The 144,179-nt window shown below is 38.6% G+C and overlaps 2 protein-coding genes and 3 long non-coding RNA genes across 8 annotated transcripts; 2 read left to right on the forward strand and 3 right to left on the reverse strand.

Annotated features, from left to right (window-relative positions):
• Positions 1–13,927: 13,927 nt before the first annotated feature.
• On the forward strand, positions 13,928–29,358 carry LOC111923278 (guanine nucleotide-binding protein G(t) subunit alpha-3-like). Its single transcript, XM_023918997.2, has 6 exons — positions 13,928–14,065; positions 17,605–17,762; positions 21,918–22,046; positions 26,090–26,219; positions 26,414–26,567; positions 26,955–29,358. The coding sequence occupies exons 1-6, from the start codon at positions 13,961–13,963 to the stop codon at positions 27,143–27,145; spliced, it is 867 nt and encodes a 288-aa protein (XP_023774765.1). The 5' UTR covers positions 13,928–13,960; the 3' UTR covers positions 27,146–29,358.
• LOC147653422 (uncharacterized) lies at positions 17,051–20,283 on the reverse strand. Its single transcript, XR_015286103.1, has 4 exons — positions 20,215–20,283; positions 19,356–19,406; positions 18,677–18,969; positions 17,051–18,198 (listed from the first exon to the last, which is right to left on the reverse strand). It is a non-coding gene; the product is annotated as an uncharacterized LOC147653422 (long non-coding RNA).
• Positions 29,359–40,834: 11,476 nt separating the features above from the next.
• Positions 40,835–58,793, forward strand: LOC111923302 (uncharacterized). Of its 2 annotated transcripts, none has more exons than XR_015286104.1 (5): positions 40,835–41,159; positions 43,547–43,655; positions 50,560–50,613; positions 52,441–52,600; positions 56,071–58,793. It is a non-coding gene; the product is annotated as an uncharacterized LOC111923302 (long non-coding RNA). The 2 variants fall into 2 exon arrangements; XR_015286105.1 differs by lacking the exon at positions 56,071–58,793 and adding an exon at positions 53,606–54,469.
• LOC111923277 (uncharacterized) lies at positions 55,510–80,733 on the reverse strand. Its single transcript, XR_002860988.2, has 3 exons — positions 80,626–80,733; positions 58,605–58,677; positions 55,510–58,277 (listed from the first exon to the last, which is right to left on the reverse strand). It is a non-coding gene; the product is annotated as an uncharacterized LOC111923277 (long non-coding RNA).
• Positions 80,734–99,390: 18,657 nt separating this feature from the next.
• On the reverse strand, positions 99,391–132,271 carry LOC111923276 (guanine nucleotide-binding protein G(i) subunit alpha-1). Of its 3 annotated transcripts, none has more exons than XM_023918996.2 (9): positions 131,459–132,222; positions 112,304–112,346; positions 112,084–112,225; positions 107,556–107,713; positions 105,922–106,050; positions 103,766–103,895; positions 102,404–102,557; positions 101,317–101,519; positions 99,391–101,204 (listed from the first exon to the last, which is right to left on the reverse strand). In XM_023918996.2, exons 1-8 carry the CDS (start codon positions 131,574–131,576, stop codon positions 101,329–101,331), a joined length of 1,065 nt encoding a protein of 354 aa, XP_023774764.1. In that variant the 5' UTR covers positions 131,577–132,222; the 3' UTR covers positions 99,391–101,204; positions 101,317–101,328. The 3 variants fall into 3 exon arrangements, with proteins under 3 accessions (XP_023774764.1, XP_023774763.1, XP_086742756.1); XM_023918995.2 differs by having other exon boundaries at positions 101,306–101,519; XM_086886630.1 differs by having other exon boundaries at positions 99,391–101,519; positions 131,459–132,271.
• Positions 132,272–144,179: the final 11,908 nt, after the last annotated feature.

Here is a 144,179-nt window from a genome sequence, read left to right on the forward strand (position 1 = left end):
ATCCCAGACCAGTAAAACATTAATACAAAATAAAAATTTGCAACTGGAATCTGAAATGCCCATCCAAGGATTTTGAAGAGATTTTGAAACAGCCTTTCAGGCAGTCTGAGAGTTGGTACAGCTGCAGAATGCTTTAGTGAACACTCTATATTTAATCAGCACCACCTAGAGTGAATCACCAGAAACAACTGCAGCCCCAAGACCTATATTATTTACAAAGCATAACTTCATTTCAAAGGAGCATTTTCCAGACTTGCCTTCAAAGATTTCCATACCAGATTAAGGTGGTTGAAACAATAGAAGAGAAGCAAGGTGAGACCATATTTTTATTATTGCACCTAGAAGAGCTCAAGAAAAGATGTTGAAAAACATTTTAGAATCAACTGAACCCTGTAAGGCATTCTCTGTTGGTTCTGGCTTAATAATCATTAGCAGAAATTTCCTCAATCAAAACATTTTTAGTGATGATGAGGAGGAAGAGGATGTCTAAAGCAAAAAAGAATCCTGTTTACTCCCTAAAGAAATAGAAATATTGTTAAAGGGCTTTTTTCAATAAACTATTAAGAGTTTGAAGGTAGAGCTGAGTAAATAAAATGGGTAATATAGACACTGCATGTTTATGGAATAATAGATTTTGTCTTTATTTATGCACATTCTTTTTATCTGCTTGATTTAGACATCTACTTACTTAAAGTCATTTCTGTAAAAATAGCTTTAAGTAAGTAGAAATAGCCTTCAGAAAGGCTATTTCTGTACATAGCCATAATAACAGAGAATGTTAGGAAACTTATATTTTGGGATGGACATTGATTTTCCATTATTTTCCATCTAGGAAAAATTATGTATATGAAGATTCATTTACACCTATCCAGTGAACTGAATGGTTTACCCTTACCCTCTTCCAGTTTGATACCACAAAAATTAAATGCAAAATTACTACAGTTGTACTAGTAAATGTGTAGAACAACTCAGTAGTGAATTGGGCCAGTAATTTGGAGATGATGTTCATCTCCAGGATTTGTGATATCAGTTAATATTTAGTTCTGTTAGTTTTCAGAAATGCTTACTTTTCAACCCCTCTGAAATCGATAGGAACACTGTACTTGCCTACAGTTCTGATCAACAGACACCTGGCCCTGTTATCACACTTCCAAAGTTGCTTATTTTCATTTTTTAAACAAATCAGTTACTACTATTGCTGTGTAAATATCTTATGATGGCCTGTTTTAAACAATAAACAAAGTAGGAATATAAGCTTAACAAAACAGAGAATTTCCTTGCATTGTGAATACATATGCAAAAATAGAGCCATTAACAAGCACTGATTGCTCATTTTGGTGCAAGGAGACTGAAATCTGCATGGCTTGGTGTGCTGCTGGCTGAAGAACTTGCTGACAAGCCACAGCTTTGTGTCTTCACTGCACTGGGGTCGAAAATCAGTCCTGAGAGTCAGTGCTGAAGGAGATGAGCACAGCAAAGGACCTGTCTTTTGTCAGAAGACAGCTCTCTCCAGCACCAGTAGCTCAGAGCTCATGAGTGCACTGGTGATATTTGTTCTGGTGATATTTGTTCTGATCACTCTCACCTTCCCCAGGCTGTAGCAGTTGCCTTCCTGTTGTACCTGGGCTCCACACTGCTGTGGGGAGGTTTCTTTCCAAGGGATGGGATGAGCTTGCCTCTGGCCCTCTTCCTCATCGATCTTCTGACCTAAAAATACTTCTAACATTAATCAAAACAACCTGCATGCTTATTTTACCCTTAAACATTATTTTCATGCTGAACCTTATATATTTACATACTGTGAAGTTGGAGCTTTATTAACTAGTATTAGTGAATGATTGTAGAATTGTAATGTAATTTCATGTTTATGCTTTTTACATAACCAGAAGAACTTCACCTTATGAGGTGAGCTAGTATAAGTCTAGAATGAATAATAGTCTCACACTGGTGAGATTTATTTAATCTAAATCCTTAATCTGAAGAGAAAGGGCAAAAAAAAGTATTTTTTATCTTTTTGTTCTGGCAGTAATTGTATACTTTTTCACTGCCACACTATTACAGTAGATATATTTTCTCAATATACTGCTGACACCACGTGCCAAGTGGTATTTTCATCATATCACATAAAACATTTCTGTAATACTATGAAGAAACTGAAACTGAAAATGAAATGAAATGATAACATTTCTGCACTATGAAGAAACTAATTGAAAATATTACATCCATGGGGAGAATCTGGCCTGTGCCCTTTGTTTAAGAAAAGGTGTGGTGCTTTCAGCCAAAGCTGATAATTTCTAATAAAATAATTTTTAAAAATGGCTAAGATTATGATATTAATGAAGGAATGTCTGTACAAAATTATTACAAATTACTGTAAGGTGTCCTTTACCCTTCCAAGAAAATAAATGTACTTGCCATAATACGAAAATGCAGCAAACGTTCCACATGCTAGTTAATAAATCAAAAATAATAAATCAAAATAATTCAAATTCTGTCATTTGAAAATACAGGATATATATATTTAGAGCTATAAGCACTGAGAAAGATGGAAATTTAAAAATGGAAGTGCTGGGGTTTTTGCTTCAGGGCATGCATACTGCTACACAAGCTGAAAATTTTACTCTATAGTTATTTCCAATCCTGTTTCAAGACATTTTGCTCAGTTTTCTGGAGAGTGTGGAGCAAAACCTCCCTGAACCAGAAGAGAGATCTATGCATACCTTGGTTTGCTCTTGAATGGGTAACTCCAGTTGTATGACATCACAACACTTCTTTTTTGTGTTCCTATGTAAATGCCTGCCTACAGCATCTCCAGGTCATGTGGCAGGTGAAAAAGGACCACTTGATTTGAATGCTGACCAGAGAGGTCGAATGGGATTTTAAAATTTTCTTTAAGCACTGATGGTTGTCCTTCTGAATTAAAGCTGATAAGAAGTAAATCAGCTGCATAAAGAGAATTTTTACTGTCTCAAGATGGGCAGTGGAGCCAGTTCAGAGAGCAAGGAGTCGGCCAGGAGATCCAGAGAACTGGAAAAGAAACTCCAGGAAGATGCAGAGAGGGAAGCCAGGACAGTCAAACTGCTGCTGTTGGGTAAATAGAATAAAAATTGCTCTTAATGCTTTTCCATTGAGGGATTGTTTTTCCTCTGGAATTACATTTCAGTACAGTGAATTTCTCAGCTCCCACTAATTTATTTGAAGAGTATTCTGTAATATATGTTTAAAATATTTTCTGGTTGTGGCCACTCATGAAGACACAAGGAATGGGCTGGAAATGGCCATGTTGCTGCATGTATTACATTTTAAATGTTATAAATCCTTGACTTAGAATATATTTGAGAAATGAGAACTTGCATTTAGAATAAATGTTATGTTACAAACTTACACAGAACATAGCAGACATCTCTTTTTTTCACGGATCTACATGCATTAATCTGCAGGAGGATTAAGTTTGATAAGTGGTAAAAAATCCACACGTGTCACAAGATATTGATATTGTTTGTCTTGCAAAGTGTTTCATTCCATTTTTTAAGGACAGAGAAAGTGATTTAGAATGGCTTCTTTGATGTATAATGGAGAGTGGAATGAAAACTACTCAGATGAATAGAGATAATATTCTCAAAAACTACTACTTCTAATCCCCACTGCGATCAATTTATTAGAAGACAGAGGCTATAATTACAAAAGAAAAGACATTCTTTTTCTTGATACAGCTTTATTCTTGTCTTTTTATTCCCATGGTGCTCTGTAGCTTACAAGGAATATCCAAGAGCACATTAACACCACCATTGTCTTAATATTTTTCTTCTAACAACCTCTTGTAAAAGTTAACAGCGTTTCTCCCAATGAATAGAAAAACAGTCTTTAATCATTAGAGTGTTTCTCTTTTTGCCTTTCTTGTAACTGCAGTTCTTGCAAATGCTTTTAAACTGATGTTTATTCAGACAACTAGATCCTTTATCTAAAGTAAATCAACTCTGTTTTTTTGTGTCTTATGAAAAAGGTCTGTTTATACCTGTTAAAAATCAAACAATTATCATTCAAAAATAAATAAAGGAAGAACAAGCAGGTTTCTTAAATAATAATAGGAAAACAGCAGTTTTTGGTACTCTTTATGTACCATCAGTATTTGGATGGTACAAAGCTTTTCAGTCTGATTAAAAATACAGATTTTCTGTACCACAGTAATATAAAATATTGCTCTTAATGAGGAAAGTTTAAGTTGGTCAAAAAAACCCAGAACAATCTTTTAATTTAAAATTCCATAAATTTAAAATAATTTATATATAGTTTTACAAAAAGAAATTGGGACACTGAATTAGAACCAGGATCTATCTAATTCAGCATTCTGTCTTTGACCTTATCCAACCTTATCCATGAGGAAAAAGTAAGAAATCCTTTAAGAGGAATGTATAGGATAAAGAGGAATTTTCCAGATAAAGAGGAATTTATATAAGTTAAGCAGTTTTATCTTCAAGGTTTTATGCCCTTGCAGTATTACTGAAAGCTGGTTTACAGCAGGACACCAAGTAAATTGGTGAATTTACTGAACATATGTATGTGTTTAGTATTAGAGAATTTGGTGTTAAATATTTCCTATACAACCAGTCTTCTTCTGACACTATTAGTGTACTTGAGATACTTTTAGTAAAATACTTTGAAATTTTACAAGTTTCATGAAGCTACATGAAAAAGACTTCTATTATGTTTCTTTCCAACCTGAACTTATTTCAGTTTCATTAGCTATGGAAGCACTCTTTTCATGAGACAAGATGGTCGTTTGGATCTGAAATACTTCTTTATAGATTTTTACAGTATCTTCCTTTACTCATGGCACACATGATAAAAATTCAAATTTGTCAGTGGATAATGTTTTGGAAGGCTTTTTTTGCTCCTGAACAGGTCAGAAACTCTTCATAAAACACATAATGAAAAGACAAAAAAAAAATTTTAAAAAATATTAATAACCTAAATTTTCTTGTCCTTAAAAAATGAGAAGTGAATAAACTGTGTATCTGGAGTCTATTGCACCACTAGAGTGAAAGTGTCTCTCAAACATCTGGAACCAGAGATGCTGAAGCAATGTGCAGAGGGGGCACCATATCATGCTTTCCATGGCTGTGTGAAAGGGCCAGATAGGAAAGGATTAAATCTACCATGTTCTGGTTTGTACCTGTCATCTTTCCACACCTCTGAGATGATATCAAAAATTACACAAGTTTTAGACTTCATAAATCAAGGGCAGCTTTACTCAAGCCAGCCTAGTGCTACATAGTCCTAGTTTTCTCTTCAGTCAGACTTTATGTTGCCTTTATACTTCAGACCAGATATCATCATTTCTTTTTGCAATAGGCAGGTTGGTAGAAAATACTAAGAAAAAAATTGAGATGTATATCATAAATTTTCAGTGTAATCACTTTTTTTCCTTACACCTAAAATGTGAAAAAAACTGTGTATTCTGACTCTTTTCTGAGAGGAATATTTAAAATATAGTGTATTGTCTCTACAGCCTCCAGTAGATCCCTTTACAAAAAATAGAACTTGTATTCAGAAGAAAAGACACCATGTTTGTTTGTGTCAAGTTCTGTGACCCAGGCAGACACACTATGGTTTAAAGTTTGTATGGGTGAGGGGGGAATGGTTTCACTTTCTGACGTTCCTCACAAGCTGGCCAGCAGCCAAGAGCATAAAGTGCTCCATGCTGGGTGTTCCCATGCTATCAAAGCCATCCCATCCCCCAACATGTCCAAGAATCTGGTCTCTACATATTTATACTTGAAAAAGGTCAGGTTGTTTTATGGGCCTGGAACAAATTCCAAGGTGATTTTTTTCCTTTGCATCAGGGCTGTACCTGGCCTGCCATATCACATGAAGTTTGCATGCCTGGCAGGATGCCAGCTTTCAATTTATAGGTGTGCAAAGTGCAGTGCACATTCCAAATACTGCCAAAATAGCTGATGCTCACAGTGATGTTTCACAGAAATAAGAACGTAGGTTCAGTCTAAACAATCATTAACATTTTAACTTATTTATTTTCAAAGTATTACTCCATGTCTCATTATCTCCAATGACCACAGGACTTGTCATGCTCATCTCACTTTACTCCTTTTTGGGGCAAAACTCACACAATTTAATTTAAAAATCTGCTTCAGGGGAGCAGAAATTGAAGCTGTTTGATTTAGTTTTTGTAACAAATATTTCTCCCCACTGACTGTGGAAGGTCTCTGGTACGTAGTCTGAATGTAGAAATTTATAGTATAGACACTGAACACCAGTTAAATTAATCAGTTACTGTAGTACAGGAGCTTAACTTCCTGTTCTGGAAACATATGCTTTGGGCACAAAGACAGCCCAATATTCCCATTGTTGGGAATATACTGGTTTTCTTTTTTGGAGAGTGGGGCAATATTTAAAGACTTTGTTCTCTCAAGAGGGTTGTATCTTCGAATTTTTTTCCTCAAGTTTCTTTCTCTTATAGACTAAATTTGTTGAGTCTCATAAGATGACCAGGAAGATATGATTTCCATTCCAGTTCACAACATCCAGAGCTCTGAATGGCACAGACAAACCTCAGGGAGGGGTGGGAAACATTTTCTAATTTTATTTGAATATTTTCTTCTGCTTTTTGCTGATTTATGTCATTGTCAGTGGGTTTTCTGACAGGTTTTAAACAAAGTATTCAGCAGGGTTTTTTTATTTCCTTATGTTTAATTCTGGAAGGTTTTCAAAACTAAACATTTCCTTCCACAGGAATAATAACTATAGAGATAATAATTCTTTATCTGAAACACAAAAGAACTTTAATATATAAGAATTTCTGAGCAGATGCTAATTTTGAAAGCTAATACTCTCCACAACTATTCAAAGAAATTCTGCTTAGAAAAACAAAAAATGTCAAATCACAGCTGAGGGGTTGGGTTCTGTTTCCACTTGAATTTGTGAGATTCTCACTGGGTTTCAAGACACCTCTGGGTTTTTTCCTATTTCTGCTCTGTCTACATGACTCCTAGAGTTGGAGGGAGATCTGTGTCAAGCTGCTGGGGGACAGCTCCTTTGCAGCCTTGCTGCATGACTGCTCCTCCTGAGCCTGCTCTTCAGTCCCAGGATGCCCAGAACCACAGTAGGCTTGGCACAGGGTGGGATGCAGTTGTGGAATACCCAAAGCAAGGAGAGATGCTTGGCACAGGGTGGGATACAGTTCTGGAATACCCAAAGCAAGGAGAGATGCTTGGTACAGGGTGGGATGCAGTTGTGGAATACCCAAAGCAAGGAGAGATGCTTGGCACAGGGTGGGGTGCAGTTCTGGAATACCCAAGGCAAGGAGAGATGCAGGTCACAGCCAGCCAGAGCTCAGCACCTCACTGAAGGTGAATGTGGTGTGCCCTGTGGCATGGTGGAGGTGATCTTTGGGAAGAAATGTGAATATTTCTGGCAGTGGGGACATCTTTCAGCTCCCAGGAGCTGTGCTGGAGTTTCAGGCATTGACTGAGTCTCTCGTGTCAGTGTTCTCTGTGCAGTTACCCATGTCAAGGAAATAGAGACAGAAATGAGAAGTAAATTTAAGATTTAAGATCTTAAATATGCGAAATATAAAATATGGCAATGACTTATCACTAGAACCTGTCAGGTGGAGCTGTAAATCATCACAGCTGACAGAGTTTTTTAAAATTCAGTTTAATTAAGTTCTTTCTGAGCTTCAGAACAAGACTGTTTCTCCTAAGTTTTTGTCTATAATTCAGAAAATCTGGGCTTAAGGAAGATGCCTTCAGCTCCCTGTGCAGTCAAACCAAGTCTTCTGTGATGCACTTTTGCCACTATTTCTGCAAGAAGAAATCCACTACAGCAGGTGGAAATACAACCCTATCCCTGGTCTTCTGCACCAGGGACTGGCCAAAGGAGGAGGGTACATGGTGAAGAGAAGGAATAAAAAAATTAGGTGCAAAGAAAATTAATCCTGACCCACTTCCTGGGGTGAAAATGCTGCTACAATAAGATGATAATCCATGGTGAAGCAAAAGTCTGAAAGTTGTTATCTGTTGTTTAGATAAAAGCATTATTGGATTGAAAATTAAAGATGAACAGAGGTAGAAAAATACATCCAAAATATATAAATTATGCCTCTCACTCTATTTTAACACCATCTTTCAGATTGGAAGAGAAGTTAATTTCTATATTATGTTTCCTGGCATCTTTCCATGAAGCAAATGTATGAATTCTCAGTACAGGCTTCCCTACAAAAAGTGTAGCAAACACTGCTCTGCTGACAGGGCTTTACCAAGTTCTTCAGAAGGTCACTGAAAGGATTATAAATGATCTACAACAAATTTGCATTTTTTCCAAACTGTGGCAGATGGCAGCATCAGCCCATTTTGCATGGGCTTGTTTTTGTCTCACACTTTCTGCCATTCACATCATGGGTTTCCGAAAATGCTTTGAGTATGGTTTGCTGCCTTTTGTGATTCATTTGAGTAAATTAATCCCTTTCATTTGAATACTATTACCTTTACAAAATCTGTTCAAAAAGGAATCAATTTGTTCCAATTACTGAGAAGTCCTTGTTTAAAAAACTTAGGCCTTGGATTTTGGTTTTGTCAGAAGTATTTGACACCATACCATGAGGAAAAAAGCAATCTACAAGGAGAAAAGCAGCGATTAATCTTTTTGTACTTCAGCAGAGCTTTTGATACTTTCTCTCACAAGATCCTTCTAGATAAAGTGTGCACAGCTGGAGTTACACAGTGGATGAGCAATGGGCTCACGGGTCAGGCACAAAGGTCACAGTGAATGGGGGGACACCAGGCTGGGGACCTGTCACTGCTGGGGTTCCACCAGCCTCCATCCTCAGCCTGGTTCAGGACTCAAAGGAAGTGCATGAAGTTGTGTCAGGGGAACTTTAGACTGGATATTGGGAAAAATTTCTTCACCCAGAGGGTGGCTGGACACCAGAACAGGCTCCCCAGAGAAGTGGTCACAGCACCAGCCTGGCAGAGTTCAAGAAGTGTTTGGACAATGCTCTCAGGCACAGGGTATGAGTCTGGGGGTGTCTTGTGAGGACCAGCATATTCTCTGATGCTATACATCCTGTCCCATGGATTCCCAAAGTTAAATCCTCTCTTCAGGTGCTTTCAAAATCCATCTCTTCTTTGGCAGCTCTTGCCAACCCTTATCACTCTCATTGAACGAAGATGATAGTCACTGGTGTTGATTTGCAGTGGAGACACTTTGCATTGTGATTACTCACTTTCCATGAGATAAAAGGCCTAATTAGTAGTACATAATCTGGCCAAACCTATGGCCTGGTTTCTTCAACTGGCTGTGTAAGCAAATGCCTGCACCTCCTCAGCAGCTGTGGGGTTTTTCTGCATGATCATTCCCAGGGTGGAGCTGGCCCACTGCTCTGCAGGTTTCCCATTTTCAGCCACAACACTTCATGGCAGAAGACCATGTGGCAGAAGAACTGATGCAAAAAAACAGTGTCAAGACTTTTGCTCATCTGCTGCCTTTGCATCATGAGCTAGATCACATGTAAGTCTTTACACTCTGGTTTTGCAGTTGCTCATGGAAGCTGGCTGAAGGGCATGGAGCTGGTTTACTTGGCTTATAGGTCATAATACACATTGAAGGAGCAGCTATAAATCAGGTAATAAATGGGACACTATCAGAGCCTGTACTTTGTTCATGTTTTCCTGCCCATCTGCCAGAGATGAAATCAAAATATTATCCATATTTTATTTACTTGCTAATTAAAAATTCTGTAATTTTCTTTAATTGACTAAACATTCATTTCAAGTGTCCCTTTCCTTTTCAGTATTAATACTTTTACCTAGACTTTGTTATTTTTAAATCCAAATGGACATTTGAGAGGGCTTATACTTAGTACAATGAGAAACTAAGACATCTGTACTTCTCTTCCTAGATAGAATATTCTGTGTTCCAGAGAGTTATTTTTAATACTTGCTTCTTATTCATCTATCAATCATATCTTCTCAACATTCCCCTTTCTGCAGGTGCTGGAGAGTCAGGAAAGAGCACTATTGTAAAGCAAATGAAGTAAGTATCTGAATATGCATATCAGCTGTTGAATTTGGTATTTGTAGTCTAAGCTGTCTAGATAAAGTCTTATTACAATGTTTATGCTTATTTGAATAAAATGCAAAGAAACATCATTCAAATCAAGTTTCCATTCAAACATAATATAAAAATAATTACAAAATGTCTGAGGCACACAGGTGGACTGGTAGTCAAATCTGAGTGACCAAATCATGCACTGGTCCCATGCACGGAGACGAGAATCTGCTTCCTTGGCTTTGGTGGGAATGCTGCAGTGGGAGTGAGACTGTGAGAGAAGCAGTGCTGGCTGATCCACCTGGCACACCCCGCCTCCAGCAGATGCCAATGGAGGCTGTTTGCAGAAGACCATCAGAGCAGCCAAGCCAACACACTTGTGCTGGATACCCTGGCAGTATCTGATGATCTGTGGCTTGGGAGCCATCCTGAAACCAAGACAGCACCACTCTGTGTCTATAGCAGCCCTCAGTTAATCCATGTCTACCCCTGGATCTTGAACCAATGTAAACAACATCCACAGCATTCTACAGCAAGTAGTTCCACAGTTAAATTCACTTGCTGTGAATCATCTCTCCTATTAATTTCATTTGATTTCACTGTATTTCAAGAGCAAATATTAAAATATTCACATTTTACCATAGAACAGAGAAGGTTTTCTTCCTGTTTTTTGGGGGGTCAGTATTATTTCGGTGGTGTTGGTTTTTTTCTTGGTTGGTTTTTTGGTTTCTTGGTTGGGTTTTTTTCCCCAAATTGGCCTCTATAGATCATTCTTGGTCTGCAGAGCTCCTGCTGATGTTAAAAAGGTATCCCACAGGCCAGGGGAGAATATATTTATCTGCCTGAAGAATGAGCAGCTGCTAGCCATGATGCAATGGGTAGGGACTGATGTAAGAACTCCTGTTAGTAAGAACATTATCAACACAAAAAGTTTTTATACATTAATCAACCTGGAAAAAAAACAAAAACCAAAAGAGGCTGTACAAGTTCATATGCAGAAATCTCTGTTCGAATTTGGACCGATTATCTGGTTACAGAGATACTGTGAGTGCATCATAAATCTACTGCAAAAATACTTGTGGTTGTTTGCTCAAAGTGTATAAGGTGCCTCACAGATTGAAGTCAGGAGCTTCACTTGCCTTGGAAGAGGAAGGTCAAATCTCTGCCTGTGTGTGCTGATTTACATTTTAATTTGATAGTGTTTTCATATCTAGTAAAGCAGGTTACAATTAAATTCATACATGTTTTTTTGTTTTAAGAGGTTACCAAAATGCTGATTATGTATCTGGTTTAAATTAATAATCCACCAAAGTTCAAGGAACCATACTTACACTGATAGCAGAAGTCCTCCTTTACTGAACAACCTGATAAAATACTGCTGTTGTGTATAGTCTTATTTTCATAAAGATGTCCAGGCCTGATTCCTAAACTTGTCCAAATACAGAAAAAGTACACAGGGATTGCAGCTGTTTATATTTGATCCCACTTTGTAAGCATCAATCTCTTCCTGTGTAAAAATTAAGCAGCCTGCAACCCGTAATACTACTCTAAGCTAAAGTTCCCCTCCTATTTATTGTCTTCACCAATGCATTTTAAAGAGTTAAGTAAAAAATATTATGTCATAAGAACAATTTCAACTATTTAAGCAACTCATAATACAGCAGATTCAGAACTATCCACCAAATACTTTTTTTTCCCAGTTAAATAGTAGATAAATTTATTTCTGGTTTGAGTTCCATTCTGGAGACCCTCCCTACTCAGCAAACCAGTGAGGTGCATTGTGCTCAAAGCTTCCCCAAGCAGGAGCAGATTAAAGTTCTTCTGAAATGAGAACTATGGGGAGAACACTGCAAAGCTGAGAGTTATATTTAAAGACTTTTGCATCTATGAGTTGTCAAATTGATCACAAATATGAATTATTTTACAGGAAAATTGTTCACAAAAATTGTATTTTTTTGTATAAAATGTCATCTTTCTGTCACAAGCAAGGACATTTCAAAGGGATTTTTTTAGTTAAAACCCACAATATCAGTTAATTTTTTTCAATGAAGCACAACATTTTCTAAAGAATACTGATAAATGATTACAAAAGAAATGATTTTGCTGAAAATACCATTTCCAGTAAAATCATAATAATTTTATGACTAATAACATATTTTTCTAATTAATAAATCACATTTTTTTCAGTCTCAATCAAAGTTATATCCCTCCACTAAGCTTTAGAAAATATCTTCTGAAGCTCACAATACAGATATGCTGCAAGGCCCTTGCAGCATAAAAAGATGAGGATGGTTATGAGAGTTACTAAAAAAAAAATCTCTGAAGCTCTGTGCTTCTAACTGCAGAATTTCCAATGTGCAATCTAAGTTTTTTAAAAGCAAGTTGTGTATCTCTGTGCTGTGCTCTTATTTAGCAGTATGAAGTTTCTACAAATACTTCAGTGAATGAAAAGCAGGAAGCAAAATATTTGGTAATTCATTGTGCCTGTTGAGATTGAATCAAAGGCACCTATCTGATGATATCCCTGCTTTTGTGAATAAAAGCCTCAGAAGATTGCATCCATAAAATGGAGGGTCTCTGCTCCACGAACTCCTCTTTTTTCTTTCTCCCAAGTTCAACAGGACTCTTTTGAATCTTGCAGAACTTGTTTGAATTCATGATGAAAACAGCATTCAGAAAAAAAACCAGACAACGAAGCTTCAAAGGAGTGTTCATAGAGTTGTCTGATCTAGAAGTGATTGGGAAAACATTTTAGAGAGCCTTTTTTTCCCTACAGATGTTATTCCTACAGAATGCAACTTCTGAGTTTTCTGACATCCATAATTAAACAGATGTTAAGACACATCTGGGTTTTGTGTGAGTGTATGTGAGAGTATTATTTGTTTACGGGGCTGACTTGGCCGCTTAGGAAACTCTGTCCAGAGTGTATCTCAGGCAAGATTGGGTAAAACTCCAAACCCCAAAACCCAGAAATTCTGTATTTAATAGCCTTCATCTCTGACCAGATGAGGTGAGGAAGAAGAGAGCCTTGGTTCCAGCGGCCAAAGCAGTTTCGTGTCTGTTCATTGAGAACACACCAGGCCAAAGTCAGTGAAGATTTCATCTTTTTCAGAACCATGGAAAAAAGATTCCTCCAAGCCATGATATAATCTGTACACTGATTTGGAGAATTTTAGCCACATGCCATTCTCCAGTCAAGGAGGATTATGAAATTCTAATTCCTCTGTCAGAATTAGATTACTGAAATTGATTACTAAGGCTCTTTACCCTTTGGAGTAAAATGCATGTCTCCAAAGCCTGGACATAATAAGACATTGCTATAACTGGAAGATGCACAAAGAAATACTAACATTTCTTTTTCTTGTTTTTTTGATAAGTGCCTCCCAGTGTTGAAACATTTTTTCCAATATTTTTTCTATCTAAGTAAGATTCTGGATAAAAATCAGAATGACTGAACAAACAATGACAGCCCATAACTAATATTGCTGTTAATAGTTAAAATACAGATCTAGGTACAGAAATGTATCTTGCCCTATATCTCCAGAGATAGGCCTGGTCCCTGCTCTAGACTAATACTTTGGTTTAGATTATTCCCCAAGGGGAAAAACCAGCATCTATCCACTCAGCCTGGGTGCAGACAGTTAACCTCACATAGACAAAACCTGCTCTTTTCCTGTTCTAGCAGAACAGGCAGATCAACCATTGAAAAATGCTTTTCCAAGGGCCATATGGATTCAGTTCTTTCTCACACTGACCACAAAAGCACCTGACCTAACTTTTCATTACTTTTTTTCTTTCTTTTTTCTTTTTTATTTTTAAAGTATCCCATAAGCTTTGTGTTGTTTATTTTTGCACCAGGATCATCCATAAAGATGGTTTCACCTATGAGGAACGCATGGAGTTCAGACCTATTGTTTACAGTAATGCAGTGCAGTCTATCCTGGCTATTGTGAAAGCAATGACTAAGTTAGGAATCAGTTACGAAAATCCTGCTAGAACTGTGAGTATTGACACCTTTTTTCTTGAAATAGGCATTAGAACATGTTTTCTTTTTTGGTAATATAATAGTAGAAACTAGTAGAACAAAGAGGATCTGATATTTTCTTTATGACTGTTGAAACTGAGCACCATGTGAGTTACTTGTGACAAAATGTCCTCCCTTATTTTTATTTTCTCAGAACTGATGCCTGAGGTCTAACCTTTGCATATACTCACATTTTGATTGCTACAAAAAAAATGTTCAAGTTGAAAAGACATTTTAAAAAAGCAGAAAAAGGAAAAAAAAAAACAAACAAAAAACAAAGAACATTTTCTTAGCTGCTTAGACACTTACTTATTGCTATTGGGAAATGTAAAAAATATTTTCCTTTTATGACCAAACCTAGGGGTTCAGCCTTGTAAGGAAAGGTCATGTAGACATGTTTGGGAGCATTTCAATGTGTCATTGCTCCAGGAGCAGAGACCTCCCTGCTGTGTGGACACAGTACTGGCACTCTGGCACCACAGGGCAGTGGAGCCCAACATTCCTGACACTGTCAATAATCCTCTGCACAGGCACGTGGAGGCAAAGCCACAGGAAGAAAACCTGTTGTCTTCTGCCAATCACACTGAATTTTCAAGGACAGAAATTAAGGAAATGCTTTTCTTCTCATTGCTTAATTCTCTTCTACATAAGAGAATATGTAGATTCTCTTAAATCTAATGACTTAGTCTGTTAGCCTGTAATTCAGATCTTGCTGAGAATTTCTCAAATGCCTGTCAGAATATCAGTTGATTCAAGTTTTGGCAAATTCTGCCTAATCCCTAGAGGTTTATCTTGGAGGGAATAACATCTGCTTATCTAAAAGAGCTTTACTTGTTCCAGAAGTCTACATTTCATTATAACGACATGTGGTACTTTGACCTAAAAAATGATAAACAAAATCTTCAGAGGTTACTAAAGCTCATACTGGCATTTGTCAAAATAGAAATTAAATATTTTCCAGGAATGCAAGTCATTCAAACAAATGTAACAAGGCCCAAAAGCAGCACACACAAAACAGGGCAATATTAATGTGCATAAGGAGCCATCAACCACCCTGCATGGCCCAAGCCTTGGCTACAGATGGACCTTGCAGCACTGGCCACAAGTCCTGCCTGGCTCAGCCCATGGTATCCACTATGTGCTGCAGACTCTGCCACCTGTTACTGAGATGTCTTCTGTGGCTCAGTATTTCATCCTCTTTTCTCAACCTTGACAAATTTTCTGAGATATCTGTACAGGTTCACTCTATGCCAGATTCATAGACACCCTTTTGAAGGGACTTCACAGCATGGAGAATGTGTTAAATAGCCCAGTCCATTTCTTAGCATTATCTGTAACCAAATGCATAAAATACAGCTTTTGTAAGTTTACCATTTATAGCACAGTCAGCTCACGCTTGCTGTCTCTGCAGATCAGGTTCTAGGAACACAGCTGAATACAGCTGTACAGAACATTTGCAGTGCCTGTCTTCTTTTCCCCCAGAATGACAGAAGAGCTACCTGGATGTGATTTTGGGAGAAAATAGAAATTTTGGTTACATTTATTTGAATTGCAAGTAAACATTGTTTTTTCTTCCAAAACCCTCCAAAATCTTAGCTTACATAAAATCATAAACCTTTGGTAAGCTTGAGTTGTTTTTATATAAGCTTTGATTTCAGCTGGACTTTGCTCTTGCTGTGTGTTCTGGTCCAGATTTAGATGCTCAAAGTCATCTAATTCAAGGACTGGGGTTATCTTGGTCCCAAAAGCAATGTGCTTATCCACGTTCCAGGTCTGCCTGCAAATACATCTCACTGGTACAGAAAAGGCCTTAGCACTTAATTTACAGAACATCTGTTCTGGGAAGCGAGGTAATTATTTCTTTCTAAAACATCATTCCAATCTATTTTTGAAAATCATCTGAAGTCTTTGTAAATGCCAGAGAGAAACAAAAAAGCATTGTACAAATCAGGTTTATGATAAACTCAATCTCTGCTATCTTCCTTTACTACGTAAGCACCCAAATCTACACTTTCTCCCTTTTGCATAATAATCAATGAACATTTACCCTCTACACCTAGAGACTCTGAACTCAAGGCTTCTCATTGTAGACCATGCAACCTACAGCCTAGTAGGTGGATAGCTGTAATCATTCCGTGATATGTCATATCTTGAAGCAGAGAACATTCCAACTCTTATCTTGCAGCTGAGCAAGTGTGCACCCTGGAGACAAATGCGGGCACACACGAGAGCGTGACTCGCTTCTGCTGATCCCAGCACTGCAGGAGGGCATGGGGGTGGAAATGGAGCTGCTGCTGTTTGATGTAGAAGGGCAATTATCCTGCTGTCCTCCTCCCTTGTTCCACTGAAGGCAATTTTCTAGTGGTTATTTCCCCAGTTTTTGGGTTTTTTCTCCGTGCCTACTCAATTTCTCTTTTTTTCTTTTTTTCTCCATGCCTACTCAATTTCTCTTTCAGAAAAAAAATCAGTGTTCAATTTTTGATCTGTCACTGACTTTTATAAAGTTTCCATAAACTGCAGTTCCTCTTGAGACATAAAGATATAGAACATTCCTAAAATAAATTTGTTAAAATTTTTTGTGAACATGCTTCCTGGTTTTGAATAAAACATATTCCCTGCCAAAACAGAGTCTCTCAGAATCCATTTATACTTTTGCAACTATTGACTGCAAGTCACTTGAGTTGTCTACTTCTATGACTAGGAAGGAATTACGTTTTATAATTATCCCTTGCTATACCTTATTTATATAGGTATAATTATAATTATACCTTGCTATAGGCAGTGTATCAAATGACTATTTTAATCATGCTCTTTATTTACAGTAAGTGATTATATTAATAATGCTCTTAATTTACAGTAAATTCCTAAGCTGTTAACTACTGAAAATAAATATTTTTTAATGAAATAGATTATTTAAAATATTTTTATTTGACTACGAAAGGAAGAAATTACAGAATAATATATTTAAAATATTTGGGACTTTATTCTGTACAGGTTTCTTCTTCCCCACATATGGGAAATGCATTCACTAATCATATTCACTTTGTCACATTTCTTATTGGGGTTTAAAGAATTTTTTTCTTACCAACACATTCAAAAACACTTTTAAATATAGATTTCTGCATTGATATAGCTATAATACATTTTAAATTTAAATGTAAAAAGTTTAAAAAACTTTTAAACTACATTTTTGATACCCTATTACTCTCTCTTGATATAAAAGCCTTCTATCCAAGCTGGACTATTTGTGAATGTTTATGGCAAGATGAAACTGAGCCAAAACATAACAGTAAAAAGATGAAAACTGTGTATCACAATTTCAGCATAACCTTGGCACTACCTAAAGGGAAGCGAGCTTGTAAAAGCATGTTTACATGCACAGGCCAGTACAGCAACCAGGGAAAAAGTGAAAATGAGAATTTTTGCTCTTGCAACTCATTATAGACCAAGCACATCTTCAAGGAGGTGAAGGGGCACAGAGCGCTTGCACAATATTTACTGAAATTTCTCTTTAGGAAGACGAGAGGAAGCTGTGTGCCATGGCAACAACTCTGGAGGATGGCAGCATGTCTTCTGAACTGGTTGAGCTCATCAAACAACTGTGGCGTGACGGCGGGACCCAGGCCTGCTTCGCCAGGGCGGCCGAGTACCAGCTCAGCGACTCGGCAGCCTAGTAGGTGACACCAGCTGCTGCACAGCTGGCTGCTGCACTGCTGGATGCTGCACAGCTGGCTGCTGCACAGCCGGCTGCTGCACTGCTGGCTGCTGCACTGCTGGATGCTGCACAGCTGGCTGCTGCACAGCTGGCTGCTGCACTGCTGGATGCTGCACAGCTGGCTGCTGCATAGCTTGATGCTGCACTGCTGGATGCTGCATAGCTGGCTGCTGCACAGCTGGCTGCTGCACAGCTGGCTGCTGCACAGCTGGATGCTGCACAGCTGGATGCTGCACAGCTGGCTGCTGCATAGCTGGCTGCTGCACTGCTGGATGCTGCATAGCTGGCTGCTGCACAGCTGGCTGCTGCACTGCTGGATGCTGCACAGCTGGCTGCTGCCGCCACAATGACTGCCGCCGCGCAGAATGGCCTGCAAAAATCCTGGCTCATTAACCTGAAAAAATGAGGGGCTTGCTAAGGTTTACAATATAACAGAAATGGTTAATTGGAGGAAACAAGTGAAAACAAGGTTTCTGAAACAATTTGTTTCAGTAAGTTTTTGGTAAAAAACTTACAGAGTGGTAAAACTTTACAAATAGAAAGCAACAACAAAAAAAATATATTCTCCCTCTGTGTATTTCTAGGATTGACAAAATGAGGGAAAGGTGACTTGAAGCAGCTTAGGTTTTTTTCCAGAGTTATACTTTGTGTGTGTTGCAAGATGCTAAGTACAAATCCAGCAGAAACTATACAAACTTTCCTCTAACCCAAGCGGGCTGTACGCACAGGGGTTCCCTGGACCATTCCCCCCCATCTGAACCAGTCTCCAGCTCTCTCTCTGTGCCCTGGGGGCTGCCAGACACATCAGCAGGGGGCTGACTAGGGCTGCTCAGCCCTACAAAGGATCACCATCCAGCTGGGGCACATCTCACCTCAGGTGTAGCCAGTGACTTTAGACTTTTCAGGAGTCCCTGGCCCGGCTGTTCCTGCAGGCTGCAGTCCAGCTGCCTTCTCACTCAGCTCATACTCGGCCATGAAGGGAGGTGTCCCTGGGTCAGAGTCTTCCGAGAGTGCCCCAGCCTGTCCAGATCTGGGGCAGAGGTTTGTTCCAGCCGAGATCCATCTTCTGAGACCTGGAGGTGGAGGTTTTCCCACTCCTGGAGCTCCTCCTACAGCCTGAGGGCACCTGCAGGGTGCAGCTTTCTGAGGTGTTGGGTGTCCCCTTCTGCAGGCAGGAAAAGAAAGGCATGGCTGAATGTTGGGATCCAGGAGGCAACCTGAAGGCATCAATAATTGTAGATATAGTGCAGGGAATATGCAGAAAAAATATTAAAAATTCTTCATCACTTTATATCTTCCAAACAAGAATGAAGACCTTTTGCAAGAGCCCTAAACAAAGAAAATACTGCCCATGTTGATTTGTGCCTGATTTGACAATATTTTATAGCAGCTTTGTATTTTTATAAGAATGGTACAGAGAAATTTTTTTCTAATGTACCCCTTCTGACAGGCTCCACTGCCTTACCCACTAAAAGCCCATAACAAGTCAAAACAAGTAAAAGGAAAACTGCCTCTTAAATTAGAAAAAAAAACCAACTAAACACTGTTTACCAGTTAACATTCTTTTGTGTACGCTCCACCTGGCAAATTAGGTTTTCTTGTCTACAAAGAAGATAGAAGAACATGAATTAATTTCCTTTCAGTGTTACTGTTTGTGTCCTGTTGTAACTTGCAATAGGTTTCAATATTTAAGGGAATTAATATAGATTGTATTTGCAGTTATTATTTATTTCTAGACTTACATTAAGAACAACTACAGTGATGTTTTTCATCTGCTCGAACATTTCTGCTAATTTCTTGAAAATCTTGCTTCTCTGTCTTCATCTTTTTGTACCTGATGCTTCTGAAATTCTAGCCTTTGGCTCTGAACCATTAAAATCAACTTAATATTTGCCCTTGCTGCTGGGTTTCTAATGATAAGTTCAAAGTCAGCTACAGTCAATCAACCATCTAATGCTGCAGTTAAATTTCTTTTAAACCCACAACCCTGTTTCTCAGCACCTGTGAATCAAATCCTACAAAGACTATTGATTAATACTGTGTAAACTGGCTTTTTGAGGTTATCTTCCCTGAGATATTTCACTGTTAATTCATGCTAATGAAGTTTCATCACTGCTTTTCTTTTGTGTGCTTTAATTGAAAAAAAATTGGCATGCATGAATAATAGAAAAATTTCCTCTTTGTCAAACTTGGCTGGAATTTCTCCCTTAAACTCACTTGTAACTAATTCTGTTTTAAAATGGAATGATGGCTGTGGAAGGGGCAAGTTTGAGATTATAAATGGTGACTTTAGATGTCATTGTACAGCTATCAGTACTACATGGTGCATTTTTCTAGCTCAGTCATTTTCCTCTTGGGACAGGAGTCCTGTCACCTCATCCAAGCCAAGGAGAGACCAGCATTTACTGACCTACCAGTTTCCATTCCCTCCTTTCCCAGTGATGGTCTGCAGTCTCTCCTTGGAGCTGCCTACAGCTCTAGGGAGAGCCTGAAATTGCCTCCTGCTCCTTTAACTAGATAATTGACTTGGTCTAATTTTTTCTGCAATTACAGCTGTCTGTGTTCAATTGAATTTAGGCATTTGTGGCTAAGAACTATCAGAATTTTATTTTACATTCAAGTGTTTATTTTAGTGCTTACATGCTTTACAGACAACTGTAAAGCCTTTCTGCCTTCCACAAAGGTGAGCTGAGCTTGCCTCAGGCCCCCTGTTCAGAGAAACAGAGATATATAGCTTCTTTTTTCTTTTCCCAACAGATTGTTTCCTGGCCTCAAATAATGGGAAAACATTGAATTACTCAGATCAGGTTCAACATCCCTTGCAGACTGGATGAAGTTTATTTGACTTAAAATAAGAAATCCCACTTCCAGACATTACTTGGAAATATCCAAGTGAAAAATTCAAGCTTTTTTTAATTTTTATTTTCTTTCCTTTTATTATTCTATTTTTTAATTATTTGTTTAAAATTAACTGTGAAACTACCACACAGATCTATCAAATATTGCATGCAAAGATGATGTTCTGTGAGGTTTCTTTTGGAAGATTCTGGTTAAACTGAGCAGTAGAACTTCCTGCAGGGCAGACTTAGTGTAGAGAGGAAAAAAGAAGGCATAGAGCCTAACAGACATTAGAGACATAGTGTTTTGTTTGTCAGAGACATGAGACTACAAATAGGAAGGTGCCAACTGGACACTGAAAATGCTCCAGCTGTTGTGTGGTTTCTTGCTTTGGTCTTTGTTTAAATATTTGTGGCTAAAATGCAGAAAGTTACTCAGGCATCACCTTTTCTTCTCCTTTTGTCAGCTCAAAACCCCTCTACACAGATTCCCAGACCAGACAGTAGGATTCAGAGGTTCTGCCCAGTCATTTATAGAAAGTTGTCTGCCCCTAGAAGAGAGAAGTGTTGGACGAAAACATGCTTCAAAGATCTGGTTTGGGTTTTCATACTATGCAGATTTAGTCTCTGTACACCAGAAGTAAAAGCAGATAATCCACAGTTTTTCAAGGGCTCATCAGAACACTAACCCAGGGGATCCTCAGCTTTATTGAAGCTTTTGGTTTTTGCTAAAAAATATATATTTTTTTTAAATCACCATGTACCTTGCTGTTGTAAATTGAGAGATCTACAGGGAAAACAACCTTCAAAGTGAATTCCTCCAAAATACTATTCCTTCCCTTTCACTTAGGAAGGAAAATACTGTTGCAACCAGTCTGACAGGCTGAGGTGATTCCTTATGCATCTGTTTCTGCAGGATGCTTCCGATTCTTCCCCTGAGGCAACAATTCCCACTCGCTGAGAGAAAAATGGTCAAAACCCCTTTGGTGACAAAGTGGTTTTCAAGCATCCCTAAGGAAAATAAGGATTTTCCTTTACTGCAATTCTCAGAAAGATCTTTTATTATGTGCAATTGAATTACACTTCTATGTACCAGAAAAAGAAAAAAAAATAAAAGCTCTGAATTGTGGAACTCAGTTGAACAAAAACCAAAGTACTGTATTTAAATGTGTAATTTGCATAATGTATTTAAAAGTGCCTCAGTGTGGAGTGATTATGTAATGGACATTTCACTTTTTGAATTCACCAACCACCATTTCTTCCTTCCTCTCCCTAGTTACCTCGATGATTTGGACAGGTTGGCAATGCCAGACTATGTCCCTACTGAGCAAGATGTCCTGCACTCCCGAGTGCAGACCACTGGGATTATAGAGACTCAGTTTTCTTTCAAGGATTTAAACTTCAGGTATGAATGCCATATTTTGCAGTTTTCTTGGGGTTTACCTTAAGTATTTTCTTTCACAGGTATTGATTTATTATCACCTTATTGACACAGGTGATATCATTGTGATATCATCGAATCTAATCTTATTTAACAGTTTTACACAGCTGAAAAAAGAAAGAGGTTTTATCATCAGTAGTCCAACTCTGAGCATATAATGGACCATTATAAACAGGTCACAGAATACTAGGTTCTAAAAGGACATTTTTACATATGTAAATGTCTAAAAAGCATTAGCTATATCCTGCCATTTGAGTAATTGTGACATTTATGAAATTTGCTTACTTAAATATCCTTTAGAGCATGCAAAAAACATTTGATGTCTACCAATTTACATGCACTCTCAACCTTTCACTCTTCTTTTGAGAGTGGAAATAACTGCTTTTAGCACTGGAATGCACTACAGTTGGTTAAAAAAAAACAACTCTGTCCCATGAGAAATTTCAGCATTATCAAGCATGTCTTCATGCTCATTTAATATGATAACCAAAAGGTTCAGAAAAAAATTTTGAAAATAATGCCTCTGAGAAATTTGACTGAATGTTTTTCACTTTCAGATATTCAAGATCTAGTTATGCTTGGTGAACCAATTAAAAACATCTAATTGCACATGAAAATGGTTTGAATGAATTATTATCATTTCAGAGTTCTATAATGCTTTTCTCTGTGGACTGAAATCCATTTAATTCTTAATTTAAAGGCTGGGGCACATATTGAGGAATGCAGTCTAGACAAGAAACTGCCTGTAGAGACAGACAGATTTATAAAGCATGAGGATTATAACTTTTGCATTTTTCATTTGGCTTCTTTCTTTCTCCTCATGTGCCAATTAAGCATTCCCCAAACCATCTATGCTACCACGCAGATGCTTTAGCACAACAGAGACTGCACATACAAAATGAGATCCTGAGGTAGATGTCTTACAAATAACTTATTATCATCTATCAATATTCTGGTCATTCATGAAAATTCATGACTTTCCAGCATATGATACAGTGCAATTTCACAGACATTATCTTATTTTTCTCTGATTAACATATTTCCAGACAGCTTTGAACACTGGAAACTTGAATGCCTTCAGTTACAATCATAGTTCATGAAAGAAATAAATTCAGGGTGGAGAAAGAAACCACCAGAGGGAAATCCTCATTGACATGGATGCTATCAGTCCTGATATCAGAATATCAGCATTAGTGTTTGAGTCTAGCTGAAATGCAGCACAACTGGGAATTTAGTTACGTGAGTGTCTGCAAAAAGAGACTCTGCTCTTAATGACATCACAAACACAAACCCGCTGTTTTTACACTCTCTGCTGTGCATCACAGTAGTGTTATGTGACCAAATTCATTGGTGGCTTTAGGCAATTGAGTAATATCAGGTAAAATCTCTACAAAGGAGCCTGAGGGGTTTGAGCTGCTGAAGTGGTGCAGAATAATTATAAATCCATGTTAACCAGCCAGGTACTGCTACTTTGCATTTCCATAGCAAAGCAAAACAGCTGGAGGACCCTGATGTGTCTGCAGCAAGTTTGGTAAATACCATAGAAACATCTCGAAAGAGAGGAGCACTTACACATTCAGAGTGAGTTTTGGCTGATGCACTGATGGCGTGTCAGGTCACAAGCCACACATGGATACAAGAAACCCATGAACAGATGCCTCATTTACTAAACACTTGTCCCTTCACTGAATTGAATGAGACAAAATATTTTGTATCTGTGCAGTAAAAGGCTAAATCCCAGTACTGCTCCAGGGAACTGAATTACAGTTGCACAGAAAACATCGATTTTTATTTGCTCCTTGTTTAGTGGTTACTTTGCTGGTTTAGTGCAATTTAGCTTCCATGTGCTTTTCAATTTATTTCAATAATGCTGACTTAGAACATATTTAAACGGTTTTTCAGAAAAGATCTGATCTATGATCTATGATATGTCATCTTCTAGTGTCCTTTCTATTGGTGTGCTAGGAAGAGTTTGACTGAAATCAGTCAAGCTTTATTTCAATCTTCAGGCCTCTGTGTGTACCACTGAATGAGTTTATAGCTAACTCTGTATCTGCAGCTAAGCTTTTCAAGAGAAATTCTGGGAAAATATAGAGATTTCTAGACTAACTGACCATCTTAGTAAAATAAGATCATCTAATTTTCTATCATTTATGGAGGGACTTTGGTTTTACATGTGCAAGTGTTAAGTTCTGGGCTGAGAGGAGAGAAGCAAACTAAGGTTAGAAGAAGCAAATCTGCCCATTAACATAACCTCTGGCCTTGGTCTTGTCCTTTTTAGCTGACTTCTCATGAATATTCAAAGAGCCATAAGCTAAAAGGTCACAGGAAGTGAATACTGCTTCACATGATTATGTATACTGAAACAAAACTTTTCTGAAGATTAAATTTTGAAGCTTTTAAATTTTTTTTCCTGCCATAACCCTCATTTCAGTTATACACCACAAATCAAGAAAGGCATGTAATTATAGGAGACTTTTGAGTACCAGTGAGAGACAAAAGTCAAGATACTTTATGTTGACCCCACTCCTCAGCAGACCTTCTGAACTCAGTGAAGATATGTTTGAAAGAATGCCATTACTATTATCAAAATCTTGTTCCACAACAATTTCCCAATTTCCAAAATAATTCACTTTTATAGACACCCAATAAAAAAAGAGATGAAATGTACCAGAAAAAAAAATATTACTCCTCAGATGAAGAAACATGAGCATTGGAAAGGGTTTCATTTTTTTCTTAGAAGGATGAAAAATTAAAAAAAAATAACCTTTTTAAACATCAACTGCACTGCTGATGGAGAAGGAAACAAAGGATTAAGATACTGGAAAAAACAATGTTTCAGTAACAAATTATTCTTATTCTGTTTACTACTGACATGATTTTTTCTTACTGAATCTTGTTGTATTTGTTGCTATAAGAGTTGTTGAGTTGTGTTTAATTTTCAGATACTGCAGAAACCAGATATCTAATGCATATTCTTGAAGGAAGAAGTAATCCAACAGGGATTATTTTTTACAGTACTAAGTTCAACAACCTGCAACAAAGGGAAAAGTCATCATGCACACTAGGAAACAGAAAACATAAAAGCAGGATAAATTTGATTTTTATTTTTTTTCCCTGATTCCTAATGCACTTAAAAAATCTTCAAGTTTAGCACCTTTTGTTTCAGAAGAACAGAGAAAAGAAAGCCCTAGCCCTTATCACTGAAGAACTGCAAATCCAAGTGTGAGTTTTGGGAGGTTCCAGTTCCCAGCTAGGTGTGCCCAGCTGGCTTTGGATCCCACAGAGAGCCCATATAAAGTTCATGTGACACTACCCTAAGGCAGTAGCGATTCCTGGCAAAGATTTCCATCTTTGGAAATTATTAAAAATTCATTTCCAGGAAATTATTGCAGAGAAGGAGAGCCCTACAATTCCCACTGTACAAAGGAAGGGATTCCTGCTCTCCAGGAATTGCTGCTTAAGAGCAGCTGATGAGATGGGCAGGGAAGAGACCCTGCAAAGGTGTGATGCAGGCTGTGTGGTGAGCTCAGTGATCACTCCAGGGCAGTGAGCAGATGGAAACATCAATTCATGAACAACCAGGGGTCAATGTGTGACTGGCCTTCAGCTTATGTCTTATGGTCAATACGTCAGTTCACTGCAAGCAAAACCATGAATTGGTAAATGACACCGAGCTTGAGGGTCTGCTGTCAATGTCTCAGAACTCTGCCCTAAATAAATCCTAGCCTGCAAGTCTTAGTCCTCCACTGAGCCCCACTTCCTCAACACAAACTGCCACATCAAAGTACTATTAATCCTAAATGCAGGTATTTAAGCCTTTTCATTTCATTTTGTAGCCACTACAAAATCATGAGTAACAAAGCACTCGACCTCTTGGGGTAGAAACAGACCAGTATTTGAGAAAACTGGGTATTTTTCATCTCCATTTGAACTCTGTGCATTAAAAGCATGACTACACCCTTATTAGTGCTTTACACTGTACATATGTTATTTTTTCTGCAAAGGATGTTTGATGTGGGTGGACAACGATCAGAGAGGAAAAAGTGGATTCACTGCTTTGAAGGAGTTACTTGCATCATATTCTGTGCTGCACTCAGTGCCTATGACATGGTTCTGGTGGAAGATAAAGAAGTGGTGAGTCAGAACAGACAAAAAGCCCTTTTTGCTTCTAAGTTTTAATGTACTCTCTGATGGTACATTCCCATTCTCTGATAACCATTTAAAGGCTTTTACACTGTATTGGTTCTTTCCAGTAAAGAACATTGCAGTAAAATGACATATGGGGATGAGATTTGTCAGTCTTATGTTTATCTTTTGCACCTCAACAGAACAGAATGCATGAAAGCCTTCATCTGTTCAACAGCATCTGCAACCATAAGTGCTTTGCAGCCACTTCCATTGTGCTGTTCCTAAACAAAAAAGACCTCTTTCAAGAGAAAATAACAAAAGTTCACCTGAATATCTGCTTTCCTGAGTATAACGGTAAGTTTGGAGTGTCTGGGAGAAAGCACATTTAGATGTTTAGTGTAGTCCATGCATTAAAGACTGAGACTTTGACTCAGGTCACCAATATATAAGCCTTTAAATATCAAGCCTCTTATCCAAGCATCTTCTCATGAAAGAATGGTATGAGACAGATATGGCCAGAATTCAACTCATCTCATATGCAAGAGAATATGTGTCAGAAATTGCAAGAGAAAAACTAGTTTAGATAAAAAAATTTCATACCTAATGCATGAAGTTAATTCAAAGAGAAAGAAAAGAAAAAAAAAAAAAAAAAAGGCAGAAAATATTTCTTGTCTCTTTGCAGTTGTGAGGACCTGCCAGTCAAAATGTGTCTTCTTTTGCTTTTACTTTTCTTTCCACTAGGACAAAACACATTTGAAGATGCTGCAAATTACATCAAGAAGCAATTTCTAGACTTGAACATAAGGAAACAAGATAAAGAGATATATTGTCACTTGACCTGTGCCACAGACACCCAGAATGTCAAATTTGTTTTTGATGCGGTCACAGACATAATAATCAAAGAAAATCTGAAAGACTGTGGGCTTTTCTAACCATTAATTCCCTTGCTCAGAGCTTCACTCCACTTTTCTCTCTTCATCTGATGTGCTGGCTGAAATAAAAAAGCCCCTCTAGGTAAGAATCAATATCAGTTAGGCACCCATTAACATCATTACCATTGGCTGTACCATTAGTTGGGTACAGCCTAAGCATTGCAGAACAACACAGACCTTCCAGATACAAGAAGATTAAAAAAATTGTTCCTGCTCTACAAAGATGACAGCTGCTGATAAATCCTATTGGAATCAAAGTTACATTCCTACTTAAATCAATATCATAGACTCATAGAATTCTTTGGTTTGGAAGAGACCCTAAAGAACATCTAGTTCTATCCCTGATGTGATAGGCAGCAAAATCTTCCACTAGAGCAGGCAATCAGCACTTCTCAGGAAACTGGGACACCTCAGTATCCTGAGTCTTCTAGTGATAGGATTAAAAAAGTTAATATATAACAGAGAACTGACTTATTTGTAATTGAAGCCTAAAGAAAACTATACCTTTACACAGTATCAATACATAATTTACAATCTGTTTTGTATTTATGTTACACAAACAACTGAAAGTGACAAGTCATTTATTCAACAAAAGCAAACCTCCCCATAGTTAGATGGTGGATGATGAAGAGCAGTGCAAATCTGAATGTTTAATTATACTGTTTTGTTAGGAGAGCTAAGGGACATATGCATAAAAACTGCACACATACAAAATTGACAAAATTCCCAGTCTGAGAAAAATTAAACACAGTAAGATGGAGGCAAGTTTTGTAAGTCCCTAAGGAGAAAAAAAAATAAAAATTATATGACTGTCGGTTTCTGCATAAGTCACAAAGGCAAGTTGAAACATTTTTGGTTTATAATTAAATATGAGACTTTCTTAAAATGTGATTAATAATCCTGCTACTCAGCAGGAATGGCAGCAGTAACTTTTACCACTGCAGAGCAGATGTAAACCCACCAGTTCTCATGGCAAAAGCACATCCTTGGGACTCTGGCACAGAGCACCTTTCTCTACACAAAGATCTTGCTAATGCAGATCTGCTCTCCCTTAACTCCTGTTGGTTCATTGTGACTAACTACAGGAAATATTTGACTATTTTAAATAGAATGGGACTTTTTCCTGGTTTCAGCTGGGATACAGTTAATTTTCTTCCGAGTAGCTGCCACAGTGCTGAGTGTTGCATTTAGTGTAAGAATAATGACAGCACATTGATGGTTTAGTTTTTGCTCAGTAGCACTGATCCTGCATCAAAGACTTTTCAGCATCTCATGCTCTGCCAGTGAGAGATGCCACAAGATGCACACATGGACACGAGGACAGCTGACCTGAACTGGCCAGAGGGACATTCCATAGCACAGAACATCATGCCCAGGAAAGTGACTGGGGGTGATTGGCCAGGAGGGTTTGATGATGCTCAGGGACAGACAGGGAATGGGTTAGCAGGTAGTCAGCAGCCACACTGAGCATCCCTTGGTTTTCTTAGGTTTTATTCCTCTCTCTATCATTCTCCTTATTATTATTATTATTGTTACTATTATTGCTACTATTATTATTATTATATTTTACTTTCTTTCAGTTATTAAAGTTATATTATATTCAGTTATCACAGACTTTACCTTTTCCTCATTCTCTTCCCCATCTCAATGCAGGTTTTGGTGTGTGTGTGAGAAGCAGCTGTGTGATACTTATTTGCCAGCTGAAGTTAGAGCATGACAGAGTTCTAAAAATATTCAACTGCAACTTGAAATTTGGCCTTGAAATAACACTTTTTAAACTGAATCCTTGATAAAGGGTTTCTTTCTGCCTTTGTCTTTCTTATTTTTTTAATATATTTCAACCTAATTTTCACCATAAACTCCCTGTGTTTTACTTAATTTAATTAGAACAGGGAACTTGGCCACTGAACAGCAGCATCCTGCAAGCTGTCTGCAGGAGCAGGGCCATCAGGGTCTGTAGGTCTTCCAAAAGAAGTTGGATGTGAAGAGCCAAAATATATTTTGCATTGCTGGGATTTCTGCTGCTGCCTCATTTTTAGTGCTTCGCTTGATTAATTCCTTGTTTGTATGTAATGAATTTCCAGTGGTAAGGATTCTGGATTCATTTCCAGCAATAAATCTAATTTACAATGAATAATTTGAACTATGGTGACATCAACATTAATTCCTGATCCCTTGATGGCATAATAAAAGCCAAGGTCTTTATGAAAAAATCCATGAATAAATATATCTCAAACATATTCTTCATCAAATGCCTGAGAAATCAAGCAGGTTTTACACCACAGCCTCAAAGCTCATACAGGTAAGACTGCTCAGATTGGGTTTCCAGCTCATGTGGACGAGGTTCGGGAGGCCTAAGCCTGCCCCGTGACAGGAGTGAGCTTTCAGCTGGTGATCCTCGGAGAGAAGAGGCTGCAGGCAGTGTCACCAGGACCCCAGGGCACTGAGGAACACGCTGGGGGAGCAGCACAGGTCGGGGTGCTCGGATCTCCTGCAGCCCAGTCAGCAGCTCCGTGTCCCCGTGCCACCACAGTGAGCTGGGCTGGGATGGGTGCCTGTACCCAGTGCTGTGTGCAGCCGTGCTGCAGGCATCTCACCCTGTGCCTGTGTCCCAAATAATGCCATTCCAGGGGCTGCTGCTCTCACCCACAGCCCCAGGCCAGGCAGGAGCAGCAGCCAAGCCATTCCCAGGAGTGCAGGCTCGTAATTCCTTCCTCCAGACACACACAGGGAGGCAGGGCCCAAGGGTGGCAGCTCTTACTGCATGGGGTGAAACCCAGCTCACCTGCACCTGCTTGGGCTGAGCTGCCCCAGAGACCAAGCAGGATCACTTCCCTCTCAATCCTGGCTAATCTTTTAAGGTCATTAAGTATTTCTGAACGTACCCTGTGTAGTCACTGAGCTTCTGGATTCAGACACCAGCCGTGGTCAGCAGTGCCAAACCTGCCCTGGCACCTGCACTGAAACCTGACCCTGTATAGCCCTGCAGCAACCTGAACTGGGCCTGAATTCCCTGGAAGGGCCAAAAAGTGAGGGGTGAGGAGGATCATGGTGAACAGGCTGTAGTGGAGGACTGGAAGAGTGAAGACTGTGATATCTGATATCTGCCATGTGAGTTTAGTACATGGTGACTTTCTATCCTTTTTTTTGCTATGTGCACACTTTGTGGTTGAAGAAAATTTTCGACAAGGAAAACAAATTTTTGAGATTAGATGGAACATGAAACATGACTTCCAGAGAAAAGATAGCCAGAGGTTTCTGAAATTTTTCCCAGGAATGTGTCTGCCCTAAAAATAATAGAAGCCATTCCAATGCTAAACCTAACTGCAATTTTTGCCTTAGCTAGGAATTAAGCTGATCCCATAAGCTGAGAATGATGAAGAAAAGGTGTCTCCAACAGTGTGAAACCTGCTCTATGCACTACAGCTGTACTGGTGACCAAGTGGCCAGAAAGGCCACTCAAGAAGCACCAAAGGTTTACTTTTCCTCACTGAGGATTACAAGATTCTCTATATTGGCCCTAAGAGAATACTGATGAGGAAAGGTCATGCTCATTCTCAACTCTGAGTCAGCCACTTATCCTAACAGATGGAGTTAAAATCTCTTCAGTCCATTCTATCATCCACTGGGACATTTAAATCTGATTAATGTGAAAGAAAGCGGTAAGACACTCAGGTACCATACCCTTCTTACAATGTGTGCCTATGTGATGTATTACGTGTTCTGAAACCACTTTCTGTAACATCACAGAAAACCTGCCATAAATACAGACCTTTTCTGTAACATTTTAAAAACATAGGAATGGCACATAAATCACAAGACAATGACACTCTGAGGATGAGCATTGTGAAAGCTTCTTATCCTTGCTACAACCCATTAAAAACAAATCACAAATTCTGAAGTAGCATATATGAGGATCCTCTGAGGCCTAAGATCAAAGGGCACTTACATGTTGAACATGCATTTATCAAACCTGTTAGCTCTGTTTACCCTTGAGTGAAAATCCTGTCCACACAGGAGCAGGGAACTGTAAAATGAAAATATTCAGCTACGAGAGGCATTCACATGAGATCTTACTCAAAAGATACTAACCTACAATTTTCTACCTAGCAGGACTGTTCAGTGGGTGGTTTTGTGATAGCAAGATGTTTAGGGAGGAATGAGATAGACTGATACTCTATTTAGTTTATGAGGGCAAAGAACACAGTAAATCTAAGGATATTTTTGCAAGTTTTACAAGTTGTGTATGTTGATTGAGGCTGTGGTAAAGAGCTGCAGCTTAAGGGGACATCATGTTCATTCCAGTTAGAAGTAGAAATTTGCTAAAAGGAAGCCTTAATGTCTCTCTTAAGTGAGTTTTTTCCCCTGTAAAATAGGCAGTTATTTGGCTTGCAAGATACACCCACCATATAGATGTCATGATACTGAGTTTTGGTCAGAATTAAATTTGTCTGGATTGTTCTGCATATCATCAACAACATGGTGTACTATAGGTGATACATTTCCTCATGATTACTTAGATTTTATATTTTTTTATATTCCTTATTGTGCTATTTTTGAAAAGCCAATATAACCTTGTTTAGGAGTTCTGCTTAAAACTGATGCTCATTGTATGTTATAATAGAACAGCAATTAGTGGTTAGTTTTTATGTTGGATCTTTTAGAATTAAAATCAGAAAGAAAAACAAAGGCTGAAAATGTCAGAACCTGCCTGAAGGGGAATGCCCACTCTTTGCACAGCTCTAGGCAGCAGCACTTGTTTTCAGAGCTGGTTTGGTTCAGCAGTGTTTCCCTGAGTGTGACTTTGCACCAGCAGAGAGCAGTAGTAGCCCCATCATTAAGGGCTAGATGCTGCCAGATGTCTGGGTTTTGTTTGATTTAGGGACACAGTGGGGTCTGTGGGCACCCAGAAAACTCTCACAGTCTGGTCTGCTTGCCATGCCTCAGCTCTCCCACCTCAGAGGCTGTACAGGTGCAGGTATCTTGATGTTCTCCTTTATATTTTTGTTCAGGTTGACAAGAACAGTGAGGAATTATGCCCAAAATATTTGCTTGCATTCTATAAGTTCATAAGTATGAAGGAGCTGCTGCTTTCTCCTTTCAATATTTAATATGCAGTTGCTTTTAACTTCTGCTTACTGAATTTAGGCTTCTTAAGTTTTATTCCATGAAACAATGTTTATATACATATACATTTGTGTTTATATTATAACAAGATTTCTATTTTTTATGAAGACTGTTCCAGCAAACCCAGACTTTCTAGTTCCACGAGGCCCCAGTAAATGCCTGTTTACATTATTTCTGTGGTCTGTAACTGAGAACCCAGCTGAGCCCCTACAGATTTACAAGCCCAGTGAATCCTTGAGGTTAAGATATCAAACATCCACTTGCTAATTGTGACATTAATCTCACACTGTCTGCTGCTGAGATGTTATTGCTGTACTAGTGCCACATTGCCATTTAAAGTCATTTCATCCTGTAGTGCAAGTCATGTGGTTCTGTCTGCTGGTACAGATCCAGCAGATGGATTGAGAAGGAGTAAGAAGCAGAAAGCAAAATGCAAAGAGACTCATTGATTTTAAAATATGGCATATTCAGAGGTAGCCCTTGCTTTTTGATTTCTTTGTTCTTAAGAACATAAAGTAAGGTGAGGGCTCTCATATCCAGGTAGTTCAGACACCCAGACCTGGGTGCTGGGGAATGCTGCAGTTAACACAAGGTAAAGGGATTTAGACATAGAGAAGCAGCTTTTGAAGTAAAATTCACTCCCCTGAGGATAGTGGTGAAGTTCCCTACAAAGTAAGAGGAAGAAGTTCAGCTCAGCAAGTGAGCATGAGCTACCAAGAGCCAGCATGCAGCAGAAGGAGCTCAGGGCAGTCAATCGCAAATCCTGCAGCAAAGGTTTTGCTGCAGAGATTGACTTTCCTAAACATAAGTGAGAATCCAGACACCTCCTTCAAGGAGAATCTGATACCCAAAGAGACCTTGCTATTTGGTCCTCTGTGGAAAGACTCGAGCACTTTGCTGGGAGTATTTAGTACTTGATAGAACTGGAATGTAAAATGTTACTTTCTTCATAAATGGGTTCTGCAACAAGAATGGTAAATAATAGAATTTGTGAAAATAGGAAAAATAGCCGAGAGTCTGAATATACCTCATGGTTTCCATTTCCATTAACTGAATGCTAAAATCAAATAACATACACTTAATGGAAGAGAATAACAACAGTATCTTGGAATTTATATATACAATCAAAATAAGTAAAAAAGCTGCACCCTGGTGGTGGTAAAGACAATATTGAAAAAAGAGGGATTACAGAGAACACATTTCTGAGGCAAAAAAACTGTGTGCTATCTTTAAAGATTATTGCAAGAATATTTCATAGCCAACCAATACTAAAAAAGGTTTACACAAATGTTTTCAATGCAAGTTTTTATGGCTAATTCTGACAGACGTGAGGCCAAGAGAGGAAAGTTGGGAAAGCTGCAGACCATTCTAGGGAAGCAGCTGCTTTCAACTGGAATTGAGTGAGAGTTGTCATGAGTGAAAATATGTTAGCCAGGAAAAAATCTTCCACTTGGCATCTTGTAAAAGGTTCAGCCTGTTCTCTCTCTCCTTCTCCCTCTCTCTGGATAGCTTATTAGCAAGTGGATCTTTCCTGCTCAGGTGGAAGCTGCCACAAGCCAGATATTTTTAGCTTATAGAGTAATGGATTCTTCTTGTTAGTCTCCCTGTTTAGCTTCTACCTGCTCAAGGTTTCACTGTTATATAGTATTGTACAATACAAAAGAATAATTTTAACGTAATCGGTACTGTGAAATGGGATTAATAATGACTGTTCAATCTGGCAGGGTGAAACAGAGGGTTCCTCATAACTAGGAGAGATTCTGTATTGCTAACACTGAGTTTTCCTTTCCCAGGTTCATTAGCTTCACTTTCTTCCTCTGAGGAAAGTGATTTGCAGGGAAACCTTTTATACTTTGGCAATTTTGCTTGATGAGAGGAAAAAATGCCATGTACTGAGGGTCAAATTTGCTTACAGCATTTCCCAGAGAAGCTTGCAGCCTTCAGTGAGACTGATTCACATCTTCAGTTCATTTTCCCAGAGATCTGCATGAACATTTTCCAGCAACCCTTTGTGTTGTATTGTTTTGTTGTATTTTCTTTTTGAGGAGAAGGCCAGGTCACCAACACCAGCTGACCACCACAAAAAGAAGCTCAAGTACATCATTAGGATAATGATACCTCATACCTTCTGACAAGCAATCCAAAAGCTTTTGAACCATCTGAGAGGATTTCTATTTTCCCATTTTTCATAGGGGCAAGATGACCTGGATAATTTTGTTGACTACAATCATCTTATTATAGCTGGCTATACCTAGCGTTGATTATACAGTCCCTGGAAATTCTGTAACCCTAACTTTGACCTCTCTGCAGGCTAGCTGGCTACAAGTGAGGTGAAGATGTTCAGCCAGGTCTCTCTGGAAAAGAAATGGCTGAAGCACTCTTGGCCTACATGATGAAGCTCTGTCACTGGACATAAGTCAGAACAGTGATGTGCCAAAATGTGCATGTGTGCATATGTGCAAGCATATTTTTTATGAGCATATGAAAAGTTTAAGGGTTGTTTTTGATATATTCAATTTCACAGCGTTCTCCTGGGGGTAAGAATTCCCAATCTCTCCATCTGTATGCAATATATATTTTGTCCCAAATAGTTCAAGTGCAACATACCATTTTCTGCAGCTACCAAAAAATACAGCACAGTTAGGAGGCTGTTAATGCAGCAGCATATACAACATGAAGTTTTAAACTCATAATCATCTGAAGTCTTTTCTTAGCTGCAGCATAATGTTTCTTGTGCTTGTAGTAGCCTATAATAAGGATTCAAACTTTATCCCCCAAAATTATGAAGTAGGCATTTAAAGTGATAAAGCTATCATTTGCTGTAGAATTTTCTATTTAAAAGAAAAACACGGATTCATGTTTATCTTCCAGCTCACTGAAGACTGGGATTTTGTAAGAACTTGTGCTTTTGGGAGAGGTATTGTTTATGAGTTTGTCTAGCTGCCACTGTAAACACAGGCCTGCCTTTGTGTGCATCAGGTCTTTATGTAACCACTGTGAGAGATGTGGGGCTCTCCTTCCGAAAGCAGCACAGGCCAGAGCTTTGTCTGGAAGGATGGGGAACAGATATGGGTGATCTTTATTCCTGGAAACTGACAGGCTTTTGAGATGTCAGGATGACACTGCTGTCCCTTGCAGGCTCTTCAAAGGTTCCCTGCCATTACATCGTCTGCCCACGGCAGCATTCATCACACTACAGACTTAGTGGCTGAACAGAGCATCTGATAATTCAGCCTCCTTTTGGCTGCAAAGAGACAGCTCACAGCACAGGAGCACAGGGGAATAGTAAAGGTGGCGACTGAAGAAATATCTCCCTTCAAAAGGAAACACAAAAACCTAGGAAAGACATTTCTCCCACCTCCTCATTTCTCCTGAGTGCACGCAGGTGCTGTGGGAGGCAGTAAAAGCAGCTCAGCTCCTCAGGAGTGGTGTTACACTCCATCTCTTGAAAACTCCATCAGAGCAGGGAGGCTGGGGCTGGGAACTGAGCCATCTCAGGGGCCATGGGCCATCTCAGGACAGCCACTCTCAGGAAAGTCCAGGTTGCAGAGCAGTCCTGCAGCTGGTCTTTGCAGCCCAACACAGGAGAAGGCTTCCACAGAATGACTCCTCCACCTTGGCCTCTGGCTGCTAATTTTAAAGGACTGATTCAGCTGTGTTTATTCTGAGACACGGAACAAGGGTAGACACCAAATACCTTCATCAGGTCTTCCTCCAGGTCTAGCACTGGATAAGGTCAGTCATGCTGGAAATTCCTGGGAAAAATAACTTTGACTTAGAGGAGTCTGCTCAAGGGAGGGAGGCATCTCCTGCTCATTCTCCTCATTTCAGTGAAGCACAATAATTTTACCATTGCTACTTTTAAGTACAGGAGACTCTCTGTATGTTCACTAAGGCGTCTTTACTTTAGGGATTGCTGGCATTAATGCCTCATACTAACACAGGATTTTATTTTAGACTTCAGGAACTACACGAGAGTGATGTCTTGGATACTCTCTCTTCCATTGGTGTGATCCCTTACCACAGAGCACTGGTCACCACCTGTTCTTATATTGCAATGCCCACCACTGCTGAAACTAATCTTTTAAATCTAAGCAGAATCAACAATTCACAAGAGGTTTTAGAGGCAGTACAGCTCCTTTCATCTTCCCTGACAGTCTCTTCAAAAAAAATTTTGGAGTTTTTTTGTGAGTCCAGATGAACAAGAATGACAGCAGTACATCAATAGCACCAATCTGTAGCTCCATGGAGCTGAGAAAAAAGTATTTTTACTGCAAAAGACTGGCATATCATTTGTCTAAAGGCAAGACGAAGTAATTATGCACTTTTACTGTAGCCTGGGGTGTTTAGGATGCAGAGGAACAGATTTTCAAAGTGCACACCAATCCTGCCTGTTCATGGAAGGATGGTGATCAACAGCTTCTCCCAAAAATAGTTTCTCTGAATCTACTTAGAATTGCCTTAACATCAGCCTCAGATGTAGGGAGACAATGAAAGTCCAGGCTGTTACACACTCTAGTGCCCCAAAACCCTGGTACAAATCTCAGCAGTTCTGGGATCACAGCATAAATCATGATGGTATGGAAGGCTCTGAAGGATAGACAGACAGTCAGAGCTGGAAGTGCTTTTCCTGATACCAGCAATCAGTGCTATTCCTGTCAGTGATTATACCCAGTGCTGCCATTAGCAAAGGCAACATCTATCAAAAATATTTTTATATTCCTGATTTAGACTATTGCAGCTGGAAACATTTTAAGCAATCAAAGCTTCTCCCTCTACAGATTAAATCTGAGAATGGAAGCTGTTTCTCAAAAGAATTTCAGGATTTCAGTGTATGAGTTTATTCTGATAGGAATCAGTGTTACTGATTTTTTTCCTTGAAGATAAGTCTCAAAAGCACAGAAACAAAAAGCTGGAACCATTCTCAATGTTTACTTCTAGAAAAACTGAAATACTTTCATACTGACTTTTTAAGATACGTTATTTGGATAGTTAAAAGAAAATCTTAGGAACTAAACAGAAATCCAAATGTCTTTCTCTGAATCTTTCCAAATAAAATTACATTACTGGAATCTTTCCTATTGAAGGAACTCTGGATCAATCTGATTTTACAATGCATTTTAGATCCAGTTGAAAGCATATTCAGATGCAAATTCAGTCCATCAAAATTGCTCTCAGCAGTTGTACTTGGGATACAAAAGTTCATCTAATTAGCATCCACCAGGATGCTTATTTGCTTGTTCAAGATGAGAGACCAATTTTCAAAGCAAAATTACATCCTCTGAGTAGAATAGGAACCCTGACATGACACTCAGCTTTTCAATAACTATTTTCAATGCAAATAAGGTTTCAAAGGACTGTTCTGAGAAAAAACTCACACAGTGAACAAGTTCCTTCCTGTCTCATTCTCAAAGTGTACAGTATGGCAGTTTGAATTACTAATATGAAACATAAGTGTAAAATATATTTCCTTACAATTATAAGGACCTTTACACTTTACCTCTCGATCTCTCTTTCTATTCAGTGAAGATGCAAACAAAACATTGTTTGTAGTTCCATTCACTTTGAAATGTGAATGGAGGTAAAAGGGCTCTACCCTGTTGCTCTGGCCAGCAGCAGAGCAGGGGCTGACTGAGGTAAAACCTTAATCAAAGCACTGTCAAGGCAGCATAACTTATTGTGAACAGTTTTTAAATGAGTTTTGCATCATATAAAATGTGACTAAAACATCTGTTACACAATGACTTGTGACTATTCCGTCACTTCTGGTCACCAGTCTTTCTGTGTATGACAGAACTAGTGCTGCAAGAGTACTGCTAAGAATCTTACATTTAAGTGGCATTTGCAATAAAAATAAAGCAGACAATGTTTTTCTGGAAGGGGGTACTCAGCTGTCAAAAGCACTTCTTGAGTTGCTACATCACACTTAACCTTGTTGCTATACTTAAAGAAACATTCCTTATATAAATACCCTATAAATACCACAGACATCAGCTCGTTCCCATCGTCACACAGACTCAAAGCAATGCATAAATAGAGCAGAAAGCAGACTGGGGAATGAGGTGTTGTATCCATGATAAATTTCCATGCTCCCCTTCTCAGCACACTGACATTTTTAGAAGACTTCAAGCTAGCTGAGATAAAGTCCATATTTTGTTGATGGGAGAAAAAAGTTACTATTTCTTCTTGCTCAGAAGACATTCAGACGCTGTGCTGACAGGCATAATAGAAATGCCCGCATAAATTAGAGTAAGAGAAAGAGGGAAAGACTGCAGAGCTTCAGCTCTGCAGATAATCATAACATAATAGGAATATTAGATCACTGCAAATTTTTTCTCTCTGTTCCAATTTGCTGCGTTCTTTCTTGGGGCAGAAATTTTTAGGATGTGATCCTGTTTTTCCTCTCCTCAATCTCACCCTGTTATCTGAATCACTTGTCAGATAGACACCCATGATGTGTAGTCACCCATCACCTTGGGGATCTAGTTTGTGCTACATAAAACACTCTGCCTAGTAGGGGAATTCTGGGCATGGTGACAAATGAACAGCTATAAAGTCTGAGTTCAGTGCTGATGTCACTTTATAGCCAGACTGGAGAAATAATGTGAAGCCGACCTTGCATTAAAGTATTTCAAGTTTATTGATGGTTTTATTTTCATGAAGTTTAGCAGGGAAATTTGCTGTTGCAGTATTTCCCTTAGGCAGAGGATGCTCTGAGCTCAGCCTGCTGCCTTTTCTCATCAGGAGCAGTCCCCAGGGCTGTGACAGAGGCACAGACCCATCCCAGCACCCAGTTCCCAGCTGACTGCTCAGTTCCATCCTGGATTTCCCCTGAGCTCTCTGCAGCCCTGCATGTGGGCTCCCCCTGCCAGGGGCATTGGCAAAGTGCTGCCATTTCCTGAAGAATGCTGTAAATCCCAGGTGATTCCAGTGGATTCTGGGAGATTTATTTTGCACTTCCACTGAATTTGCTGATAGGCTGTTCTTAGCCTTTAGTATAAAAAAGGGGTAAAGGAAATGGATTTCTGATAAAAGCTGGAAAAGGTGACAAACTTTGCATAATATTTACATATTTCCCACTGATTTTCATGGGATGGCCCACATGTGTAAATATAGATAAACATGCATTTGCAGGCATAATCTCTGATATGTTAGAAGCATAGTTAAAACGTTTAACTTCATATTTGCAAGACAAAAATTAGCTAACACTATCACTTCAAATCAACAAAAGAAGGGAAAATAATAAAAACCACTCTGTAAATTGAGAAAATATTTTATATAAAATTATCTGAAATATTTTATTTTTAAAGTATATATTTATATATTTTTATATAAATTAAAGAAATAAGCAACCAAATGCTTTCCAAGTTTCTGTAGAGGTCAAGGTTTAACCTCTGTTTTTCCATTTCAGCTCTCAGAGTTTCAGTCACCCTGAAGTTTCAGAGGTTTCTGTAAGCTTCAAGGACTTTCTATGAAGTATTTCTTGCTTTCCTCAAGAACTTTGAAAGCTATTTTGTGAGTAAAAGGATTTTTTGGTATTTTTTTTTAAGTGTATTTGAAGCTTGAGAAAATAACAATGGAAACAGAAAAAGTGAACCAGCCTTACTTCAGTTCAGGGCACTTAAAAAAATAAATCCTTTGTTAGGTGACTATTGTTATCCTTAACACACAGAGGTGTCAGAATTCTGTGTCAGAATTCTTTGAAAATATTGTTTCCAAAACAACTTTTGTATAAAGTGCAATATTGGCAATCAAAGGAACAGAATGAATTAGAGAAAGTACATCATAATAGAATTTTTTCACATTTGTATTTTCCATGACCTCCAAACTCCATAAGTAAACACAAGCACACACAAGAGCACAGGTCACAGACAGCAATGGGAAAACTGCTGCTCTGCCTGCTTTATAAGAAGGGAAAAAAGAATGCTTGAGTCCTCAGAGGAATTCTCAAGTCTTGCAAAGCTTTATTTGAAAATAAACAGTGGACCATTTAAATGATGTAAAAATATAGGCACACGGGCCATTTCAGAGATCAAAAGTCACACAGGCATCCCTGAGGTTGTGTGGGAGTGGTGCAAGGGAGAAGGAGAAGCTGTAGTCTGGACTGTTATGATGAATACCATTCACCTACTACAATTCCCCTCTAGCATGGCTAATTAGGTCACACTCTTCAGTAAATTATTTCTACTCACAGTTTCCAGATTTGAAATTGGTTTCTGCCTGTTTTATGGGTGGGGGAGCTCTGTGAACTGCAGCTGCATACAAGCAGTATTGTATATATTGTATACTATGTATTACAAGTCAAAATATTTCTGTGTTTTTCTGAAAAGCAATATCCTTAAGTATGTTTTTTTGAATGATTTTTAAAAGATAACCTCAAACAATCATAGTCTGGGAGAGGATTCAATCTGCTTTGTGATCTGCCTCATTAGGGACACCTCCAAATATGAAAGACTGGAAGAAAGTATGCCATGGGCTATGTTAGTCCTGCTGTTGTCCTTTATAGCTTTTTTTGACCTTCTCTCAAGGTTAAAATTAGTATTGGAGTCAAGCTTCTAATTCAGAGAGAGGCTGGTCTGACCCAGAGCAGCCGTTCTGTTTCTCAGTGTGAAGCCTGGTCCAGTCAATGGAGCCAGCCTTGCTGAGCTCAGCCCTTCTCAGGGCAGATATCCCCCAGGAATCACTGACTCTGCTGTCCTTCCTACAGGCCAAAACTCAGTGAATCACACTTCAGCTGCTAATGTCAGGTTGTGAAAAGTTCCATGCCTGAGGCTCCTCTGCTGTGCTGGTGAAACCTCTGCTGCTCCATGTTGATGCTGCTCCCTCGTGCCATCCCCTGCTCACTGACACAAGACAAAATGTGTCTGGGCAAGGAATTGATCTAATGGTGAGTCAAGAAACCATTAGGGCAAAGTCTAATGCAAATTGATACCTGCCATATCTGTCTGATGGGTTATGGCTGTCATGTTTCTCATTAACCTGTGTGTGTGTATATACATATATACATATGAATTAAAATTTTCATTAGCATAAATGTGTATGCATCAAACACTATATCTGTGCACTCATACTGTATCTGAGAAGATAGAAAATATATATTTCTATATGCAGGTATCTGCTTGCTGCATGGTTTTATAAGAGAAACAATAGTTTTATGGACTTTGTTTTCTTTTGTGGTAACATTTCCTAGAATTGTAGAGTACATATAAAGAATGTCTTCCTAATCTCATTATCTGTTATGTGTAAATGGGGAAGGGGAAGGGGAAGGGGAAGGGGAAGGGGAAGGGGAAGGGGAAGGGGAAGGGGAAGGGGAAGGGGAAGGGGAAGGGGAAGGGGAAGGGGAAGGGGAAGGGGAAGGGGAAGGGGAAGGGGAAGGGGAAGGGGAAGGGGAAGGGGAAGGGGAAGGGGAAGGGGAAGGGGAAGGGGAAGGGGAAGGGGAAGGGGAAGGGGAAGGGGAAGGGGAAGGGGAAGGGGAAGGGGAAGGGGAAGGGGAAGGGGAAGGGGAAGGGGAAGGGGAAGGGGAAGGGGAAGGGGAAGGGGAAGGGGAAGGGGAAGGGGAAGGGGAAGGGGAAGGGGAAGGGGAAGGGGAAGGGGAAGGGGAAGGGGAAGGGGAAGGGAAGGGAAGGGAAGGGAAGGGAAGGAAAGGAAAGGAAAGGAAAGGAAAGGAAAGGAAAGGAAAGGAAAGGAAAGGAAAGGAAAGGAAAGGAAAGGAAAGGAAAGGAAAGGAAAGGAAAGGAAAGGAAAGGAAAGGAAAGGAAAGGAAAGGAAAGGAAAGGAAAGGAAAGGAAAGGAAAGGAAAGGAAAGGAAAGGAAAGGAAAGGAAAGGAAAGGAAAGGAAAGGAAAGGAAAGGACTCAAGTTGGGCTAATATAAATATTTAACTAAGTTCTAAACTGATTTCTGTTAAAAAAAAGTGGAACAGCTTTCTCTCTTTTATGACCACTTTCATTTGGAAGGTTCTGTTTTCACTCTTCACAGAGTGATTAGTAGACTTCAATAGAAAAAAGATATAACTGTTGCATATTAAATTCATAAGATACGACCTTAATTTGAATTTAAATTGGTTTTATAAAGGTGAATTCACTTTGCAGTCTGATACATTTGGATCTCAGAGTACAAGGGCTTGCACACTTCATTTCTCATTACAGAAGTGAGGCCTTTAGTTGAGGTTTTTTCCCTTTGTAGACGAAAAGAAAGAAAAATGAAACAAAGCACACTTCAGTAGAATAACTACAATGATGTGAATGATGCCACAGGAGACAGAGATCAGAGATCATAGTTCTAGTAACATTTCACTTAGGTCTTACATCTTTATTATACTCTACTATTGAAAAAAAGCCTTTCATGACTGCGACTTCCTATCAGATGAGTTTTTACACAGTGTATTTAACATTTTCTCCTAATTATTGAAGAGCTACTGCCATTAAATAGTCCGTGACATGTTTTTAGCTCTTTGAATATCAATAACAGGATCTGGGTGACAATTTTTATCAAAGGTTCATTAATGTGTAGTTTTCAGTCACTGCCAGAATTTCAAGCTGTGGTGCAGGCACTGTTAGGAGGAAAGTATAGCAGTATGTAAAGGGCCATCTGAAGAGATGAATTCCTCTTTCAGGGCAGGAATACAGCTGCTTTATCATTCTTCACCAGCTTCAGCTAGGGGTAAAGATGACATAAGATACTGATTATTTCAGTTTGCTGTAGTCCAGATAAAAAGTGGATCAGTTGAGATAAAAAGAATCAGATTCTCACTCTTTTCAATTTCTGTTGGTAAGAGCAGGATTTCAACTGTTTCTTACTTCCCATCTCCCTATAAAAGTATGGAGATTTTTTTTTATTCTTATCTGTAGGCTAAAATCAAAACACTAAGCAAGGTATCCTACAGAGGAAGGTCACAGTTTCTAAATGTTTTTATTTACTAAGCAAAATTGTCTAGAACAAAGCAAAATTAAGTCAATGGATGTCTTGTAACATTTCTTGTGTTGGAAAGATAATCCACTTCAGCACAATTTCTCACTGGAAAAGGAAAGTCTATTCAGTCACAGTAGGGATTTTTGCTCTGGCAGGAGATACCAGTGTAGCAACAGCTGCAAGACAGTCATCCTGAAGAACCCTAAAGAAGACAAGGTAATGAAGAGGAACAGTAACAGTGTAATAATACACATCACAGTAGTTTCACTGTTTGTGCTAGTGGGAAATATTGCTCTGTCTGCAGACACCTCCTCATTCCATTTCTCATTTTCATTGCATTTCTCATTTTCATTGCATTTCTCAGCAATACCATGTACTCCTTGGACAGAGATGTTGACCTGAAGCTCCCTCTCAGAGATCCCTTACAAAGATACATCCCAAATTTCTGAAAATTGAAGGACTTATATTTTTGGGTGAGTTACACTCTATGCCTTCTTAGGTCTCAGGAAAGTGAGAGAGAGAGAGAGAGAAAGATGCATCTTAGATTTAAGATAATCAAGCTAACAAGTTCTCAGTCTCCATGTGCCCATCTCCCCCTGCTAACACAAGGAAAATGTACTTAGATTTCATCTGACAACATCCTGGCAGTAACTCTGGGAGATGCTCCCTGCTTAGTGCAAACCTAAGTGTGTTGTGCTTTTGGAAGGCAGCTGCAATGCCAACATATCATTGAACTACACATGGCAATATCACTAAGTCTGTGGTTTCCAAATAAGAAGAGGGTAAAAAGGACAGTATTATCACAAGGATAAAACCAGGAGGTGAATGGAATATACTTCTTCTAACTTTTGCAATATGGAAGTTAAGAGCTTATCATAGAAACCAACAGTGATTTCAGACACTTTTAATTTACTACCAAGAAGGAAGCACAGTATAGGCTGGGAATGAATCTCAGCAAATCAATCATCTTGCTGTGTAGGATTGCAATGAGGAGTTTAGAGGTCAGGGTAGATGCATTTAGTGTACTCTAGTGGACTCTGACACTTTCACAGTCATCCAGGTTAGCTAGTCAAACACTCCTGAAACTGCTGAAGGAATCCTTTTTACCTACTCTGAAATGCTTTTATTTTGAATTGGAAAGAATTGGGTCACAGTGTACAGATTATTCATACATATTCCAGTTGTGCCTGTAGAGGAAGCAACAGTTTTACCAAAGGGATTATGTGTTATTGCATGCAGGGAGCAGGCAAGGAAATGGTTAAAGTTGACTGCAAAAACAAGGAGTCTGCAGCTGATGAGTTATTGCATGCAGAGAAAGTGAACATCTAGTGAATAGCTCTTCCCTTGGTGCAGTTCACAGAGGTAAAGCTGTGTTGTTTTTATTGCCTGCATTATCTAAACAGTGTATCTTCAAAGCTGTACAGAAAGAGGTGAAACACAGATCTTACAAATTTTAAAGTCTCCTTTGATTTTTGCTCCATTTCTTAGTTCTGTAGGAGAATTTGCCAGTAGCACAGAGGCAAAACAGACTTTTAATGAACCTTTGTTTACAGGCCTGCAAATCAGCAGGACTCAGCTACAAATCCATTCCCCAGCAGTGTGAGCCCTTGATGGTTGCCATGCTTACATTTCAGACCAGCACCCCCCTTTAAATGGGAAGGGGTGCTGCTTGATTGCATTTCCCAGTAATGTAGTGGCAACAATGGTGAAAACAGACTTTCTAATCAGTCTCCTCTAGCATCACCCCGGACTGCTGCTAGCGCTTCCTCTTGGCATTCCAGGAGGAAGGTGCACACCTGTAGGTCAACACAGACGTTCACATTTTTAATTCACTGAGGACAGGATGTTTCACCTCACAGAGTTCCCATAATCACCTACCTTTCCTCTTTAGCCAATCAGTTATATGCAATTCTTTCTGCATCATGCTAAATGACATTACTTATCTGCAGGCATGTTCCACAAAACTTGATTAGTTTTGGTATATCAGAAAACTGGAGAGAAGTAATATATTTTCTATCAGTATCTTAAATAGATCTTCAGTTCCACTACACACATACAGAATTTGGGAGGAATTTCAAATTCAATCTAACAGAGTAGAAAGTGTCTATTTAATTCAAATTTCTGATAGGTAGCATATGCACTACAAATAAAGCTTGTTCTCCTTTCACTGCTTTATATTCAATGTAGCAAATATTGTTAAAGTTTTTATAAAAGAAAAAAACATGTCATGAAAGCATCTCTTTACAAGACTGGGTTATAGTACTGTCTTAATTGTTTATATTACAAAACTCTTAATATATCTTAACCGATTAAATACACTATAAAAAAAAGACTTAAAGTCTTTTACCCTAAGGAGATTACAAGTGAGCCACATAAAGATGACTTTTTCACTTCTGTGTATAATAGATTAAGCTATTAAGTTTATATATAAGGTTATATATGAGGTTTTGCCACTCCCTCTTATCTCCTCTAAAAGCAGGGTCACTGTTGGGCGCAAGGAGGGGCAGAGAGGAAATGTGGTTATAAAAATGTGCACTTAGCTAAGCCACAGCTCTGAATTTCCCAGAGGATACTCTGGCCAGCAGATGCACTTACGAGCAGTGTCAAGCTGCCCAGACCAGCTCACAAGCCAGTGTTGGGCAGAGGACCAGGAAGCCATAACTTTCTGCTTATGGCTTTTGCTGAGGAAGTAGAAATTTGGCCCATTATAATAAAAGATGTACTATGTACATTTTTGGTATCATTATTGTTTAGGAAAGTTACTGATGAAGCATGTTTGATTCAATTGAAGGAGTCTTGAAGAGCATCCTCCATCTAATTTTTCTGTACTGTTTTCCTGTGGGTTTCTTCTATAAAACATTATTTTGATTGCTGAAAGGTTGGTTTTTTTCCCCTGAATTAATACCAGTAACATGCTCACATGCTTGTCCTGTCATTACATGCTCCAACTCTCTTGTAGCCCACTTTAGTCACTGGAAGCTTCTCTAAAGTCTCCCTGGAGCCTTCTCTCTCCAGGCTGAACAACCCCAACTGTCTCAGCCTTTCTTCTCGAACAGGTGCTCCAGCCTGCTGGCCATCTTCATGACTTCCTCTGGACTCACTCCAGAGTTTCATGTCCACCTTAAATTTCATTAATAAAAGATCTCAAGGTCTTGGACTGGGCAGAATAATTCCTTTAACGTGTAGCATACATCTTTATACTGTTTTGAAAGCTTTTTCATTGTGACAGTGGCATCTCTAGAGACTATTTTTGGGCTTGCTGGAGATGCTAATGGTAGTGTTTGTTTTAGATAGCTGGCTTTCTTCCAATTAATTATAGCTCTTTATGAATCATTTTGTTTGGAAATCTCTGACAGAGATTACATGAGCATGACAGAAGGTATTCAGAAAGAACTTAGCAATTATAAATTGTCAAATGCTATTAGAAGGAATTGTCAACATCCTTGCTACAGGCAGATACAATCTTTTAAATGCACCCCAGCACAGCAACAGTCTGGTAATAGTCCACTTAGTGTGTGATTTTAGCCTTGGTGAGAAAGTATTAGGATTTTAAATGGCTGTAACATAAAATGCCATAACTGTAACCAGTATCTGATTCAGGCATCACTGAATGGGTTGTGACAGGTGATACAAGCAGCAGTTGCTGTAGGAACCATTCATTTGGATTTTGGTACTGCATTACAGCACATCTACAGGTGGTTTTGGGAATCCTTTCAAATTCCTTGAGTAGCATATTCCATATTAATGGTTAGTTGAACCAGAAAAATGAAAGATGCTTGATGCTTGAATGTTACTGATATGCAAAAACAGAGAGGAAATAGGTCTTTCTTATCAGGAGTGTGGTATACATAAACTGCAAAGGAATTTAAATTGTGATCAATTTCATCTTCAGGCTCATGACAATCTTTACATGTTAACCTTGTACATCACTTTATACAGTCAACAACATCTACTTTCCTACCCATTTTGAAATGCAGGGTCCAAAAATATTAGAATCTCAAAAATAATTATCATTACTAAATTTGGCTTCTTTTTCTGAGGAAAATCAGACAAAAATTATAACAAAGGCCTTTTGACTACGTATTTTGGCAGGCAGGGACTGTGAACAGTTTCTGCACATCAGCTTTGTCTTTAGGGCTAAAAAAGGGGCAAGTGTAGGTCCAAGCCCTGTACATGCTGCACTACAGAAATGACAGCAGGTGTTGACACAATTATTTTTGAAGCCAACTGTCCCCACTGTACATCAGCTTCCAAAGTTTGCTGTCTGGATATCACACCAAGCACTTCACATGTTCACTACACCCTCACTGAAATGTATAAATAACCAGATCTCCCTCTGGACATCTGCTGAGGAACAAAATTCACCCTGTGAAAACATGTGGAAATTAAATGCTTATACCAGGACTGAAGTCTCTGCTTCCTGCCCTCAGATGTGGCCATGGTTGTCAAGAGGTAAATTAAGACATAATGTTTTAAATTTGGTTCCTCTGCTCCACTCACTGAGTCCCTCCCACCCTCAATTTCTTTACTTTCCAGGCTTCCAAGTCCATACACTGAGGAAAAGCTTGCAAAGGAACACTGAAATAATCTATCCTGTGGGATATTCACTTTTGAGAGCGAGCCCCAGGGGATTTCCCAGGGGAGGGAGAGGGTGCCAGTTTGCTTGGGATCCCTAATTATAAAGCTTTCCAGATCTGCCTTCCTCCACAGGTTATGCTCAGTCATAAAGGAAATGCAAATGGGAATTTACCTGAAATGACAACATTCTTTTTCAACTTACATGTACCACTACAAAAATATTCTCTACAGATCTTCTAATCCAATATTTTAAATCCTTTATGAGTGACTTGAATTCCCTGCACAAAGCACTAGGATTAGCACTCCTAGGTTCTAAAACAACACACAGGCAGCAACTCACTCCCATTAAAAGCCTAACTAAAGTACAACAGGAGCTGATCACGACTCACTTTCAGGGGTTTTATTTTCAGCCCTGCCAAGTCCCTTACCTCACATTGTTCCTCTGGTTTGGGGAAGCTCATCTAGGCATTCCTTGAGGCTTGCACTTGCATGTGGCAAGGTTTTATTCCCTGCTGGTGCATCAGGGAAGCTTAAGGGCCAGAGCCAAACAACTTTTTTAAAATGGGAGACTACCTCTGAGATTGAGAGATTCAAGTTCCTTTCATCATGACTGGTTACCTATGGCTGGTCTAGACACAGAACTGAAAATACTTGCTTCAGCACATGTTTTCCTGTGATCAAGAGAAGCAGACACACTTCCAGATAGATTTCAGTTTTAGTTGTCTGACTCATCTGATCTGAGAAACCTTTTAGCTCAGATAGCTCTTCCTGCCTCACCACTGAGCACATCTTGGGGCTGAGTGTCTGAGCTCCCTGGTGGCTCCTCTTGCCCCTCCTGTTAATGACCCCATCCTGGAGCAAGAGCCAGAGCAGAGCTCAGCATCTGTGAGAGGGACCTGCAGGATTCTCCTCTTTTGCATTTACACACTGAGGGAATCACGAATAACAAAATGCAACAACCACTTCCTTTCTCAGTTCCTTCTTCCTGAATATTAATTTGTCCTTTGGTAGCAGGCCAGGAATTCCTACATGTGAAACAGAACAATATCCCTGCTGTCACTGATTTAGTGTCACAATTCCTATTAAATTAAGCGCCGTACTTCTAGCCTTGGAATGTGGGTGCCAATCACAGGCTGAGTTTTCCATGCTATCTGTTCTGTATTATCTACATCACAGACATTCACCAATGCTCAGATATGGCATCCAATTTACTCTCTGTAGGCAATTAGAGCAGGTACAAGAGAAAGGACAAATTTAAACTAAGTAATTTTAATGTGACTAGCATTTGAAGATTCATCAATACAATTTACATCCCAGGAGCTTTCAGAGTGTGAGAATTCCCTAAAGAATCTATCTGGGTGAATTAACTTCAGGAAAAGCATCTTCAGGCTGTTGATCAAACATCCAGTCATATATTTCTCTGTCAAGTTAGGTTTTGGCTGCAACTTTCAGGACACTGAAGAGAAAGATTTTTGTAAAATGACATTTTTTCCAAGCTTCTATTTCACCTTCCTTGTTTCTGAAACCCTCATTTGAAACCCAGGAGACATTTTCCACTGAAGGAAAACTTCACTTGATTCACAATAGGGCACTAGTGAAACTGGAATGTGGGGCTGATTGAAAACCTTTGGGAATGAAAAATTGGAATGTTATTAAAACCTACTGATTCTAGTATGCCAAGAGCATTCCCTTTCACTGTGGCAACCTAAAGTCAGAGCCTGCTGGGAATCAAGTCCACTAACATTAAGGACTTTTCCCTGTGAACAAACTGTGGGAGTGATTGTTCTCTGGCCATCCATGGAAAATACTCAGTGTTAATTAGGTTGTGCAGCAGCTCTCTGCAGCCTCTTGGGCACTTTCTACATAGGACAAAACAAAACCTAGAAGTACCTTTTGTCAGGCTGACTAAATCCCAGGAAAATCCCTGCCTACAGGTAGGTGGCAGGCTCTCTCCTATCTGCCTCCCCAAACGAATTACAAAGCCTTCTTCAAAGAGCCAGGGATGGGCTGTGTCCAGCCGGGAGGTGATGATTCACAAGCAGCTGGGACCAGCTTCTGAGCTGCAACACAAAAGCCTCAAGGAAACCTTTCTTTCCTGTTACTTACACTCAGAAATGGAATTTTGTTGATGAGTAATCAGCAAATATGAGAGAAAATCTAGTGAGAAACAGTGTAATTCCATAGTTCAGAGAACTGCATCAGGTATAGGGAAGAATAGGTAACAACAGGCATCTTAATTCTAGAAACTATGTTTCTGAGAAATTCTCATAAGCATTCAGTTTCTTTTCATGCTGTGTTTTAAATTTTCTACAATTTTGACTTCTCTGCATGTGTGTTTTTCTGATGAGCATAGAAGGTGAGAGATGTCAGACTGATGCTGACAGAGGTACAAATCCTCTGTTTAGGCATTGCTGGCTGACTGTCACCCCTTTCTATCCACCCTTAATAAGATAAAAATCCCACTGCACTTTTCCTAGTAAGGCATGCCTCTTTGGTCCAGAAATAGCATGGAGAGTGATCACTTCCTCCCACTGCCTGCTCACAGTGCTTCACGGCAGTGTGGGTGACAAACAGGTACTGGTGCCTCTGTTCCGTCAGGAGAGTCTTCATTACGTGGCAAAAAATGTCAGAAACACCGGAATTCATCTCATTAAATGCAGGCATCCCAGGCACAGAGCCAGTCATTTTGGCTGTTTAGTTCATGGAGAGAAAGAATCAATTTTGAAGCAGTCTAATAAAGATAAAATAGGCCAGGTGACAGCTTCAAAAATACCTATTTTCCTGGTTTGGTTTTTGCAGGAACTCCAAGGGTGATTAGCTGTGATGGAAGCAGCCATACTGAAGACAACAAGGGTAAGAGGATACTAATCACATTGCTTTTGATAATAATTCGAGATGAGATGACTCCTTATTTTCTTCTATCCCCTCAAATACCTACGACTTAGCTCACTTTGAGCAGTGGCTTGGGAAAGGATTTGCATTAAAGTCAAGACACCTTTTTTGTGGGAACATATTGAGAAAAGGATGTGGGAAAAAAATGTGAAAGCCCTCACCTCTGCTCATTCCTGCAGAGGAGAAGGAGAAGCCACTGTAGACAGCAATGGGAGTACCAGCAAATATCAGCAGAGAACTGTGCTGTGGGTCAAGTCAGCATCCTGGGAAAGACTTTGGCAGTCCAGTAAGATGTAGGAGGACCACAGACAGTTCTGCTCTGTCTGACTGGCACATGGCCCTTTGCAGGCCTCTAACAGCAGCTGAAGGAGGACAGCAGGGGGGTCTGCCTGGACTTCAGTGATACCAACCAGTTAGGGCTCCAGCTTTGATGCTCTGAAGCTGCTGTTCCTGTTCTGTCACACAATTAAACACATCAGAGAGAAGATGAGCTTTGAGATTTGATTCTTAATACATCATGGTGTATCAGTAATCAGTATCAGGCAAAAAAGAAAAAAAAAATGTGGGGAGGCAAGCATAAAAGAGAGGATCAGGAAAGATAAGTGCAGGTCTTGATCAAGGTGGCACTCAGCATGTTCTTCCAGTGTCCACATTGTCTTTCAGGAGCCATCAGTTTCAAGACATCAATTTTATTTGAGGCCTTAGTCCAGCAAATTGCTAATGCAGATTTTCTCCCTTCTGACAGTTAGTCTTATTGATGTTGAAATGTTTTGAAGTTCATTTTACTGCCTTTTTGTTAATTTCCTGCTGTAGTTAGTCTAGCTTTTTACATCAAGATATTTCAGCCCTTTCTCAAAGCATACCCATTAGTGGGGTTTTTTTCAATTTTTTTCAAATTCCAGTTTCATCTTTAAAAATTAATGAATTGAAATAAATTTGTGCTGCACTGCTAATAAATATCTCAAAGTCTGAAAGCAGCATTTGCATAGTAAAAGTCCCCAGTTTCCCCAGTAACAAAACTATGAGGTGCAAACAGTAATTACAGAATTTTGGCTATCTTTCTAAGCCACTCTGCAATATGACATAATTTGAAAATGAGACTGAAAAAGCATGTAAAGAAACAGATATTTTGTGTGTACAAGCAGCCATATTTTTTACAGGTACAGTGCAACAGGCTCAGCATCACCCACAGGCATTAGTAAATCATGGTATCAGAAACATGGAAAATCTTCAGTTGGTAGAAACTCACAAGCAGGAAAGCCTGAATCTCAAGTAAGCTGCAAAAGTGTACTATTGACATCAGTGACAAATTGTTCACCCTTTACTGGTGTCTATAAATGCATAACTGAAGGTTTCATCTCATGCACATCCACCACATCTGGTTTTCATAAACACACCTCATCTATATTGCAGGTAGACTCATAAAATATCTTATTTTGAAAGAGGTCAAGTGTGTATGTGAAGTTTGTGTTATCCATATGTGTTTTTACAAATCAAGATAAGACTTAATCTTCAACCTGTATTCTGGAAAATAAGAATACCTTGATCTTTAAGAATCTGGTCTCCATTAAATTTTAAAGTGGCAATAGATTTCTTTGAAGTACAGATGTGTTCTAAGTCTTGATTAACCTGGTTCCTTTCATCACATCTTGACTCCCTTTGCATCCACAAAGACCATCCCAATACCCAAAAAAGGACTCTGGAAGGGAGTTGAAGAGCCCTAGTCATTTAAATGTCTACTGTTACATGTCTGTGAACAGAATAATCCTCTCATCCTTTTCTTTCCAGCCTCATTTCAGTCAGTGCCAGCCAAAGCAGCCACTGTTTGGGAGTGCTGGGGCAGAGCTGATCCCTGTGCCAGGGCTGCAATCATTGGGTGCTGGCAGAGAAATGTTCCCTTGAATTGTGACACAGCCATTTTCATCTCACAGGATGAGATACAGGAGAGGTCAGTGTAATCACCATAACCTACTCCACACATCTTCTGCATCGTGAATGCTTTTCTTTCATCTTCCCCAGAGCTGTATCATTTTGGTACTGAATTGGTCACTACCTGCCATTTACTTGAAAAACTCACAAATTCAAGGCTGTGAGATCTTGCTGATATGTTTGCCTGCTTGGGAAGTGTCTTTCTGTAAAAGACAGGAGCCCACTCTCGTACTGACTCATGACAACCTTCACATTTGTGTTTACATTCTTCAGGCAACCATCAGAAAACATGCTGAAAAACAGAGGCCATAGAGGAGGACAAAAATCTGTAAAATTATCTGGGTTACAATTATCAGCCTCAAACAGTTCATGCTTTATTTCTAACCTGCAGTACCAGCTGAGAGCCTGGAGACATCAATATTTTCTACCTTTAATTTAATCACTTCCTGTGCACTGAATAATATTATATCTCTTTGCAGGCTAGATATTAGCAACACCATTAACTAATCATTAACTAATACTTTCAAATAAGATTTGATTCAGAATTTTGTGCCTTTAGAATAAATAAATAATATCTTATCATTATCATTATCTTACCATTAACAATCTTGCTTTTTAATATAATTTACTACATAATAAACAATTTTATGTCTTCTTAATGGCACTCATCTATTAAAATAACAAAATTCAGGTAAAAAATTTGGAAAAAAATACATGAAAGGATCTGTTATAGAGCAAGTAAAAATTACATAAGGGGCAAGAAACTTTTAATCTTTGGAAATTCTCTTGAAATGCAATAAATTCATTATATCACTGTCTAGTTCATAATTGGTTGTCCCTGGAAGGGGAGATTTTGGGAACTGTAAGACTCACAGAATGAAACTATGATGAAATACCTGTAGGGATACTAAACATTTTGATTCCTTTTGTGGTTATTTTTTAATCTCAAATCAATAATATGATATCCCCAGAGTGTCATACTTTAGCACAGATGATCTCATCACTTTCTTCTTTCCTTTAACAGGAAAAATATTTAGAAACAATTCGATAAATGTAATGAAGCTAAACCTCAATAAAAGACTAAATTGTGCAGAATTTGATGTAAAATAATCTTGAAGAATTCATCAATCCAGTAGTAAACACATATCCATTTCTTCATTGTTCCATTGTGGAAAAGTGGATGCTGGCACATGGAGAGCTTGTATTTTAGCTTGTAAAGCTGGCTTTTATAATGGGTGGGTGTTGGGAGACCACAAACAAAGGGTCAGACAAGGAAACCAGAAAATTCACTGCCATGGAAGCAAAACTTAGGTGGAAATTACTTCCATAAGTGAGCATAGAATGAGTGGCTGCAAAAGAAAATCTGTAGTTAGTATTCCATGAATCACACACTGGTTTTATGAAAATAATGGAAGACTGAATTAGATTTGAGCACATGTGGTTTGTTCTCCTCAAATCTGTGAATTGGCCTGCACTGGATTGGGGTGTAGTGAAGAAATGCCAGAGTATATAGCCAGTATTTTGTGCTAGAATGCAGGTGAGGTTTGAGAATACAGCAGACCTAAGGAAGAAAGAAAAAAATCTACATGATTTCACACACATCTAATAAGCAGGCCCAGAAGGAGGATCACACCTCAGTCCCAGTGGCAGTCTCTCCCCGGAGCTGAGGAGTAGCACTGGTACCACACAGAATCAGCAATATGTGTTTTCATATAAATAAGCCACATCTGTGAGCACCACCTTTTCTGTACCTATCTTTTTATACATATGCCTCCCTGCCTTGGATGATTAAATCATTCTGATGGAGCTAGAAGCCTTTAGCCCTCCAGCTGCTGCAGAGACTGAAGTAACATTTTGAGAACGGGAAACAAACTGTGTGTCATCTGAACTATTTTGAAATATGCTGTTTCTTTTGCCGTTCACCTGCATTTCGGTGCTCCACGCCTGTTTATTTGTACCGGTCCCCTTTCAAGCAGAAACACTCTTGAGCACCTTGTCCACATAACCAAACCCTCTCTGACCAAAGAACTCCAGTGCATTTTTTCAAGGAATTTTCAAATCCTATAGTGGATCTTCTGCATTCCAGGGGGAACAGACCTCTGCCAGCACTCACCTTTATGTTTAGACTCGTAGCCTCCAGGAAACCACAGTGCCATTCTTGCACATTAACTCATTTGAAAAAGTTTTTTTTCTTTATGTGCAATGAAACAAAAGGTTAAGAACAGGAATGTTTGTAACTATCATATCAGTTTTCTCCTCATGTTTTTGTCAAAGGTTGCCCGCTTGCTGTTCCAGTAGAGTATGATACTTTCCGGTGCTTTCTATGTACAAAAGAGTTGCTGCAGGGACACCAGCCTTTTACAGAGAGACATTTATTCAATAGCTTTAAACATAAGAAGCAAAAACAACTGCTTTAAAACTAAATATCCTTTGCTTCAGGCAGTTGCTGTTTGAGAGGTAAATGAGGTCAAGAAGATGATGTGGTGTGTGTAAATTTAACAAGGCAGAACCTGGCAGAATAACTCATAGGCCTGGATCACCGAGTGCTGCTGTGTCCTTTGCCTGGATGCAAACTTTACATGAACAAAGGAAAAAAGGGATTTGTCTACTAAAAAATAGACTGTATTGAAAAATAGGTCAGCATGCCATGTGCAATTCATAATGCATATTACCTTAAGTATTCCTCAGGGCTTGACCCTGAAATGTGAAAGGCATTAAAAAAACAGTTCCAGGACAGAAAGGAGACAATACCTTCTGTATTTTCCTAGAATAAAGGTCTCCAATTCAGCCTTATTCCTGTACCACATCAGTGCATAATACTAAAAAATTCAGGGGCACACTGAAAGACAACTTCTAAAAGGAAGAACTCTTGTAAAGAAAGGGGCTGTCAAATCATCGTTTTTAAAAAAACAAAAAAACCGAAGTACATTTTTATTGTGATGAACACATAAGAATATCTCTTTTATTACTGTTGGGAAAACAGTGGAGCTGTACTTTCTCTGAATTAGTAGGTATTTAGACAGACCTGAGACTCACAAATAAAGAGCTGTAGATAGAATGAGTTTATGAAAGGTGAGATGAAGCATAACTTCTGCATTTCATACCATTCCAGTCCCTTTCCCATGAGTACTCAGATGACTGTGATTTTTCTAAATACTGTTTGAGAAGGAGGTTTTGCTCATAAAAATATGAATAATGATGTTTTTAAAATCTGTTCATTCCAAGAGCATGTGCTGCCCAGATTGCTCAGGAGCAGTAAAGGATACAACCAGACACCAAGTTAAACACAAAAAAGTTAGGATGTGACAGAAATAGGTAAACAACCCTGTTCAATGTCTTTATGTATTTGCAATATTAGATAATTTTAATTATATAATCCTAAATTTTCTTTCCCCCATAGATATTCCAGATAGCCACATTATAAGAGCTCAAAAATACCTGTTTATCATAAATTTGATACTGCTTAGAGGCATTTTTTTTGTTTTGCAGGTCAGATCCCTCATATTTCTGAAATATACAGCAATTTCAGAGGTTACAGAGCAATCCAGGCACTTCCCCTGACCACAGCGTGGTGGGGCCAGGAGGAAGCTCAGCTCTTTGTGAGACCTCAGGATCTTGCAGCACCACACCTCACCTGTCTTCACTAAAGACTGGCCAGGATTTCCCCTTTGAGCTTTGCTCACAAGAAGGACTGATTTAAATATTTATTCATGGTATGGAAACTGTGGAACAGAAGCAGTTCTTCAAGGTAGAACATATGATTTCAGCTCAGCATGAAGCAAAATAAATGTTTTCCAAAATAATATATCCACTAAGACTTTTTGATACCAATTAGGGTAAATTTTTACTTGCACACTATTAGGATATAAATCCTAGGTCATGTAAATGTTGAAAAAATTACGTGAGCCCAAGGGAGGTCTAGCAAAAGTCTACTGGTGACAAGAGATATACCTTAACCTTCTCAACATTTTTATAGCTGCTGTTGAAACATGTAAGATACTGTTCTGATCCCATTTCTACTACAGCTCCTGAAGATTTACAACAAATGAATGTTTTGCCAAAGGTAATTATTCTAGGAAAAACTCTATCAGTTTAATGGGGGAAGAAATTGAGTAGAATGCTTATTTTTTATGCTTCAAGAGGTCAAATATCTGCTTTCATTTGAGTGAATGGCTTTGGGGAGTTGTGGGCAGTTAGTTTTCAGTACAATCTATTTTATTCAGATATGAGATCTACAACACAAAAGAGGGAAAATTTAAGCACTGCATAATGTATGTCTAAATCAGGAAGAACATATATTATAAATTATTTTCTTAAAGGAAATTGATTCATATTTTCATTGTCCACATGAGATGATAATAAGACTTATCCCTTTTCCTTTCCTTTGACAAAGCCTGGTTTCAGTTTTACAGAGGATAAATAAGTGAGAGGGAAGTTAAATGATTTGCCCAAGGTCACATAAAAAACTGATAGTGGAATCAGAAATTGAACCTACATTATCTGATTCCCTGAAAGGTTTAGCTACTAATATGCCCACTTTTCCTATATATTTATTTTTATTTCACTTCTGTGTTTGACATTTCAGGCAGTATATTTTTACATCCTTTCTTTGTTAATCTTCATAAGCTTTACAGAGTCACAATAGCAGGACAGACACCATATCAAATATCTGCCATGTACAGGGCAATAGCTGCCCTCACCCAGGGCCCAGAGTTAGGCAAGAATAAATTAACACCATGTCCAATAATTCACTCATTTCTGCTACTTGATGTAATATATATGTCAACCAGAGGACTGATGGCTAACTTCAAATACAAAGAAAGACAACTCAAGGGCTTGGAACTGGGTTTTTTTCAAAATCCTTTGTATTTATTAGGGGTGGTTTTTCAGCAGATAATCAGCTAACTGGATTTGTTCATAACAGCCAGTCTCACACAGCTCTCAAACTCCTAAACATGAAAGAACTGGAAAATCTGTGTGACACAGGAAAAAAGAGTGTCATTTTTAATCTTCTCTTTCCAACCCAGCAAGGCAGGCAGTGTGACAGTCTCATTGGCCTCTGTGTGCAAATGAACACGACAGCTGAACTCACTTGTCCTTCAGCAGGGCAATGAAGGATGGGCTTGGCAGCTTTGCTGAACTGGGACTGTTTAGCTCAATGTGCTTGAAGCCCTTTTGAAGCAGGACTGCCCCAAATGTCCTGCCAGTGGATACATGAACTGAGAAGGATGAGGTTCATGGATCTCTTGGCAGATGGAATCCAGCATGGGATGGTCTTCAGCAGAAGGCCCTGCCCAGGACTTGCTGCGCGCAGTGCGGAGCATCCAGCCTGCCAACCTCAGCGACACAGAGCAGGGGTTAAGAGCCTGATCATACAAACTCAGCCAAAGCTCCAGACAGCCCTTGTAGGATTCCTAAACTCCAAAGCTTTCCTCAGCCGAAGACGACCTGGGCCTTAAAAGTGGTAGGTCTAACTTAGAAATACAAGACAAAACCTGGTGTTGGGGTGAAAGGGTTGAAAGCACAAGGATGTCAAAGAGTTAAATTCATTCAAGTGACCTTACAGCTGAGAGTGCTAAAAATGCCAGAGTGGGAAAAACCCTGATATTGAGCCTAGTGTTGTTCATCCTCTCCTTGTTTCAGAAGTAGAATTCTTGTGAAGATACAGCACATTCTCACAGACACTCTTGGGCCTCCTAATGGAGAGAGAGAGAGAGAAATCAAAAGCTCAGACACCACAAAATCAGAGCCTTGTGATAAAACTGCACGTTCATGAAGCCCTTAGATACAGTGGGGCAGGCAGGGGCTCACACACACACACTGCTAGGATGAACTGAGCCTACAGCAGCCTGTGTCCCTGTGTGCCTGTGGGCACTGGGGCGAGCTGAGCCTGAAGGAGGCTGTGACCCCACGTGTCTCTGCCACCTGGCCTTGTTAATAAGGCAATTAAATAAATCTTCTCCTCGCCTTTCAGCTGTGGTTTGGTGGTCACCCTGGTTACCTGCATGTGTGGATTCACATACCTTGGAAACAGCATCAAAATGTTGCATGGTATTGAACAGATCCTGGAGTTATCTTCTGTGTTTTGATTTGCTCCTTAAAACAAAAAAATCAATGATACCAGCCAGAAGAACCTTTATTTTAGATATTTATAGGTGTATCACTTTCAATATGTTTAATAAAATAGTCTTCTGCACAGACCAAGCATTTTTTATGGTTGTTTCAGCATGTTTTATTCCACCTTGGCACAGCAAATTTCCCTTAAAACAGAGATTGGTTTCAGTACTTCATCTGCACAGGGCAGTGTAACTTCAACTTATTATTTATGTATAATTGCAGTTTGCCTGAATTAGACTGTAATTACAGCCTAGAACCCACAATTCTGCATCCATTTCAACTTTCAGCATTTTTTTTTTATTGTTAAGATTTAGTTTCTATTTTTTCAGATTCTTTTGCACCAAGTAGAAAACCAGATGAATGTTTCTGAAGCTGTGTGTATAATTTAGGCTGTAATGCAAAAGTGTGTCACCTTTATCAATTTTTCACAGATCTTATAACAAAACATGGAAAGCTGATTTCTTTGCCGAATTCTTTCCCCCTTTTTAAAACATAAATTGTCTTGCCTTTTTTTAATGCAGACAGACAATGACCTTGTACTTTATATGGAGTGCTTCATCCTTGTAATCTCAGAGCACTTTATAAATAGATAGAAGACATCAAAGAAGGAAAAGAGTGCTCAAGGGCAGAAGCATCACACCATGGCTCTTATTAAGGTAGTAAACCATCCTTTACTTAAAGGGACCATCCCCTGTATCTTTTGTTTGTTAATAGAGTTGCTGCCTCCTCCAATTTACCTCATGTGTCATGGGACTAAAAGGAGAGCTGAATCAATCAAAAAATTTCACAGAAAAAAAAAAATAGGTGTGATTAATTTGCTTATTACTGCAGAATTTCACCTTGGGAAGTCTTTCAGCAAAAAGAAATAGCCTGGAACATCACCTTCCTCACAAAAATAAAAAGCCCACCATCTCTCAGACAAAATCTACTTTGAACTACAGATTCAGGACAGAGGCTTTGCAAAGCTGCAGGTCCAAACTGGATTTGGCAATTGATATTTTCTCTCTTTAGCAACCAGGTAAAGTTAAACTCTTACGTCTGGATTAACCACTTTATCTCAGCCCAAGAAAATTTTAATATTCCAAAATAAAGTAAAACCTGATTATTATGTGTTTTACATTCAAAATATGCTTTATTGAATAACTGTTTTGCCAGAAAACAAACTCCTTTTGCTAAGAGATGTGGTATTGTGCTCTTCACCAGCACACACCCATTGAAACAAGCTGCAAAGGAATCTTCAAAGATAAGATAGCAGAGGAGTGTGGATACCCACTTTGTGATTACCAACACTGAAGCATAATCTGAATTGCAACATCAGTGTCTTCACTCCTACAAAGCTTCACTGGCGGTTCTGTATCTACAGGTAACTAAGGCTGCTGGCCTATCAAAACAAATACAAAATCTGCTTTTTAAATAAAATATTTCTCTTTAAAAGTGGCTGCTTTCCATGAAATTTAAAACTCAAATAACAGGCTATGCACTGTTAGAGTTCAGAAATGCTGGTGTGGTGCTTTGTGGGGACAGCAGTGCAGGCCGCTTGCATTTCTGGTGCCTCAGGTTCAGACCTCTTCTGCTGCAGAAGAGCAAGGCACCAGGATCTGCAGCTGTGGTGGGGAGGGTTTCATCCCTTAGACAAAGCATAATCATGAGCTGCTTCTACCTCTGAAAGTACAATGTGTCATTTTCTAATCAAAATTTTCCACTTTCTGCTGTTAGGCTGCAAGATCAGTTGCGATATTGTGTGGTTTCCTCTCCCTTCAAGTCACATCTTTTATAGTCAAAGGAAAAGAAAATGGTGGATTAAATGAACCCAAATGTGCTGCTGTTTATCTTCTGGATTGAATAATTTTATCAGGATCATCAAATTTCCATGAAACCTGTGTTTGTTCTTGCTGTACCGATGTTAACAAGAACACCCCCGCACAGAAATTGCTGAGCTCAGAGCTGGGACATTCTTACCGAGGGCTGACCTCAACATTTGTCAGACGTGCCGTGAACGAGGAGACATTTCGTGGCAGTGGTCTGGAGGATGGGTGCTGTGGTAGAAGAGAGATTTCCACCTCCCTTTAAGGGAGGTTTGTGCCCAGCACTTCCTCTCCCACGCAGGGGTTGTGGAGCAGCTGTATGTCTTGGGGCGGTAATCCTTCCTCCACCAGATTTATTGTACCTGCTCAACTCTGGGACATTTCAAGACACCTTCTTTTTTTTTTTTTCCTTATGTCCTTGAAAATCATCTAACCACAAAAGGTATAAAAGAGGTTTTAAAGAATTCCAAACAAATTTACACTCAAGCCACTGCCCCAGCAAGAAAATAAATATTTGTGGCCATGTCTGAGAAATGCATGACAGTCTCCCAGTCTGGTTGCCAAGCCCGAAGGCAGCGCTTCTGCAGCCTGTGCAAGCAGCTGACCAGGGCTGTCTCACAGCAAATATTTGAGGCTTGGCAAGAATACTGTGCTCTCCCCTTGTTTCCTGGATGGCATGTTTGCTCTGAATGAGCTCTTGGAGCATCAGGGTAGTACAAAAACGTTTTGGGATAAGATCTCATCCAGAATATATGCAGGATCCAGCGCCTACTTCCCTGGATGGTTAAGAAAGTGGGAGATTTTTCCTCCTGAGAGACAAGTTTATCTTGTTGACATATCTGGTTACTAATTCTATTTTGAAGATAAACAGAACTATTCACACTGAAGGCTGAGCTTTTAAGCATTGGAAGTGAGGAACTCAAATATACAAGATAAGAGAACAAAATGAAGAAAAAACAAGGTAATAAATTGTAGCAAGGACAGATACTGGGTTTTATTAGTGGTGATGTCAATTAAAAAAAACCTGAACAACCAAACTGTGTGTGGTCCCGGAATTCTAAACAAAAGCACTTAACAAATGCCATGAAAGGAATCTTGAGTTAATGTCAGAGCCCTTCAGTAACAAACACAGTGAAATCTAACCAATAACTGCTTTCTGAAAAATGGAGTTAAAGACCTGGGCCATCCACCACCAGGGTCTTCTGTAGCACTGTATGGGGCAAGGGCTGTTGTTGTGTTTGGTGTAGTTTTTAACACCCCCTGTAATGTTTTATGAATACAATAATTTATTCTACAGCATCAAAAGGTGTGTCATGATTTATACTGACAAATTAAAGGTAATGAGATTTGCCAATGGAAATCCTGAAGCATCTTTTCAATTCAGTAGAATGCATCTATGTTTCCATTATTAAACTATTTTATAGCCTGCTGCAGGGTAGTTTATTCACACACTTTGGAAATACTAGTGCTAAAAATCAAAAGGCAAAATCAGAAAATTAATTAAAAGAATGAAAGGTGCAATTTCAAACCCAGGTGGAGGCACTGTCTTGCAAAGACCCCACTTCCTTTCAAGCCCTTAACAGACCCTGCCTATGAGTAACACAGAGCAGCTTAGATCCAACAACAGAAAGAGAGCTGCACACATGGATTTACAGAAGAAAGGAGAGGTATTGTTCTTTTACTAATTAAAAAATCCTGACTAAAACCACCAACTCAAGCTTTGGAATTCCACTAGAGTTTTAAATAAGGCCACAGTTGCTCTGTTTGGGAAGCCTGGGATAGCCCACACAGCCCAGTGCTACAGAAACCACTAAATTCTAAGAGGCCTATTAAAAGTAGGAAAAAAAGCAGAATTTGAAGTCTCATGACCTTAAACCAAAATAATCTTGTGACACCCAATACATGTAGAAAGTTTGCAGAAACATGTGATAGGGATAGAACAAAACAAGAGTGGAAAGGAAGAATGAGGGAGACAGCAAGCAGAGATGCAGAAGTTTATTCCTGGCAGGAGGTAACCCAGCTATCAAGACACCTGGACTGAGAAGTGGAGCTTGCAGCCCCTCTGCTTCATTCAGAAGATAAAAAACCCCCAAAAGCCAAAATCAAAACCCATCTCCAATCAAGCACTAATTAGAAGACATATTCCACTGAAGTTTGGTCTTTATTTTCTACAAAGTGAGCTCAAGATCAGAAATCTTAAAATGAGGGGGAAGAAAAAAAATAAAACCAGGGTTTTTTACATGTAAAAGTCTCATTATTTTAATCCACCCAATTTCATGGGTTTGACATTTGGGTTTACTATACTAAGAGTTGAGTTAAGTAAACTAAGTTATGTGAGGGCAGCACTCATGGTGGACAATCATGTGTGCTACCATATGCAAAATGGCAGATTTATTTTGCTAGATTCATTAAAAAAGGGAATTTAACATGGTTAATTGCAAGAATTCACCTTCATCAGAAAAATTTAGCTCAGAACACTGCTTAATTTCCAGGTTGCAATTAAGAGCAGGAATAGCAGGTCTGTGACTTCTACCTTCATTAGAAAAAAGGTCAGCAATTCCATTTTGAAACAAAGGACAAGTCTACAAAATATTCTTTGTATGCCACTGCTGATTTTGCTGCTTATATTTTAGTTGCTGTCATTCACAGTGGTCTGTTCAGAAAATAAATGAAAATATTCGTCTCAGTATCCATGATAATTTGTATTTATCCATGCATTTATCATTTTTCCATGATAATTTGTGTTTGATGCTGATATTGGTTCTTACCCAGCTAATGTCTTTCAGAAGTCATTACCCTGCTTTACCTTGACACAAGTTTTTCTGTTTGTACTTTCAGCAAGGTGAAAGATCTTCCATGTAGGGAATTTGTGCCTGCTGAGGTGGGTGCTTTGAGGGACTGGTTAAGAGAAATAAACCTCCCAGGCTCGGTACTGACCTTTGGGCTTGCAGATGTGGAGCCTTGAATTTATACACTAACGGGTTAGGAAAGCACGAGGTTAGAAAGGAAGGGTTTTATTTTTGGGATTCAGGTCCTCACAAGTGGTAGAAGGACTGAGACTGGTCCATGAAGGCTGGTAGAGCCTGACCTGCAGCAAGCCCAGCTTGAACTCCACTCAGGGTGGGCTTGTTACTACTGCTGCTAATGGGTGAAGAGGATAAACCTAACCACACTGATATTGCAACCCAGTAAATTAATCTAAAGTAGATGATAAAGGTGGGTAGATAAAGATAGATAAAGATGGAAAGATAAACAAAATACATCAGCTTTCCTTGTGGTGGGAATGAGAACAGATGGCAGCTCTGGCATCAGCCAAGCAGCCACCAAGGGCAGGTCCAGCACCAGCACCTCGATGGCTTAAAGAGCATGCTGTCCTAAAAGTCTCCAGGCTTTGCTATAGAAAATGTCTGAATATGATTTCTTGAAGAATACAAGCTGTAAATTCAGTTTCTAAGCACACAATGTGTGAAGCTTTCCTTGAAGCATTTATTCATGTTTCCCGTGTAACTCAAGGGAAGCACGGGGCCTCTGACACCATTGAAACCCATTTAACATAGCCTGCCTTCTCCATTTGGTCCATTACAGAGCTTTTATTCTATCCCTATATAAACTGTGGTAAATTTTTTTTTTCTCTAAAAGAGCACTTTTTTCTTAAAAATAAGAAGCTTTTTTGCAGTTTATCAGTCTGTGATTTTGCTTGTGCTTAAATTATAACAAGCAGTTTTCCATTCTGTATTATTATTTGCTTTTCAGTGCTGTATGTTGGGCTGACAACAGTCACTGATGGCAGACAAAGTTTTAAAAAGATAAATTCTTCCTTTCTTTCCTTTTTATTTTTTTTTTAATTTTCTAGAAATCATCAGTCAGTCAGTCAGTCACCAGAAATAAAATATTCTATCTGAAATTATTTTAGCCTGCAGATTTAGGAAGAAAACCAGAAACTAATGTTATGAATAAAGGATATGACTGAAGTCTACTAGAATGAATTGAATCTAGGCCAAGATTCTGTGAAAGTGACTTGTAGGCAAGGCTTGGAATTTAAGTCCTGACTTTTGAATACTGTCCATTCAGAAAATTCAATAAAAAACAATGGAGTAATGCTAGGTGTGACAGAGGAAAGCCTGTGACTTCTTGTTGCATCATTAAAATGAAAGAGTAGTGTCCCAGAGTAGGGGCTCTGTTGAGGTACCTGCAGTGTCTCGGTGTACGACTGCCAGTGCTGCAAAATCTCATTTGAAGGGTAACAGGTAACAGAGTAAAAAAAAGTCACCTTGGCCAGGAAAGGAGAAGACTGTGGGAGGAAGAAAGCAGAGGTACAAAGCAGGATAATCAAACATTTCAGAACATTGCTCAGTCATGAGCTCACAGCAGTGACCTTTTTCCTGTAAAGAGAAGTAAAGGTTAAGCATCAGCCGTGCCTCAGCCAGCCTGGGCTTTCAGCATGATGCAGTTGCTAAGCTCCCCACAATAGGCATCCAAACATATGCACTTAGTGAATCACCCTGGAGTAATGATAACTGAAGAGACATAAGGAATAAAACAAGCAGTCAAAACTCACTGAGGCACTCTGAAATTTCATTTGCGGAAGAAATGGAAAAAAACAAAAGTCCACCCTCAGGTCTCTAAAAATAGCCACAGAAAATTATCAGTTCAGATACAGAGAAACACTCTGCTTCCTCAGGCCTGCACAAGAAGATGCCAGCTGACAAAGCCGACTCAGGTTGTGAGAGGACAGATGCATTTCACTCTGTATATGAAGAATTTCATGGTTGCATTTGTAAAGGCAGAAATGCTCATGACTACTGGAAGATCTGAAGCCATGCTTTCATTCAGCAGAGCTGGCTGGCATCACTTACAGTCCAGGGACAACAGAGAAAAGTTCTCTCTTTTCATTATATTTTTTATCCTCGAGCCCAGTCTGTGGCTTGGGCTAAATGTGCCGTGAATATTTTGCGGATTTTTTTTCTGGTAAGACAAGCTGGTCGCTGAGAGACCTTGCTGATCATGAAAACAATGTGCAGCTATCTCCCAGCAAGAGTTCAATCAGCTGAGAAACTCACAGCTGGCTTAAAAGGAGAGATGTAGAAGCAGGAGGTAAAGTTCATGGTAACAAAGAATTTTAAGAGGTGAACGGGGTGGGATGAAACAAAAGAGATGAATGGATGACACTGAGTGCTGGGAGCTGTTCTGGTCACAGCCAATGCAGGACACCCTGCACGAGCCATGGACACCAGATCATGGCTGCACATTTGTTGTGTGGTGTAGAACTCTCTCCCTAGAAACTGAAATTCAGGACATTCTTCAGTCAAGGAGCCTTGGGATTAATTTGGTTTGGCCAGGTTTCTCCCAAATAACTACACAAAAAATTATGCAAATGGAAAGCAGAAAAAAGTGATGTTTGTCTGTTTTTCTGTTCTCTCACATGGATTTTTGTAGTGAACAGGAGTCATTTCAAGCTGTGGAAATCTTAAAGAAAAGCTGAAAAAAAAAAATAGCATCTTAACGAAGAAAGGGAGATGAATGCACAAGCCTTGCTACCTTCCCCTCCAGAGAAGCTGGATGGAACCACAGCCTTCTCAGGTCTAGCAAACGAGAGGTATGGAGGAAAGATGTTTTGAAAGTAATTTTAAGTTGTATAATTTATGTATAAAGCATTGTGGTAAGAAATGCAGGATTAATAGATTTAAATTCTAAGACAAATCTGGCCTTTTGGTCATAATCTGAGGCTCTTGGAGAATTAAAAAAAAAATTAGAAGGGTGGTGCCTTTTTCATCATTTAAGGGGATGCTTCTGCTCCACCCAGAACCTGACCCTACTCGCCACTGCCCAGTTTGGCAGGGCCCACTGGCAGTGGAACTTCAGCAGAGAGCACAGTGTCACCTGGAACTGAGACCTGTGAGCTGTGTCCTGACACTCAGCTCCTTCCCACAGCCTCAAGCCTGGTCTGCCCCTAACTAACCTGAAAATCCACAAATGCAACATCTTACAGGAGCATGAAAGGCTACCCAAGATCAGAGCAAAAGCAGAACAAAGTCTTAGAGGCAACAGACATCATCAGGTGATAAATGCTGAGAATTACTTACTTGGCTTAATGGCACAGCCCTATTGAGCTGTATGGGAGTGTTCCATGTCCAAATCCTCCAGGTTTTCAGGACATAGAATCACAGAATCCCAGAGTGGTTTGGGTTGGAAGGGAGCTTGAAGGTAGTTTGGTAGTTGGTAGTTTGGTTTGCCTTGGGCAGGGATACCTTCCACTAGACCAGGTTGCTCAGAGCCCCACCAGCCTGGCATTAACAATGACATGAAATTCAAATAAAAGTCACACAATGGCCAAGAACTTTATGCTATTTATGGTTATCCAACTACATCCAAATTTTTAATGGTTAATATTTAATATTTCTTTTTTTATTATTTTTCTTGGTTTGGCTGTTTCTTTAAACTTAGTGGAGGGGAAGATTAAAGGAACTATGAGCAGAGAACCATCAATTTGTCTGTATGACCAGACTGATCAGGCTAAAAATTAACCTGGTTGCAAGTAAATGGCAATATCCTGTGTGCAGGAACTGTCATACTGTGGTAATGAATTGGGCAAGGAGAGTGCACAGAATCTGTAGACAACCTCTACATGAAGCTGAGCTGAACTTCATATGGATTAACTGAAAGTGCAGCTAAACCTCCAGGTTATCTGCTTCCATCTCCACATAGGCTGACAGGAGAAGCTTGTGCTTTCTCTTCATTAAGCTCCAGGTCTTATCCTCCACTGCCATGTCTAACAAGCAGGAATAGGTTTATTTATATTCATTCATATGGTCTGACAGATCCTGTCAGCAAAGATATGCATCTGTGTGTACTTTGAAACCTGATCCCACTCTGTCACTGACATAATTCTCTAAACCAAGGCCAACTTAACCCTCTTTGCACACAACTTTTCAAGATTCATGGAATAGCAAAGAAAGAGGGTTGAAATCAGCTCAGACCTTCAGACTAAGAAATATACTGAAACAGGAACGCTCTGTCTGAAAAAATGAAAATTTAAGATAGAACAGCAGCTCCAAATAAATAAAAAGTGCACACTGAAAATCATCTCAGTGATCACCTCTCAAGTTTCATGGGTACAAGAGAGAGGCAAGTGATGCTCAGAATTGGTGCTACCCAAGGTCTTCCTCAGCTACCTTTACTCAACAGGAAGAGACCCCTTCTCACCTTACCCCCAGCCCCAGAAAGGATGAGGTGGTATAGAATAATGTCCAGGTCCTGGCCATGACCCCTCTCACTGCAAAAATGAATCCTGTCCTGGCTAGAACCAGGACAGTATCTTGTTTTAAAACTGATATCCAGCAGTAGGCTTTATGCTTTGCCATGCTTGTGATACTTGTTCGCTGCTCATGAGTTACTTAATGCTCCCTCATTCTTTCCTTGATGCCATCACATAAATGATAATTGATGAGCAACACTAAGAAAAACATAAAATCATGAATATAATGAAAGCTGGATGACTTGTGTTTCATATTAGGGGATGGTTGGTTTTGGGGAGTTGATAGCTTCCTCAGGAAAGAAACACAAGTGGAGTGTAAAGGCAGCAGATCCTGCAAGCAGCATCTTGAGTTGTGCTCAATGATCCTGGTGGATCTCCTCCTGCTCAGGATATTCTGTGATCTGCTCTGCAATGGAGTGTGTGATCTCCACCTTAGCACATGTGCTGCTGTGAACTCCACACATCGGAGTCCATACTGTTCCCAGCTTCAAAACCCTCCTGTTCACACCACAGACCCTCAGCTCCCAAAGGCAAAGGCAAAGCCAAGCTGCAGCTCCTCAGTGTCCAATGGACTCACTGTGTTTCTAGAGAAAGAAAACCTGAAACACCATCCCTTTATCCTGGGCCAAAGACAATACCCCCTGGCTGTGCTGCTAATTGCATGTAAACATTGGAAGCTGAAGAAGGGTTCTGGAGCCAAACATATTTTGAGGGCATTTAGGCTCTTATTCATTTCCAATTTCAGAATAAAAGAAAGAGTAGTGCTGTAGCAATTAATTAAGTTGATTAGTTATAAAATTTCTCATCAGGCTATTTTGAACCAAACATAACAGTTCTTAAGAATCTGACTTGTAAATAAAAAGTTTGATGTCTAGTCCAGAGACCCTATTTTCTTGACATTTATACCAAAATCAAAATTCAGATATTTAACATAGCAATTTCTCTTATATTCCACTTATTCCCAAGCACTTTTTAATTACCATGAGAAAAACCCATTCATTTCCACTTTACTTCCCCACTACCATCTGACACAAAGGGTGAAAGGAACTTCTTAATAATTACCAAATAATTTATGACCAAATAAATTTGTAGACAGCACTAATTTAATAACCAGCCAAGAGGTGACAGTACAAAAAGATTTGTGGAGGTAGCCTCATACCTGAGAGTAGTATTGACTACATTAAATTAAATATGTCTCTCTGGTGGAAACCAACTAAAAGCCTAAAGAAAGGATTTATTAAGTCATTTGTCATGAAATCCAGAATTTTCTCAATACACTAGAATTACTGGAAAGTTCATCCAGCCAAATATGAAAGGTCTCAAAGGACTCCTGTCTTGGAGAGGCTGCAACCCTCCTCTTTTTGCAGACACAGACCCTAAAAATCTGGTTTTCTATGATCCCTCGTGCTGTCTCAACCTTATAAATGCTCATAATTTACAGCAGAAATACTATTGAAATGACTGCAGAATTAATCATCAGCACAGTAGCAGAATTTGTCATTACAGGAAGATAGACATACACATTCCCAAATTGTGATGACTTGGGAAGAGGAGCAGTATGACACAGCTTCCGTAATGCCAGTCATGGGACTGGCAACACCTTCAATATCTAACTACACAGAGGAGAAAAACAAGCTGGCTGGGAAGCTGATGTAGTATTTGACAGCATTTCCCCTTTTAGGCTGCAACAAAACTGCAAAAAGTGGTCTCACTGAAGAAGACTATAACTCTTACTGATCTTGGCAGGAGCTTGTACTAACCCTCAGGCTGGGGTAAACTGCATTTTCAGATTCTTCTCTTTATTGCAAATTCCATTATCTCAGCATATTCATTATTGCTATATTTTTTAATTGAAAGCTATTATGCTGTAATAGATTCAATAGACAAGTGGTTTGAGTGAATGGGCTCCTATGTGTGATGGGCTTTAGGTCTGCCCCATGGAACAAACCTTCTGGAAATATGCTCGACAGAAGCCCTAGCATGTTTTTTGGCAATTTCAGAAAGAGCCTTTAAGTGAGGTGGTCATCTTGTGCAGATCCTTACTTGAAATTTTCTTTCTCTCATGTACTTTAGGGGGCTTGGATAGCCACAGGGTCACAGAGGCAGGAATTTGAAGTGCTGAATGAACTTGGAGTCTCTGTAGAAAGCAGAGGGCACAATTTAAGAGAGGAATTGCTGCTGTGGTGCCTCTGGATGGTGCAGTTTGCATCTGACTCCTCAGAGGGCAAGAGCCTGTGAAGGAGTGACCAGTTCCTTGTCAGTTTGAAACTCATGTATTGTACCATGACCTAAAGTCAGCTGAGAATAGAGACTTTAAAGTCAGTCTTGTTTTGAAATATAAGGGTATATCATACAATTTTAACCAAATAGCCTTTGTTTCATATATAAACAACAGCTGCTAAACAAACAGAGCCTTCTAAGAATGATTTGTTTCCAAGTCTCTCAGTTTAGAATTAATCTTTCTGGGAAATAGTTATAATGTCACAGCCAATACATTTTTGCCCCATGATACTTATTTTGCAAAATGAAAATCAACAGTTACAGCTTTAAGAGGCAACGAGCACAGCAACTACTTAACAATTTGTTCTTGGCAGGATCTGACCATGTCCCAATACCCTACAGATTAATGTTTTTATAATGGAAAAATGCAGCATTCAGCAGAAAAAGAGATTATTGCTGGCTGGAGTGCAAAGCAGCACATTGCTTCCTCTGTTCACTTCTAGCACAGTATCCCTCCTCAAAGCTCGGGCTATCCCACCGCTTCCAGAAACCTGCATCACAGGTACCCCTTCAAGCTCCAGATTCCCCAGCTGTCATCTTGGAAAATGCTTTGTGCAAGGGACTTTGAACAGTTTTACTTGAAAACTATATTCCCTGCTCAGGAAAAAGCAGGATGTACATCTTTGCCTTCTGTCAGCTCAGCTCACTGAACCATTACCCCAGGACTCTGACCCTTTCCACGTGCTGGATATCAGAACCAAAGCAAGCATGTATGACTAAGGTTTTCACCCTCTGCCAAGTTTCATGATGTGTTTTTTCTCCATGGGAAGAATGACAGCAATTCACAGAACAGACAGATGAAGGGACTCAATAAAGCACCCCCTGGATCTGACCCCACACATCCATACAGCCGACTGTCGGTGCCAGTGGCTTCCCAACATCCCTCCTCCCATCCACTCCAGCAGCAAGGCCTGATGAAAATCCCATTGCATGCCAGGAGGGAGCACAAAGGGTGAGAGACTGTCTCTGCCCTGCAGCACAGGGCACCAGAGCCTCAGCAGGTCTGCTGTGTGCCAGTGCACAGCAGGCTGGGGAGCACCGGCAGACCTCTCATGATTTTTGCAGATTACCTTGATCCAGGGTCATGGTGTGGGAACTATTATTCAAGATAGTAAGAAATAAAACAGTATGCTAAAATATCTCATTCCAAATATACTACTATGTAACCTTACCTTCTGCTGCAGTGCTGCCCCAGCAGATAATGTTGAGCCAATGGTTCCCTTTGGGGAAATTAAATCAATTTATTCATCAATACACAGCAGGGCTTCTGTCACAGGTTAAGAATTTGTTACAAATTTGTCATTAGCTTCCATTTATACTGAGACAAAGAAGAAGACATCCTTTTTCAGCTGTACTTACAGCTACACAGCATGGAAAGCAATGACATTTTAATATATTTCCAGATTTATGTATATTTTAAACTTCATCCAGAGTGATGTTACCAGGACCCTGTTACTTCAGCCTGCCCTAGCCTGACACAGCACAGGCCAGCAGCCTCTGCAATGAGAGCACTGATTTTGTGGAGATGAATGAAAGCAGTGTCAGCCCTTTTGCTGATCAGACAATCAAAGAGAGGCATTTTGAAGCAAAGTTACGTAGGTGGATAGCATCAAGTAGGGAATGTACAGAGAGAGCTGGAAGTGTTTAGATTAGGACACATTGACTTTATCTACAGGACAGGGTAAAGTAATTACAGCAAGTTTTAAATCTGTTCACAGTAAGTAGAGCATTTACAATTGACTACAGGAAAATCAAATGGGACCTTGGACACACCAATAGTGAGGGGACAAGGGACAGGGGTCCACTACACATAGAGAGACTTGCCACATTGGTATGAAAAGCACATCCTTTTTCAAACTATGGGGCTGTCTGTGCTTAATATGCTTGAGCTTGATAAAATGGTTACTGTAAATACACACCAGCAGGGCACACAGAGATGATACCAGGAATAAAACCCAGCAAGATTACAGCTAAACTCAGTTAACCTGGGAGGTTATCGACCTCTAAGAGTGAGAAATAGCTGACAAAAACTGGGGGCTATTTTATATTAAACATGAACACAGCAGTACCAAAACTACACTGAATGGAAATAAGCCACACTTTAAAACCAGCAGCACTATCATATTTTTAAAAGAGATTTATGTGACCTGTGCCTATGCAGTGCACAAAAGGATTGTTACAGGATGGCAAGGCTGGATTTTCACAGCCTTCAGACCATAATGCAGTTTGTGTTCACTATTCAGCAGCAAGAAATATCTAGAGGAATTAGTAATGAAGAAGAGGGCTCTGGCTGCCCTTCTACCCTCCAGGAAATGTGCTTGGGAGCAGCACTTGCAATGAAGCTCTCCATATATTGTGCATTTGCTTGAGAAAAGCTCTACTGGTCCATGCCAGAGTGACAGCAATACCTCTTCTTATTTTATTTTGATGAAGTAATTTCCTATGAAAGATGTCAGCAAGGCATAATTCTACATTGCAGAATGGTGTCCTTTCTGGAACACCTACATTTTCCCAGATTTCTGATGTTTTCCATTTCTAGTACTGCCAGAAACTCATTAAAAAACTTAAGGGTTTTTCATTTTTCTGGTTCTACAGAGCTATTGAAAACCCTACAGCCCTCACATAGGATGAGGGAAGTTCTGTGCATTTCTGTGGTGATGCCTCTTAAATCAGTGAAGTTGACCTGTGTTGGTAGACTATGTGTTCCTCTTGTTTTATACTATTACCAGTTAAAAACCTTTCACTAAATGTAATGAGTCACTTTATTTCTAGAAATACAAGACTTTGCTGACTTGGGAAAAAATCATGAAGAATACTATTTTACAGGAAAAACTTTAATGCCTATTTAATAAGTAAATTTATTGCAGTTTGTGGTTTTCATTTCCTCACAAAATCCACCAGCAGAACAAATCTTTTCAATCAAATGCATTATTGGCCCTGCTCCACCTTCCCATTAACAGTGACTCATAAGCTAGCGCTTAAAAAATAAACCTGATTTACTTTAAATAGAAAGAGAACAGAAAATAAAGGCAGCTGAAATATTTCAGGTGCTGAAAAAGAAGGCTGAGGAGCTGAATTTTAATACTGAGTAAGTGATCTGGAGCACAGCTAGTGCATCCTCCTAAATACTGTGGTGCTTGCTGTGCAAAGGCTTTCAGCTCTAGGCTTAATGCATGTGACACTTTGCTGATGGGCCCTCCTAGGTCTCTAATGCTGAGCTTTGGATTTAATGCTCCAAACAGCTGGGAGAAAAATGCCTTCTCCTATGAGTGTTAGTTATAAGGCTCTCAGAAGTGAATTGATTGCAATCTCCCATTATTCATCATCTAAGGAATTACACCTGCAGCTCTAACTGAAGTATTTGTGATTCTATCCAACAGAGAGTTGTCTATGCCAAACTCCAGGCAAGGTTGCCTGTACCAAAAAGTAGGAATGTAATAGGCTATAAAGCTACCAGGAGCAGACAGCTGCTAACTTCTCCATGAGCTGAGGACAAACAGAGCCAGCAGGATAGCAAAGCCCAGCACGTGCAGAGGAAGGAGGAGACAAGTTCAAGGATGCTGGCTGGAAAGGCTCTGGCCAGGCACATCACTTCCCTACCAGCAGGGCTGAAGCTGTGTAGAAAGCAGCCAGAGTGCAAGGAAAAGGTGAAGACAAGTTCATGCAGCATGGACAGAGCATGCTACATGTGGGGAAAAACAGACTTATATTTATGAATATTGAAAAGTCACAACTAACAAACCCCTCTGAGACGCTGAGTGCATCAGCTTGGCTGTCACACAGGCAGGAAATTTGATCAACCCACTTCATATCTGAAGGAAAGCAGACAATACACTGCTCATATATAAAGTGTAAATGCATTGCAGGACATTTCCTCTCCCATTTGCTCTGCGGACTCTGCTACAGCCACTGAAGGTGCCAGAGTAGTCACCACACAGAAACAGGAGAGAAATTCATCTTCCTGAGACACTTAATGAATGTATGCTTGGGCAGACGGGCTTTATTTGGGGCTTTGAAATCCTAAACTAAACATCCAAATCAAAGACAGCTAGTACAGGTGGAGGAGCAGAAGGTTATTGACTCAGACAACAGTGCTTGATTTGCTTGATTAACAGGGAGCTCAGTGCTGCAGCAGCTGCCCTTTCCAAATGGGTTTTATCAAAACACACCAAGGTGGGCTCACCCCTGCACAGACAGAGCAGGTGTACACGAGCAGGGGACATGCTTTTGGGATCAGCTGTTAACACAGCATTTTCCACTTTTGATGAGACCCAACATCCTGATATGCAGGAAGCAGAAGCAATAACACTTCTTGCATCCAGAGGAGCTTTAGCAAAGCCCACTGGAGTTAACTAAAGAGCAGGAAGGAGCAAGGTACCCTCATGACCTTCCCTATCCCACAAGCTTCAACTTGAATTGAACAGCAGAGCTAGAAAAATATTCAAATTGCAACACAGCTTGAATCAATGGGAATTACTGTGTTTTTCTGGTTCTTATTATTGTTTTATCCTAAAAGATAAAGTGGAGGTTTGCCTGATTCCCATTGGCTGAGATTTCATTGACTCAAAAAGGGACAAGTTCAAACTTGAGACAGAATAATGACCAAAATATGAGGGGAAAGGACATAAATGTAGCAGAGAGAATAATCATTTCCTAACTTTAAGTTACCACATCCACAACTCTTTCTTCCAGTCTTAGCTGAGCAATGCAATTGAATCATGAATTTGCATTTATAGAAGTCACTTCTTTACAGCAAGCTGTAGAATCATAGAATGGATGGGTTGGAAGGGACCTTAAGCAAGATCCAATTCAAACCCCTCTGCCATAGGCAGGGGCACCTTCCTGCCTGGCCTTGAACACTTCCAGGGCTTGTCAGCCACAGCTTCCCTGGGCAGCACTGTTACAGTGCCTTACCACCCTCACAGGGAAGAATTTCTTTGTAATATCTAATCTAAATGTACCCTCTTTTAATTTGAAGCCATTTCTCCTTGTCTTGCATATGTCTCTATATGTCTCTCTCTATGTCCTTGTAAAAAGCCACTCTCTTTTTTTTCCCAGAGCCTCTTTCAGAACTGGAAGGTGCTCTGAAATCTCCCCAGCATCTCTTCGAGGCTGAACAATCCCAGTTCTTCAAGCCTGGCTTCGTAGGAGAGCTACTCCAGTCCTCTGATCAGCCTAGCTGTCTCCTCTGGACTGGACTCAGCAGGTTCACATCCTTCTTAAGTAGAGGTCCCAGAGCTGAATGCAGAACTCCAGGTGGTTTCACCAGGGAGGAGCAGAGGGCCAGAATCACCTCCCACCTGCTGCCCACACTGCCCAGGACATGTTTTACTTTTTAGGCTGCAAGTGCACATTGCTGGGTCGTGTCCATCTCCTAATCAACCAACACCCCCAACACTTCTCCTCAGGGCTGCTCTCACTGTCACAGACTGTGCACAGACTGGCAATTTATCCATGCAAATTAAAAGTGAACAATTAAAGAGCTGATATTTGTAAAAGGAATGTTCATAGAAGAAAATTAGCACAATTTTGAAGGAATAAAATGAGTAACTTGTGGCAGCCTGAGGGCAGGAGGAACTGACACGATGTTATTGCACACTTTATTCCCATGCAATATTAATGCAATCACCATGACAACTGTGACATCCTCTGAAATTATACACCTTTACAACTATGGAACAGCTTCAGAAGGAAAAAAACACATCTACAGCTTGCAGGAAGGTTGCTTTAATCTAAAATCTATCCTTCTTTTTATAAGGATTCAAACATTTCTTCAACATCTTTTTTTTCCTAAAGGCAACTGTAAGTTTGTTTCTGATGTGTATCTGACCTAAGCATAGCCATGGCTGTCTGGTTCTTTTTCCATACTGAAAAATAAATATAGACTCTAAATTGACATGATTATCATTTAAAGGCAGAAAGTTGTACAAGACAAAAATAAAAAAAAAGTCTGCACAAAGTAGCTGATCAAAGTCTTTTAAAAATTGAAATATTCAACATGTCAAAACCAATCATGGCTACATCAACCAGAAGCCTTCCTTAATCAGGAGCTGAGGTAGGATGCATCTTTTACATTTCTATAGTGTCAGCACAGTGTTTTTAGTGAACAAATAATCTGGATCACACTGAGAATAATATAGGAAATTACATAATGTAGGAACCTAAATAGCAGCCATAAATAATTGTTCAGAAAAGTAGTATAAAGGCCACCAGACACTGTGTCTTGACAATATTATCCTTTTCATAATGTGTTCAGAAAAATCAAAATTACATAAGCAGGCCTTAGTAATGATGCCTCACTTCTAGAAAAATGCCTCATGGATTGCATACATTGCAGTCCTCTGCTTTTTACAGTCGTGTTACATTTAATTCCAAGTTGAAACCAGGCTGGGATTCAAATGTATAGTCTTCCACTCATTTCAGTAGGAAGTGAAAGCATCAAATATCTCAGGTTTATTAGAGAGGAAATGAGGTGTTATGAAACAAGAAATAGTGAAAACAAAGTGGTAAGTGTACAGCCCTCAGTAAAATTTGAGGTAGAGGTTCAAGGTAGCAGCTACTTAATTTTTGTTACCCTGTTGCTGAGGATGGATGCACTGGATAGTGTCAGAGGGGTATCACTCACTTCGTGCAGTGCCTCAAAGTCCTCATCCTAAAGAAAACACTTTAAAAGCCTGTAAGAGTTTTTTCATAAAAAGCTCTAGATAGAGAAAAATATTAGATAAACAGAGGACTCCTTGATCCATTAAAATCAAGTTCAAAAGTCCAAAACTTATCCACTTCACCATTTCCTGATTGGACACACTCGTGGTTCTTCCCACTGGTTTCGCCTTACAAGGTACTCCAGCACAAACACAGCACACCCAGAAATTGTGACAGAAAGCAACACATCTCGGTGTCAGACAGTCTCTCTAACACATTGCCAGGGTAACCCTGCACTAGGTTTGTCTCTTACACTGCAAGCAGATGGTGGGAGCACAGCTCTGGTGGCAGGGGATGCTCTGCCTCCAGAGCCATTTCCAGGCAGAGGAGGAGGAGGAGGCAGGTGCTGTGGTTCAGCCAGGTTCTGTCTGTGCTGTGCTGCCAGGTTCAGCATTCATCCAGCTGAAAGCCAGGACAGTGACCTCAGCCATGGACACAGCTACTCAGGAGAATTCTCCAGCATCTTTGCTTTTTCCCCCCAGCTCCAACACTGGCTCCATCACGTGTTTTTCTTGGGAACAAAGCTGAAACCACAGGCGACAGGCTCTGCAATTATGTGACCCCACTCAGGGGAACAGAACAAACACTGCTTTAATTAATTCCTAATGTCTCCATTCTTATTAGTGATACCTAAAGATTTTAAGTTTTTCATCTTTTGTAGCTTTGTAGAGTGACAATGCATGGTTTTATAGCTCCTTGTATTTTTCCTGCACTTTCTCTTGGATTTCAGTGTAAGCTAGCCCTTCTAATGCATACTTGGAATTCTGTTTAGTCTTATTCTTAAGAAGAAGAAACCTATCAAAGACATTTTGTTTTCCACTAGAACCTAGAAGACATAACAAGAAAGCCTCTGGAACAAATCCAGTGGGACAGAACCTGGGGAGAAATTGCCAAACCAACTGCTCTTCTAATTGGATAACATTTTTTAGACTAATGAAAATTTGTTAAACTTACAAAAATTGTATAAATCTGATGCCAGCTGTGCCTATAACCACGGGGTTACCTGGAAGTTTCCATTAAAGACCTGCTTTTTATCTTACTATTTTAACACTGTTGCAAGTTTTGGTTTTTTGGGGTTTTTTTTAGGCAGCAATAGCAGACGCGAAATTGTCCCAGTGACACAAATCCTTGATCATAACTTAGTGAATAAAACAGTGTCTACTTCTGGCAGTGGCTGATTAATGCAATAGTGGGTAAGAGTTGCTAAGGAAAGAGTGGGAGCCCTGGAGAGAGATATTTGCTGTATTGCTTAAACCTCTGTGTGCTTTGCCACAGTAAGAACAGCACCCTAGCATGGGAGATCAAACATGGGCTTGGGATAAAGATAGACAACAGTCTTACACTTTCAGATGAAAAGTTATATAATCAGCAAAACTAACCAAGAAATGTAGAACACACCAAATGCTTTTCCTACAACCCTCCTGTCAAAAACTATATAAAAAACCAGTCAAGTAAACTAAATCTGAAAATTCTCAGGACACATTTTGTCCTACATTTAGTTGAAATATTCTATATGTGTCTATGCAAGAAGAACCTGTAGGGGTTCTATAACAGCTTTCTTTTGAAAATATTACAGTCAAACATCAGACTCATGGAAAGCTCAGTTCCAGTGACACGATTTTATTCAGGACACTAATTTCTGTGATTATTTTGGCAGGAACCATTGAGCCACCCACTACACTATAACAAATATTAGAACATTTTTTCAATACATGGGTTTTGGATACACATTTATGCACTTTCACTGAAATGAAACCACTTCTGAAGCCAATGAGAAAAAGCAGAAGGTTATTTTAAGGGCAAATTTCAAACAGGTAGGAGCAAGTAAAGCAAACATTGCTAAATCTTTACTCCTGTATGGAGCAAACCAGGCTACAGCCCCTATCCAAAGGACTGAGATCACAGCAGGAGACCCTCGAACCTTCAGCTCCCCAGCTGAGCTCCAGCCCTGCTCATGGAAGCCTGACAAACACCAGACTTCAATCACTACATCATGCCTCTCCAGCTTACCATTTACCCTGGAACTTTTATTATTGTTATTTGGGTTATCATAACACCATGAAACACCATGAAGAACACTAATTTGAAAACACACAACAAGGTGCCCCATAACCTTGACTAAGTTCTGTATCCTCAGCACAAAGCAAGAATCGAGAGATTACAGATACACTGGTGTAGAAAAAGCAGTGAAACAATGTTGATCAGCACGATGAGCCAGGATCCCAGTACACCAGGGCGGAATAATGTAAATTAAGCCAATGGAACTGTGCTGATTTACTGAGAAAACATCCTGTCGAGTTTGTATTATACTTAACTGCTGCTTCTTATTTAATTATAAAAATCTTATACAACACAAACTCAACACAAAAAGCGGCACAAAAGCCTACAGCAAGGCAGTCATTGCCTGCTGTGCACCAGCTGTCTGCAGTGACAGAGCATGGCAGATAGCCCCAGCCTTGAAGGGAGTCTAAGGACTAAAGCAGCCCCTCAGCAACCAAGACCACTGGCTTCTTCATGCATTACAATCTTTGCTGCAAGAGTACTTTCCCACTGTGCCCACTGCCATCATTGGGAAATAATTATTGTTGTCTGGACAGATCCTGTTTTCATTTACATCAGTGGGAATAAAAACACCATGAGAAAGAAATTACAGGGCTGGAATTTTAATCCTAATGCATCTTTTGGGAAGACTGAAGTGCAAATTCCCTTAGTCTTTCCAGAGTTGCCCATTGGATGGGCAGCAGCTGGTACCCAGCCCAGGAGAGGCTCCAGGACTCTGCCAGGCCATGCAAAGCCCAGTCCCAAAGCCCAGGCATCACAGATATTTCCAGGTGCTGAGGAAGTAAACACAACCGGTAGAAATCCTTTCAGGGAGGGGAAAAACCTACGATGGCAACCTGATGTACAAGTCAGAGCTCATGGTTAGCTGGGGAGAGAGGACTCAGATTCACCCCTGATTTGTGTTTTGGGGGAACAGGGAATCAAGAATGGTATTTTTTTTCCTCCTGGACAAATTTAGTGAGTCAGTTTCATCAAATTACTATCATTAAACACATTTGAAAGGAGCTGTAAGTAGGGGAAAACCCAAAGATAGTCATATGCAGAATCACGCTCCCAGAACTACAGCAGGAGTATTTAATATTTTAGAGGAGGCTGGAAGAAACTTATAGTAATGCTAAATTATGAAATAAGTAAGCCAGAAGAGATTTTTACTTCTGCCTTCAGCTGCAGAAGATGAATGCCTGATAATCCCAAAGGATGTTCCCTCCCCTCTTCAGTCCACACTCCCGCCCCAAAAGAAAAAAAAGGAAAACATAAAAAACGGCTCCAAGTTTTCTTCACAGACTGAATCTGAGATCAAAAGAAATGAAGTTAATAGGAGGGGAACCAACACAGAGCATCACTCATTACTTGTCCCTTTTATTTTCAGCCTCCTCTTCAGGTGTTTTATCACTTTTCCATCTGTGTCAAGAGAGGCTCCCTATGATTTTGGAAAATCAGATGCGATAAAAATCATGCTAAAAATATTTCAGTTGCAAAATATGATGCTTCACAAAATACCAGAAGGCCGGAAATAATTCACAAGGAAGCTTTCAAAATACATCAAGAACACTCATGGCAAAATTGCACTCTGAATCATAAAAACTGTAGGAGAGAGAGGGGTCCCCAAATAAACTTAAAGCTATCTGAAACTTTTTGTACATTAACATTTAGAAAGAAGAAAAATGAAGAAAAATATAGAAGATGTTTTCAAATATGCTTTCTTAATACAAAGAGGTGCCTGGGTGGATGTTCACACATCCAGTTCAACATTTTTATATATAAATTTTCAGATAAAAGTGAGAAATTTGGGTGGGATTTTAAGGAACTTGTAACATGTGTTACCTGAAGAAAGACCACAACAGTGGGATTTTAGTGTATCATCTCTTGTTTGCAGAGCCAGGCATGATGGCTCTGTGCTGCTCCAATGCCATTGTAAAGATTATAAACTGAAAACACCTTGAAAGTTGACTTTGCATTTACCCTTAATTGATAATGACTGTGAGCACACACATGGTTAATCCCACAGCTCAGCTGATGGTACTAATTCATGTCAGCTACGCTGCTCCACTGGCTGCACCTTCACGTGTGAAAAGCCAGCTCCTATTTTGTCTCAGGCAACTCCTGGACTCATTTTTCAAAAAGACCCAGTAGTTCTGTTTCTGACTAATTCACTTAATGATAATCTCTTTATATCTTTAATATGTCAATTCCTCTGTGCCTTTGGAGCAGGCTGCATTTTTCACATGAAAGGAAGATTGAGATCCAGAATGAATTTTAGTTATCTGCAGTCTATACTTTACAGCATCATTTCACAAGGCCAAAAAAAATGTTTAATGTTGCTGCTCCTGAAGCAAAGCAGTAAGGCAATATTAGAAACGATCTTGTAAACTGCACTTCAGTGTGCTACATTTGAACTGCTCCAGAGCTGGCTCTGAGAGGTATTGCAAAAGCAAGAAAATCATGTGCCAAGAAAGGGCAAAAGGCAAGCAAGAACCAAGAACCATTAAACTCACTATAGACTGTATTATTTTTGAGCATTTATTTGTGCCAATACCCTCTCCACTGCCTTTCTTCCACTGTGTGTTATTTTAAATGACAGCACATAGAAAACATCCTACTGCAAGACCCAATGCAATAACAGATTTTCAGAAAATTCTCATCTTACTGTACCCCATAAACATGCAATCATTTAATGTAAGCAGGCCAAATTACATGGTTGAACAACTTACTTTCCATGTGTTTAAAAGAGCCACAATAATGAGCATAAAGTTTAAATTTGTAATTTTTAATCCCTTGTTACAATATACACTAAAAATTGTGCACAGTTGTGCATGTCTCCACAGGAAGCAAGCTGTCAGCATAATTACCATATTTAAATATTATTTCTGAGATCAAATTGGTTTAAACCAAAGAAAAATATAACAACTCACTAGTCTTCACTGTCTGCCACTTCTGTGTTAGCATTGTGGAATGAGTTTTTCATTCCAGCCTTTCTAGGTGGGAAATGACAAACTTTCCATTCCAAACTCTCTACGAGCACCCTGTAACAGATATTACAATGCCAATTAAATGTGCTACTGCTGTCCATGCTGTTCTTCAGCTAGAGCAGCCACGCTGGGCTTCTGTAATTCATAGCAAGTCATAACAATAATGCTATTGTCTGTGGATAATCATCTGTGAGAACTGCTGACAGAGGGGAAGAAGGAAAGACTCTCCATTATGTTAAATCCAGCTCTGAAGAGCCCAAAGGGAGGGGGAAGAGCAGCTTCACAACCCAGAGGTGCTTTCAGAGCACCCTACCATGCTCCAAATCCTCCCTCAGCTTTCCAAAGCTCTGACATGTCCAAGTGCAGCCATGGGGCAGGGCCAAAGGCAGCCTTTGCCTGTTTGTGTGCAGAAGCACTGTTTCTTGGAGACTCTACATAATAAAATGACTAGAAAGTCAGAAAGGGTGGAATCCCACCTCCTGTTCTACAAGGCAGAGGATGAGGGCAAAAAATATTTCTTCTGTAACATCACCCACATTATGGGGAAGGCTTGGCTTATCACAAGAGCCTGTGTTGTCTCAAGAGGAGTCAGGAGTTTAGATCTACAGCAGCAGTATGGTTAGACCTACAGGACAACCTTTGAAACTTGCAACTCTCCCACTCATCTTCAGTGGCATTTACGAGTGAGCAGCAAAGTTAGGTCAAAAAAAACCCAAACTTTGTTGGTCTGAAGAATTTTTAAAATAGATTTTGTTCTTCAGGTGTGTGGAGTAAAAGCAGAAAGGAAGGCTGCTGTGAAGAATTAAAGCAGATCAGAAAAAAAGGAAGAAAGAAAAAAGATGTTCTATTCCTTCACCGGTGCAGTTGTGCTGTTTTGCTTCAGCAATATGTTTGTTGCTGCTGTGGAATAGGATCTTAACTGGAAAGAGTAGAAACAAGGAATCCACAAAAGCCTGAAATACCAAAATTGTTTAAGTATGTCAGTTTTAGGGAATGTCTAGTCTAGAATATTCCAAAGAGCATTTGATCTTTGCTTTTCTTTTCCCTCTCACTCACAGACAGCTGTAAATCTAGGTCTGAAAAAACAAGGGTTTAGCTGCAAAAAGAAAAAGATTACTTTTAAAAGCTGCTTTATGCCTCTTATTTTTGATTACCAGGCATGTTACTTATTTGCTTGGAGTACTTACTTTAACTTTGTTAAAGTATAGGTCCAGATTCATTAACATACTCTACTTGCTTTATTCTACCCCAAAGAAGAAAAGCGGCCACAAACTTTACTGAAAAACACTGATTACACTTGCTTTGTATGGAAAAAATGAGAAGAAACAGCAAGAATATATCAGCCAGCATGGACATAAAAATCTATTTCTACTGGTAATAGATAATTTGCCATCCTAAAATGCTTTAAACGGCAGATGTGCGTCATTGCTTCTGACGTAATTTCCATCTTTGCTATAACATCGGGATACATCTTAAAAAATATATAGTGTGATTGTAGTTCATGTTTTTTAAAGGTCACTTTTATCACATTTCCAAATTTGTTGATGATTGAGCTTAAACACCAGGGGAATGATTCCAGTAATGGCTTTGTCTGTTCAGTGTCTATTTCTCTCTACTTCCTGAGGGAAATCAAATCATGAGGAATAGTTAAGTCCCTGGTCACATACGTGAAAAGTTCATAAGACACTTCTGTATTTATTTTCCTAAGAGAAAGGAGATTCATCTCATCTGAATTACTCTGTTTATAAAGTGTTACATCCAAAGCACACAAAAGTCAATTCAAGTGTTCTGAATAACATTAGTAGACTTAACATCAGGCCTTAAAGTCATTTATGGAAGAACAAAGATGTCCTTATATGCCTGGATTTTTACACTGAAAGCCATTGAACTTGTTCATTATGAATAAGTTGATGATTTGAACATTGTTTGTTGTACATTCAACTCCAGCTACAAGCCAGAGACATCTTGAAAGGGCACTTCATCATTTTCTCCTCATCTCCCTTACTGTTACACATTACAGCCCAAAGACACTGTCAGGTCTGTATGCAGCAAACTGGGGGAGTACACACAAGATAAATGTGTTATTCAGCTGTTTTCTTTATTGTTTGCAGCACTTTCCCTGAGCTGTTAATGGAAGTGTCTGGGTACTGGCTCAGGCAAACCAAGAGCTGATTCCTTGCCTTCCTCTCTCTGTTGGATCATCTACACTTTCACAGGAAGTAGATGATGAAAAGTTCTCAAAACTCTCTTTATGATTTAATATACTCACCTTTTAAAAAAATGTAACATCTTGCAGATCTCATTCATAATTAGCAATGCAATGTAGAGGTTGTTTAACTAGAATTGCCCCTTAACTGATAGTCTCACAATATTTTAAAAAGTTTGGGAGGTTTTTAATTACTCTAGAGATGAAAAAAAAGAAAAAAAACCAAAAAACGTTTTTTCCCCTCTCCTAACAGATAAGTGTCTTCATACCAGTTTCAAGATAGTGTTTTCTTTAGGAAAGACACAATCAGCAGACCACCAGCTTGAAGTGTTCAAGCAACAGAAGTGCATTATTGGGAACCCTTCCTGCTAGACTTCAGCTGTGCTGCCTATTTAATGACATGATTTAGTCATGCAGTATTCCCTCCTGGACTCACCTGAACGCAGCAATATTATGTTTAGAGGACAGAATTATAAGCAAACCTTCCCTGAAGTAGTAATGATACCTGGCAGTGCAGTGCACATGATTTACATCACCTTTGAATGTAGTTGAAAATATTAGACTGCAAAGATTGAGGAGAGTTTCCAGCAGACCAGGTGCAGTCTTCACTTTGTGCTTATTGGATCCCAAATCCCCAATACTGAATCAGTCTCAATCACCCTGAAAGCACCTTGAGTTAACAGCTTGTGCAAGTCAGACCTATCAGCAGAAAGGGGCCTTCTGAATACTCATTATTGCACTCTAACACTTGGATGCTGAAACCCTGGGAACTTCCCTTTCGTTCCTGCAGTTTCTAAATGAGCAGATCTTTTGACACTCAGAGCCAATGTAGCTTGTTAAAGATGAAGAGAGTTGGCATCAGACATGCAGAAACTCTGAGTCCTCATGTTAGGCAGAACCAAGTCAGAGCTTCACCCATCCATATTCAGTGTGACAGGACAGAGATATCTCATTTGAACAGAACAATTATACAAAATATGAAATGTATATTTCATATACATTTATATACACATACAAGGCCTCCTGAAGAGGGAGTCACACACAGATAGGTTTTGGCTCTTTGCTCAGCAAATCTGCCATAATCTACAGGATTTTTGTCTTTTGTGCAGGACAATGATAACCTTTAATTTCTGAACTTCTTTTTTTTGCCTGTGGATTCTGGATCCCCCCTGTGTGGTAGGTACATACACCACCTATGTGGATGATATGGGATACATTGACACTGAATTCTGAAAACAGGACAATCTTTCTGATTTTTACAGCAGGCTGATGCATTTTCCCAGTGACCCTTTTCACTCTCTTCTCCTTCAGTTTTTCACTCAAAGGGAGGGAATAGCTATATATTTCTTTTAAGAAATTCCAATGAATGAATATTAATATATTTATATTAATAAATTCTGTACCATGAGTAAACTAACACTGCACTGCCAATAATTTCTGTTACATAAGTATTGTAACATTTATTTATAAAGAATTTAAGGATTAATAAGATTCATATGAATCTGGATTAAATGTCTGCATTAAGGTAAAACACTTCACAATAATGTTAAAATGCACACTGCAAAAAGGTAGCTGAAAATTATCAATACAATGAGGACAATCCTTTCTCTTAGAGCCAAGTACACATGAACATCAAACACTTCAAACAGTGTCAAAAATGTCAATTGCTTGGAAAAAAGGAAATAAGAAAACAAATGGAATTCATTTGGGTTGGAATTTAATATTTTCTGAAGCTAGGCTTCTGTTGGGAACCTCATGTGCAACTATTGCACACTTAAGCAGACCTGACAAACCTGCTCAGGGGAAGGGGGAACAACCCCCAAACCCAACAAATCAGCAAAAGTAAAAAAACCAACTGGAATTTGGAGTATGATTTATAATCTTCCTGCTAACACAAAAATATCATTGCTGTGAAAGCAATCTCCTTAAACAGGCTCACCGTTTACACATTTCATTTGAAACAAATACCTTTAGCTTGAATCAAGGCACTTCAAAAGATAATTTTTCACCTGTTAAAATTTAAATTATAATTATTTTCTAGAAAATAGGAGATTAATTAGAGAGACACTGAACATCTTTTATTGGCACACTAGAGTAGTTTTTCTTCTTTTTCTTCTTTTTGTAGTTTGCTTGATTTTGCTGATTTTTAGCAACAAGAATTTTGAATGCCCAAAATTTGTTGTTTACACTATCAGGTGATTTCATTAACTGAAGAAATGAAGGGAATAGGACATGAAAAAAAAATTAACTCTGTTGACATAAGGAACACAACATTAATACCTGGGGTTTATCACCAACTTTATCACTTAAGGAAAGGTTATATGGTTAGGTATACATTTTTCTTTTTTCCAAATTACAACAGATGTCCCTGAAGAAAGCTCAGATGACCCTGCCTTCCAGTTTTGACTGCATGTTGGCTCAGCCTCATAGCTAAGCAGAGGTCATTTCTCTGAAACACAGGATTGTGGAACAAAATCACTACTCCTGCTTTAAGGGCCTAACCCTTGTTCTAGAAGGGTGACATCATTGCCAAGCACCAGTAAACTGAAATGAGACTGAGCTGGTTTCCTGTTACTTTGTGTACCTCCCTGAAAGATGCACTTTACAGTCCAAGATCAAGCCTTGCAGGAAGAGGATGCTTATTTTTAGCAACATCCTTGAATGTTTCGACCAGTGTGCAGATATAGAAACAAACAGAACAGTTGCTAAATCTCATTGCTCTGGACTTTTTTGTTACTAAAGAACAAAGTTAAGTAGGATATGATGGTGGATTTATATAGTACAATCAAATACTAAAGACTGGAAAGAAAAGTATAATCATCTTATGTTCTTTTTTTATTAACTTTTTAATTAAAAAAAGAAAAAAATAACAAAAATAACAAAATAACAAATTGAGGTCACAACTTATTTTTTCAAAGAGGATGATTCATATCTACAGTTATGCAAACATTTCAAAATTCAGACTATGCAACCAAATCCTGTGGTAAGATGTAGATCAGCTTCAGAAGATTTGACTTCAGAAACCTCCAGCAACAAATCTACCCTTTTCCTTTTCTTCCCACAACAACAGCATATGTTCTATCAAGGTATCTGCCATAAGATTCCTGAAAGGAATTCCGTATTATTTCACTGGAGTTTTTTTCTCCCATCAGTTCAGAACCAGTATTTCTTGAATTGAGACAAAGACAGAAGTTGCAGATTCTCAGATTTGCCATTTGGCATCTCTGAATTCACATCTCTGTGGTAGTCTTCCTCTGCTTTGGGAAATCTTAAGTATTCCATATGCTATAACTGCATGGATTCACTATCTCTGGGGCCATTGAAGGACTTAAACACTCCAGCCCCATTATGGTAAGGAAAAACCAGGAGCAGCCCTGCATGGCTTGGGTGGTGTTTGTGTGGGCAGGAGCAGCTGTGTGCCAGCAGCAGCTGCTCTCGTGGTATGGGATGAAAGCAAGCAGCTGTGGGAAAGGGACATCACAAAACATGAGTCACCCAGTATGGAACACCTGATTACTACCCCACTGGCCTCTTCTCTGGCCTCCACACTCCACCTTCTTCCCACAAGACCACTCTAAGTTTCTAAGGCTGCTTATCCTCTACCAGGACAGCCCCACCATGTTATGGATCCCAAATATTGACCTTCCCAGAAGGAGTATCAGTAGATTTTCCTGCAGGAAATACCTCCAGGTATTTTGCTGCCATCAGGAACATAAGCAGATCCCATAGTTCCAGATGTGGCTGACAAGAGCAACTCCCAGCAGAAGGGCATGTTTCCTCAAAGGATGATGTGGCTATTGTAATTAATGACAGAGAAAATCCTTATACCAGTGCAAAGGCATTAATCCAATCCCTCCTGAGCAGACAACAAGGAAAAAAACAGGAATGGACCAGTAGTATCAAGCCCTTCCCACAACAGACCCAGCCCAACACTCCCATCTCAATTGCTTTTCCTACAGAAAAATTAATTCCAGGTTCTTATCTCTAGGCTGTTATGAAAACAAGGAGATGATTCAGGCTACACACAGGGCACTGCCATCCTCTCCCTCTCTACACTAAAGGACATTTAGCAGTAGTCAGTAAATCCCCTTAAAAGTAAAGTAAAAGTAAAGACCCTTCTCCAAGCAGTTTTTATTGTATTTTCATCAAACTGAATATTCTTACTAAAACTTTTGAGAACCCAGAAAGCTAAGCACAGATATTGGCAACACTGCATGTCTTCAGAATAAACCAGTTCCTCACCACAAAAATATCTGAGACTTTGCTGTCACCTACCCCCAGGCTTGCACATACAATTCAGTGTGGGTCAGCAGCAGCAGGCTCATTGTCAAAATGTTGAAAAAAAAAGAGAAGAGGGAAAATTGAAAAACAGACTGTCTGATGGGCTGCATTTGAAGGAAGGTTATGGACCCAGAGAAAAGTGCAGTTCTTTGGTTGTATTTTCTAATCTGAATCCCCTGCCTCAGAAGACCCCATGGGAGGACACTCTTCTGGCTCTACAGGTGTAGCAGGCATCCATGCACAGATCAAGTAGGCTGCCTTTAAGACAGCTGTCAACCTCATCCCAGTCTCCTCCCCCCACAGGCTGGCTGGATCCTTTTTTAAAAAAAAAACCTTAAGAAAAAGTTTGAGTGTTTTGTTGGGAGCCTTTTCTGCTCCTACACCTCTTACAAACATTAAGGTTTTTTGCACCTAGAGCTCCTGAGGGGCACTTGGTCCAAAAGAGCAGCTGGTTCAAAGTAACATCCTGTGAAACAGAGACTTGGGCATTGCACCCTTAGCAAGAGGCATTTTACTTGAACAAATCTGCTTCCTGTGCTGCTTGCTATCAGGTATAGCCAAGGTGAGTGTGAGACAAGTGACCCAGGAGCACAGGTGGACGAGAGACACACTCCAGAAAGAGCCAGAGTTGGTGCTGCAGCTGAACCACAGTACAGCCCAGGCAAGCCACTCTAGAGCACCAAGAACACAGACAAGCCAGTCTGAAATACTTGGAAGGAGGACTTAAATGCCCTCCCTGATGCCTTCCCTACAAAAGTTAGCAGAGACACAACTCTCCATAGATTCTTTCTATTTGCGAGGCATGTTATAAGTGTTCTGTTTTCCTCTAATGGATATAAAAAGCATGTCACACTGGAATAGGTCTGGCAATTTCAGTTTCAGCTACCAGCTGGTTTTAGTGCCAGCTTTTATGAATCCTTGAAAAGATATTCAATTTTGCTTTAACTGGATTGCTGACAGATCATATTGTAAAGCATTAGTACATAACATTTACTACCTTGCATCTGGATTTGGGAACACTATATTTGAAAAGAAGTTATGAAATCTATTTTCTATGGAGAAGTTAATACCACTCTGAAGTCAGCTATTTTTTATCAGGGAGAAAATAAGATAAAACTGACTAATTTAAGATAAGGTTCAGATAAATATGTTTTCTAAAAGGACATAAGCACACATTTTCTGAGAAAAAGGTTACAGATCTAGTTTCTAAAATAGTATTTTACCCTGTCTCTTTGGAAAGTTTAGACTGCTTTTCTAACTTACGCCTTCAAAGAAAGGCTCAGTAACTTTCCAGGATATAAGGATAATTAAATGCTAAATAAGTGATTTTTACTACATCACTGCAGCTCAGAGATCCAGATCTCAGAAATGGCTGAGAGATAATAGTGCAGTTTTAAAGCTATCTAAAGAGAAAGGCTGAATATGACTATGAATATCTCATATTCACTTGCTCTACCACAGATTTCACATGCAACTCCAAGTAAGAAATTTATTATAATGAGTAAGGTATACCAGGAGATGGTCTATCAGAGATTCTACAGAAGTCAGTTTTGGCTTGTTTTCAGTAACAGAGTAATACTTCATGCAGTTTCTATCAGTGGTAAAGAAGTTCCAGTTTGTTCTTACAGAAAAAAACACATGATAGCACATTACAGCATGAAAAGGGAGACTGTTTTACAGGTAGGAGAACCCTTTTACCTATACTGCACATGGTACTGCTTATATAGTCATACATAATAAACAAAAAACTGAACTCAGAATAAAAGGGGGATTTTAAATATACAGAAGAATCATCCTGTTGCTAGTATTACATGTTGTTATGTTTATCACCACATTTGGATTTTATTGCATCAGACTAAACAGAGACCATCTTAAATGCTCACTGGATACTAAATACCATGCTAAAAAGTTCTGCTACTAAACCATTACACATCAGACAATATCCATTATTAGTTCTGCCATTTTAAAAGGTGGTTGCTCACTTGACCTACTGGCCAGAAGGGGATTTTGTGATCATCACAGGTAAGTCAGCACTAGATTAGCTGGCCATCCTCTAACCTTAGAGGAAGCAGAATTCAGCTGTGTGGGACAGGTAACGCTGAACACAAAACTGCTGTCTGTGTTGCCAGCAAAGCAATGGGCAGCACTGGCAGCTATGTTTTAGCATTGTATTCTAGTTACAGTACCTTTCACTTGTGTCTTGAGAGAAATTCCCAACCTCTGATGCTGGTTTTGAGGGATGAAATGTGATGTGTTCTGATGCTTGTGAGCTTTTTTCCTAAAGAGGATTTGTATCCCTCTCCAGACCAGGCTAACATCTCAGGCTTTTTACTGCAGTGAAACCCTGTCTGACTGGTAAATCATGATGTCCCCTGCACACGCTGCAGACTCCTTTGGCTGTGATTCACTTTGTGGAATGACTTCTTTCATGTCCCAGATAACTGTGGGGAATTGAATACTATCCATGTCTTACTCTCATTAAATGCTATTCCAGATAATTCACCTCAAATCATCATTTATGGGAACAAAGAAAAAGAGGTCTGCATTTGTGGCCAGAGCAGGTATTCGTGTAGGAAATGAGGCAACTTCCAATTCAGAATGAGTTTGTTCACTTTAAATGGGAAAGATCTAGAAAGTCTAGTTTTGGCAGTTCTCTAAATCGTCTTGGACCATCACTGCTTCATCCCTGATTAAGCATGGTTTCACACTTGGCACTCCATTGCCTTGGGTCAGGCTGACCAGCTGTGTCTCCCACCATTAAAACAGCAGCCAGGCAGGAGTTCTCGTTCCATCAGCAGGGTAAGAGTGACTGAAAACAACACTTTTCAAAGTGCTGACCCAAATAAAGCCACATGATTACAGTTTATAGTGGGGTATAAAGCATTTAAGAACACAACACAGCAAGTGCTAAAAAAAACCTTCCTCAATCATACATAAGACATGTAGCTCAGGAGTAGCCTGGAGGACAGCCAGAGGCTGTATGTATATGTATGTATATATGTATATGACCATGTAATCATCATAGGAAGCTGCTACAAAAGAGGAAGCACATAAGGATTCTACACTGCTTTAACAGGTCTTTATCTTTCCACAGCGTGCAGATCTGACAGCCTCTTTCCCTCTGCCTCCCCTCCAAAACACTAAATATAGCATTCACAAGACAGATGTTAAAATCTAATTTTTCAGCTATAACACATCCCACAGCCACCAGCATCCCCAGCTGCTTCCTCTTCCCCAAGATCTGCTCACTGCATTTCCTGTTACCTCCCTTTTCTAATAAAAATCCCCCTAAATCAATTCATCACTTGGCAAGTGCATTTACTGTAGCTGCAGAAAAATAACAAGAGAGGGGGAAAAAAGCCCTGTAAATAGAAAGGTATACTGGTCACAGCTTCATGGCACTACTCAGCTTTTATCAAAGTGTGTTTTGTCAGCTAATGGCCCAAGTTAAACTACAGAGACACTTCAGGCAGCCTGAACTAAAAAGTAATTTTAAAAAGCACTCAAGGCTTCAAGTACAGTACTAAAACAGAAAAAGAAAACATGCATGACATTTCTAAACTGCAGAGGAAACAAATACTGTGGTCCATAATAATCAATGTATCAGCAAGACTATAAATACTTGTGGGGCTTTTTTTAACAGTATCTTTAGGACAGCTGCAGTACTATAGAACATAGAAAAGAGTGCAACAACAGAAAAAAAAAATTAAAAAGGAAACCACAGAAGGAAAAAAGACCTCTAAATTAGACCCATTAAATATTTAAACCCATAGCAAGCCAATGAGAAAGCTCAGTATAGATATTTGAGGCATTTTCCACATATTGCGTAAGATCGTAGCTCTAGAAGAGAATGATGAGGGAAAACTTTCCAACAGTACAAAATTTTTTTAAAGCATTACAAACTACCAAGGCCACAAAACTACCTACCTGTCTCGAGCTGAAGATCCCCCAGGGAGCAGCAGGCAGCTCAGATCTAAAGCAAGGACCCATTGGACAAAGCTATTCAAATATCCCATGGAACTACTGAGTTCTGTCACTTAGCTCTAGATCCTCCATTATCTACAGTCTTTGGCATCAGAAGCAAACTCATCCTTGTGACAAAATACGTTCTGATGATGCTGTTTCATGATTAACATTCTCAGTGGCATGACTTCCAGGTGGTTTGACAGCAGCAAAAAAACAAATCAGATATTAATCAATAAAGGAGAATAAATGATTGTACTTTCTCACCATACTTCTCATGGCATTTCTCTTTCAAAGAATTCAGCATCACTGGGCACCTAACAAAGAATACAAGTGAAGAGGTGTGCTGATAGAATGGCTAACAAAGTACTTTTATTCTGGTATAATGAAATGCTAAAAGCATCACTTTGCTCTGTTTAAAGCACAGAAACCTGTGTAGACACATTGACTCCACAATTTTGCCTTCTAGAACAAATCTCATAAGAAAGGTCTACCTCAGAAGTCCAGCTTATACCTCCTGAGCCATTGGAAAATTGACTTCCTAAGAGTCTCTTTTTGAACACAGCAAAGATTAATGGCTCTAAAGCAGAACAGTGGTTGGCAATAAGGCAAAGAAATGCCTTCTCAGCAGCCTTTAGTTAGAGTCAATTCAGGCAAGGGACAAACACCTTTCAAGGAAGCTGCATGCCTTTATTCAGAAATTTTAAAGTGTTCCATTATCCAGTTAAACTCCTGCAGTCATGTTTCATCATTCAGCCTTTCCTCAGTGTGCTACCTAACTCTTTCAGAACTTTCACAATGAACACAGTATTCTGATTTTTGTCTGTCTCCCCCTGGTCTAATGGCATCATGAGTTAATGAAGCCATCAATTAACTAATCTTGTCTGACCAGAAATAGAACAGAAGCAAAAAGGGGTTTTAGAATTTTATCAGTTTTCTTTTCAACCAGATGATTTTTTTTCTTTTTTGTAAAAAAGTGTATTAAATTGTTAAGTAATCAACAAGCCTCTCAAGTAATGTCTAATCTTTAGGAATGGAAAATTTTGAAGCTTGCTGAGATGATTCAAACTGGTATTTTTTAGTAAAACACTCATTTTGTATTCCATCCCCATCAATCCTACCAAAAGGGAAATTAAAAAAGAAAAAAAAGCTTTCCACTTTTAAACCCCTTTCATTTATAAATATGTAAGATATTTATATATATTCACAATTCAAGATACACAAGGAGAAATGGAAACTGATGCAACAAAAAACTGCATGAATGAATGGACTAAAAATGCATTGTACAGAAAGTCCCCTCAGGCCAAATCCGTCCAGCTCAAAAGAGAAACAGCTAAAGGATGACCAAGTCAGTCTTAAGTGAGCTGGTAGCTCAAAAAATGATTAATTTCAAATTGAATTAGGCATTGTGAACTATTATAAATAAGATGTTACCTCTGGTGGAAAAAAAAAAAGTGTGAAAGGATGATTTTATCATCCAAAGGTGAAGAGAAGGAACAGCAATTTTCTCATACAACACAGCACCACCGGCTCAGGTCCTCCCTCAGGCTGGCAACAGAGTTCAGCTTGAGTTCAGAGCAAGGAGCTGAGTGAGGGTCTCACTCTGAGACCTTCTGTTGAACTTACTTCACTTTGTAGAAACACAGACATTTGTTGCGAAGGAATGAATAATAAAAATAATAAGTAACTGTGACACAGATTCTAGTCCTTGCAGGAGGCCCGTACCATAGAAATGAAATCAAATCAACATGACAAAGTAAAAATAACAATTTCAGAATATTTATTTGCCCAGAATGTTAGGAAGATTTTCTCAGACTTCAGGAGGCCAAGTGTAATTCAAAAACCAGACTGAGTTTGAGACTTGGCATCCCAAATTCCAGCTGAACAGCCTTGCAACTTGGACCTTAGAAAATCCTATTAGTGTCATTATCCCCTCACTTCTGTAGAGAACATGGCAATGAGAAATGCTACCTAGCATAGATTTCAAAGACAGAGCTGAAATGCTGGCATAACACGATGATATAAGTGTTATTGGAAGAATGCAAGTCTTAGTTACCTAATATGCAATTTTAATTTTGCAAATCATTTCCCTAGAGATCATGCCTTCCTTACTTCTCAGAAGTACAAATTTTGTTGCTTTAAATAATGTGAACTATTCTGCATTTGCCAAAGGCCCAGAAAACATTTTACCCCATGCCAGCTGACAGGCAGTCACTTGAAAAACTCTTTTAACTCACTTGAAATGCTGAACAATAAAGTGAAGCAATTATGCATTTCTAGCAGAAATGCTCACTGCATTCTGCAGTCCTTTTAAGGTGATGAAACAGGTAACTCCTTCCACAGCTTTCTCTGAGTTTGTGTAAATAATCCATCTGCAGCAGCCATCACAGCTTGGCCTCAAATGATCTTGTACTGTAATTTAGGGTCCTACATCATTGATACCATTCCAGTATTTCTTTCCTCTTCGCCAAGGATGTCAACTGTCCGTGTACTGGATTAAAAACACCAGTGTTATCAGGAAGTGCTATCAGTTCTTTATAGAGATTCCACAGGAGACACAAGTTCTTCATATTCTGCTTCTCTTACAGCTTAAGGAAGCATCGTAATTCAACACTGGTCTTGAGATCTCTTGGAGTTCCTCTCTATTAATCTTCATTTCACAGATTTACTGGGGGGAAAATGAAGTGATATAAAATAGCTTGTTCCTGTCTCTGCACTTTAATATTTAAAACACTATAAAACTCATTTAACCTCATTTATCTTTCAGATCATCTTTGAAATGCTGCAACACTAATATTTCTGGTGGTGAAGACAACTCTTTCAAGACTAGCAAACTATTACTCTGCAGCTCTACTAGCATTTCTTTCTGGCACTGCTTTTAACTTAAAGGAAGAAAGATCTTGAAGGACTGAGAATCTGCATAGAACAACATGCTCCAAGATTAAGTGTACAACATACCAACAACTGTCTCCTAGCAGCACCCAAATACATCATCTCTACTTGGAAAATTGTATTAAGCCCTGATAGTGTTTGAATACAAGCTTAATAGACACCAGAAGTGCAGCTGTGTCCCTCCTCCTCCACCTCTCTTCGCTCTGCTGAAGAGTGCTCCCTCTCTCCTCTCCAGGAGGATCAGAGTGCCTCCCACCCATTTCATTTTGCTGACTATCTTAGAACTCTTTCCCTCATTATATGGAAGATCAGGCTGCTTGGGCCTTTAACACAGACATCAACAGCCTCACCCGGGAAAGGGATAAGTACCTGAGCAACTGCAAATACCTCACTGTTACTGCCTCACAGCTAGAGCTCCAGAGAACAAAAGCAGGCAAGAGCACACCAAAAAGACAACTTTATGCCACAACACTCTCTCAAAGCTGTTTTCTTCAAATGTTGGATAGAATTGTGAATATCATCGCTGAATAGTTTCTTTAATGCTTTCCCAGAACACTAATCTCATATATGCTCAACTACCTACAAACATCTTGAAAATGTTTTTTTGTCTCAGTAGATGATAGAATTTATGACTTTCTTCCATTCCTAAAATCAAGTCAGAGGGCCAAAGACTGAGAACTTTACAAAGAATTAAGTTAATAGGTAGAAAAACAAGGCAAACTAACATTTAAGCCAAACCAACACAACTCAGCTATGAAAGATATTGGCAGAATCTACATGCAACAACTTCAGAATTCGATCAAATGTACTCATCTCCATGTGCAGTCCCTAACAAATTCAATTGTTTCTCAATATCTGTCTAGAATTATGAAGGATTACAATCACATTTTCGTTAAAAGCCAAAAATAGTAGAAAGGCATCATTAGAAACTGGATGTAATGAAGTATCCTTGCTGACTTACAGACCAACAGGCCAAATTCACATCTTCAATATGTTCTAATGTTTACAACAAAATTACAATGTAATTTTTTTTCCTGGTTGTTGTGTTCAGTTTTACATTCTAAATTATGCAGTTGATAACTACAGTCTGGGGTTTTAAAAATAAATTCACCTTTAATTGTCATTAAAAAGAATAGAAATGTAATTTTTGGCAATTCACACAAAGATAACAGTATTCTCACTAAAGGAAAATAACTGTATTTTTAAAAAGCCCTTGGAAGTTAGACAAGGTATAAGTTCATGATTTATGGAATCAAAACAACAATAGCATCATTTTTGATTTAATCTATTTTAAAAAATCCTGTTTTACAGGACAAGTATTAGCATTTTTAAATCAAAACTATTTAACATTCTCAGGATGAGAGTTTTACAGCATTTTTAGACTAGATTTTGTGGGTTGGGGTTTTTTTAATCACATTTCAAGAGAATCATGACACTGGAACAGAGGAAGAGTAAAAATTTCTGACCATACCTCCCTCCCCATATTTTTTTCAGAGGAAGATGTTACTGAAGTTCCTGAGACAAATTATTATGAAGCTATGTACAAAATAGATGGTTTATTAATTTCATTTAGTCTAGAAAACTGTTTCTTTACTTTGACAAATGGAGAAAACCTAGAAGTATGCTTCTATTAGCAATGTGCTTCCCTCTCAGTCACTTGTACTGTACTGTCTCACAGCACATTCTGATTTTGTAGGCAGGAGGTAGTTGAGATGTGCTGCTTGTAAGGACTTCTGATCGGCCTGTGGATCACTGTGAAACTGTAAACCACAGAATTAAAAATCTTCACCTGCTCAGGTTCCTGGTTTCCTACTTTTCTTCATGCTTTTCAATACAAACACATACAGTTTTAAGTACACTTATTTTCCTAATCTATCTGCATATTCTTACATTACCATATTAATAGCAATCTTACATCAGACATCTGCATATTCTTTATCTGCAAAAGAAAGTACAGATCAGCATATTCTGCACGATTCCAGGTACACATTTCTCAGATGTCGACACAAATAGCACAACCCATGAGGGAAAGCACAGTGACACCACCTCTCCCCAAACTTCTCTTAGTGGGAGGACAGAAAAGGAGGAAGACTAAGGTAGCTGGGAACAGCTAGTTCTGTGAAGCTGCAGTGACTTCCAGTGACAATGTATTTGGTTTTAAATGCCTTTTGTTCCACTGCAATTAAAAAGAGTCAGATTTCAGATAGCATATTTTTATCAGTACATCCTTGCACACATAAATCTTTCTTTTGTAATTCTGAAAACTCCTTTCAGAATTGACACATAGCACTAGAGAAATACAGTTCTGTTAGAGAAGTGTATTTCTACATTGTGGGGTCAATTTTTCCTGTCCTAACACTCAGAGTATGACCAAAAATGGTACAGCATTACACTACCCCATATAGATCTCAACCTATTGACTGCACTTTTAAAAATAAGCCTAACTATGCCTTAGATCAAATAAATTACTCCTACAATAAACTGTTCAATAATCCTGATCTCTATTGTATCAGGTAACAGTCAAAGTCTCACTACCACAAAAAACAAAACAAAAGCAGAGCAAACCAGCCAGAAGCACCGTAGTCTGGAATCATGACCAACTTCAAAAAGCACTGCTTCTAAATACACTAAGAAAAAAAAAGCTTGGTAAATGCATTTTTAAGTACAGCATATTTTCATGACTTGGAAATATAACTAAGTAAAACTCTGGTCATAGTTCCCTCTATGTCAAGCCAGCTTCTTTGCAAGGACACCAGAGATAAAAACACAAAACGGTTTTCTTGCACCTATGCAATTGAAATTTCAATATTACAGGGTTGAAAAAAACAACACTTGCAAAAACTATAAGCACTCCTTATAGCCCATGATTGAAAAAAAGTTTCTCTTTTATCAGTATCATCTTCCACATTCATGGCCCATGAGTGCACTTCCTCAGGCTATGAATTATTCAAGGTGAGGTGCTTAAGGACTCTTGTTGCACCTTCTACAATTTTTTAAAATGAAATAAAGTCAAGGCTTTGAAGCTGACAACCCTAGCGTTACTCTTTGACCCACAGGATCTTAGTTATTAATATTAAGTATAACAACTGTAAGACACATTCACACAGTAGGACAGCCAGCATCTTGGTAGGGTTCCCTTTTTGCTTGATTTGAACAGACAATTATCCTTTAATTTTCCACAATTCTGAATGCACACCAGCCACCACGCTGTTCAGCATGCTGCAGATTGATCTGTTTTGCTCCCTAAGGTTTTATGTAGATTTTAAATCATGAATCTGCTAATTGCCTGCACAGAACCAGAAACAGCAATCCAGCAAATCTACATTGTTCCCATGCTGTAATCCTGGACCTTGTTTTAGTTAATGAGAGGTTACTACATTTAACATCAAATTACCTCCAGATTCCATACGTGGCATAATGAAGCCAAACAGCAAATTTTCTAAATTACCCTTCCACAGTGTTAAGCCTCTTAAAAATAACTACATGTTTAATGACAGTTGCATTTTACCAAGAGTTCAACCACAGATGTGCACAAGACCATGGGGCTGGAGAAGTCTCCACAAAGGTCTGGATTTTTTTCTTGTGCTACATTTACAATAGCCTGAAGGAATTTCTAAGGTAATAGAGGGAGCTTCTTTGTGTCATGCTAGACAAAACCTGCACAGTCTGCTTGAAGAAATCAGAGGAATGGGGAACTGGAAGAGAACAGAGCTCAGGCTGCTGAGGGCCAAGACTGTCCCCCTTAGTGGTGTACCTGCAGTATTTCCTCCATTCTCTGCAGTGCTCTGACAGAGATGCAGGCTCCTCATGGAACAGAGATGTAGAGATTTATTACAGCTGCAATGAAGGCTAAATGTGTGGCTCCCACCACAGCTGCATGCAAATCCTCTTGTAGCTTTTCCTAGAGAAGTGGCCTAGGCTGACAGCTTCATCTCTGGAGAAAGATTGTGCAGCACTTCTACAAGGAAACATCCCCACTGGCCATGCATCAGGTCCGAAAAAAACCCACAATTATCTGTGGACTAGTAAGGCAAATTAGTTCACAACTTTGTTCTGTGTTAATATACAAATACTTCATAAACCACTAGCTACATAATTCCAAAAATTCTCCAACTGAAGGTGTTAAGAAAAGTATTAACTAATTAATAAAAAAATTAATGCTTCTATCACAAAGGTTTTACATTTACTCTTGACTTTCTATCTCCTCATTTTTACTGCCCAGTTACCTCCACAGAAAGCATGCAAAAAGATTTCCATCAGCACATTTAATGAAAAGCATTTCTTTCAAGCAAGGCACAAAATTTAGATTTATTTTATTTGATTAATCCCAATTTTTGTTTTACATTAAGTACAAAAACCAGCTGGAACGTAGGTGTAAATACAATTCCACAAAGTAGTTCAGTGAGATTTAAAATCATATCCAGAACCGTAAAGCACAATTAAAAGCAGCCCAGGATATACAGATTGCTTACCATAATTGCTAAAAGAACTCATAATGTATCAACATATATAACAACCTCCAGCAATAACTTATCTCCTTTCTAATCTTTCATTTAAAATGCATTTAGCAATTCTGTACCTAACAAAGAAAACATTAAAGAATGAGAAGGGAAGGTAAGTTTTACTCAAGCAGAGGCCTAACTTAAACACATACACAATCAAAAATTAAACAACAGAACAATGACTTCAATATTCTGAACATTTCTAAGAACATAAATGCTAAGATAATATAGAAAAATAGCCACAGGCTCCAAGACTTATTTACTTCCCAAAGAACTTATGGTGTACTGTAGCTGCCTGAAATATTTTAACAATTATAGAAAATTGTATCTCCAGGTTTGGTACGTCCATGTTTTCTAGATGACAACATATATTTAAGACAACCATCAACTTATTTACAGCTAGAAGCTTACTCCTTTTAAAATCTGTATTAAAAAAATCAGTTTTGGCACTATCCCTAAGGCAATGGATGATAGGTACCTAAGACAGCAAATCGCATAATGAAAGCATAACCAGAAGAAAAGAATTTTTAACTTATAAGAAACTGTGAGGCTATAATTAAAGAGGAAATTAAAGAATCAGCACTCCTAAGTCACTAAAATGCTCTACCTAAAACACTGAAGATTCTCGCTATAGGCAACAGGATTTTGCTTTAAATTGTGAAGCCCCCTTGACTTGTGGGAGAACCAAATACTTCTATGCTTATTAAGTTATCCAACTAGTTTTATTACCAGAAAATAGCAAAAAGTTTAAGGAGACCATGAATTTATGTTTTAAGTAAGCAGAAAAAACATTACTCTGAAGTCCAGCCTTTGCTGTCTATTTAAAACACCCCAAAGGTAATTTTTCCATTCACTCCACTGAGTAAAGCCTACAGAATCTTTTTTTTTTTATTGATATGAATAGTTTTAACAATTCCTTTTTGCATTTCCATCAGCTTCAGTGATAGCTGACCCTTAAACATCTATTTCCCAGTGTTGCCACATTTCCACTGCAAAGACTTCAAGCCTAGATTTAATAAACTGTGGATTTCATTTAAATTTTAAAATAATTTTTGTATTTATCCTAAATTTATAAAAAGATGTTTTTTCAAAACTTAAGGCATAAAACAAGTTTATTGGTTATGTTTCTTTAAGTCTGAGAAGGTGTGTGAGGCTGTTTAAATATCAAAAAAGCTAATGCCATATACAATAATACCAACAAAAGTAAGGAATAAGGCAGCATGCACCCTTAAGATGAAAAGAAAATTTAATTTTACAAGATGTTTAAATAATCCAAAGGCAAAGAGTGTCTGTCTCCTCTACGAGTATCTTCATAAAACATGGAAAATTTAGAGGAATGTTTTAGAGGACATCAAGTTACTAAAATATTCCGTTCAACGTTTATACAAATACATTACTACAATTGTAAGTTTACATACAATCAACTGACATCTCAGTGTTAACTAATTACTTAAATTTACAAGACAAACATAAATAAAGCTGTTAAAACAGGCAAGTACAGTACTGATCTATCATTGAGCACATTGCATTTTTTCCTTCTTTCACCTTGAAAAGAATCAGATTAGAATTGTGCGAAGTCGATCTCCAAACCTAAAAATAAAATAAAAGAGAATTAAGTATATCTATGCGGGTTTTACACAGCGTGGGCATATTCCAAATGTTTAAGTCCTGTTTTCAGGCATGTAATTTACCATTTAACAACCTTTTGTCGTTTTCAGAAGAGGCCACAGTCTTTAAGGTTGTTTTTAATAATGACATCAGTTACAGCATCAAAAACAAACTGCACATTTTTTGTGTCTGTGGCACATGTGAAGTGAGTGTAGATTTCTTTTGTGTCTTTTCTCTTGTTCAGATCTTCAAACTGACACTGAATGTAAGCAGCTGCCTCTTCATAAGTGTTTGACCCTAGAAGAAGAAAATTGCTCAGTAAGTCTCTTCCAATAGAGGAAGAACAAGATATGCACACTATCTTTGAAGGAAAGGATTCTTTGGAAACAGTTAACTTAAACCTGAAGAGGACAAATTCCAGAGCCATTGCTTTAAGATACCATTAAAAAAACCTTGGAAGGAGACCTTATGGATGCATCTGTAATAATAAAAACTTAACACTCAACTCAGATCCAGGGGTGGGAATAGTCTTTCCATTTACTTCAGCACCAGAGGAACAAGTCATTCATGACCCATCCCTTTCCTAGTTTAGGATACTTTGTGTCCTTCATTTAAGTTAGTTGCTTTCAATTTTTATATTTTTTAAAGGTTTGGGGTTTTCCCACAGTCAGTTAAAGACACTTGGAATATAAGTTTCTCCCAAGCTTTCTAATTCTAATATGCTATCTTCTGTCTGAAATTACAATGCAAATCATATATAAAAATGCTATGACTTGTTAAATGAATTCATGCTCTTTTGCTGTATATTTTCTGAATAAACCACAATGTCAAAACCTATGTAAACTCCCTGTTCATAAATCTCTCATGTATCTCAGAAATTCCTACTTATATCAAAGTACAAAAGTAGAAGAACATCAGAAATAAGAATGTACTAAGAATGTACTAAATGAACCTGACCAGTTGCAGCAGTAACATGCTATCAGTGGACCAGCATTATTTCACCTGGTTAAAAAGACTTAAGCAATGTTTTATTTGTGATCCATCAAAACAATCCTTATCTTAATTTTTAGGTCACATAAATATTTTAGATGCCTAGAGTTATACAAATCCTCGGGACCTGTGCCTCAAAAATTAGGTATTTTAACAAAAAAACCCTCTTGACATCTGCATCCTTCCAATACCTGCATATTCAGGGTAGCAAATAGTGAGAGGACTTCTTTTGATTTTTTCTTCAAAAAGATCTTTCTTGTTCAGGAATAGAATAATAGAAGTGTCTGTGAACCATTTATTGTTGCAGATACTGTCAAACAATTTCATGCTCTCGTGCATCCGATTCTGTAATTGAAGAAAAAGCCATCACTTTCTATTTTACCAGATGTCAGCAGTAAAATAAGGATACATATTTTTGATTACTTAGAAATTAACCAGTTACAAAACTAAGTTTTAGCAAACACAATCACATTTTACCGCAGGGAAATACAGAGAGGCTAAACTACCATAGAGATCACTTCCACGAGCAGGGTTTAAGCAACTACTTTTTCTCATTTCCAGGTCTTATTTTTTAATATTTCTGACATTTTTGGTGTGTTTTGACATTTTGCAATACAGATAGTCTAAAAGAATTGCTGAGTTACCTGAAATTTTCTTAACACTGATTAGATCTTCTGGAAATTGAAAATAAATTTTGCAGATTTTCTAGCTGATATTCCAAAGTAAGGAAAAAAGTTCTACAAAGCTAGACAATCAAGTAAGCAGGTATTTTAACTCTTACCATAATATTTAACTCTGTAGAAAAATTATCCAACATGTAAGTACTTTGGCCAAGTTCCAGTCATTTAAGTAGCAGGATGCTAGCTATGACCTTCTTTGACTATATTTGACTTGAAAGGTTCTTATTTCTCTTTCCTCCCCAAATTATATTTTATAGAAAGTTGCAGAACACAAGGAAGAGCACAGAGTCTGTTAATGATTCACATACAGAGGTAAGCATCACTTCAGACCACTCAAGATAGTAAAATGTACCCTGTGCACAGTGACACGGAAGGAGTAAACTCTTGAAAGAGAAGAAAGGAGCCGAGGGTGTTGGAAAGGAAAAGGAAGAGAAACATTTCTGCAACTAAGACAAGAGATTGGAGAAACACAGTTAGAAAGAAACAAAAACTGAAGACTGAGGAAGGAAAGGAAAACAAAATGTGGTAAAGCAGATACAGGTAAGTAAAAAAAATTCTTACTATGTACTTCTAGCATCCATAAAAAGAGACTAAAATGTGTATTACTGACAATGTATCCTTGTTAATTTATGTTTCCTTTAAAACACAAAAAGTGTAGCTAGAAGAATACTTATCTCTTACTATTCCTTCTGAGAATATGAGGAAGTACTTTGGAACCCAAAAGAATGAATTCTATCACCATTTCACTGAGATGTTTTGCACAAACCCCATACATCTAATAAAGCAATAATACTTCAAAAGACCTATTGACAGCTTTCCCTCCAAGCTTAGCTTCTATCCAACAACTATTCTCTTCAACATTACGGTACTTGCCATTTCCTCGTCTTCAGCCAAGACCAAATCATAATCACTTAGTGCCACACAAAAAATAATTGCTGTTACACCCTCAAAACAATGAATCCACTTCTTCCGCTCTGATCTTTGGCCTCCAACATCAAACATTCTGCAAAACAGAAGTAAAAAACAGTGAATGAACTTTCAAATTTTTTGCTTTCTGAATATTAACCAAAATCTGGACTTATCAGCTGTGTAAATCTGAGAACAGTATCTTAAAAATAATGCAAAAAAAACCCCATGTATCATTAATTACTTTTTTTTTCAGCATACACCTCACTTTTAATAAAGCCTTAAAAATCTTCCTGTAAATTTTAGAGACCATGAGAAGTATGAGAAGGATGATGACGAAAGAACAAAATTAACTATTTTCAATATTATATTTAAGTTAATTGTAATCTGTATAATATAAAAATATACAGTTAGCTTCACTAGAAAGTCTACAATAATAAAAGCTACTGATAAACAATATGGACTGCAGACTGTCAGTCCTGGTGGGTTTTAGCTCCTCTCTCCTCTAAGCCAAATTGGAACTTAAATCTGTTCTTCAACTGGCCACATTTAAAGTAAGATTGTAAGTATAGGGCAGGTAAAAAACCCTACCGATTTAATGTTAGTGCACTACACTAACACTGTAAATTGCACTTGAAGGGATTCAATTACAGTTGTTATTTTTAGGTATCTTCAAGTGTTCCAAGTTGCTAGGTTTTAATTTGAAAAAAAACACAGTAAAAGTAAGTAGAGAAGGAAACAAATTGGAAGAAAAAGACCCTTTGCTTTCTCATGGAAAACTGTCAGAAACACTGAAACCTCTGACAAGGTCTTCTACTCAGGTAAACTTCTGAGAAGTGACAATACTCATTGCCATTTTAATGTTCTCAATTTTAATTGAGATAATGCCATGTCAAAAACACTTGAAAGATTATTCTTGCTGAAAAAAGGATTCCTTAGAGGTGCTCCTTACCTTCAAAAAATATTTGAAGGGAAGTTTCTGCATATCACCCTATACAAATGTGAGCCAGTCACATACCACTCCTACTTAGTTCTCAAATAATTAGCAATGGCTGTACCCAGAGAATATATTTTGTACTTCCATATCTTAATTAATCCCCTAAATTTTAGTAATTACTTCTGTCAATTTTAATGTTATGCTTTATAACTTTATACTGAGACCTCATTTTCCATAAGAATTAACACTTCTACAAAAAATGTGTTCTTTGAACACAAAAGTAGTAAATAATCAGATTTAACTTTTGGACAAGTCTATAGAAACAGGATGAAGGTGACTTGCTATTTGCATTTTGGATTGAATCAATAATCAAAGCTATGCTAATTGCTTTATAGAGAAGGCTGAAGTGAGGCTTAACCCCAAGGAATCTAAACACACACAGCAGAACAGGAAAGAAAAGATAATGAAAGAAATTGATCCTGTGTAGCTAGTCATATTTATGCAGCCTTGTCTTAGTATAATCGAGCCTTTCATATGTTTGGATGATCTTAAAAGTTATTTTTAAGGTTATGTAAGAGTGTACCTCAAGCCTTCCCAATAACTCATTAAGCCTATTGCCTAAGGCACAGGTACAGGAGTTTGAATGCACAACATTACAGATAAAAATTTCCATAGGCCTGGCTCAAAGACACATTTTACAGAAGTGTAACCATATGGTCCTTGTAACAGTCCAAATAATCTGTACAGACTGGACCAATCTACAGTAGGTAAAAAGAAACATTGGAAAGTAAATGAGAAGATGGAGAGCCCCTTAGAATACTGAAGTCCTCTCTTCAGGCTTGGCTAAGGACTACTTTCTTTAGGTTTGCATGAGATTCATTACAATTTATCAGCTATTCTTTTGTGGATTAATACAAATTTTGTATTATTAAACCCTAAAACAAGGAAACAAAACAGATTTCCACAGTACTGACTGCCCAGAAGTATCCATATTTCAGTATTTGTCATGCATTTTCCTTCAGAAAACTGAGTCAAGCACAATAATTTATTTTTTTTCCTAAAAAGAGGGGGGAAATAATCAAACTTGTGGTTAGACAAATTTGTTAAATTACACCACTGAATTCCATATCCCATAATTTTACAGGAAATTTGATAGACAGATAGCCATGCAGCATGATTTACATACTTAAAATGAAGGTCTTTGAAAGTAAAGTGAGTTTCCACTATTCCTGTAGTTTTCACTCTAGTCCTGAGAACATCCTGTTGAGTTGGAATGTAGCTGGTTTGGGCTATCCTGTCCAAGTCATTCAGGTAACTAAAGGTAAAAATAAACACTGCTTTCAGTTATTCATAAAACAGCAACAAAAGAATTACAAAGAATTACAGAAGTTTTAAGTCCATTCATTATACTGTGCTTGAATTTTATAAAATAGTTTTCTCCGAGACACAAGACACAGCATTCTACTCAAACTTCCAAGTTCTTTTCAAAATAAGCTTTTGAGACACAATCTTTCATCCCAGATAAAAGAAAACTTATGAAATTTATTCCAGTAGAAAGAATTTTTCTTTAGAAAATCCAAAATGCAAACAAGGTTCCATAAACATCAGTGTTATTAGCGCTAATTAGAAACATCTTCATCTTTGCAACTTACTGAACTGCAGGTTACTTTGAACCATAAACAAAGCCCAAAACCATCCTATTTGATAACAGATGTGAAAAGAATAACTCAGTATTTTGGCCAGAATTAATGTGTCTAAGAAAATGCCTAATACATAACAGTTAACTTTTTATTGAGAATTCCTAATTGCACATATTTTTTAAAATTAGTATGCTTTCATTGCCAAAATCCTTGCAATGTAGGCCAAGTCCAGTGTTTCCAAAAAACTATACATCTTACTTGTACTTTTCCCATAGTAAATAGGGAAGGCATTGTGTTCTATTTTAGGTGGAACAAGTTCACAATTTTACAGATACATTTATATGACCAGAAGAACAGTTTTCTTATGAAACTTGAGTCACAGTTGTCTAGAACAACAAATAGAACACAGGAGGTTACCACAGGAGAGTATGTGAATCTCTAAATGAAGCGCTCCATATGGAAAAAAGTTTATATAACTGAGAATCAACTTCAAGCATTACAAAATACTTCAGAATCATAAAAAATTGCACTACAAGGCAGCATCACTGCTATTGCCACTCTTTACCATCTCCTATCTCCTTCAACGGACTCCTTTCCTTGACTGACTTACCATTACTTACTGCCACACCATCTCATTATTGCCTTCCCAGTTCCTTAACATTTTATTTTCTTACTGAAGTGCCCTGGCATAAAAGATACATTCTAATTGTTTCTCGGCTCAACGCATTTCTAATAGAGACCATTAATTAAAAATGAAAACATAGCAATGTTGAAATAGGAAAAAACTCTATTACAAAAGAAAGTAATATTCTTGGTAATATCTACACAGATCACGTCACCACATTTTTTGGACATATTCAGATACTAAAAAGGTACTTTTGTTATGCTTTCATAATAGAAAACCTATTACAGCACCTGGTATCAATTTTTGTCTTCTTTAAGGGAGTGAAACATCTGGTCAGAACATGACAAGTTCATAATTACACTACACCTTTTCCTTTCCAACCCCAAAGCTTTCCTGCAGCATTTTGAGGCAAGCAGACTCTATCTTGCTATCTTTGTCCAGATACCTGTGTTTTCCATCTGCGTAGGAGCAGAACTTGTCAGAAGATGACACCTCATACTGCTTTAGTTACTAGTTAGAAGGCAAAGAGAATCTTGTCTGTCACACTGTACTTACTAGGCAGCAGAGTCATTGAGCTGGTATTCTCGAGATCTGTTGAAACAGGCTTGAACCCCACTGTCTTTCCACAGTCTCTTGATAACTCCTGCAAGCTCTGAAGTCATAAATCCTTCTTCTGCTGCTCCAGCCAGCACAAAGAGCTGACGAGCATCATCCTTTAGGATGTAAAAACAAGGTGAAGAGAGAAGTATTGAAAAACACAACAGAAGTATTATCACCAAAGAATCAGATTCAACAAATGCATTACTTAACCTGGTAATGTGAATGTATCTGAACAAAAAAATGTGAAAGAAAACAAGTTATTTTAGTGTTCTGCACTGGATATTAATTCCCATATTTTTCAACAACAGAAAAAGACTAGCAAATCAAATTTATCATTAGCTGATAAAGCTTCTGGTCTGTTTATAACTTGAGTGAGGTTTTTATAAACAGGAGTAGTAACATTTTGTGCTCAAACCTAAAGTTAGCCATATTTGCTCATAAAACACCACTTACTGGATAAAATGATTACAATATAGATTAGACCCTTCATAAGGGTAGCTGTATATTGAACAACTGAAGAAAACACATTATTTGCTTAATTTTAATTAATTATACAACTTTGAAAGTGTCAAATAATCACTTCTTCCCAAATTATGCATCAAAAATTAGAAAAACACTTCTAAAAACTTTTCCAGATAAATCAGCCACAATTATCTATTGACTTAATTATTCTACAGAGACCAAGTTCTCTTGGTAATGCAAACATCAAGATTTTTAAGAGCAAATGCTGGATTTTAAAACTATATATAATAACTGGCTTTGAGAATGAGGCTAATTGCGTGCAGGATGTAAACCCACCATTCCCCATTTTATCAGCATTTGACCAGTTGACCAGTGACATCCAACTTTGACTGAGCAAAGTAACTTAGTATTTTATTTTCTTAAGTATTTCTATTGTATTTAGACCTGTAAGGCACTGAAGGAAAGACAGCAGATGGGTACAGAGAAAGTCCACGTTAGTACTCTCCTGTGGGTAGCTGCTTAACCTTGGTTATTAGCAGAACACAATCCAATGCCAAGGTACATCAGCCAGAAAAATCAGCTTGTAGCTACTACCCACAGCATGTACTATTTGTCCAGTAATTAAAAGAAACAGAACAATGAATCTGGAAAGGAGGAAGGAGAAAAAGGGAGACTCAGACATGTCAGCTGGGAACTAAAGTATTTCAAGAAAGAGGAGGATTTTAAAAGGCAACATATAGGGTTATTCTAACAAAACAGTAAGTGAAGACACATGCAAATCTGTAAAAAAAACTGTCACTTTGCTATTCCAGCACTAAGCTGTGGGGAAAAAATACACATTTTCAGAATAAGCACAAAAAGCAGTGATTGTTCTAAAGATACTGTCCACTGTAGACTTAAATAATCAAAGATTGTGTGAGCTAACAGGGAAATTGTTTACAGATGGATTGGGTAATACTAAATTTCAGAGGTTGAAAACGAAAGGCTTGCAGTTCACTCAAGCCAAACTTGAAGAGACTTAAACATATATATATATAGATACACATCTGTAGGTACACATATGAAGAACAGGTTGTTGATGTATAGTTGAAAGTGTCTTTTGAAAGCTAGAGTAGGTAGAAATCTAAAAGAACATTCATCAAACAAAAATACTGTATACTACACATACACAGGATAAATTGTAGACAAATAATACAAATTTAATACATTGCAATCACGATTACATAAAAAACTCAGAGCTGTAAAGATCAAAGGGTTGGATAGTCAGATTTCAGGGGCTTTAATCTGAACACTATGCCCACATCAAAGAAATCTGAATGACAGCTCTGGACTTGAATACTGTTTGTGAATGCAAATGCAAGGACCTACAACTCAAAAAAGCAGCAAACCTTTAAGAAGGGACAATATTAAGACACATGATGGAAACTGCTTAGAAACTGACAGTTTTGTCACAAAAGATGGTAAGATTTTATACCTAAGAGGGTCTGACTTTCATGTGTCTCTACATGCTCTCAAACAGGGGAGTAGGGAAAGGGAAGGTAGAACAAGAGAATTGATTTCAGCTTTTTAAAAGGCCAAACATTAAAATGAAATATGGTCTCTGTTACCCCATCTTCCTTTTGCTAAAATGGCAACTATACAGACACCACAAGCAAGGCAGTAAGCAATAATCAAGTCCTAGTTCTGTTATTAATCAATGCTAGATAATTTCCTTTAGTTATACTGAAATAGGACAGCTTGCTCTACAGGTGTCACTTTTAAAACCAGATTCCATACATAAGGTAATGTAAAAAAATTAATTTAACCATTTCTCCAACTAGTGCAAATCTCACATTCAAGAAGTGGCCTACAGTCCTCTGAACCACATTCACTAATGTTTCTCAAAACACAGGTCCTACTTAAACTGTCCTGTAGCACAGAGGAAGATAACACCAGCAGGCCAGTTGTAAATCTGGTATATCTGTGCTCCCTTGATTCAATAACTTGAAGAAAAAGAATGTTCAACTCACTGCTCTACCATTAGTCTTATGACAGAAATAAGAGTATGTGATTTTCACCCCATTTAGAGTAAAACCCTCAGAAATTTAAGAAAAATAATCTAAATGTAACAGTTTACACCAGAAGTTACAATTTTGAGCTATTTTTTCTGCAAAAGACAACAAAGTTGAAAATAATTGAGGTATAAACATACTACTACTAACATTTAATGCTAATATTTCATAGCAATGATCCTCTGAAAAAAAGAATTTGGACCACCAAGACCTGACTAAGTATACAGGGATGTACAACTATTTTAAGATTGCTCCTGACACAAGTTTGCCTCATCATTTATACAGTTCTCTGAAGTCAAGAAACTCAGATGACTTAAAACTGACATCATATATACCAAAATCTTCTTGTTAGTCATTTTATCTACTAACACCTAAATTTACTCCTCCTCCGTTTTCTTTTACTATGCATTTAGTAACATAAGTCTACCATCTGCCTCTTTCCAACATTAACTGCCAGACTCCAGAGAGGACTGCACAAACACTGAACTAACAAGCAGTGAAATATCATCAGTGCTCTGGAAAACTTTAGTCTCAAGGGCAGACTACAGAAAACATGAGAGCAAATGTAGAGAGGAGTAACCAATGAAATTGAAGCTTTTACTAATTATGCTTAAAACTGAAAAGACATCAGGTAGAAGTAACACATGTACATAAAATGATGGCTATAATTGGCTGTCAATCAGATTTATACTTCAGATACAACTTCATGACTCACTATACATAATTTTACAAATGTCTTCCTTATGACAACCATACATACTGCATTTCATAAGGTTACTGAATGAATACCGTCTAATGCTTATAAACAGCTCTTCAAGCAACCAATAAAATCTTAAAGACTGTCAGGAATGAAGAACCTACATACTGTTTCTTATTTTTAAAAACCCTCATCTCCTCCCAACTGTAATTCCACCTTAAAGTGATGGAAAGAACTTATAACAAAATATTCCTCTGACTACCTTACATGTATTTATGAACATGCACGTGCTCATGAGCAACAAAATCCTTCCTCCATCCTTCATATGAGATAGCCACAATATGGTAAGTTCTGGCTCCAAAACTATTACTGCTGAGCATTCTGCACTCTGATTTCTGTGGGGAGGAGATAAAAGCACACATCCTGAACCAACTTTAACTGCTGTTCAGAGTAACAGCTCTGGGGATCAATTTCAGCACTGCAACACAGACTGTATAGAGTCTTGTAATGAGACCACATGCAAAAACACATTAACTTAGCCTTTTACAGAGATATTCCAAACTTCTTCCTGCCTCACTAGATGTGGATGTCACCATCAGGGTCACCATAGGTAAGAGCATAAGATTAGGACTGGAGGTCCCAAAAGGCAGGATGGCAAATAAACTCATCAGAGCTTTACACGTAGGACGTTAGACAAGATAAGAAGGAAAAGGTACAGAAAAGCTTAGGGAAAAGTCTCATTTCCTGGGAAAAGTTCCAGGATTAGTATAATGAAAAAATAAGATCCCAGCAGCAGGTGCATGCCCGTGTCTCTTTGTGCAAAATAAAGTCCTCAACACTGGAAATCGGTAGGAAACAGCTTAGAGGCTGGCAATGTTTCAGACACTGCTTTGTCTATGACCTAACAGAGGAGTGCAGGCAGCGCAGTGCAGAAGTGGCTAGATGCCTCCCTATTTAAGCTGTATTTTTTAAGATGTCTAACTTAAGAGGTCTAAATGACCTACCTAAAAGCCCCCAAGTCCATACAAATTAGAGACAAAACTGTGGACTCCTTAAGATTCAGATGTTTAGTTCTCCAAATTTAGACAAAATCCAGAAAATAGTATCTAAACCAAATAGGTGTGAATCAACCCAGTGCTGTCTGCTCCACAGGTCACCTTGCCATGCAAATGCCAAAGGCATTTAGCTGTCAAACACTTATCTCACAAAGATTTCTGAAGGAAATAGTATGGGTATTTCAGCTTTATATATATATGTGTACTTCAATACTCACAGCCCTGATTGGATCACCAAAGTCTATCTTCAACCTCCCCATTGCTCTAATGATAGCAATAATGGACTGAATGGTGTTACTGTAGACAACAGCTTTGTACTGTTTACATTCATCTTCTGAATAACCAGCTTCATGGATAATCCTATGGAAGAAAAAAAAAACTAAATTCTCTATTCAAATTCAAAAATATTTCTCTAACACAGTATTTCACCACACTTACTTCATTTGCTTGACAATTGTGCTTTTCCCCGATTCACCAGCTCCTGAAAAATAAATGTGTGAAAATTCAACATTAGGCTTTTACTGATCTTGGAAAATATATTTTGATTCTATATTTCATGTATCTAACCAATATAAAAACCTTCAACAGGTAAAAGAACATGTTACAAACTGATTTTTAATATAAAATCATCAGCTGGAAACTTCAAAACCAAGCCATTCCAAGAACAAATCTCAGTTCTCAAAAGTGTTTTCTTTTTACTGAAGTGAGCGTAATCTTTACACAGTCTGCTGGTGTTTCTAATGTGAACAGATGATAAGTTGCTCAACTTAAAAGGGATCTAAAGCTTAATTCCTCTAACTGCCTTTTAATCAAAACCTAACCAAAATCCATTCTTCACACTGTATTAATGGTCTTCCGTGTTGCAAATGAACACCTTAAAATTCTTCAAGGCTTTAGTCCTTGTACCCTCTTTTGACCATTGCATGAATAAACCAACAGTCAGCCTACTTCTTGTTAGAACAGATGGCATGAGGTTTACCAATCAACCTGGTATCATTTTAAGAACAACAAAACGAAACAAAATCTATGTTAAAATACAAAGCTTAGAAAACCAGTATTCTGCCAACAGACAGGGAGAAAAGATGCAGTTTTTGCCATCTCAACAACCTATATTTATTCTGCTTCTTACTCTCAAAAATATGTGGAACTCTTACAGCTGTGGTCTAATCCCTTTAGATAGCACCCTCTCAGTTTGCCTGTGACTTGTCCTGAATTCTACCTCTCACAGTTCCCCTTTCTCAATATAGCTTTGCAGAAGTGACTCTCATCTTCATACAGTCTACAGGTATTTCTAATGCAGAGATCACCCATTGTCCAATTCCAATTACCGAAGAAAACTGACCACAGAAAAGCACTGATAAAGTCTGCACTTACTCATCTCCAAAAAAAGGGCAAGAACTTGACACATGATAGTCAACCTCATTTTGGACAAAATAAAGGTTATTGGTAAGTGCCTACACAGGTTTACAAAGTACAAACTTCACTTAATAAGTTCTCATGAGGAAAGAGGTGGGTTTGGGTTGGAGGACACTAAGAGCTGTAAATTACTTTGACCATAATAAGGCTTCCAATGCCACCTTCCAAGGCAGCCCTTTTACCAAGTGACTAAGTACCAACTTTAGGGTGTCTGAAAATCTGCCCAGACAGCCACAGTTAAAGGCTTGTGTCAATGGTTCAAAACACTAACTGAAGGCATTTAGGCAATCTCCAGGAGACAACACTGAGCTAATAGAGTTTAGAATCTTCACCAATGACCTGAAAGCAAAGGTAGAATGCACTGACACCAAGTCTGCAGCTGACATGAGCCCAGGAGTCCAGGAAGCGGTTGCCAGTGTTAGAGAACAGAGGTGCTACTTAGAAGGTCCTCAATATGCTAGAAGACTGAGCTGAGGAATCTCATGACAGTGAACACAGACAAATGTGAAGTCCTTCAAGTTGCACAGAATAACACATCCAACCCATTTGGGACTAATGGGTTAGGAAAACTGTGGGGCTCAGGAACAGTCAGCAGTGGGCCTTATGGTGATGAAGGTCAATCACATTCCAGGCTGCTGCACTGGGACTGTCTGGGACAAAGCTAACTCTCTTCACAGCAGCCCTACTGGACTGCAGGTTTGTAGCTAAACTAGTGCTGGTAACACTCATTAGCAAGAGAAACCGATGGTTCTCTTATAGCTGAAAAATGAAAGTGCAGCATCGATGCATTTTCTCTTTCCCACCATGTCCCTACCCTTAGTGAGTAGCCTGGGTGTAGACAAGACCTTGAGAAGGGACACAGCTGGGACAGCTGACAAAAGACAACCAAAGGGATATTCCATGCTCAGCAGCAAAACCTCAGGGAAGGGAGGGAAGAAGAGAGGTAGTCATTTGTTCTCAGTGTTTGTCTGAACCTTCTTTTGTTAAAACCTTTGCAACTGCGGTTACAGTGATGCGTCTGAGACACAATTCATACAAGGAATGAGGGAACTGGGGTTTTTTAGTCTGGATAACAGGAGGCTCAGGGGAGACCTCAACACTCTCTACAACTACCTTAAGGATGTTTTAGCCAGGTGAAGTCAGTCTCTTCTCTCAGGTAATAAGTGATAGGGCAATAGGAAATGGCCTCAGGCTGTACCAGGAGAGTTTGAGACTGGAAAATGTCTTCATCAAAAGCTTTGTCAACCATTGAAACAGGCTGCCCGGAAAGTGGTGGAGTCACAGTACCTGGAGGTATTTAAAAACTTTAGATCTGGCATCTGGGGACATGGCTTAGTGGTGGGCTTGACAGTGCTGGGTTAATGGTTGGACACAATGACATTATAAGCTTTTTCCAAAGCAAATGATTCTATGATTCTTTCCACACAAACATTAAGCATGCCAAGGCCCTGCTTTCCAGGAAGTGGCCAAACACCCGCATCCCAGTGAGACGGAAGGAAGGAATTAACTCTTCTTTCTATTTTGCTAGTGTGTGCAAGCTATGGCTTTCTCTATTAAAATATCATTATCTTGATCCATGACTGTACTTGCCTTCCTTCTATTTTTTCTTTATCCCAAGGGAGAGGAGAGTGATCACACAGCTGTGTGGGTGTTTGGGCTGATCCTGACCAACAGACTCCACTGCTGCAGCAGCAAAAGCGCAGACAAGTCAAAGGGCGCTGTTTCTCCCCAGCAGTCATCATTCATTACACTGCATCTAAGTACTGTATACAATTCTCCCCCTCAGAGCCCAATAAATGAGACAGACAAAAAACAGTTGAAGGTCACTTAGTTGTTTAGAGGGCAATGACATTCAAGGAAAAGCTACAAGGAACTGGACATTTTAATCCTAGAAAGATTGGTGTGGGGAGAAGGTCAGATGTCTTTAAGTTTCTGTCCTTCCCATAACACCCACTTAAGACAGCTTAAAGCAGAAGTAAACTTGCACACAACAAAGAGATGTGAGGCAGTTAACCTCTAGCACAGTCAGTTTCGGTGAGATATAAGGAAGGAGGTACAGGGAACCTCTTCCATGGACGAGGTTGTACTGCACATGGACGAAGTAGAAACTCAGCCTCAGAGATCTTCAAATTCAACTGGACAAGGCTCTGAGCAAGCTTACCTGTTTTAATGTTAGCCTGGCTTTGAGCCAAGGGATACTAGATGAACTCTAGACCTCTAAGAGGTTTCTTCCAACTTAAGTATTTCATTTCTGTAGAACAGAGTATTTCTATACTTAAATACTATTAAGTGCTGCTTTTAAGATATTCCTCTTTTTAAACCAAGTATGTAACTTCAGGACAGGCTCAGGCCAATTTAAGACTGGCTGTTAAAAGTTGTCCCACCTCCTCCCCAGCACTGCTACGATGTGGTTGCACTTCTCTTCCTCCAACACCACAGCATGAGTGCTGGCACCAAGAGGAGACACTGAGTTCAGAGGAATAGAGCTAAGGTATAAAGCCGGCCTGTCAGCATCAATCTAGATTGCTTAATGCCATCTGTAGCTCATGTCAAAGCAAAAGACTTAATTTTTTATAAATCTGCAACTTTCTTTACAGAGCAGCGAAAGTTCTCAAGAATTTGAGTGGCCATGGAAGTACATTAATATAAACAGAAATCAGAGACACCAGTACAAAAGCCATTTGTTATTTAGACACCTGAAGCATTTATAAACCAAATTAAAAATCTCAAAATAGCTAATTATGCACTTAAGCACAAATAGTTTAATAGTGACAAAAGTTTAAAGATTAGCTTTATTAATTAAATTACTATAATTTGCTTTGAATTAATATTTTTATTCAAATAATTTGAAGATGGTGTATTCCCTGAATTCAACAGCAACTTTAGAGATATTAAGACATATACTACAGCATTTAATTTACATAACCTCATAAAATGTTCTGTTAAAAATTTATCATATTTGAATAACCAAGAATGTCAGTGTCAGGACTAGTTACAGTATAAAAATGTAATTATTTTTGTCATACACATTGTACTCCATTTTTTGAGTCAGATATGCATGCTCCTCCATGGTGTTAGAATTCACATGTACCAAACACCTACAATTATCATAAAAGCATTCTCAGTAACATAACCACAAACACCCATAATACTCATAAAGAATAATTAAGTCATTTATTACAGAGTACCTAACATCAGCAGTGAGCTCCTGGAAGGTGCATTCCCCTATGTTATTTAAAGGAAAATAGAAATGATTGTACTTGGTTTGGGTTTTTCCTTTAACTGCACACTGAAATAAATGCAGCATTCCTAATAATCTTTGCAAAGGACATGGGAAAATTTCACCTTACTCATTGTCCCATAATGAAAGGAAATTCATTATTTTTGAACTCCTGAATGCAGAACTCTGCCAGCTTTTCTGACAGATATACTTTGTAAAATTTCCTTCTTTATCTCATCATAAGTTGCCCGTACAGCAAAATGAGAACTAACTGGTTTAGAAAGTTTTAGATAGAAGCAAGCAGCATTAAATATTACATGTGACAGCTGCATATAAAATGTCAGAGCTAGCTATACTGTCACAACCAAACACTACCTAAATTTAGACAGACTTGATTGTATATTCCTCAATCATCTAGTAAATTATGCTATTTATTGCTTGCTATTTAAATGTGATACTTGATTTCAGATCACTACTGTCAATAATTTGAACATTCTTATTGGCTCAGTTACTATTTATTTATAACAAAAATATTATTAAAAAGACATGACAGTTCTGCTTAGACTGCTACATAGCAGCATGTAATTTCTGAATTTGAGAGAGTAGTGGGCATTTTTTGTTTGTTCACTTTTAAATGTAAGTCTAAATTTACTGTTAAGTCATTACATTAATGGAAGTTTTAATAACTGATTAGTCCTTTCTTCCCCTTCCACACTTTATATCCTTCATATTCTCCTCAAAAAAGGGCAACACAATCTACAAAAATCTAAAGAATTTTGAAACTTTTGTTCACATAGTTGACTAAGAACATAACTTGAATTAAATCTAATACTCTTCCTACACCTGCTTGCCAGAAAGCACGTAGATATTTATGCTTCATTATGCAGACTGCCAAAATATGGGAGCAAAGCACATCCAACTTAAATAGCAAAATTTCACATTATCCCCAGAGATTCCACTATAATCTGAAAGGTCTTCTGCATCAAAGTTTAATACTCAGGCTCTACCTTCAGATGTCATTATTTCCCAGCTAGTATTGCACTATCCATAGCAGTCATTTACCTGGATCCAGCAGGAACTCTGACTGCACTCCATGACTCTGGAGCCAGCACATAAATCCAGGCCTGTGACTAACCTTACTGCACCACAGTGAAGCTGACACTCAGCTAAATAAGAGGGACTAAGTCCACATTACAATGTTTCTTTCAAAGACAGCTCTCTTCTTTGGAAATAGGAAAAAATCAAAGCATCTCGTTCAAAAAAATCCCCCAATCAAAAAAACACTTAGCAGACCAGTCTTAATGCATCTTCCCACTGAAGGAACCAAGTAATAAGCCAAGCAGAGTTCAAATAAATTTAAGAAACAGCTAAAGCAATATTTGATTCTCCAAGCTGTGTTTGGTCAATTACAGAAAAAAAAAAATATTAAAAAGACTGGCTTAGACTCGATCTTTATTTTATCACAGGGTGATAAAATCATTTAGGTTCTTTTCCAATCTAAATGATTTTATCACCCTATGACTCACTACTAGTAAATTGTAGCAAACACCATCTTACACTGAATATTCTTTTCCAATTAAGCAAATCCCTGTTCAAAATTAATTTAAACATTTAATAATTTGATTAAAATTATCAGGTAAGCAAAAATGCTACTTTAAAATACTAGAATGTCTCATGATTTAGTATCCCACACACTGCCTACATAGCAAGGATTCCAGAACTACTAATTTCTGGAACAAATGTTTTATGCATCCAAGTACCAAAAACACTGCTTGGAAAGGCTGAGATCTTAACAGTAACATTTCTAACTTCCAACATATTTGTTAATTGTTTACTGAAGAAACCAATTAAATACCAAAATAAAAAGCAAGGCAAATTTCAAGTTCACAGTATCCCTCTTTGGACAAAATTAACTGTCAAGTATAACTATTTCTAATAGAATAAATATACTCCTTGTAATACAAACATGGAAAAAAAACACAGACTAAATTAAAATAACTTAAGCATTAGATAAAATCTGAAGAGAAAAAATTGGGTTGGCTTTGAATTAGCACCAAATAAACCAGACTAAGAAACAGAATCCACAAAAAAGTACAACAGCCTTGCATGTTGCCAGAAGAGAGTTCATGTATGGGCAAGAGTAATTAATTTAAAACTTTCAACAGATATTTGCCAGCTTTTCAGCCTGTAGAATAGGACACTGAGACCAGATTAATTTAAGCATAAAGACAAATGTGAAATTTAAAATAAAATACACGGGCTTGTACAGTTTTGGGTTGAGGTATTGTCAAGTTCTCTCCCCACAACTTTCCTATCCAATTCTGTCAGACACTTGAATTTCACAGTAGAAAGAACGAGGTGGATGGTGCCTACTTCTCAGCTGGCAAGAGAGGTGCTGGTCACAGCACAAGCTAAATACTCAGTTAATTTCTACTCTTTCTGATAAGGGGTCAGTAATCTCTTACAAAAACACATGGCTTTGTATCGTGGAAGCATAATCTCTTAAATTTATCACCTTATGACACATTATCAGACAAGCAATTGAAATTAGAATGCAAGCTGCTAATCAGTGTTACTATACTCAAAATACATCAATGCTGGTACAAGAAACCCACAGTTTGCTACGACACACTCCAGACAGGTTGAAAACAAAATGAAACATTCTCTGAAACCCACACTGCTCTATCTGCCTGAATTTTCTTATTTCATCCACTCCCCTTTTTGAAGTCATCCAATAGTAGCAGTTACCTACACCATCTGGTATTATTCTTATTCTGGGGCAGCTGCTGGTCCTGGCAGTTTATGTCCCTTTTCCCCTTCCCAACTGTTCTCATACAGTCAACCAAAGGTAGATAGCACTCATTACTTCTAAGGTGGCAATAATCTTGGAATTTCCACAGCTACTGGAATTTGAATGTGCCAGGAATGTCTCAACAAATTAAGAATCTGTATGATTAGTATCTGGCATAAAATTAGCCACGTAGTCATAGTGTGAATCCCAGGTTACATCACTGATTCGAACCAGAGAAGTGACAGACTGTAAAATTATGGCACTGATTCAGATAAAAGACCTGAAATAATTCTCAAGTTTTCAGTAGCTGCATGCTTAGTCCTACAGAAGTAGTATCATTTACACCCATACACCACTGCCACTATTGTAAATTCCCTAACAAATCAAAAATTAATTACAACTAATTATTTCTTTCCCAGGTCTTCGGTATTGCTATTAGAAGATGTTTGAAATCAACTGTGTACAATAAAATAGTTGATCTATTATACATAAAACCTCATTTAACAAAACTGTTAAGATAAAATGTCACCTCGAGAAGCAATCAAGTATAAACTCATGGTAGCATCCTGTATGTTTATTCAGGTCTAGATGTCTAATAGACTGCTCTGAGTTTCTTAAATACCTAGGGTGTAACTAGAGCACTGATTAAGCACATAAGCAAATGATAATTAGTTTAGTACTGAAACAATAAGGAGAAAATATGAGTTTATATTCAATATAACCTCTGGAACCCAATGAATTCTAAAAATAAATTTACAGTGAAACAAAGAGGGCACAGACTCCATTTTGCAAACCTTAAGGTAACTTTTTTTCACATCTTTATCTTTAGAAGTATGAATTGAGTTTTCAGTTACTAATCTTCAATTAGTGCTTCATATCTTTTTATGATAAAGGTGTTATGAAATGTTATTTTTCCTTAGAATTCAATCATGTGATAAGCAGATACTTTAGCAGAAATTATGTGCAATTTTATGAACCACACAAAATTAAACACAAGCAGATTTTGAATACAAATTATACCTAGCTTTTCAAAAACATTTCTGTATACCTCAGCTGTTTTAAATTACTAGCTCCTGCTACTGCTACATAATAGGAACCCTTCTATCATTATGTGCATCACTTATAGCATAACTGTACTGGGGAGTTATCTCATTCTAAAGGAGAGCACCAGTACAATGCCAAGTGTCATATTTCAGAAACTTTTTAAGACATTCAAAAGGAAATGTGGTGCCTTGGAATTGAAGCTACTTTAAAAAGGCATCCAGAATGTACAATAGATCTCTTAAACACCAGTATCACTGCCTTAGACAAGGACAGTGCCATTGTCATTTTCCCCTTCAATTCAGAGGTGTAGCTTCCTTCCTGTGAAGTGTCAAACCCAGCAGGACCATGACAAGCCAAGAGCCAAAGGTTTGAAAATAAACCTTTCACTTATGCCAGAAATTAAACACAGGTGTGAATGCACCTTTGGAGATGAAAACCACTTGGTAATCATGCTTGCTACCTGACAACTACATGGCACACCACCAGCAGCTGAACATTTGTGGCTTCAGGTTTATCTAAGATGTCAATACTGACACCAGCTTGATCAGATTAGCAGTCGGCTACTTAAATGTATCAAAAGCCAGCACCCACACTACTATCATCCAATACACTTGGGAACCTCTTCAAAATTCAAAGCCCAAAAACTTGCTAGTATTTTGAATGGAACTTCAATATAGCAAATAACTGTCTCCTCTAGAAAACTGAAGAAAGATTTTAATTTGCTACTTAAAATTCAAGTGGCTTTCTTCCGTACAAAGTAGTGTGCTCAGAAACAATTACTGCATAATTTAAAATCATGGCATGACAGAATATGATTAAAGTCCTTCTTGAATATGAGTTTCAGTGGTTATTGTACGTGAGCCCAATCCAGAAGATAAATGCTGACTGCTCCAACAGAAAGAACCAAGTCCTTTACTCTTTCAATGTCTATCAAGGGAGAAACCATCAGATTTTGCCAAGAGTACAGCATGCCTCATCCAGACCTTCAAACACGTATCTAATACACCTTCCAAAAATCTAGAGTGCCTTGACGTTGCTGTCCACAGTGTGGTTGGCCTTCATGGCCTTTTACAGTGCACCATGCTATAAATACGGTGTGCAAAGATAGCAGGTTCAGAGATACCAGAGCAAACTTACTAAGCAGGCTATCAAAAATGCTTTATAAAAAATTCCCCTCTGCAGCAAAGGCATACTTTAGAGAGGTTGTTCTGGTAGAGCGATACAACAAAACAACTTGGAATAACAACATATTTTCATTGCAGGCCCCACTTCCAATTCAGAACAACACTACTGTTGCTCTATCTACAATTTTGACAGAACCTACCATCCCAGCTACCTCATTATAACAATATAACTGTGCAGAGTTGGGACAATCAGAAAACTGTGAGTGCATTTCTATCAAAGCAGGGAAAAGATCTCACACGTATCTCTACTGATTTTATTCAAAGCTCTACTTGTTACGTAACACCAAGGCATTAGTTGCAAACGTGATAAATGGGTACTGTCAAAGTTTATACCAGGGAAAATGCAATTACACTAAAAGCTGTCCCATTATTGTAGAAACAAAGCAATAAACTTCAGTTCATGTAAATTTTCAGTATCCATCCCCACCTAACTTAAAAGTGTTTCTCATCCTGTAGCTCAATGACTAAGATCTACAAAAATAAGGAGAATAAGCATATTGATGACCTAAACTCACTTCAATGTCTCCAACTCCAAGATAACTTGAATGGACTTAAAGTGACAGAGATTAAAATGTTAAGGATCCTAGACATCAGTGAACGACTTCTTTCAAATCAAGTATTTTCTTAAGTCATATTTGTACTTGAAGCAAGAAAGAAAATTAATGAGCATAGTCAACCTTCTTTTTTGTTATACGCACGTACATTCTGCACACAAAACTACCCTCAAGTAGGGTGAACAGTACTTTATATATATATATATATATGTCTTTTTTGGGATTTTGTTGTTGTTTAAATAGAATTTGTATTTAAGCAGTCTCATATTAAACAGACAGCTTTGAAGTATATAAAAATGTCAGCCCCCTCCACGACAGTTGCACCCAATAATCCCAGAAGCAAGGAGTAAGACAGACACCTACCTAAATAGCAGCCAACATGTTAGGCTTCAAACAAGTATGTAATCAAAAGCTGATGTAACCTAACCCCAAACACTTCTATGTCCCAGAGCAGCAGACAGAGAAAATAACATAAATAGACCCTTATCAAGGAATTAGATGACAGCGTTTGCTAGCTAACACTGCAGCCCTAAAGCATATCAGAAGGGATCCATGTCAATGATTTGAGAGCTTTATGCTTAAGTATTTATATGCTTTAGAATGTATATAAAGGTTTTGCCAAGAGTTCACCAGATTTATTAAGGATCTGTATACAGCTGAGAAATCCACTTTCAAAATGCTTCAAGAAATATTTAATGCATCAAGAATACAGACAGCACTTCAGTGAGACTTCACAACTTATTTTCAGTTCACCACTGTCTAAAACATTATTGGTAGACATGAAGTCAAAAAGATTCAAAATAACATTTCTTTAAATAAAATCTATAAATAATCAAAACAATTGTCTGGTTTCTCTCAATTTGTTTATTGCAAGACCCACGTCTCCAGTAATAGAAAGTTTTAAAATCGCATTCCAACACTTTATTCACACTGTATTCTATTTTAATATTACTACAACTTTACTGTTGCCTCCATTCTCTTCTCTACTGTTTGGACACGGGGCTGGCAGTACTTCTAGCCCACTTGCATTCTTCACCAAGAACTGCTAGGTAGAAGAGTATCTTCCTAGCCAAGCCTACAACCTACTAAACAGAAGAGTATGAAGAAGCATAGATCTGATACTCCCTGGACTTGTAATGAAAAGAAATTCCTACCTCTAACTTGCAATCAGCACATTCCTTAAGGTAGCCTGTCTCTACCTCCTATTGTAGCAAGTAAGTCTTAAATAAGTGGGGTTTGAATAGTTTTATGTGTCTACCAAGTGGACCTTGCAGGTGAACACAATTTCACATAATTCCTAATTCATTTCTACTGTGAACTGTACACAGAAGTACAGAAATTGAAAGACTCCTATTCTGCACCCATTTTTCCCTCCTGCTACTCGGCATTTCCAGTACTCCATCTGCATCCAGCACATATCTCTGTTCCTCATCATGCTTTGAGTCAGGTCCTCATCAGACCATTATGAAATATCAGCAAAACGAAGTCCAATCAGGACAGCCAGTTTGACTATTCAACCAGCAAAGAACTGAACAACGCATTTAAAAGTGACAGGGAGAGGGCAAAGCTATTCAAGCCAGATGCTGCAAGAGCACTTTCCTTTTTAGCAAGGCAGAGCTTCTAGAATAGCTCTGCTGCTTGTAAGATAACATCCACTGCTTATTTCCAGCATTCCAATACAGATTTAGAAAGTAGGCAAGACTCTCTCGAGTTTTACTGGAAACCATTAAAAACACCCAGAGATTCAGAATATCCTTACAACTGTGATTGACAAAAACTTGCAGTATGATTCAAATACCTACAATAGTTTCACCCATGTAAAAAACCCAAAGTCCTATGCAAAAAATTATTTGATCAACTTTGCAAAAGGAAGATGTGATTACAGGTAGCCATTTGATTGAAACAGTACTTTCAATTCAAGAAACAGGTCATATAAAATTCCAGAATATTAATTATAAACCTGCTTCACATTTTCAACAGGAATTTTCATTACAGTACATTGATTACTTCTATAAAAACAATCTGCTTAGAGCAATGGTTGTAAAGACCTCCCATCCGTTCTGGTTGCCTAGATACTGTTATATTTCATTAAAGATTTAATCAGGTACCTTTGCTAAGTATATTACTCACTACAAAAGCAGCACTACATTTCTATTAGAATATTTGAAAAAGTAATGAAGTCTGGTCTATTTCATAAGTTGAAGCACAGCATATTTGAATGGTGCTGATTCCTTTAAATAAGTTGCTTCACAAAAAGAATTTTCTAATTTCAGTATCAATTTTATAGGTACATACAATATTGAAATTTACAAGTATTGGTAAATATAAATACAAAGTACCCATATAAACACACATCTATAAGTCAACACAGCAACTTGATTATCAAGCTGATACCAAATCATACCGGAGGTGCTCTTGTTTAAAGCTTCAATGACCCTTCAATTACCAAGGCCAGAAAACTTATCTACTTGCTTTTAACATGTTTAACAAAGCTCTTATTTAAAGAACTGGTTCTTAACTGCTTTTTGTCAATTAGCCCCATCAGAGAAAATGAAAGAATTATACCAAAAGTAACTTTTAAAAAATAACACAGAAATATGTTTCAAAGAAAGAGGTAGTCAGCAATTGAACCAAAATGAAACAAAGTCAAAATCTAACTTCAACAGGTAACACACTTTGAAATCAAGGATTGGTGCATAAGGGAATCTGTGACTAGAAGTGATACTTAGACCTATAAATTTTAAGCTATAGATAACTCCAGAGACCCTGAAGTTGGCTCCACAGCTTTGCAAACTCTAAGGGAAACCTGTGATGATAGGAAGCATCTTCCAAATCTTCAACTCTAATATTCCTTAAACCAGTACTGTAAAAGACTATGAGCAGCCACAAATAAGGGTAATTAGTCTACAAAAATCACTCCTTTACTTCCCATCTTTACTAAGTAGTCTTATTTTGTCTTGTCTACTCCTACTTAATGGTCAAGGAGAACAAATGTTCAGTATTAAGAGGAGTTCAAATCTCTTACTGTGAAAGCATACAGTCCCGGTACACAAAAGTGGCTCAGCAAAACCAGTTTATTTTTGTCCTAATAGTCTAATTTCAAAATTTTAGTTCTCCTTCCACTCAGAAATGTCAATTAGTTAAGCCACTTAAAAAATTTGACTTCTGAGAGTGAAAAGTTTTGAGCGTGAAAAATCCAAAGTTCTGATATTTCCAACTACCTTACCAACTTCAATATTTTGTGGATAGAAAATCTCGCAGGTAAAACCAACCAAGTTCCATTTATAGAATAATTGTGCAATTTACACAAATCATGAGGTAACAGCAGAGCACTGAGTAAACAAGGGGAATAAATAGAACAGCAAACCTAGGTAAAAGCTGGACAGTAAGTTTCAGAATACAAAGTTTTTATTAATACAGGTTCTCCTATACATGTCTGGGGAAAAAACCTCAAACTTTTAATAGCTAATTATCTAGTCAGTTAAGATCTTTACTTCAGTGTTTCCATGGCAAAAAAACCTCACCCTCACACTTAACAAAACATCTTAAATAACTCTTTTCTACATTCAGTTTTGCTGTACCACAACATTTGCCAGATAGCATGTTACAGGAAATACAGCAGACATCCATCAGCTAGACAGAAAAACTGACTTCAGAATTTTATGCCCTCTGAGCCAGACTCATGGCTTGGTTTCAAATTATTTAGCCAGACTTTAGGATGTGCTGGCTACTCAATTATTCCTCCTCAGAGGACCAAAACAACTAAAGGGTAAAATGTAGCACTAAAAGAACAACCCACTTTGGCAATGTAAGTATATAAATCACTACAGCCTAACTGCAGCACAAAGCCCCAAGTTCAAGTTGTGCCAACACAACTATGCAGGGAGCTGTACTGTAAAGTCTAGTTCTGATGCCAGTTAAAAATATCTTCACAAAAGGAGGCTAGCTGAAACACACAATCACTTCAGAAATATAATCCACAGGACAGAATAAACTGTCATCTATGACAATGATGATACAACAAACTGTGCTGCCAAAAAACAGTAGGAAGGTACTAATTACAATATCACGTATTACAAAATTTATGTGTGGTCTTGAGGTACCACTGCTGCTGGGAGTGGACAGTTTACCAAAAAGTACCTTATTAGAGCCTCCAGTTCAGAATGGGGAAAAAAAAAAAAAAAAAAAAAGAAGCAACAGCTTTATATATATTTTTGAATGAAAAGTTGAAGAAAAATCATTTATCAAGCTTAAAATGTTTTCTGACTCTTAAAACGTTTAAAAAAATTCCTTAATACCTGGTACAACACAACTAATTTTTATGTATCTATAATTAGATTTTTTAATCAAGATTTTATTAAAGCAAAGTCACTGATACTAGTATCACAAGATGGCACAATGCATCTTCTCTTTAACCCTTTCTAAAACAATATGTACTTAAGCAAATTTTGTATTAAGAATGTTTAAGAACTAAAATCATTATGTAATCATAATAGTGATTTTATAAAGTGACTTTCAAAAAGAAGAAATATAAGGCAACAGAAGACCTGAAATCTCTAAAGATAATGTGTGTATAGACTTTAATACAAATTAAAGACCAATATTATGATGTTGCAAACTTTTACACCAATATTCAAATAGATGGAGACAAGCACAGAAGAACTCACACTGCAATTGTACAAACACAACCATAACTAAATGGGTGTGCTTTCTGCACATCCCTGAGTCTCCTTTCACAAATGCAAGGGGGATTATTGCACTATGAGAATCTAGTCACTCAACATAAATAACACCCTGAATGGCAGAGTCCAACTGTACCATACCAAAATGCAAGAGAGCTCCTCGTTTAGAACTCCTGCTAAATCTAAGGAAACAGGCAGGAATGGGGAGGTGGGGGGGTTCAGAATAACATGAACAAGATCAACAAGTGAAAAACCAAACCCTAACATTCAACACTTCTTTTAGGTATCACAAATCAGGTTTTTAAATAAGAGGTTAACTTTGTAAGCATCTGCAGATAGTTGTCTCTGAAGGCATGACAGGAAATAATTTGTTAGAAATGTTTTAGACTAGGCTGGTATAGTTCATGAAGATAAGGTCAGCATCTCCAAAATGTGCAATACTTGTTTGTGAGAAAAAGGCTTTTTTGAGAGCTCCTTAAGTTCAGACTTTTAAAGTCTTGCCTGCAAGTGTGGAGAAAAAGAATATTCTGGAGAAAAGGCAAGAGAAGTAATGGTACAAACAGCATAAATCTATTTTTTTTGTCCAATGTGCAACAGGGTCTGGGAGAAGCTAGGTGCTTCTGCCAAGCACTGTGAAGATCATGCTGCTGAGAAGATGAGTATGCAGCAGGAGTCAGTTTGGCTGAGCAGACAAAAAGATGCAGGTCTGGAACAAAAGGAAAGCAAATGGAAAAAGATGCCTGAGATGTGAAGAATTAAAAAAACAATTAAATGGAATTGTTCTAGTTACCATCTTAAGCAACAGGAAGCTGAAATGGAAAAGATTAAATGCAGCACTGCCTGAAGTTAAATGTCACTTATCTTCAAGAACATGACATGCACACATTCCAGTATGAATCACAAGGTTCTATTCAGGAACAGAATAGTGGCTCTGCTAGTCATGAAAATGAAGGTATCCATTGAACTTAAATCTACAGCTGTGATTATCCAGAAAGGGCACAAACAATGACAACTGTCAAACACATGGCCTGCGACTTCCTGGATCCCAGGACCCACTCCTAAAGAATGTTTAACACAGATCTATTGCCTTTTTCATCCAAGATACAAAAAATCTTAACACCAAATTTGCTATGTTAGGTGAAGGATGCCATAAGTCAAAAGACAAAGTGCTAATCCTGTAAACTCATGGTGCCAATTTGAATGGATTCATAAAATCTAATGAGTTTAAACTCATACCAGGAGGCATTCTACCAAATTGGGTACTGCCTGTTCTCCCGCTATTGGCATAAATTCAGTCCTATGTGCTCTAGCTAATTCAAAAGAAATGTGCTTGCAGATGCACACCTGACCAGGATCACGTGTCTATTAAATTCAGCCCACAGACCCGTCACTCAGAATCACGACCCCCCAGCATGAGTAGAATTACATTCATCCTGCAAGCATCACTAGAATTTTTATTTGTTGAATATTAAAAGTTAGGATGAGGAACCATGGAAGAAAAAGCCAACTTGAATCTACTATTTTCTCTGCCTGCAAGACAGCCAAAATATAAACTGCTGTTCCAAAATCTTACACTGAGTATATGAGTTTATCTGTTCAAAAAACAAGAGAAAATACAAGAAAAGGAAGTTTTTAGAAAACAAGTTTAGGAACTGTCAAGTTCCTAAATAAACAAATAAACTTCTTAACAAAAAGTATGCACTCTTGTATGTTGAACTTTTGGTGATGGCCAATATACTATATTGCACTTATAATTTCTGTTGAGTTCTCATGAAACTTAAGTATTTCTTTCTTATACATTGATTGAAAATAGTACCAAAGTAAATAAACTTGTTTACGTAATGGTTTTAAAAGAAAATCATCAAATCCCATGTATAAACAAGCATTTTCCATCCGGCTTATCAACTACAAGCACAAATTCAGCTTACTTCTAAGAACGATAGTTCTCAGAAATTTTCCAGGACAGGCTCTCATGCTGTTGGGATAGCACATTGAAGTGCATAGAATTACAAGGTTAAAACAGATACACATAGATAATGTGTAGAATCCAGTATTTTTTATTCCTAATACCTGTATTCCAAATTTTATGAAGTGATGAACCAATTTACAGATATGACAAAAGAACTTAGATAATCCAGTTCAGTAGTACTTTCTACAGATTAAATATATCTGCTTATTCCTAGAGAAAGGACAACAAAAAATAAAACTAGCATGGATCAGTGATATTGTTCGCAGTGATGGTGCAGGTACAGCAATGTCACATCTCCCTCAATTAAATCCCTGCAATTTCCTGTTTGTTTTTTTTTTAAAAAAAAACAAAATTAGAAAATCATATAATAGAAGAAATTAAATTTCCAGTCTAAAAATGGTCTGATTTTATGAAAACATCTTCTCTCAACTGAGCATTCTAGCTCAAACTTCAGTAGGATTCTGTAATCACCATGCAAAAATAAAATTTTTATATATGCTGGAATAAATCCAATTTATTGGGTCAACAATAATAATAATGATATGTGTACTGCTACATGACCTTTTCCTACATAAACAAGGTGTTTCAGATGCCACTCACACATTGCATTTTCCTGGCAGCAAACCACAATTTGTACTTTTCCTTTTATTCCAGTATCTTTTTAGCAGAACAAACCCATAAATAGATGTAGGAGTACAACCGAGTAGATGATAAACTATGACATGTGGGCGGAACAAGCAATTGGGAAAGTGAGTGGTGAGAAGAAAGTGACTCTAGTGGAAATAACTTTAAATAGTTCTGCCATCAGATAAAGAATTCACATCACATTCAAGACATCTGACAGACTTGCAAGGAAGAGAAAGGGAAAAACTTGCATTCCAAAACATGTGAAATACATACATGCATCTGTGGGTATATGCACAAAACCTCATCCAGAGTACCCTAAACATTTAGGTAATCATTATTTAAACCATCATCCCAGCACTGGTCCCAGGAGAAGCCAGGCTGCCAGCCTCCATACCTCCTTTTAGTAGGGGAGAGGGAAATGCTAACCCAAGTGAGCTGCTGCTCAGAACACCATGAGAGCCCACATGTATTGGGCCATTTTATCCATATTCTTAGATCTCATGACAGCCCAGCAGAAAGGCTTTCCAGTGTTAGAAACAGAGAATTTATGAAATTTAAGCTCATAACATAGGACTTAGTATGTAAGAGCATTAAAATAGTGACAAAATCCATTCTTAAGTTCAAAGCATCTTTAAACAGACGTCACCTATATCCAAAATCACGATGAAAAATTACAGGCACTACAAATTCCATACAGAACATCAAAACACTGAAAATTAATTTCAAATGCTTTGCCATACGACACAAATTGTTACCTTGCCACTTTTTAAAACTGCAGTAATATCAGCAGTATTGCTATTAACACAGGAAAACCTTTCTGTACAACAAACTGAGGATTCCAAAGGTGTGCAGGACTAGTCACAGTACCAGCCCAAAACCTAACAGATTTAGGTTTCCACTAATAGGCTTCCACTTCCTGAAAAACAATTAAAGCTTTTGTTTCTGGCTTATCTCATAAGTTAAAATTTAAATCTAGAAAACCATTTTAGGATCTTTGTTTTTCCCATTCTAGGTTTGCTTCATTTCTTCATTTACAATAAAAGTTTCTCAGTCTTTTGTCCCTTTCTGGAGCCATCTTAGAATTTAGCAACAGAAAGTTATTTAAGAGATCTACTACGTTTGTAGTGAATAGAGCACTGAAGGAGAGCAAACTCAATGTTGAGGGGAGTGAGAAATTGTGCATCATTTAAAAAATTTGCCCAAAACGTCACCTCTGAGAGGGAAGCTGCAGCTATTTTAACTTGCTCTTAGAAGGATGCAGTCTGGTTTAGCTATACAGAATATACTGCAAAAGTTCCTACGTTAATTCAGTGCAGTCTTGCAGCATTCAGCTATCCTCAGTCTACAGTAGTTTTAGTCCTATACAAATGTATTCTAACTAAAATGCTCACTTTCTTTTTTCCTGTAATTTTTAAAATAACCTTATCTTTACACACAAGGATATCTTAAAATATACAAAAAGTCAAGCTTCAAGTACTTTAAGCAAAACTGAAGAACACACGATGGTACACTGTAAGTTGTTATATTACACACAGTAGCTCCATCAAGGTGGTATTTCTTGGTTCTAAGATCTCAGAAACATATGCAAGTTCCACAAAATTAAAAAAAAAAACAACGAAAAAACAAATACACCAAAAAGTTAAATGTTGCTTTGCCTTTTGTTCTTTTGACACTTTTCTGTACTTCACTCTCACAGCAACAGTTAAGGAGTTATTCGGGTCTACAAGAAAAAATTAAGAACAAAGATCCCCCAACGTAACGTATTTCCTTCCTTTCAACAGAGGAACAGAGAATCCAGGTTAAAAGTTTCAGGCGTTATCCCCTTCCTATGAAGTCAGGGCCCGGACAGCCCACGCCGTGCCGCTTCCCCGGGCCGCTGCCTCCAATCCCTCAAGCAGCCGAGGCGCCCACCTGCTCCAGGAAGCTGCTGTGCCTTCCGCAACCCCAAAACTTCTGAGGGGCCCCGAGCACGTACCCCGGGGTCCGAGGGCAGCACCGCCCCTCTCTCAGCCCGGCGGGTTCCTATAAAAGTATACCCCTCGGCAGGCGAGAGAACATCGCGGGGCGGCTGCCTCAAGAGGAGCCTCCCCTCACGGCATCCCTTACCTAAGAGGAGCAGCTTGACCTCCCTGGCTGCCTTCTCGCCGTCCTCCCGCAGGTTTCTGTCGATCATCTTGCTCCTCTCCACCGCCGCCTTGTCCTCGGCGCTCAGCGTGCAGCCCATCTTGGGAAGGGGCTGTTTGGCTCCGCCGGGAGAAGTGAAGCACGGAGCGGCGGGGTTCGGCGCCGGGAGAGGCGGGGAGGCGCTGAGGAGGGAGGGGGAGCGAGCGCTCCCCGCTCGCTCTCTCCGTCCCCCGTTCCCTCACCTGGGGCGCAGCGGCGTCGCGGGTACCGCACGCCGGGTTCGCCTCGGGGCCAAGACGGGAGGCAGCGAGCGGGGAGGGATGCGGGGAGGCTCGGCCGGGGGAGCGCGGAGCGGGGGCAACGGGGCTGCGGACGGGCGGACCGAGGCCTCACACCGGGGCCGCCGCTCCCGCCGCCGGCCCTGAGGCTGCTGCGCGCGCGGCACCGCCCCCGCCCCGCCGGAGGCGCGCGACCGCGCGCGCACCGCCCACGCCGGGAGGGGAGAGAGGAGGGGCGCGGGCGCGGGGAGCGCGTGCACGGCGGGAAGCGAGGCGGGCGCGGCCGCGCGTGCGCACGGCAGCGGCGAGGCGTTTTGGGGCGGGGGGCGGGATGGGGGGAGCGCAGCGGGAGCGGAACGTAAACGAGGCTGGAAACAGGGGTACGGCGCGATCCGAACGTGAATGGGCCTGGAAACGGGGGCACGGCGGGAGCGGAACGCGAACGGGGCTGGGAGCGGCGCGAGCCCCGGGCACCTGCCAGGGTGGGGCTCCAATTTAAACTGCTCGCGCGCGGGAGGTTCCATTGCTCGGCGGGGCGGGGGAGCTCCGGGCAGGGCTGTACCAATGGGTAGCCCGGGGGGGTTGCAGGAGCCGAGTTCCTCGTCCCCTCCCGCCCTGTGCCGCTGTTGCCGCTGCTGGGAGCCAGGGAAGCGCCTCGGGGCCCAGCCCCGCCGCCGCTGGCTGCTGCCGCTGCTTTCGAGAGGGGCAGTAGCAGGGCTGGCTCTTACAGCACTGCTTCACCCCACGAGCCCAAAGCCAAACGAACCATCCCACCTCACGGCTCGAGGCTGCTCACGCCGCTCTCTTTTCCTATGGACCTTATTTCATCCATGTATACGAGTATTTAAGTGGGGAGGGGGTGCCAGGAGCATGGAGCCGGGCTGTTCCCGGTGGTACCAAGCAGCAGGACGAGAGGTAACAGGAGGAAATTGGTGCACACATCGTTCTAGCTGAACATGAGAAAGAGCTTCACTGTGAAGTAGTGGCTGAGCCCTGGAAGATTGCCCAGAGAGGCTGTGGAGCCTTCCTCATGGCACCATTTGGATGCAATCCTGGGCCATGTGCTCTGGGATGACCCTGCTTGAGCAGGGAGGTTGGAACAGGTGCCCCACTGTGGTCCTCTCCAACCTGACACTGATTCTCTGCCCTATCCCAGAGCTCAGGCTTGGGGCTGTCTGTACATCTGTGACCTGTTAGAGCTTGTTTTATGATTTGTTTTGCTCTTTAATGTAAAAATGCTAAGAAAACTGCAATGTTTACAAGTGTTTCCTCACCATGCACATGTTGCGCTGTTTGGATTGCAAAAGAAAGATCCCGTTACCCGATAATAGGATCACAAATGAGCAAATGAAGGGACCTCGGGATAATCCAGCCCAAGGTCGGCTGAGCTGCGGTGTGACTGGGACCCACCACCCCGACTGTGAGCACTGATGGGGCGAAGCAGTGATTTCACTGAAATTCATAGATAAAACTGTGCACAGACGATAAAACTTTGTGAATCTCGGGAAAAACTTCAGTCAAAACATAAGGCACAAAAGCCTACAAGGCAAATCTGTTTCATTAAGATTCATCATTCCAGTGAGTCCTTAGGATTTTTTGTTTCTATAGAATCTCAAGAACTTCTGCCCCCAGAATGAGCTCAAAAAGAGCAGCATTTTACAGCACAGAAGGTGTTTTAGCATTAGAGTGCAAAGACTTTAAGTCAGACGCAGCTATACTAAGCAAATTAAAAGGCTTTTTTCCTGTAATGCTCAATGGAAAAGTGTATCCAATGTTCTATTTTTATTGAATGTGTTGGCTTTTCTTCTTTGTAGGGGTCTTTGGATGCTGACAATGAATAAACCATAAGTAATGGTGTAAAAAATGAAGTAGATAACACCCAAACTATGACTTAAATATTTTTCACATCTTCTGGTTGGTAGGCATGCTCTCAGCCCTAGCAAAGGATAGTATAGAATTCTTTCCTAAAGAAATCCCAAAACCCATCAGTTCTCAAGATTTTGTAATATCTCTGAGATATTATATTTGGCCATCCTAATTGTCCTGCTTCTAGGACAGCCTTTAATTCTAGGAAAACGCCAGGGCATCTGAGAGGCTTCTCTTCTCTACTCTCCTGAGTTGTTCAGGTGCTTAGTCCATTTTGTGTTCTCTTGGGCAGACTTCCACCCTGGTACTGACTGTTACAAACCAGTCCATCTCACATATGGAAACCTAGTCTTTTTTCAGGGTTCCTGGCCTCTCCTGTGGTAGAGGGAGCAAAGTCAACTGCTGCTCAGGACAGAACAGAGTTAGCGGAGATGAAAATTAATAAGCTTAGGGATACTTTCCTGACATGGAAATCCTGGATAAAGAATGATTTCTGAGATAAACAACACGAGGTTAGGATATTTGCAAGTGAAAGTACAGATTAAGGGATAAGAAAGTAGTAAACAGAGATTATAGTAGGTGGAAATAAGGTGATAATGAGAGCGGCAGATGTTACAAAGATGGAGATACTACAAGTAGGATGCCTCAACTTTGCACGGATTTTGTATCATTTAATCACGTGCATAGAGCACACATTTCTGCTGCAGCATGGCAGGATGCAACACACTTCTATACTTTTGACCAGGAGTATTTGCTAAAGTGTTCTCTCTGTTCTTTTTCCCCTTTAACACTGTCACTGCATTCATTGGCAAAAAGCATGAAATAAACCCAAGTTCCTTTTCTTTTTATGACCCTGTATCTGTAAAACAGAACTGTATAGTATCTACTCTTTTGCACACATAGCTTAGTCTTAAAAATAAAGATTGAATTGTCTTTTTAGTTCTATTAAACCCAAGCCCACTTTATTTCATATTAGGACTTTTCTACTACCTTTTCCTATTGCAACCCTGTGGATAAATTGTACCTTGTTGTACGTGGGCAATATTACAAAAAACGGGGCAACTCCTGACTATCTAATGTGCATTCATTTGAAATTTGAAGCCAATTTGTATTGATTTTTAAGTTTTCAGAAGTGGAAGTACTACATGGTACAGATTCACTAATATTATTTCCTTATGTCTTCTTTGAAATGGTAATAGATCTTTTCAGTTTTCAGCAATGTCAGTTGTTTAGTTCTATTTATGCAATAATGGCCCAGGGGATAAATTATTGTATTCTGGTTGCATCACACACATAGCAGCTCTCATGGTCATGGAATAGCAGAAAGTTTTTATGGTGCTCAAGAAGGCTGAGGAATGATTGTGCTAGCTTTGTTGTGGCCAGGAAACTCCCAATATTCAGAACAAGGTTGTCAGTGCAGTGCTTTATACCAAATAATGTCTTACATGGTGCAGTAGAGCAGTTTAGGCCTGAATCACTCTCTGGAGCTACCACAGACCTGTACCTGATGTCTGAAAGTATTTTCTTCTAAGATAAAACAGTCTACTAGTTAGTGAAAGAAACTATAGTTAAATAGATAAATCTAGTCTGTATTTGGACAGTACAGCAATGATCCCTTTTTTCCAAAAGATAGGGGATGTGTAAGCTCTAAGTTACAGATTAGCATTACCTCACAGCACTATGGTTATGTGAGACAGTTATTTCATCCCTGCAGTTAGAACTGTACAGCTTTTACCTTCATCTGAGAAGCTGTGAGATTGCTCAGGAGCTGTGTGTTTCATGGCCTCATTCCTGAGAGGCGATTATTTCAAGAGATTTTGTTGTTTTGCTTGGTCTAACAACAAATAGCTGTTGTTTGATATGACCTCCTTTTGAGTCTGCATCAGCAGCTCTTGGTCTCATTTTTCTGTAAGATTATCTTTAGCTGCTGCTGCATAGGCTTAATAGATAAATTTCTTGTGTTTGGTATGGAATACAGTGTTTTATGGGGATAATGATCAGTGTTCGGCCTTCTATTTTGCTGCTTTTCAGATTTTAATTTAAATTATCTGATTTAGTCATCTTATTTGCTCTTGTCTTTAACCAGACACAGAAAAACATGTATGAGAAATTGAATATAGTTGTTACAAAAGAAATAGAGGAAAGTGAGCAAGTATTTGAATTTCTGCCTTTGAAAAAGTAAGTAGAGCAAGGTAAAATACTTTCTGACTAAAGCATGTAACTAAATATATATCTCAATGCCTGAGCTATAATATTTTTTATTTAATTTCCTTTTGTCCTAAGAAAATAAAATGTTCACAAAGTATGGTGCAAGGTTTCTTCCATGCTGCTCATTCCAACCCTTCTGCCATGGGCAGAGACACCCTCTACTAGACCAAGTTGCTCAAAGCCCCATCCAGCCTGACCTTGAACACTTCCAGGGATGGGGCATCCACAGCTTCCCTGATCATGTTGTTCCAGTGCTTCACCGCCCTCACAGTAAAGAATTTCTTCCTTACATCCAGTCTAAACCTGTTCTCTGTCAGTTGGAATCCCTTCATACGCTCTTGAGAAAAGTCCCTGTCCCTCTTCCTTGTAGGGTCCCTTCAAGTCCTGAAAGGCCACAATGAGGTCACCCCAAAGCTGCCTCTTATCCAGGCTCAACAAACCTAGATCTCTCAGCCTTTCCTCAGGAAAGCAGTGCTCCATCCATCTGATCAACTTGGTATCCCTCCTCTGAACTTGCTCCAACAGGTCTATTGGTCTTCCTGTGCTGGGGACCCCAGACCTGGATGTAGTGCTGAAGGTGGGGCAGAATCCCCTCCTGCCCTGCTGCCCACAGTGCTCCTGATGCAGCCCAGGATGCAGTTGGCTTCCTGAATCTAAAACAACAGCTGTATTACACCGTTTGAAACTTAAACAGACGAAAAAGTAATTAAACAGAGCAAATAAAAACCCTCCATGTGAATTAAATGTCAAAGACCCCTCTGCCCCATTGCTTAGTCTTCTGGCAAAGTGCTTGCAGTCCATCTTGAAGAACCTCTGGATTACACTGTATGAATACACAACGCTGATTCTTCTCTCACATTACTGTGATTAATTAATGGATAGTGGATACTTTGTATATTAATTAGCTAGGATAATGTCTCTGTTCAGCAGCGTCACTAATGACAGGGCAGAGCTCATGCAACACCTCTGTGAAGGGCCTTTCTGACTAAGAGATTTTATACCCTTAATTCAAAATGAAATTTTTCTTGGAACCACAAAACAAGTTTGGCTTTAAAATTTCCCAGCACTGTAGCTGAGCAATACTGAATTGATTAAGCTGTAGCTTGGTAGCATGCAAACACCTATAGTGCTTGTTAATATGGATGCAAATAATTGTTGTCAGCGCCCTGGGAGATTCCAAGGTGTATATTGTGTGAGGAGGGTGCTGTGTCTGCCAGTGAACTCCGTGCACAGCCTAGGACTCACTGTTGCCTTGAAATAAACAGTGAGAATTCTGTTAATTTTAATGAAGGCAGTGTAATTACAGTGATGTGGGAAGAAAATCAGCTTTGTGTATGCACGCTGTGTAACCCAGAGGTCCTTGGAGGTGGACTGCATGTATTTTGCTAGGAGAAGGCTGAGCAATGGGGAAGAGGGGAATTTGACACTTCATTCATTTTATGTCTACCTTTCCAAGAGATGGGGTTTCCAACGAGTTTTGCAAGTATCTAAGTTGATGATTTCAATGTTCAAAACACTGTAGGTAAGTCCTCTACTAGAATATGATAGAATCAGGAATAAATGTGCAGCAAAGCAGATGTCTTTTTGTGCAGTTGGCATGTTTTTGAAATATTTCCATATTAGACTTAATTAGATTTAATTCTGAGTAGTTATAGCAGAAGAAACTATATGCAAATGAACTAATCATGGTATAGACTTCATAGTATAAATAAAGGAAAAACTAATTGAAATATTGAGCACTTTATTAATAAGGATTGTATTAATTTATATGAGAAAGAGACACACACACACTGATAGACATTTGTTTCCATAGAGCTAAGAGGCCAGCACAAAATCCTGTAAAATTTCAGGACATAATGTCTTTACTATATCCATAGCAGAAATGGATTATACATAAATTAAACCACAAAAAATGAAGTAAACCTATAATATCATGAAATACATGGCTTTTTGGGATGTGATCCAGGCAGTTATGTTATGTTTTGTTCCTTTGTACATATTGGTAAACTGAAATTATTTTGCAGTTAGTGTGAAGCATCACTGAAATACTGTTTTATTTGTAAATGTTGTTGCATGTTAATAAAAATTAGATAGATAAATAATTACATTCATGCGTTATTGTCACACCAGCAAAAATTAAAATTATAAAGTGGAAATAATTTAATTCCTGTATACTCTTTCTTATATCGACTGTATCCATTTTTAATTGTAGGAAGTAAACATCAGCATTTATAAGCAAAACTATCAACCAGTATAATATTTCCTATTACAATGCTAGATCTTCATAAATTGGTGTCTTTTTAAATTACTTTACAATAATGTATATTTATTAAAGATTCATAACAGTAGATGAAACTAAATGAGATATTCAGGAAAATTGCTGCAGGAATGGTCAAATTTTATTTCAGATAAGCACAACATAACTATAAGACAATACAACAACTTTTTGACTGCCATATCTAAGTGTCTTCACACATGGTCTGAAAGGGACCTCCTATCAGAAGATACCATGAATACTCAGTTTTCTTTTCCTGCATTTAAAATATGTGAACATTACTTATTATGATAAATTAATTCTGGAATTTATCAATACAAACATTTAATTCCAGTAATAAATATAGTATAAATCCAGTAATGATTTTGCTGACAAAGCATATCAACAAACCAAAGAACAGCACTGATTACTTATGGAAATTCAGAGTTTTTTAATAATTGTAATTTTAAAATAAATTGTAGGCTAAATGTACTGATTGAAAGGGGTGGATTTTGACCATGTTATCCAACAAATATTATTTGTTTTGTTCAAATGAAAGTTGAACAATATTTACATGGAAATGAAAAGTGCTTTTTTAATAAGTACTTTTAATAAGTCCTTTTTATTTTTGCAACTCTTTATGTGTGGGCTATAGCAGTGATCTTTCCATTTTAGGATGTTGAACAACTGTGAGTGCTGATCTATAAATACCAAGTAAAATAACTTTGAAATATTTATCAAAGTGGGTATGTCCTTCTCCCTAGGCACAATGACAGAGACTCTAATACTAGACCTTAGGATATTTGTTCTATAACTCTTAAGAATTCTCCTGATTACAAAGATGGACAAGAAACAAAGTGCTAAAACTGCCTGACTTCCTCCATGATTGTTGTGGAGCATTGGCACAAAGCAGGTCTGAGGGAAGGCCTTTGCTGTGATTTTATGTTTACACATTTGCTGAATCTTCAAAATGTTTCTTCCATTCTCAGGTCCCAGATTCAATCCAGAGCTATACTTACACCCATGCTTTCTTTTACTCTCAGCTTGTAATCATCTCTGAATTCTGCATTTTCTGAAGAAGGGCTTGTGTATGCCAAATCTTGTCCTTTTTCCTGAGCTATAGTTAATATAAATAAAACAAGCCTTAGATTTGGGCACTTTATTAGAAGGAATGAAGTTTGTGGTTCTGGGTACACTAGAGTCAATGGAAATGTAACTATTGCTATTACTTTACCATTACTGTATGTAAATACAGCCAGAATTTCTCTTTTGGAGCTGCTCAAGTGCTTCAAGTTACACATGTGTTTAAGTGCATTCCCGATCTACAGCCAGACTCCTCAGCATCTTTCCAAACTGTTTTGTGGTTAAACAAATTATGCTGACACTGTGTTGCAAAAACATTGCTTTTACTAGATGAATGAAAAATATACTTACTATACTTTTTGTTTAGAATTAGATCCTGAATTATTTGGTAGGAAAGATACAATTAAAGTTTAGGACTTGAAATAGGAACATCTAAGTTTATTTCCATTCAAAATGCTATGGTTTTGTTGACTGAGTGATTTTCTCATTTAATTTTTCCTTAAATGGCCTAAAAAAGGCATAACACTTCATGTCATCACAAAGACCTGGATAGATATGCAGGGTATTCTCTAATTCAGTGACAAGACTGGTTATATCTTGTTTGTTTATCTGAAAGTAATAATTCCTCAGAGCAAAGCAGGTATGAGCCTTATTGCAGGAAATAGCAATTTTGAATGTTACTTCCTTTGTCTTGCAAACAGGAACACATAAACCCAGCACATATTTGGTTTTATTCCCGTGCCCCTTTGTTTGTTTTGGCATTTGCTTTGCTTTTATATAAATTAGTAGAAATTTCCTGGGTAATGTTTTTCATACTATTGTTTGTTTACATGTCCAACGTCCTTAAAGCTTGTAGAAATAATGGGCTGTTACATTTTTTTCTCTAGTAGACTAGTTAATTTTTCTCATATCTATGCAGAATACAGAAAATCAATGGTAGGAAAGTTATTAATTTTTAATTTTTATTGTGAATTGGATACTATTATGGTGTTCAGCTGAATAATACATTATGTCTAATGGTGCCTGGTGTTATAAATTGCATTTTGAACATAATATTTACTTTGAAAGCAAAGCAGTTTTGCCTTGGAGTACTCTGTTTATCTGTTTAAATCTCACCCCTCCACCCCCCAAAAAAACCTAGAGGTGCCAGAGGAGGATCCTGAAAGAAGGTTTTCTTTTCTAAAGTTTGTAAAACCAATTGTGTGAACAAAATAAAATTAAGCAACACAAGCAATGTGTTTATATAAAAAAACAAAAGTGAAAAAAGTCATGACATCTAATTGTAAAAAAACATGAAAATATGTTCAGAAATGTTTTGTCTTAAAAATATTATTATCAATAACATGTATACAAAAAAAATAAAATACATTAGCTAAACACTGTTAACATCATTAATACCAAATCCCAGGTCCACTGTAAGGAAAGATAATCACTGTCATCAATATCCATAAGACTTGGTTGTAACTTTGCATTACATAACGTTGGAGACAGTGGTAAAAGAAGCTAGAAAAAAAAACCAAACAAATAGTTTCTTCTTTCCAGTGGGCAAAATTAATTCTTCCTTGTCTGTCACAAGATCACCTGATTGAATAATCTGGAAAACTACTCTACCCAATTTACTCCATCATTTTGAGTTCTGGCTAGTACATCTAGGATTTGTTCCCAAGAAAAAAGATGCTGTTTTCAAGCTTCTCTCATGAGGGATATTTGGAAGATCCTGATATATCCCTGGCTGAGCAGAACTGTAAAACTGAGTTGTGAGCCTCTGCTGCAAGAATTTGGAGAACCCAGATTAAGAAAACTATGCATTGATAAAACTGTCTAAGGGAACAAAAACAGGAAATGTTTTTTGATGAGAAAGAACTATCAGGAATTTAAACAGGAAAGGCTGAGTACTGTTTGTTACTGCAGAATGCTAATGCTGTGTGCAGAATGACCATTGCCCTGACTATGAGAGCTTTGACAGACACTCTGTCCAAAGGATAGGCACTCCAGATCAGCAGTGCAAATTTGCCCGCAAGGTGCTTCACTGGTTAAAAAAACTTAAAATGGAATTGGACTCAAGGGAGTCAGGCATCCAGCTATCCTCTTAATTACTAGGACAAAGTTGCAAACAAGAATTATGACCAGAAAAAAAGATCTTGGTCATGTTAAAAAAGCACAATATTGCAGCTGAGGTCAGAGAAGTCAGAGGCAAACTGAGGGAACCCAACAAGCAGTGAGCTCCATCTGGAGCTGAGTATTAGACCATGGAGAGTATTCCAGAGCTGGTTGCAGATGGAGATAGGAGCAGGTACGGTGCTGGCACTAGGAAGGGTTTCTCATCTGTGGACAGGGAGCCTTGCAAAGCAGGAGGAGGAGGGCTCAATGCCATCCTGGCAGCTGCTCTGTGCTCTCAGGGCAGAGCTGCACTGCCCAAGGCTGTCACAGGTGGGCTATGGACAGGCACATGTTGGGCCAGGGGCTCACAAGCCCACTCATCTCTTGTGGCTCTGGAACTGGCCAGCTGAGACAGCTGTGCAGGTCTCAGAGGCTCCTCCGATGGATAAGGATGGTTCTGTCAATAAGTAGCTGCAGTTCTCAGGTTTCAGTTCCTGAAGATCACAGCAGTTCTTCTTGGAGTGAAGGGCTGGGGCAGAGCTCTGCTTTCCTAACAGACCTGAAAGCCACGGGCAATTTTCCCCCAGAACAATCTTAGTAGTGAAGGATGTGAGCAAAATAATTCAGAATCCAAAAACTGCATTTAAAAAAAAAAAAAATCCAAAACAACCAAAGAAAAAAAATCAAACCACAAACAACCTCCAACCCCACATCTTCCCCCAACCCTCATAACATTCTATGAAGTTCTAAACTGGCTTCTTTGGCAGGTTTCTTTTATTAAAAAAGTCTTCTTGCTCACTCACCTTTGCATCCTTTGTATATTGGAGCAAAATAAGAGTAAGTCCCAGCCCAACTCTTAGTTTTGCTGGGCAAAGTAGGCATGGGTTTGGGCTATATTGTGGTTTTCCATTTCTGAAGTATTTTCAATTAATGTATAAACAATAGGTCTCTACAAGTATCTGTCCCTACAAAATCAGACTTGGTGCTATTGTATTATCTATCATAAAAGCAGCAATGAGATTATACATATAGAAAAGTTATTTTTTGAAAAATTATGGTAATAACATTGCAATAGGGCTGCTAAGATACCCCCTGCTCCTATAGGCTGGTCAGTCTGACCAAAAATAACAGAAAAAAGATGCACAGTTAACTTCTTTATGAAGTAAAAAGTAGGAATAAAATCAGTTCCAACCAACATTTTACTGAATTTTGTTTTCCAAAAATGAATCTTTTTACTTTTGTGATGAAAATGGATAAGTTTTTTGACTAAGTATTTCATGACATTCAGACTTAAAATGCAGCAAAATGAATTTTCCATGATTCAGACCTTAGAGGGATTGCAGAGAAGTGAGCTGGCAGATTTTTGAAATGTATATGAAATGTTATGTCTTTATATAGGTATGTATTTTTCTTGTTTGTGACATATATGTAAATAGTTTGTCCAGATTTTCATGGATGGATGAAATATGTAGAAGGGTTCTGCAGAAAGCAGGATTAATTTCTGTTCTGTTCATCACAGTACATCATAGCTTCAAATTAGTTATCATACCATATCTGATAAAAGGTGCATATGACACACAGACCAACAAAACATTAAGTAATAATGAGGCTAAAGCAGTTATTTGCAGTATCCTAAAATTCTTATTTTGCAGGGCCCTGGGAAGGGAGGCAAAAGTTGTTTATATAGCTAAAGAAGGAGTAAGTGTACGAAGAGGCAGTTTTATCTCTCCTTGAGGTTTTAATGAGACCAATATTGAAATACTACTTAGAGAGCTAATGGTGATACACCATAAAATAGGAAATTGAAAGCCTACCGTCAAATCATCATTTAAATGCCCAGAGAGAATTCCGTAATGAAAAGGATGAAGAACATGGGCAGCAGCAGAAGGAACTGGCTCTCCTGCATCTGGCAGCAGTTTGGACAGGCTCTCAGAAGGTGTCACCCATCCAAGTGGTACCAGGCAGGGATGGATGTGAAGTGGCTGCCTCATGCCAGGCAAGGCACTGAGGAGACCACTGAAACTTTCTTTCTCACATGGCAAGCACACAATTTAAGGGTCAGTGAGAGATGGAATATTAAACTAGATAATCTGCTTTTTATAATTCCTTAATGTCAGTATGCATATAAATAATAAGTAAAATAATATAGGAATAAACTGTAACAAATCTCTGATTAGAGATTAGAGATTACTTCATTGTGATCTTGCAAAGAAAGATCTGCCAAGTGAAGCAGATTCTCAGAGCAGCATGATTGTCCCCTAGTTGAAATAACGTTGGGTGACTTGCCACAGAGAGCTGTGATACAAAATTCTGTAATTTAAATTAAAGGAACCTTTTAGTTCATTCTGAAATGTGGTGTAGATACCTGGCAACTTTGATGTTCCTTTGAACTCCCTTTTATCTCATTGCTAGCCAAATGGCTGCTGGGCCTTGCAGATATAGTTCAAAGCCTGATTTATGTTACTGATTAAAAATTATCATGAAAAAAATGATTAAAAAGCCTCTGGAAAAGAGAAGTATGGGGACATAATAATGCAGTATAGGGCTATCCACCAGCTTTACTGAGCCTTTTACCGGATCTGGCTGCTGAGTTTTGATTCTTACTTCGTAGTTTCAAATATTGATGAGTGGCAGGAAAAAGAAGTTGGTGTTGACAGTAGAAACCCACTTTGGTAGTGATATTATTGTGCAGGGTAGTCCAGCTCCTCGGTCTCTCATGTGATATCTAAACAGGATAATGTATGTAACTGAATAAAAGTGACAGTGGGGAGAGAAGAGGCCGTGCCATCACGGGTGAACGTGCGGTGTGACTTGACTGGTGGTTACAGGCACAGACGCCAGTGTCACCAGCGCTGGCAGGGAGCTGGCTTTGCACAGGGGTCCCACACTGCACTGCAGGAGCAGGGCCAGTTCT

The sequence above is a fragment of the Cyanistes caeruleus genome, chromosome 4, assembly GCF_971803275.1.
Source record: "Cyanistes caeruleus chromosome 4, bCyaCae1.hap1.1, whole genome shotgun sequence".
NCBI lineage: Eukaryota > Metazoa > Chordata > Aves > Passeriformes > Paridae > Cyanistes > Cyanistes caeruleus.

Bases quoted from the DNA above. Each gene is read 5' to 3' on its own strand.
- LOC111923278 (XM_023918997.2), top strand. From the start codon at position 13,961: ATGGAGTTCAGACCTATTGTTTACAGTAATGCAGTGCAGTCTATCCTG. The intron at 17,763-21,917 runs GTAGGTGACACC...TCCTCTCCCTAG, and splicing joins CTCAGCGACTCGGCAGCCTA to TTACCTCGATGATTTGGACA. The intron at 22,047-26,089 runs GTATGAATGCCA...TTTTCTGCAAAG, and splicing joins TTCAAGGATTTAAACTTCAG to GATGTTTGATGTGGGTGGAC.
- LOC111923276 (XM_086886630.1), bottom strand. From the start codon at position 131,576: ATGGGCTGCACGCTGAGCGCCGAGGACAAGGCGGCGGTGGAGAGGAGC. The intron at 106,051-107,555 runs GTAAGTACAGTG...TTTTACCTTTAG, and splicing joins CTCAATGACTCTGCTGCCTA to TTACCTGAATGACTTGGACA. The intron at 103,896-105,921 runs GTATGTAAATCA...TCTGTTTTGCAG, and splicing joins TTCAAAGACCTTCATTTTAA to AATGTTTGATGTTGGAGGCC.